Consider the following 122,330-nt stretch of genomic DNA (forward strand, 5'->3'; position numbering starts at 1 on the left):
TCCTTCTCTGATCCACACAGCTTGTTTTGTCTGTGTAACATTTGAAAAACTCTATAAACAAAGGTTTCAGAGTAGCAGCCGTGTTAGTCTGTATTCACAAAAAGAAAAGGGACGCATCCGATGAAGTGAGCTGTAGCTCACGAAAGCTTATGCTCAAATAAATTTGTTAGTCTCTAAGGTGCCACAAGTGCTCCTTTTCTTTTTTCTATAAACAAAATCTTTGAAATATCCAAGACAGCTGTTTGGTTGTCATCATGCCATTTCTGGGGAACCCTTCTCTGACTTATTTTTTTGGGAAAAGATCTTCCATTGAAGCTATGCCAACAACTGACAACAGCTCAGGATCTGGCCTGCTGAATTTGAAACATGTGCTGAGAATTACCATACGGTCCTTTCACGGTCTGGTAGCCTCCACCAACAGACTTTCATTGCAACACTTCTGCTGACGGAAACCATCAACAAAGATCTAAAACAGCTAAAGCACAAGCTTCCGCATTTTCTGTTTCTTTCAGATATTGTATGTTAAATCTTTCCCTTTCCAGAATCGGATACATTTCATACGCACAAAGAAATCCATGGGTGCGTTTTATCCGAAATATTTTGGTCAATTACTTTTTTCAAGCTGCCTTAAAAAGGCACAAAACAGGCTGGGCCTAATTCTTCTTTCTTGGACAAGTGTGAATCGGGAGTAAATCCACCTAAGTCAGTGGAGTTACCCTGGTGTAAAACTGGCAAAACTGGTGTAAACTCAGGATGAAGCTTATCGGCTTTGAATAGATATTACTGACGTTTAAAAGGAAATGTTATTACGCTCTGTGTAATCTAATCTATCATCTTTCTAGATAATGATGCTCCTTCCCGTGGTATCTGTTGCTCAGTACAACAGTCCAAATTCATGAGTTAGGAAATGCTTTTCATCATGAGCAAGCTTCAAAATATACTTTTAAATGTTTTTAAGAGAGATGGGGCTGAACTATCCCTCACCCCAGATCAAAGCACCACTGAACGTTGTGGGCTCGCAATTTAGATCTGAATTTTCCATTTGAATCTATTTCTAGTTTTCAGTTGAAAAATAAGAGGCCTAGTTAACAAACCGGAAATTCAGGCCAGTTTAGCTGAAAGTTTGGCTGATGTTTGCAAACATCCCAGTGAGCCTGAGCTGATTTATGATTTTAGGAGAAAATGGCAAAACTCTGATTTTGTCACCTGAGGCCTAGGAGATAGGTGGCAGTTTTGAATGTTTTGAGGTTTCTAGAAAAATTTGAGCATGAGAGTGGGGGAATCAACACTTAAGTATAGATTCACCCCCATCCTCTCCAAGCCATTGTCAGCCCCGTGTGGCCCTGTGCTTTGGGAACCATGCTCTTCCTGGAATGTAGGGAAAAGAAAAGACTGACAAACTGGCCTGAGGAGCCTTGTGATCTGGGATCCCTGCAGAACCCCCGTCCCAGATGCGAAACTCTTCTGTTGCTCCTTCTTGCAGTATCAAGAGAGCACAGTTGCCAGCTTTCACGCAGTAAATAAGCACCCTGACTTTCATAAGCCAAAAATCAAGCTAATCCCATTTCAAAACAAGGCCAAAACAAGCCAATCCCTAAGAACCCCAATACTGTATGTGTCTAGATCCCCGCAGCGTGCAATCTGGGACTGTGGTGGGCCCACTGTGCACCCCAACTCTCTTCCCCCCTTATCCCTGGCTTGCCGTCCCTTGCCCCTGCTTGCTGGGAGCCGATCAGAAAAAAGAAGCAACAAGCTACAACATGCTACAACAAGCTACAAGCCAAACAAGCAAAAAGCTACAAGCCGAAAACTAGCCAACAAGCAACTCACAAGCCAATTAAGCCAAAAACAAGCCCAATTTCTGCGGTTTTTTCAAGGGTTTGGCATATCTGCAAGAGAGTCAACCCAAGCCCTCCAGATGCCAAAAGCCTCTTCACCCCCATGATAAGCACCACCACCACGCTCCACAGAAAAAAACCCAACTAGCTGCCAGTCGCCTCTCCAAATCCAGATGTGCAAGTTCGGAATGTCCGCTTGAGCCACTGGTACATGAACCCCATGGCTAGTTTTAATTGTGGTTGATGAATTGCCCATGCTGAGAAGCTGTGATTTTATTAATGCTACTATCCTGGTTTTGGGAAGGAGGGATCTTGGGGATGTCATGATCAGAAAATGAATGTTTTAAATTTTAAGGGCAACTTCCCTTAACAGTAAATCCACTCTGAACAGCAGCCCAAGTAAGGCGTGGCAGGGAGGCTGCAAAGGGTTTGATTGGTGAGAGCTCTCTGCTCTTCTTAAAGCTTCTGTTTCTGTTCTGGTGTGAGCAGAAGAAGACGCTTCCTTGCACACGTTGCATCTCACTCATAGAGGTTTAACATGAAGACTGTCCTGCTTGTCACTGCTCTTGTCTTGATGACTTTAACCTCTGCTGAAAAGGTAAGACCAGCCCAAATGGTTCAGGTGGAGACCAAATTCCACCAAAACCACAATTGGGTCAGCTGAGCCCTAATCAGCTAAATGGGGCTGGGTGCTGGGGCAAGTGACCCGGGTCCATTTGTCTCTGTCATCCTATTTTATTTTATCTTTTTAATCTATGTTTTACCTTAATCTAATTCAATCTGGTTTTTACACCATGCTCACCCCCATAGTATATGAGCATCACATGAGTTTTAAAAAGACATTTTATTTACCAGTATTGTTTATATCTTAATTTCTCTCCCTCCAACCCCACCCATAGATGTTATTTATTATTTGTCTTACCATAGCACTTAATGCTTTGCCCATTGTGCTAGGTGCAGTACAAATAATCATCTATCTATGGTATGTCTCTGTCCCTCGTTACCGTAGCATCTGAGTGTCTCATCATCTTTGAAGTGAATCATCCGATGAACCATCCGTAACTCACGAAAGCTTATGCTCAGATAAATTTGTTAGTCTCTAAGGTGCCACAAGTCCTCCTTTTCTTTTTGCGAATACAGACTAACACGGCTGCTGCTCTGAAACCTGTCATCATCTTTAACGTATTTATCCTCACAACACCCCAGTGAGGTGCTTTTATCCCCATATCAATCCCCAATCTCTCCCTTTGCCGGCCCCCTGCATCTGTAAACTAAACAATCACAGTCCTTTCAATCTCTCCTCACATGGAGGGAGGTCTTTCCAGCCATCTAAGTAATTTTTGTCTCCGGTCTCTAGACCCACTCTGTTCACGTATCTTTCTAGAGATAGGGTGGCCCACCCTCCATGTCACCCAGCAATTTTGCCACCTCCTTGCTCAATCCCTTCTCCAGATCATTCGTAACTAAGTTAAACTGTGACCTCCCAGAGCCCGGATCTATTAATTTTTCAGGCATACCGTGAAGCCCATGTCTTCTGGTAGGCTGTTAAGGAGGTTGGGGGTTTATAGGCAGAGGGGCTGAGCAGGGGCTCATGTTACAGCTGAATAAAAGGATCAGTGTTTTTCTTTGGTGGGAGAATCTCTCAATGGTATTTGAATTAGTGGAAATTTCAAATGAAATACTGTATGGCTCCATGTGAGATATTTAACGATGAGTTTAAAATGCTGAGAGGTGCCTAGAGGGGTGACTAGGCAGTGGATAAACTGAATAAATCAACAGGCTGCAATGCAAATCCCTGTATTTGCGGGTGTAGACAGTGACTAATCAAAAATAATAATACAGATTTGGGCTCAGCTGCTCATTTTGTCTCAGGCCCCCCCAATCCTGTAATTTTTTGCACGTTGACAGATCCCTGCAGCCTCCCAGAGCCCTGACTTCATGGAATATCAGAGTTGGAAGGGACCTCAGGAGATCGTCTTGTCTAACCCCCTGCTCAAAGCAGGACCAATCCTCAATTTTTGCCTCAGATCCCTACATGGCCCCTACAAGGATTGAACTCATAACCCTGGGTTTAGCAGGCCAATGCTCAAACCACTGAGCTATCCCTCCAGTACTCAGTGAAGGTGCAGGCCTCCGCCCACCCTTTGTAAATTGCGGGATTGGAGTCTTATTGTCTATGCAAGTAGGTCAGGCGAAGGCAAATTACAGCCCGCAAGCCATTTTAAGCCAACCCACAAGCCACACCATGCGGCTCGGCCCTGCTCCAGCACTCCAGCCGGGGCGTTGGTGTGACGAAGTGGGACTGTTCTTAATGTTTCCTCTGAATAGTGTAGGGGTGCCTCAGTTTCCCCTATGCAGTTCTTAAGTATCTAGGTGGTGGGATAAGGGTGTATGATTGTTGCAGAGTCCTAGAGGGCTGGTGTGTGCAGGGATCTGGACACAGAGAATGGCCGACACCCTGTTTCCTGGCAACTGATGGCCTGGCCCTTCCCCCCCTGCAAGGTGAGAGCTAAAGGGTTGGGGAACAAAGGAATCAGGTGACCTCCTGGCCCGGGAAATGGACAAAGCCCAGAGGAGGTGGGGCTGGAGAGTGAGTCAGTTTGGGGCTGGCTGGCGACATGGAGTGAAGTGCAGACATGGTTGTCTGGCTCACTGCCCCCCCCAAAATGGACCCGGCTGAGGGGTCCTGTTCTCTGCACCTACAAGCTCTGTTTTAGACCATGTTCCTGTCGTCTAATAAACCTCTGTTTTACTGGCTGGCTGAGAGTCACGTCTGACTGCGGAGTTGGGGTGCAGGACCCTCTGGCTTCCCCAGGAGCCCGCCTGGGCGGACTTGCTGTGGGAAGCGCACGGAAGGGCAGAGGATGCTGAATGCTCCAAGGTCAGACCCAGGAAGGTGGAAGCTGTGTGAGCTGTGTGTCCTGAAGACAGGCTACTCACAGAGAGGAGACTTCCCCAGAGTCCTGACTGGCTTCATGGGGAGCAGTTCCAGAGCATCGCCCGGGGACTCCGTGACAGTTGGGGGCTGGACCACGTGGCTCTGCCCCATTCTGGTCGGGGCGCTGGGTCAGGGGCTGCATCATGCAGCTCAGCCCCACTCCAGCTGGGGCACTGGGTCAGGGGCCGCACGTGGCTCCTGGAAGCCACGGAATGGTCCCGCTCCGGCTCCTGTGCGCTCCAATGGGAGCTGGCGAAGGGACATGGCACTGATTCTGGGAGCCCCGTGAGGTAAGCACTGCTCGGAGCCTGCAACCCTTGAGCCTCTCCCCACACCCCAACCCCCTGCCCCAGCTGTGATCCCCCTCCCACTCTCCAAACCCTCAGCCGGAACCTGCACCCCTTCCTGCACCCCTGCCTCAGCCCTGATCTCCCTCCCGTCCTCCGAACCCCTCGGTCCCAGCCTGGAGCACCCTCCTACACCCCAAACTCCTCATCCCCAGCCTCACCCCAGAGCCCACACCCCCTCCCGCATCTCAACCCCAATTTTGTGAGCATTCACGGCCTGCCACACAATTTCTATTCCCCGATGTGGCCCTCGGGCCAAAAAGTTTGCCCACCCCTGTGCTAGACACTCCAGTAGTGGGACCAGATGAGTACCTAAGAGAGATAGAATTCATGCTTCAGGACATAAGTCAACCATTAACTAATGGGGGTTCAGAAGAAACTTTCTCTATGGATGACCTGCCTACGGCAGGGTTTCTCGCACCTTCCTCTGAAGCAGCTGGGACTGGCCACTGTTAGAGCCTTGGCTAAATTGCCCCTAGTCTGATAGAGTCAGGTAGTTTTGATGTTCCTCCTTGGAAAAAGCAGGCCCTTCCTTTCCCATTGTTTTCCCCGTGCTCGGGTTCCCTGCAGCTGAGCTCACCATTCCCAGCCTGCCTCAGTGAGGTGGGAGCAGGGGGAGCTGAACTAGATGGCCTCCTAAGGTCTCTTCCAGCCTTGCTTTTCTATGATCACTGGGTCTCTTCCCATGTCATGGTCTAGTTCCATAGCCATTGCTGTTGCCGGAGTCCCCATTGACCTCTGGGTGGCAGGTACATGAGTTCCTCGTCCACCGCCCCCCCCGACTTTCCAAGAGCGTTTCGCTAGACGAGATACGAGAACAAACACCACGTGACAGATGGTAATCATGTCACTCACTGTACTGCTAGGAGGCGCTCAGGCACGCATGGAATAAGAACCTACAGAGAATAATACATACAAATAATGGGACAAAATGAAGAAAGAACTAAATTCTTTTCCAGTTGCATTGGTGCAAATCTAGAGGGGCTCCAGAGAGGGTGCCCAGTGACTTGCTCCAGGTTTACACCAACGTAACCAAAAGGAGAAACTGGCTCAGAAAAGATAAGTGAGGCTCCCATGTAGTGGGCTGGTCTGACAGGGAAGTGGTAGAAGTTCCTGCAACCGAATCGCTGCAGAGTAGATGGGGCAAAGCTCCTGAGTGACCCAGCAAGTCTCTTCTATTTCTCCTTTCTATAGTTCGCTCTTCTCTGTCTGTTGATGACCTCTCTTGCTTCTCTCTGGATTTCTGCAGTCAGGTGCACTGTGGGTGTGCAAAAGGAGAACTGCTACATAACAGGAAGCTGGTTTCAGGGCTGGAATTGTTTTATTCACACAATGTCATGCATGCACTGGAAACCACAGCCTTGAGGTCTTGGCTGCACAGTGTGGGAGGCTTGCAGGTCCTCAGCAAGATATCTGCTCTGCTGGTTGGGACAGAGGACACTTCTCGAGCCAAACTGGCCCAACTAGAATTCTGCTGGGACACATTCTAGCCGCAGAGAGAGCAGGGTGGGTCTAGGCAGCATGGCTTAGACTGAGCACATGGCTAGAATGAGGGGAGTTCTGAGCCCGTAACAGACACTTGGTAGCATTGAGAACGTCACTTCCCCTGTGTGCCTTAATTCCCTCCTCTGTGAAACAGGGATAATGACACTTATGTACCTATGGTGAGGACTGATTGCTTACAGACTGTAAAGCAGCAGAATGAGGAGAGGAAGATACTGAGGATTCTTTAACACTGTCCTTTAGGGTAGGGTGGGAGCTGAGAACAGTGGTACTCTGTCCGCAGCCTCAGGCTACATCCCTCACCAAGGGAACTGTATGTCTCTGCTACATGACGTCCCAGAGTCACAACCTGAGGCTGGCTTTTAAAATGGTACAGATGCTGTTATGACCATTAATAACACGTGCAAGGTGAGATCAGGATAAACGAGACTCATGCCTCAAGACGTAAGCTGGTTGCCCGGTGGGGTCAGGAAGGAGCTCCCACCATTGCCTATGCAGCATTGCACAATTGCTCAGGTTCGTTAAGGTTCTTTGTCCCTTTCTCTGAAGTATCAGGCACTGCTCAGGGCCAGAGGCGGGATACTGGGTTATGAGGACCAATCAGTTAGAGCCATTACGGCAAATCCCACATTCATTTTGTGACGGGGCAAGGCCAGATGGCTATGGAAAAGTAGTGGGAGATAGATATATTAGCTCCAAGCTAAACAAATCCCTGGTACCAGGATAAGTGAAATGGCAGCTGCTCCAGGTCAATTAAGACACCTGGGGCCAATGAAGAACTTTCCAGAAGGCAGGGAGAAGGCTAGGTTGATTGGGACACCTGAAGCCAATCAGGGGCTGGCTGAAACTAGTTAAAAGCCTCCCAGTCAGGTGGGGGTGCATGTCAGGAGCTGTGGGAGGAAGTTGCACTGTTGGAGAGGCTGAGTAGTACACACCATATCAGGCACAAGGAAGGAGGCCCTGAGGTAAGGGTGAAGTGGAGCTTGAGGAAGTGAGGGCTGCTGTGGGGGAATTGTACATGTCATGTTTCTAAAAGGTCAGCTACCATAGCTGATACTATTAGGGTCCCTGGGCTGGAGCCCGGAGTAGAGGGTGCACCCGGGCTCGCCCCCCCCCCCCTTTGCCCCCTGATTAATCACTGAGACTGGGAGACAACAGAGACTGTGCAAGGAAGGATAACTTCTCCTCACCTCCCTCGCTGGCTTATGATGAAAATGGCTCAGTAGACTGTGACCCTTGTCTCTAGAAAGAGAAGGGTTACGTGGAGGGTCACAGTGAGCCTCTGAGGCTAGCAAAATCCTCCAGGAAACGCGGGACCCATGGAGGCAAGGACAGAGCTTTGTCACAATATCTTGATCTGAATGAGGAAGACCCAGTATCCTCACAACTACTCAGCATGGGGCTGCCTGGGAATGACACAGGGCCACTGCCTTACTCTAATAGCCTTTCTGATTGCTCTTCCAGCAAACAACCAGTGCGACAAGTAAACCGAACCTCGAAAAGTCCGGACAGAGCCTGGGCACACCCTGCTGTGTCCCACCTTCTCTTTTGCTGGTGTCTGCCTTGGCAGCAGTTTACCTCCTCCAAGCAAAATGAGCCCCCTGCACTTCACTCCCCAGAGAGATGTCAACGCTGCCTTCTGCCTGCCACCATCTCAGCCTCTCCCCCTGGGAACCCTGCTGCAGCCTGCCAATCCGCGTAACCCAGCCAGCATTATGGCTCCAGCTGAAGTCTTCCCGCAACACACCCACGGCGCCCTTCTCTTCGCAGCCATCGGCTTCTTTCCTTGTTTCCCATCAGAGCCATTCATTCCACCAACTGCAATGGAATCCCAGCAGCAGAGTCCAGCTTTGCATGGAGCTTCCCATTAGAATCGCATTGGATAGGCAGATGCATGTCTCACCGCAACACCTGAGGAGCCTTGCCATTGATTGACCAGCTCCTGTGCAGAATGGGCCTCCCCAAAGAGACAGAGATTGCAACAAGAGTGTTTTGTTGCATGCTTTTGTATGTATTGCACTAATCTGAAGTTCCCGAGGACTAGCCACTGGAAGACAGAGATCAGCTCCTGGTGCTGAGACATTCCACCCAGCAGTGGGCAGCAATCCCCATTCCATGAAGACATGTTCTGATGCTTTGAGAAATTAATGTGAATATAAATGCTTTGGGGTCTTTCTGATCCCTGCAGAGTGGCAGCCAGCTCAACCTAATAAAATGAAAGACAAGCTTTCTTACTGCCGAGTGTGCGTCATCATCTTCTTTTGAATCAAAGCTGAATCAAATTCCTCTAGACCAGTTGTTTTTAAACTTTTAGGCTGCGTTCCCCTTTCCAAATAATGTCATACCCCACATACCCCCACCTGAGATAGGGTCGTACTATTCCTATGGTTAGATTGCTAAATCTTACGAAATAAAATGCATTGTCCACCATTACAGGATTTTTCTCACATACCCCCTGACGAGAGCTCGTGTACCCCTAGAAGTCTGCATACCCCAGTTTGAAAACCACTGCTCTAGACACACAGGGCCAGAGATGTAGCTGAGGTCACTCTGAGTTCAGTGAAATTACAGCAGGTATGAATTTGGCCTGAGCGTTCTTCAGTTGCCCATTTCACCCTCACATAAATACCCTCTGGACATGGTGACAGTGCAAACCCAGACAGAGAGGCTAAAACCTTATCTACACATAACCTTGCGCCAATCTACTTAAAATCAGTTTCAAAACCAAGCTAGTTAAGCACAGACAACCCCTTATACGGCCACACAGATCAGTTTAAAGCTGGGTAGTGCGGCTTATTTACACTTGTACCTTTACTGATGCAAGCTAGAGCAATACAAGCCAGACTTAAATGAATTATCCACACAGGCCTTGTACTCATGTAACTAAACTGATTTAAAATCACACCTTTAGTTAAACTTGTGTGCCCTTGTGTGAAGACCAGGCCTCGGCACATTGTTGCTCCTCTCCCGGCCCTTTGGAATAGAGAACACTGAAAAAGCAACTTAGACTGAAGATCACATAAGAGGGGAAAGGGACGTTGGACCGGTGGGCTAAGGAAACATTCAAAGCTTGTCTACACACAACCTGTATCACATTAATACTCCCTAGCTCCTCTGTCCAAGGCCCGTGCTTTCATCTGTTAGGCAACTCTGCCTAATGTTTAGTTCATCTGCTTCCCTCCATCCCTGTGTGTACCTCGCTAAACTGGTTTAAGAATGACTTATTGTGGTTTAGCTTAAATTTGATTCCAAATCAATGTACGCTAAGCCAAAACAAGCCACACTTTTCAGTGGAAGAAGTGTGTCCGCCCAGGGGCTGTCCCAGTTCAGCGAATCGGTTTCAACCCATACCTTTAGGGAAACCAGCTCAACTTTCTCACCTAGACGTGGCCAAAAGAGAGCCTTTCAAGGTACAGTAGTTTCGTTAAAGCAGTATAAGTTTTGTAGGTAAAACATCTCTAAATCCCTGCCCGGACTGCAGAAACATGGAATGGGACGCTGCCTGCCTAACAGGCGGGCCCGAAACAAACCCAGCTCCAAACACCCCTGTCTGTGAGAACAGTTCAGCCCTAGCTTTCCATCAGCCGTCTGCAACGTGGGCTCATCTTTAGTTTGCAAGAGGATGGTGCTGACACCCACTGCCCTCCTAAATACAGCGTTTCCTATGTAACGACTGCATACAAGCAGTGTGTGAAAAGTTGCAACACAGCTTGAGCGGCCTCAGGCCACTAAAATAGACTGGGGTTTCCTGGCTGCAAAGTGTAACAATGGCTCTCTCATCCCAGGGCTCAGCACACTGGGGGGCGGGGGTGTGTGTGTGTGGAGCGGGGGGAGGGTAATGTTCTCAAGTCATTCATCAAGGCCAACTTTACCCCACACCAACCATGGACGTTTTAAAAGTATTCCCCCCCCCCCCCCCCGCAGTTTAGTTGCTGCGGGTTTGGGTGCACAAGGAGGCCAAGATCCCTGCCCCTAGGAGCCCGGAGCGCTGCGTTTGGGCTGATGCCGTATCTGCCTAGGTCCTCCTATCATGTGGATCTCTCTGGTATTTGCATATGGCGTGTGGTTAGGAGAGGCCCCCCTCACCATATGCCAGGTGTCTGGGGCGCTGTGTTTGCACTTGCAGAGGATGTGCTGAGGCCCGCACACCAGACAGAAGCTTGATGACCTGTTGAGTCTCCAAACTATTAAAATCAATTCACAGCTCACTCGAAATCTAGCATAAGCTAGGGACTGAACAGTGACCCAGGATCACCTCATTGACCGTTGAGAGTCCGAGCTCCTCGCAAGATGAGGCCACCCATCTACAGAAAAACAGGGGAGCCGGCATTTAAGAACCTGTTAGCTCATCATCTCAGGGATTTAAATGGCTTCTGCTGTTCAGCTTAGTGCTGGGCTGTGCACTCAAGTCCATTCACATGCCTCAGAGTTTAGGGCCTTCGACTGGTGTAAATCAGCACAGCTGTACTGAGCTACGCTGATTTATACCAGCTGAGGGTCTGGCTCGTAGGGACTGCACAGGGGCAATATTGCAGCTAACAAATGAAACTCCCTTCCCAGCCCCATAGCACCCACACTGTGCTGTGCACACCTCTTCCCTGGCCCCCCCCCAGATCCACAGCTCTATTGCACAACATGCTTAGTGAACAAAGAGTGGCCTCTAGAGGTCACGAGGGAGTACAGCAGCCATAAAGAAACTACGCATCGAGGGCTTGTCTCCACGAGAAAGGTGCCTTAACTTTAGCTAAATTTGTTAGTCTCTAAGGTGCCACAAGTCCTCCTTTTCTTTTAACTTTAGCTGTGATTTTACTCCGATACTGTGAAGCTGGTGCAAAAGGCTGTGTAGACACTCTTATTTCAGTTGGCTAGTGGCTTATTTTGATCTCACCCTGATCAATTTAAGCTAAACCAAAGGAGGCCTGGTTAAAACGAAATGAGTGTCCACACAGCCTTTGAACGAAGTCAGTTTAAAAATCACATCTTTAGTTAGACTGGTGCAACTCTGCAAATAGACCTGTCCTAAAACGGGTTAGCTTGGAGAGTGATCAGGTAATGTACGAGTGTAGCTAGAGCAGAATTCAGCCCCAAAATTCAGATCTGGGTCCAGATGTGGAACAGCCCAGAGCTCCAGCTCCAATAGGAGTCAGGAAGGGTGGATTTGGCTCACCTCTAGTGGTAATAATGCTGATGAATGGAGGTGAGAATTCTGCATTAATACAATAAAACAGGGCAGGAGAGGATTATTCTACAACCCAGCCCATCCAGGATTGTAGCCCTACACTTTGTCTTAAAAGCTGCCGCTTTCTTTTTGGTGTTCTTCTGACCCAAGAACGAGCATTTATTTATTAACTCAACAAGCATCCATTGCCCTAAGAATAAACTCTACCCATCTCTGGGGGCAGGGGGGAAACGTACTCATGCGACTGCGTGTAATACTTTCCCTTCCACCGTGTTTGTCTGCTCTGTTTCTGATCGTAAAGTAAAATGGGGATACTGCTACTGACCTCCTTTATAAAGTGCTTTGAGATCTACTGATGAAAAGCACTATAGAAGAGCTAGGTATCAGTATTATTGTTATAGATAAAGTGAAATTTTATACAAGCACAGAAATTAAAGGTGGAAAAGACCCTCCCCCACCCCATGCAGTCCATCTCTCTCCTGGTTACTGCAGGATTGTGCTCTGCGGGCCTTTTCTAGTGCTTTGTGTGGCCCAGAGCATGAATGTATATGAAAGAGAGAGTGTGTGTTTGTATAATACAAGTGGAGTCTTGAGCAGCGAAAGCCCCAGATCCGCACCCTGAAGTTGGGACAGTACATTCAGGAATTGCACAGGTCCAGGGAGACTGAAGTTGGAGTCAGTGAAGGTTGTAGCAGTCAGACTCAATGTCTAAGGCTGGTGATGCAGGTTTCGGTGCAGACCAGCTGAATGAAGATGCTACTCCAATGACGGTGAAGGAGACTGCACTGCAGCCTGTTGTGGGTTGGAGGTCGAAGCTTCATCGGAGATCTGCTGTGAGGTTCTACTACGTGACATGCTAGAGGGCGAGTCAATATCACCTGATGTGGGGATGGCAACTAAACCAGTGCCGGGCAACAGCCAAGTCACTGAAGAGACCAGGGTCATTCAAGGGGCTCGGCCAGAACTACTGAATGGGACAGAGACGCGTCACCCTGGGCAAAATCTGAGACTTCCTCAGAGCTTCATATGACACACAGCGCCTTATTGACAGGTGGGCTCATTCTCTACACTTAATAAACAGTGTTCGGAGGAGAGCACATGCAGGCTAATAAACAGCACCCTGGAAGCACTGGTTAGTGCTCAGCATAGGAGCAGGAGAGCAGATTTTTATTCCTAGCTCTGTCTGTTGTGGGACCTTGGGGAAGACATTTCACCTCTGTACAGCTCAGTTGCCCCAAATGTAAACTGGGAGCTACTAACCCCATAGGGGATGGTGAGGCTTAGTTCATTAATGTTTATAAAGTGCTTTAAGATGCTCAGCTAGGAAATACTCCCCAGTGATGGATGCTAGCTGGAAATGCAACAAATGATGTACCCTGCAATTGCCACTCTGGAGACAAGAGGGCGGCGGCTGCTCCCATATTGTTAAGGTGTGCAGCTGGTTGTGTGTGCAATGATCCCTCCCTTGTGTGAAAGGCCCTGGTGCAGTGGTTCTCAAACTTTTGTATTGGTGACCCCTTTCACACAGCTAGCATATGAGTGCAACCCCCCTTATAAATTAAAAAACACATCTTTTTATATTTAACACTATTATAAATGCTGGAGGCGAAGCGGGGTTTGGGGTGGAGGCTGACAGCTCGCGACCCCCCCAAGTAATAACCCCCAGTTTGAGAACCCCTGCTCTAGTGTCTCAAGTCCATCCATTGAGCGGCATCTCAGAGACCAGCTCAACGAGTGTGTTAGCCCGCGCGACTGGTGTTACAAACCGAGCACCCAGTCGGAGAGCTGGTGTTAGAAAAGGGATCATATCTGATACACACATAAATACAGGGGCTTAGGAAGCCATGACAGGGCAGGAGTCTGTGTTTCAGTCTTTGGTGTACAGCCCAAATCAGCCACACCAGAACCGGCTCGGCACCTGAGGACTCCAAATGGCCCATTGCACGGCACTCACGTGTGCACACGGGTACCACATGGCACTTCACAGGTGATTCACAATAGTTCAGGTGGGTCCTGATGAGCCCCTGAATGCTGAAACAGGACAGTCAGTGCCACCTCCACTCCCAGGCAATCCCTGGAATTGACGAAGGGTTGAACTGGAGTAGTCACAACCCTAGAATGGCCAGCGGGCAGAGGAGAGGCTGCAGAGACATGTGCCTGTCCAGGCTCCATTCCAGGGCAGGGGATACTTTCTGGTAGCAGCACCCCTGAACCAGTTTGCAAGGAACCCTGATAACCCAGAAAGACCGTGGGAAGAGCTGGGGGCACTTGGTGGCACCTCCAACAGGATCCAGGCCTGAATGTAAGCTCTTAGAGCACTTGTATGTCCCAGATCTGCGTGGATCTTTCCTCAGCCACGTCCCAGAGGATGGCGTGATCTCGGTCATACAATCTGCCCCCTGCACGGAGAGAGGGAAGAGTCTGATGGGGAAAAGATAGGAGGTATTTTCTCTCTCCCTCTTCCCCGCCCTCTCCTCCACCCCCTTCTCTCCATAGTCCTGCCAATCTCCCAGCTAGGACCCAGTGCTTTTAGTCACTATTTACAGGAGCTGAGAAATCGCCTCTTTGGTAGCTTAGTGCCCTTATTTTGCCCCTTGGGCTCTGCCACTCGGCCATGTAGCCTCTCCTCTGACCAGTCTCCAATGGGGAAGTAAAAAGCCATGGGTTTTCCCGCTCTGCCCTGCCTTTCGAAGAAACAATTTTCCACCCAAAAACCTTCATAGCACTGAAATGATCCATCCCCAGTGGGCAGGGCTGTCTCTGCCACAGCCAAAGCCCAGAGATTTTGGGAGTGGAATTGAGGACCTGAGAAACTGCCCTCCTTCCCCCCCGAATTCAGACGGTGAGCAGGCCCAAGCCTCACCTTTCACATCCAGGATCATGTCCTCAAACATCTGGCTACAGATCCGCCCAAAAGAATCGATTCTCCAGGTCTGGCGGGGAACTCGGCTCTCAGCCCACAGCACCACCTTGGCGCCTTTCCCGGCCAGACCAATCACCTGCAGGCTCATGGTGGGGGCAACCTGAAACCAGCAACAGCCAAACCAGTCAGCCCCTCTGCTACCTCCCATGCCCGGCTCAGGCCTTCCAAGCTCAGACTTGCCATGGCCGTAATGGACAGGCAAAGTCCAGTGCAAAGTGCCAGGGACGTTCCTCCCTGCGATATCAAGTGAGGAACCGATGAAGGGGGGACATCAGTGCTGGGGGAGCCTTTTTCCAGTGGCACACACTGCTCTCTGCTGGCTGCCCCACACCCCAATGGGCTGGGGAGTAACCCCAGAAACTGAGTACGCAGGTGTGAGTCCTGCCTGGCATGGATCCATTGCAACGCACCTCCCTGGGGAGCCATGATCCAGGGGGACCAGCCCCAAACAATCCCTCCAGCTCTGGGGGTTGGGGTGGGGGAATAGGTGAGAGATTAACAAGGTTGCCACGGTAACCACTCACAGCTGTATGCACATGCAGCAGGGATTGAACCTGGGGATTGAACCTGGGACGTGGGGTGTGGATCTGGGGTTCTGCTTTGGGCCCATCTCAAGCAGCCTATGACCCATGCAATCCAGGGCTGGTGACATCTCCCTGAGTCCCCCCCAAGTCTCCAGTCACCCACACGCAGGGGCCAGTCCTAACCTGGTTTTTGATGAGCCCCTCCTCGTAGTACCAGATGGAGCTGCTCTGGTCACTCAGGTCCGAGACCACCACTCGTCCTGCTTTCATGTCCTCAACGTCGTCTGGGACAGAGAGGAAGAACTGCAGCTCCGCGTTTTTTATCCGGAAGTAGATCCGTCTCTGGAAGGAGACAAACCATGAGCTTCTGCTGCCCCATTTCACAGCATCACTCACAATGGCCACCCTCCTTCTGGTACAGAGCAGCAATTACATGGCTTGGGTCTGTTCATAAGTGAGTATAAAGAGCTGGCTAGTGTAAGGAGAAGCCGGCTAGTGTCCCTGTGCACCACTGCCCTCTACTGGATTGAATCAGAACTGCTCCAAAATGTGTCATAAGCTCTATACTACTAACAGCTAATGGAAATCCTCCTTTAGCTCGAGGGGGAAAGTGCTCGGCTTTAGGAGCAGGAAGAGCTGAGTTTTATTCCTGCAGTTGCTATGAAGTTCTGACCATGGCATCCACCATATAGAATAAGTGTATTGCCCCGTCCCTTCCTCTTGCAGCTCCAGATGTCCTCAGCACCAGCTGATCAAATCCCCAGGCTAGTGCACATCCGTCTACTCCAGCTCGAGTGTAGATGTACCCTTGGCCAAGCCTTCCTATACCAGCTCTATCCACGGAGCGTAACTCGGAATCTCCAGCAAACCCCACTGAATTCCCAGTGTGTCCCAGTAAATCCCAGGACATCTTCATGCACTCCCAGTAATCTAAGCACATGCTCTCAGTCCCCTGGGCTCCTGGCCCAGACAGAGAGGGAACAGCCCTCTGGCAAAGTGTCAGCTGAGTAGGAACAGGGTGGGTTGTGCTGGTGACACATGGCTGTTAGCATCACTTCTGTTACTCCCCCGTTGGGAAGGTGGGCTAGGAAAGAGCAGGGGACTCCCTGTCAGTTTTTCCCTGCCTCCAGCACATACAGCAGTAAGGGAAGTTTGGTGCCCAGCACTCACCTGCCTGATGGGGTAGAGGGAGCCGATGTGCTGAAGCCCGCTGTAGGTCAGCCAGTTGGTGATCTCTGTACAGTCCAGCAGCCACTGGCGGCCTCGGAAGTTGCTGTGTTCACACAGCACCCATCTGGGGGGAGGGGAGAGGGAGCAAAGACATTCTGTTACCTTCCCCATGCGGAAGAATGCTCCAAAGAGTGCACAGGCCCGGAGGGGTGTCGCCCTAGTGCAGGGGTTCTCAAACTTCATTGAACCACAATCCCCTTCTGACAAGAGAAATGACTGCACCACCCCAGGAGCGGGGGCCGAAGCCTGAGCCCTGCTACCCCGAGCCGGGGTGCCAAAGCCGAAGCCCAAGGGCTTCAGCTCTGGGCAAGGAGCCTGTATCCTGAGTCCTGACACCCAGAGTGCCCTCGGGCTCAGGCTTCAGCTTCAGCCCCAGGCCCCAGCAAGTCTAAGCCAGCCCTGGCGACCCCATTAAAACAGAGTTGCGACCCACTTTGGGGTCCCGACCCACAGTTTGAGAACCACTGCCCTAGAGACCCCACCAAACTCTATGCTCGATTGGGAAGCAGCGTGGATAGCAAGGGACTCGGAGTCAGGACTCCCGGTTTTTCTCCCCAGCTCTTAGAGGGAGCACGGTCTAACGGTTACAGGAGGGGATTAGAAATCAGGGCTCCTGGGTCCAATTACAAGATCGGTGTGTGACCTGGGGCAAGAAGCTCAACTTCCCTATTATGAGCTATTTTTCTACAGATAAATGCACGGATTGACAGCAGCAAAATCTGCACTCAGCACCCGGCCTCTGGGAGCTAAGCTCGTTTGAAAAGGGGTCTCCAGGAATATTTCATCCCACCTTTAATTCAAGGCGAGCCTGCTCTGAGTTAACTCCCAGAGGGTGTTACCTGGGGAAATGTCCAGGCTTGTGTGTTTCAAGTTATTCTTTAACCTTCATGTTCTTCCACAACTGGGGCAGGGCTGAGCCACCTGGGAGTGTTTGTCAACCTACTGTTTGGGCCTGGAAGCTGCACAGCCTGGCTTCCTGCCAGCACGGGGGCGGAGCCAAAACACACCTGCGTAGCTGACGGTCTGATTGGCTGGCATCCCAGTGGGGTCAGATGGGGAGAAGCAAACAGAACGGGTCTGTGCGGGTTCTGGCTCTGGGGAGGAGCCACAGAGGGGGTGCTGAGTCCTTTCCCACAGCACATTGTGAAGGGGAGACCTGGGAGAGGCTTCCCCAGCCTGGCTGGCCTGGGGCAGCGGTGACCAGGCTCAGTGTCAGCTGTGGGCTGGGCTCTGGGCGCTGGCACAGGTTGGGTCTGACTGTCCAGGGCTCAGGAGCTGGTCACAGCCGTCAGGAGGGAGGCAGGGCTTTCCCCGCGGCTCTGAGCGTCGCGTGGAGTGGTTCCCTCAGCATCTGGATACTTCCCTCTATGTGACACAGGTCCAAAGAGAATCACTATCGGTCACTGTCCTGGGTACGTGTCAGGCATCACAGAAAGGTGGCTACCGTTCCCTATTGCTGTGGGGTGACGGAAATCCGAGGTGGGTCACGACTGAGCAGTACTCAGGACGTGTTGTGGGGTACAGTACTGCTGGTTGTGATGGATGCGCACCCAGTGGGCGGAAGGTCACTGCTGGGCACTCTTCCTGGTTTATCCAGATGGATCACTATTTCTGGATGTCAGAGGGGGCCCCTGGGAGGTCGCTGGCCCCTATTCTTGGTGTATGCCGGGGGAAGTTCGTTCACTTACATCCCGCCTTTCACGCGCACAGACAGCACGTGGTTATTGAAGCCCTCGGCCTGCAGGCTCCGCACTTCGCTGGTCAGCTCTATCTCCTTCCCTTCGAAACACTCCAGTCCATGCAGGAAGATCGAGGGCTCCGAGAAAAACTGCAGGGAAAAGGGAAAGGGATGGATGCAGCGAAGGGGCAGGATGGGGCAGGCAGGGAGGATGCACATGGCGATATGCAGACGCGCTGGGGGCAAAGCCAAGAAACTGCTAAGGGGGATGAGGAGGCAGCATTGGGATTTGAAATACTTACAATTGGGACCTTCTTCAGCGACCGGGTGACTGTGGACGAGACGCAGCCCATGGCGGTGAGCGTCGGATACTCGCCGTCTGATAGAACGTGCTGTTCCCCCTTGAACTCCCAGCCGTCATAGAGAATCCAGCTGGAAGTGAGATGCACCCACAGGGATGATTCTGTCCCCAGGGGCCTTCGGGGCAGGCAGGGGGCTGGGGTGCAGGCTCCCTGGGCTCTTCCCAAACCCTCCTCCACACTTATGTACCAGTGAGAGGAACTCCCTGCAGCCCCTTCCAAACACAGGGAACCTCACCCCCTCCTCCGCACCTCTTCCCCAGCACACAGCCCTGCCATGCCTCTATCAAACCTGCAAGACACCTGCCTTCCTCCTGAACCTACCAGCCCCCAGGTCCTTCCCTTCTTGGAGCTGGCTGTCCCCTGCAACTCCCGTCCAGATCCTCCCCACCCCAACCCTCAAGAGCCCATGTGCTTCCCAGCCCACTTGCCAAACACACAGGGCCCAGCCCCACAAATCCAGAACTGAAGACCCTGCTCTTCAACTCCCCAAAGGGCCCGCTGGGGCAGAGCCCCTAGGGGTTCCTGGCATGATCTCCCATGTTCCCAATCACCCCGTCAGAGCTCTGGGAGGTTCGTGCAGCCGCCAGCATTTCAACGCCAGCTCGGCAGCTCCTGCTTAGTAAATATGGCGCGTGGCTCAGAGCATGTGCGGCAGCTCTGGCTGGCCTGATGGTTGCGTTACCTGCCTCCGTGGACCCTGCAGGACTGGGGAGCGAAGGCCTCCGGCAGGGACACCTGATCGTCCTCAAAGGAGATGTGATCACCGAGGTAATTGGGATCTGAGAACAGCTGGATCTGGAGAACCCCAGGAGTGAAACTGAATGAACTGGGCCAGCAGGGCACGGGGTCGGGGCTGGGGGGTGTTAATGGAGATGGGACCAGGGAGGGATACATGCGACTCCTCCAGCAGGCAGCTCATGGCACCTCGCGAGGTAGCATCCCCCAGCAGCTCAAGCTCGTGCGTCCAACCCAGCACCGAGCTGGCAGAGGCCACAGTGATCTTAACACCCCCACCAAACCAGCGCCTGCTCCCACTAACATCCCATTACCAGAGGCACCCAGACCCTGGGGGATGGGCCTGGCAGAAAGGAGAGAGACAAATTACAACCCACCCCACAGGATCCCACCTCTTACCCTGGAGACAATATGCAGACTGTGCTCCGCGACCTGGAAGAAAACAAGCCGCACCTGTTACTGTCTCACCCCGCCTGCGCCAGGGGCAAATACCCCACAGCGGTGAGCACTGCACTCAGATGGGGCCTCAGCAACTCCCATTAACATCTCCCACCACCTGCAGCAGGAGCACACGCCCCACACCAGTTCCCTTCACGCCCCGAGGGGGCTTCCCATGGTGTGCTGCAGAGCAAAGGGCCCCGATTTGGAGCAACTTTGTCCCCACACCAAGCACGGGAGGGTCAATACTCCCTGCGCTGGGTGTATTGCCCCGGGGCCATCTCCCCTGGCTGGCACTCCCTGTACAGCAGGAAGGCGGGTGGCAACAGAGAATCAAGCTCAAAGAACACAGATTGAAGGACTTCTTTTTTTAACACCCCTTGGCCACAGGGCAAGGGCAAGGGCAAGGCAGACTGGGACTCTTTTGCCCACAGGGGCAGGCAATTGGGGTGATGTGGGCTCCCTCACAGGGGGCAGGTGTATGGGGAGACACAGGGCTCCCTCACCTGGAGGACAGGTTGCACGGAGGAGATCCGGCCGTCACTGGCTCCCCAGTCTTCGCAATTCCGATACACTCCTTTCTCCAGGATGTACTGCTCGCCTGAGAAGTTCGTGTTCTCATAGGCCACCCACCTGGCCAGAGAAATGGAACAGGGTGACTTAGACACCCATCCGGCTCTCAATGCACCCTGCCAATCATGCAGTGTTGCACATGGGGGAGTATTACTTCCTTACCCCAGTGGTGATCAGCCCTGAAGCATGTGGATTCCTACTCCAGTCCTTAGCACAAATGTTCCTGCTGGTCACTAAGTTACCCAGCACTGGATTTGCCAAGACCCTAAACTCCTTTCCCCTCTTCTATACTGAAGCTGTCTCCCTCGTTCCCTGTTACAGCACTGTCCCCGCCGCCCCCGCACCCCCAGCCCACAGTGCAGCCTCACCCCGCCCTTCCCCAGGGCTCTCACACTCCACTCAGCACGTGGATGGACTGGGTTGTGATTCCATAGCTGGCCAGCTCCACGTCGGGCAGCGCTTCGCTTAGCTCCACACTGGGCCCATCCTGGAAGTCCTTGGCCTCAAAGAGCACCAGTGCCGGGTCTGAGAAGTCCTGTGGGAAGAGGGGAACCCTCTCTCAGTCTGTCTGTCTGCCTGACTCCCTCCCCGGTGTGTCACTGCTTGGCGGTGGGTGCCACTGGGGCACGGCAGGCTCCCTCCACAAACACAACCTGGGTCCCTAGTGGTGCTGGATGCGGCAGGTGATGGAGAATAGGATAACCACTAGGTCACCGGTTCAAATCCAGCCTGAACAGTTGTTACCGGCTGGTGCCGTGTGTGTAATGAGTTTGGTGGGTCTTCTGAGTCCCACTGGGACAGGTGTCCACAGCACAAAAGCTACTGGCACCCTTCTGGACAGTGGTCTCAGAGAGGGCAAGGGCTGGATAGATAAAGGCGCTGAACTCCCCTGGCAGTCTGACTTCGGCTGAGGCATGTGGGCGGGCAGTGTGGGAGAGCCTGCCCTGCCCAGGCTGGCGTGGGTAAAGGAGGTGGCAATCCAGCCGTCTGCTGTCAAACACCCTGCCGGCCCCGCAGCTAGCTCCTCTCACCGTCCGGATCAGCCGTAAGGACACCAGCTCGTTGTTGTAGCCGCCCCACTGCGTCCAGTCATGGTATTCGCCTTCTTCCAGCAGATACTGGTGGCCCCGGAACCCCTCCTTCTCGTAGCCGACCCAGCTGAGGGAATGGAGACAGACAAGCAGTCAGTTCCGTCACGCACCTTCTGGACCCACATTCACCCCCAGGCTATTGAGATGCTTCTCCTATTGCTAGGGGCACCCCTTTCCCCTTTGTGTATGGGGGCGCCTCACCAAGACCAGCTCCTGGGCTTGGAGACCCCGGTCTCCTTCTTCACCTTGGACTTTGGCCACCAGAGCACTTTGCAATGACAACAATCTCACCCTCTGGTCTCTGCAGTTCCTCCATACACTCACCAGCCCCCCAGGATGCGCAGAGACCCCATCGTGGACATCACAGGGCCCTGGCTGTTCTCCTGCTTCTTCAGAGCATAGATGTCTCGGTTCACTTCGCAGCTGTGGCCCTGGAAACATGCCTTCTCATAGATCACTGCCTGGAGAGACACAGGAAACACATGGCGATTGTGGAACCTCAGATCCAGACCTAGTGACTCCTGCTGGGATAGGTCGGGACTGGAGTAGCTGGGAACTCCCCCACAGCCAGTGCTCCTGCCCCATTCCCTACAGCGCCCCCTACTGGAAGAGGCTGGAGTTGCGGGAGCACTGCCACAGCCAGTCTTCTGACACCATGCTCTATAGTCACTCTTTCTAGCAACAGCTGGGAGTGGGTTGTGAGCAGTCCCTCAGCCCATCTCTTGGAGTGATCCCCAACAGCACCTCCTGATGGGAGTGGCTGGTTCTGCAGCAGCTGTGAGCACTCTGGACACCCTTCCCTTTGGGAACTGATCCTTTCACCTGATCAGTTTTAGGGCCCTGGCTCAGCAAGTCCCTTCCTCTCTTACCTTGGGCTCCCCAGGTTTCTCTACAGCAGGGCAGCCCTGAAACAAGAGGAAACCAGAATGAGAGCTCAGAGAATTGCTCGGCAGAGAGCAAGAGAGTGAAGCAGGCCACAGATGCAAGGCTTGAACCAGACAAGGCTAAGGGCTTGGGGCTCAAAAGCTACTGAAGTCAAATCAGGCTGATTTATAGTCTTGTCAGGAAGGATGGGGTTGTGTGTGAGCTTCAGCTTGTCTTCTGGCCTGATGAGACACCTGCCATGTGCAGCCCTGGGGATTCAGCGTGTTCCTGCTTCGTTCCAGTCTCCACAGTGCACTGGCCATTTCACTAGGTCCCAGACACCTTTCCAAAAACGCAGCTCAGGACAAACCATCTCCATCAGGGGAGGTTCAAATTGCAACGGTGGTCGCCATCCCTTATAAGATATACTTGATCCTGATACAAGGCTGTCTATCATTTTGTGAGAAACCAGTCACTACTTTTGCACCATTCTATCTGAGAAGGGACAGAGTGATTAGCTGGTAGCACCCCCCAAAGGGAGGGTGGGAGGCACCAGTGCCAAGCACTCACCAGTTTAATAGGATGCATAGAGCAGACGGAAGGGTCCTTTGCACCCCAGGCTTTTAAATTGGGATACCCGCCAGGTTCCAAAACATAGGGGTCGTCATCAAAGAAGGGTCTGGAGTAAATCAGCCACCTGGAGGACAGCGAGAAAACAATTAGATATGGACAAGCCATGGGCCTGACCCATTGCTCTCTGAACAAAATGTGAGTCTTTCCACTGACTTCAAAGGTCATTGGATCGGGCTCCTTCTCTGGTTTTCATCTCCCCTGCGATTCCCTGTGTCGCACTGGGAAGCCAAAGCAGGAAGAGAGGAACCCCCACCCCCAGATCCCAGCATCACAGTACGCATGTCTTACAGGCCAGAGTGGACAATGATGGAAGAGGCCTTCAAGGGCTTGCCACAGACCCGGGTGTCTTCTGAGGAATCCGTGAACCTCACTTTTGTGCCTTCTCCATTCTCCTCAGTAAACAAACTGATCTCGGGGATCCGATAATCCTGCAACAGGAGACAGCAGCCTGCTAGCCAGCAGGGACTAAAGTACCCTTCATCTCTCCCCGAGCTTGTGCTAAGAACCACCCCAGGGAAACCTACCCCGGCCTCCAATCAAATGCCAGCTGCTTCACTCTCTAATTTAGATCCCAAAGGACAAGTTAAGATCAACTTCCATCAAGGGCTTTTTCTCAGGTTGTGGAGAAGGAGTTCAATGACATTTTAGATTCTCTTCCAAATGGACCCGAAAGCCCTAGAGATTCCAAGAATCTGCCTTGTAAAAAAATCCACGGCTCCATCCCTGACGTTACTCTTATTATTGGCCTCATCGTTGTCTATGTTGACCTCCTACAACAAACGCTTCCATGGACAACGATCTCCTCATTCCACTTCCACTGGCACTGCCCCACTGCATAGCCCTCCCTCGCACTCTGCTCCCGCACCAGCTGCCATGCATGCCCTTCTGCTGGTCCTGTGCCACAGACTTCACAGGCGTTGGGTCTACGGTTTGGGCCCAACTCTACTGAACATCCCATTGCTTTGGAGGAGGGGAAGCGTTTTCCAAGAGGATCACACCCACCCGAAGACCAGCCTCAATGGGGTCCTGCACTTACCCTCACCACCCTCTTGAAGGAGCCGATGCGGAAGGGCGCATTCTCAGGCACCTCCCCGTCTTTCCGATAGGCTGTCCATGGATTATTGATCTCCACATCCCCCTCGGCCAGCACACACTTCCGCCCATGGAACCGCGGCTTCTCGTACATCACCCAGCTGGAGGGAGCAAAGCGCATGGGAGGGGGGTCTTGCACCGAGAGCACTGCAGGGTAACCGTGCTGCCTGCCAGCAGAGCCCCTGACCCTGTGCCCGACTTGGGAGTCCAGCACCGCTTGCCTGCCCACTGGGAGCCCGACCGGGCAAAGGGAACCCTAGTGCTCATGTGGTGTCCCAGCGGTGTCAGTGGGTCTCTGTGTAGGATAAAGGGTCTTACCCATGAGGATGACTTTGCAGCATCAGGGCCTTGGACAGTAACCCGGGGGTCAACACACAGCGGGGAGCAAACCAGGGGAATAACCAAGGAGACCCGATTAAACAGTGAGCTGATAATCAAGAGACTGTTAAATTCCCAGCAGAATGGTAGAGTCTGGATAATAATCAGAGGGATCAGTGCAAGCCCAAGCTGAGCCACTGTTTAAAGCCCCCCCGTCATGAGGTTTCCAGAGAGTGACCAGAGCCCTGGATTCAGTCTTTGGCTGCGAGGGCATTTTATCAGTGACCAGGGCACTAGTTTCTAACCACCAAGATTAGGGCCGAGTCGTGTTCGGTGCTGTGCGCTCCCTGCCCCAAGGAGCTCACAATCTAAATAGACCCAGCCGACAAAGGTAAGAGACAGGAAGGATTATTCTCCCCCCTGGTGAAACAAGGCATAGAGATTTCTTGCCCAAGACCTCACTGGGAACCAGTGGCGGAGCCGGGAATGGAGCCCTCATCTCCTGAGTCCCAGCTCAGTGCCTTAACCTCCCTCTCCAGTGCTGGAGAGTCGCCCGAATGTGGGGATTGGGGTTCTCGTGCAAGCTGAGCTGGGCGGCTTCCTGCGGGTCACAGACTCATAGACGCTAAGGCTGGGGGCACCATCGGGATCATCTAATCTGACCTGCTTATGGCAGGTGACAGAACCTCCCCCACCCATTCCTGTAGTAAGTCCCTAGCCGCTGGTTGAGTTCCTGAAGTCCTCAGAGCTTGATTCAAGTTACTGAGAATCCACCAGTTACTTGAGTTCAAACCAGCAAGCGACCCATGGCCCATGCTGCAGAGGAAGGTGAAAACCCCCAGGGGTCTCAGCCAATCTGATCTGGGAGAAAATTCCTTCTTGATCCCAAAGACGGCAACCAGTTTGATCCTGACCCCCCCACCAGCCAGACACCTGTGTAGTAACTCAGAGCCCTCCCCATCTAGCGTTCCATCTCTGGCCATTCGAGATGTTTGCGACTAGCAGTCGCAGATGGGCCACGTGCCATTGCAGGCAACCTTACTGTAGCAGAGCAGCTGGCGGAGTGCTTACCCCCCTCGGACCACCCGGATGGAGACGGTGTGGGAGAGCTCCCAGGGGGTAGCGTCAGCGACATCGCCCCAGATCTCCCTCTTCTGGCCCGCGAAGCCCGACTCGGAGAACAGAATGATCTGGAGAGAAATGACACCACCACTAGCCTCAACTGCCTGCCCTGCCCCTGCGCCTGGCCGACGCCCCCACCCCAGCCCTGCCTACAGCATCAGTACCTTCCCAGGTCTCCCGTTGAGCTTCGTGGGGGGGTTCTTTGCCTCTTCCTGGAAAAAAAGAAAAGGAAAACTGGATAAGAAGCGGAAGCAAATGGCACGTCCTCTGGAAAGAGCCGTGCACTTCGAGAAGGCTCCCTCGGTCTCATCTCATCTTCTCTCGTCTGCCCCAAGATTCCTTCCTTCCACACACCTGGCATCCCATCATCTCTGTTCATCAATTACCTCACCCACTTCTCTCCAGCTATCCAGCCCCTGTCCTATATGGCGGTCTCTCTAGCTATCCTCAGACACATCCAGCTAGCTAGCTCTCTCTCTCATACAGAGCTTTCCATCTATCCAACCCCATACACCTCTGTCTGTCTATCCCTTATACACAGCCCTCTGTCTATCCAACCCCATAGACCTCTGTCTGTCTATCCCTTATACACAACCCTCTATCTATCCAACCCCATAGACCTCTGTCTGTCTATCCCTTATACACAGCCCTCTGTCTATCCAACCCCATAGACCTCTGTCTGTCTATCCCTTATACACAGCCCTCTGTCTATCCAACCCCATACACCTCTGTCTGTCTATCCCTTATACACAGCCCTCTGTCTATCCAACCTCATACACCTCTGTCTGTCTATCCCTTATACACAGCCCTCTGTCTATCCAACCGCATACACCTCTGTCTGTCTATCCCTTATACACAGCCCTCTGTCTATCCAACCCCATAGATCTCTGTCTGTCTATCCCTTATACACAACCCTCTGTCTATCCAACCCCATAGACCTCTGTCTGTCTATCCCTTATACACAACCCTCTATCTATCCAACCCCATAGATCTCTGTCTGTCTATCCCTTATACACAACCCTCTATCTATCCAACCCCACAGATCTCTGTCTGTCTATCCCTTATACACAACCCTCTGTCTATCCAACCCCATAGACCTCTGTCTGTCTATCCCTTATACACAGCCCTCTGTCTATCCAACCTCATACACCTCTGTCTGTCTATCCCTTATACACAACCCTCTGTCTATCCAACCCCATACACCTCTGTCTGTCTATCCCTTATACACAGCCCTCTGTCTATCCAACCCCATACACCTCTGTCTGTCTATCCCTTATACACAACCCTCTGTCTATCCAACCCCATACACCTCTGTCTGTCTATCCCTTATACACAGCCCTCTGTCTATCCAACCCCATACACCTCTGTCTGTCTATCCCTTATACACAGCCCTCTATCTATCCAACCGCATACACCTCTGTCTGTCTATCCCTTATACACAACCCTCTATCTATCCAACCCCATAGATCTCTGTCTGTCTATCCCTTATACACAACCCTCTGTCTATCCAACCCCATAGACCTCTGTCTGTCTATCCCTTATACACAACCCTCTATCTATCCAACCTCATACACCTCTGTCTGTCTATCCCTTATACACAGCCCTCTGTCTATCCAACCGCATACACCTCTGTCTGTCTATCCCTTATACACAACCCTCTATCTATCCAACCCCATAGACCTCTGTCTGTCTATCCCTTATACACAGCCCTCTGTCTATCCAACCCCATACACCTCTGTCTGTCTATCCCTTATACACAACCCTCTATCTATCCAACCTCATACACCTCTGTCTGTCTATCCCTTATACACAACCCTCTATCTATCCAACCCCATAGACCTCTGTCTGTCTATCCCTTATACACAACCCTCTATCTATCCAACCTCATACACCTCTGTCTGTCTATCCCTTATACACAGCCCTCTGTCTATCCAACCGCATACACCTCTGTCTGTCTATCCCTTATACACAGCCCTCTGTCTATCCAACCCCATAGACCTCTGTCTGTCTATCCCTTATACACAACCCTCTATCTATCCAACCCCATAGACCTCTGTCTGTCTATCCCTTATACACAGCCCTCTGTCTATCCAACCGCATACACCTCTGTCTGTCTATCCCTTATACACAGCCCTCTGTCTATCCAACCCCATACACCTCTGTCTGTCTATCCCTTATACACAACCCTCTATCTATCCAACCCCATAGACCTCTGTCTGTCTATCCCTTATACACAGCCCTCTGTCTATCCAACCCCATAGACCTCTGTCTGTCTATCCCTTATACACAGCCCTCTGTCTATCCAACCCCATACACCTCTGTCTGTCTATCCCTTATACACAGCCCTCTGTCTATCCAACCTCATACACCTCTGTCTGTCTATCCCTTATACACAGCCCTCTGTCTATCCAACCGCATACACCTCTGTCTGTCTATCCCTTATACACAGCCCTCTGTCTATCCAACCCCATAGATCTCTGTCTGTCTATCCCTTATACACAACCCTCTGTCTATCCAACCCCATAGACCTCTGTCTGTCTATCCCTTATACACAACCCTCTATCTATCCAACCCCATAGACCTCTGTCTGTCTATCCCTTATACACAGCCCTCTATCTAAACATCCCCATTCTCATCTATCTAGTCCCTACGTATGGATTCCCTGTGCACAGCCATCTATCTAATCTATCTACCTAATCCCAAACACTCCCATCGATCTCTCATCCAATATAATCCAGCTCTCCAGATCTATCATCCAATCATAACAGATCATCTCTCACTCGCTCCTATACCAGCTGTTGTACCAGTCTCTCTCTGGGACACTCCAGATTCCATTACTTACCTTACTCCACGAGCAGAAGGCAATGGAGCTACTCGTGGAGTAAGGTGCTGCACAGTTTGAGGAAGGGGGTATCAGAATCGGCCCTTCTGTCCGTCCCAGAGTGGCTCATTCCCAGTTGGGTGACCCTGTGTGGGTCATGATGCCAGCGTCAGTCCTGCCTACGCCTCAGAGCCTCATCCTGATGGGCGTCTGCACCCCTGCCTCCCATTCTCCCCGTTGCTCTGCGTTCTCCCCAGGGCTCCAGAGGGGTGCAGGTCCTGGGGTCTGCCAGAGTGGAACCTCCCCCCTCCCTCACCCAGCTCACGTCAGCTAACCCCACCCCCACCAACACCACAAAGCTTCCCCCCTCCCTCCAAAGGCCGACTTCACACCAATCACAAATATTACAAAGGCCAAACCCTGCTGTCCTTACTCACGGGGAGTTTTGCCTGAGTAAGGACCTCCTGAGTTGACCCATAATTGATGATGTTATTGGTACTGTTCATAATGATTATCAACACTCTGCTTTGGGAATGCAGGTCCCTGCCATCAGTTTCTTTGTAGCTTTTCCCCATCAGCGGTGGAACACAAGCTGCAGGGTCAGAGCAGCACAATGGGACCGAGGGAGTTTCTAGGGCCTGGAACCCCCGGTGAGTTTTGATTCCCCTACCACCAGATGAGGCACTCAAGGGCATGGCATTATTGGGACGGGGTGAGGAGCCGGCTTCCTGCTCAGAGCTCTTGAGACTCACCTGACTGCGTAGTGTGGATTTACTCACCCCAGCTGCAGGGTGACCCAGCAACGGGGGAGGAGTATTTTTCTGCTCAGCCTCCATGAAGAGCAAAGGAATCTGGCCAGTGCTTTTGTCTATGCCTGGTGCCTTCTGAGGGTTCAGAGAGACTTGGACTCCAGCGGGGGAAGGCTCAGAGGTCAGCTGTTCGCAGGGTTTCAACTGTGGTCCATTGGGTGGCATCCAGCTCTGCTCTCTGGCATTTAGCAGAGCCAGGTCAATTGGCGTGGGTGAGCTCCTTCCTTCTCGCTCCTTCTCCAGAGCTTTGAGCGGGGGCGTCACGGAGGAGATGTACCGCCTGTAGAGGAGGCTGCTGTCCAAGCGGGAGTAGGGCTTGTCTTCTGTGGGGATGGCCTTCTGCTCCCGGAGATCTGTCAGCAGGGAGGCACCTTTGAGGATGTTAGCGTTGAAAAGGATGCTTTGATTCCTGGAAGCCTTCTCGTCCCCTGGGGGCTGCCTCAACTTCCCCAGGAGAGACAGCGTCTTCTCCTCTATTTCAGTTGACATGTTTTCCCAGGGGTAAACTTTCCTGGGCTCCTCTTTGGCCTGTGGCTTATCAACCTTACTGAGATACGGGTTCTCTATCTCCTCCTCCTCCTCGGGATCCACGTTCTCCTGTTTTGGTCCATTCTCCTCCAGATGCTTCTGTTCTGTCCGACCAAAGAGCTTGCTGAGGGCCTCCGGGAGGGGAACCTGGGACTTGGGAGCAATGTGATGCTCGTCAATGGGTGGCAGGGTAACGTATTTTCCACGCGAGGAAGAGCGCGATGGCCGGGAGATCTTGGGAGGCTTTCGGATTTCGGAGGGCTCCATGCTACGGAGGGTGTCCACCAAAAGTTCCATGTCCACAGACAGGTCGGGGTCCTCTTCTGCCGTCTCCTGGGGACTCCCCGTTGGCTGGGTGTGGCTCAAGGTTTCAGGGGAGGCCTTGGTCTCTTCAGATGAAACGTTGGGCTCTTGTGCAGATCCCTCGGAGCTCCATGCTGGTTCATCCCCCTCTCCCCTGACCTCAGCCTGGGAGGCCAACAGCTGCACTCCAGCTAAAGGCTCTGGATTGCCACCGTCTCCTTGGGCGCTATTTCCAGGCGCACCAGCAGCATTAGATGTGCTCTTTGTCCCGGGTGCAGCTAAAACGGCACCCTCAGTGCTTGGCACGCCGCTTTCCATTTCCGACCCAGTTGAGGCCGCGCCGCCCGGACCTGGCAGGCTGCCGTCGGTTTCAGATCCGCTCACAGCGAAGGGACTGTTCTGCCTCTGGGGTGCATTTATGCTGGTGCTAAAGGCGCCCAGCATGCCCCCGTCTCCTTTGGATTCACTCACACCGGCGCTGCCGGCTTGCGTCATGCGGCTTTCTCCCTGCAAGCCAGCTGCCGAGCTACCACCAGCCTCACCAAGGGCCCTCAGGCTTCCACCAGCACACTGCCTGCAGCTTTCGCTTGGGGATCCAGCGACAGACGTGCTGCTCCCTCGTGCGAATTCGCTTACACTGGTGCTCTCCACGTTAGGCACAATGACTTCTCTTCCGGATCTAAACTCAACCGTGCTTCCAGATTTGAGCATGAGGATTTCCCTTTCGGATCTAAATACAGTAATGCTGCCAGCATTTGGGATGTGCCATTGCTTTTGGGAACTGGTTACAGTAGTGATGCCAACAGCACTGGGCCCGTGGCTTTCTCCTGGGGACCCAATGGGCGTGTTGGTGCCAATTTCACTGGGCCTGTGGCTTTCTCTCGGGGACCCAACAGGTTTAGTGAAACCACCTGCACTGGGCCCGTGGCTTTCTCCTGGGGACCCAATGGGTGTGTTGGTGCCAATTTCACTGGGCCCGTGGCTTTCTCTCGGGGACCCAACAGGTGTAGTGAAACCACCTGCACTGGGCATGTGGCTTTCTTTTGGGGACCCAATGAGTGTAGTGATGCCATTTGCACTGGGCAAGTGGCTTTCTCTTGGGGACCCAGTGGATGCAGTGGTGCTGACGGCGCCGGGCAGGTGGCCATCCCTCTGGGATTCAGTGATTGCAGTGCTATCAGCAGCCTGCTTTCCCCTTTCAGTCGGCCTCGTCTCCTTTTGAACTGGAGAATAGATTTGTGAGAACACGGGCGTGTGTTCAGAGAAATCCTGCCGCAGGCCGGGAGATGGGGAGCAGCTGCCGTCTGTTGGAGAAGGCAAGTCTGAAGATTCCCTGCCTATTGTTCCCTTCTCCCAGGCCTCCAGCAGCATCGACACCCGGGAGGGGCTGGCGGCAGCCTCTAACCTCCGTGACAGCAGGGAGACCTTGCGGAAGCTGGGCTTGGCCTCTTCCTCGGGCTGAGCAGCAGGTGCTTTCTTCCAGCTGAACCAGGTGCTCCGGGTGGACTCTCCTGGCTTGGGGTGATGGGCGTGGGAGCTACCGCCAACCTTCTTCATCTCGTCTAGGCCCGTCCCAGCGTCACGGCCTCCCTCTGATTGGGCCTCCTCGCCTGCCGCCCCCGGGCAATCTCTGCACGGCCCAGAGGAGCTGGGGGAGCTACAAGGGGAGGAGAGAAGAGACACAAGAAGCTGTCAGTGCTTGGGCAAGGCTCAGAGCTCTCTGCTTTGGCTCTGTTCTCACTCACCGGCACTGCACCTGCACTGAGCAGCTACCGTCTTTTAGAAATCACAACCCGAACCGAGTTCCTCCCCCTTTAATTAACTAACCTCAGATCAGCCCAGCCCAGCCCGCCCCCAATGGGCCTGTAGTAAGAGGCTACCGCGGCTTCCTCCCCTCAACCCCCCCGGCTCTGAGGGATGGATCACACCGCAGAACCTGGGTCATAGCCTGTTATGCAGTGAGAGTTTGTACATCAGGCTGGGCCGCAGTGGAAATCAGGTGGGGTCCATCAGACGTCACTGCCTCCCACTGGAGGAGCAGTCGCCCTAGGAGCCAGCCAAACATCAGACCAGTCATGTTGTTCCAGAACCAAGGTGCTGAGTGACACCTGTAAAAACTAGCTGGAAAACGTTCAACTGGCATTTCCTGTGGGAGGGTGGAACAGAGCCAGCCCGGCCTGCCCTACCTGGTGCCCGTAGTTTTCAGGATGAGTCACCTGGGTGTCTGGGCCAAGCCAAGCCAGCAACTCTGCAAACAAAGGAGCCAGAAACCAACCAGCCAGGATACTCCCCTCCCCCTGAGGAAGCAGGAGTGGAGCTGCCTTTCCTCTGTTCTCTTACCTCCCCTGGGAAAGGACTGGCTTCCTGGGAGTTCCAGCTGTAGATTCCTCAAGAGGAAGGGAAACATTTTCATTAATATTGGGCCAAACTCAGCATTTACTCACGGCAAACTCCTGAGGAAGTCGACGGGTGAGTCCCTTTGCTAGTATTTCTTGGCAGCAGAGGGATCTCTTTACATAGGGATCGCCAGACTGGATCAGACCCGAGGTCTAGCTAGCCCATGGTCCTGTCTCTGACAGTGGTGGCAACAGTTGTTTCAGAGAAAGGTGTAAGAAGAACCCCACAGTAACACACACATTCTGTCTAACCCCGTTCTCTAATACTCAGAGATTGGTGTACGCCCATCTCTTCCAAAACATTTGCTGTCATTTGCACGGCTAGCCACATAAATAGCCGATCCCACATTGAATCTTGCTAAGCTCTCGGCCCCGTTAGGTCCATGGCACTTTATGGATGTGCAGGAAGAGTGAACGACAGGATTAGACATTCCTCCCACCTGCCCATTGCAAAGACAACGTCCTCCTAGCTAAGCACTGTCATCTGTTGGGGAGACTCTGTTCTTATGGAGAGTAGCTCCCCCAGAATAGTTGTATTACACGGTTCAGTTTACAAATAAGCAGCTGACAAGGCCTCCCAATCAGGCACCTCCTGCATGACTCAGCTAGAAGCATTAAACATCCTTGGCTTCTCATAGTGTCTCTCCATAATGAGTTTGTTCAAGGTCACTGGGTCAGACTGGGGGTCGGAGCTATTCTGCGACTTCCTTGGTTGTACAGCAATGGGGCCAGTGGATCCGGGGGCAGAGTGAGGAGAAAGGGATGCTGCTCAATGGAAATCTTTGAACCAAGAAGGCCAGCAGGAGGCTGGCCCTTCAGACCTCCTGCCACAAGAGGAGCGCACTACCCTGAAGTCAACGGGCTACGGGGCTGCGGACCTGTCTACACAGGAATGTCAACCACTGCAGACCCCTTGTGCAGACACGATTTGCCCTGGTGCAGTTTTCCCCGGGATAAGACAAGGTCCACATTCAGGCTCCCCCATGCTCGAAGACATTTGGTTCTGAGTGTCTGAGTCCACCCTGTATCGACTGGTCCCCCTGTGCTCCCCCTGATCACAGCCAGCATCCTGGCGCCACTTCCTTGGGGTGGGCTTCCCATGCCATACTGCCTTTGCCTGAGCACCCAGACTGGTCCCTACATCCCTCGGTGCATTCCTCCTCTCCGAGAGCAGCTCTCAGCCCTACCCCCAGAGCAGCAGCCAGGGATTCTTCTATCTCACTGCAAGAATCAAAGCGGCAGAGGGTATAAGCCTACCTAGGGTGCAGTCTGCCATGCTGACCCCACCCCTCCATGCCAAGGATGAACCCCCAAAGCCCTGGAGGCTACTCAACCCCTTTCCTCATTCCGATCGCTCTCCAGAAGTCCCATTCCCTTCATGCGACGGGTGGGATTTTCAGAGCTGCCTAAATGCTTTCAGAGCACAGGTCCCACCCTATGTTAATAACAAGGGAAATGTCGTGGTGAGCATCTTGGGAGAGACCAGGTGCCCTTTTTAGTGTAATCTGCCTCCTGCCTCGCCTCGCATCATCCTGACCTGCCTCATAGCTCATCATAATTAATCTCGATTGCAAAGTCCTACTGTCTGACAATCAGCATGGGCCTGTCCCTGCCCCCCTTCTGACAGCCCCTCCTCATTAGGATCTCAGACTCTGTGGCTCTCTGATCAGCTCTGGCTTACTACCCCTTTGGTTTACCTTCTAGGCAGGTCTCCTTTTCATATTCACCCTTCTCCAGGGCCTTGTCTACGCCCCGCAGTTGCACTGATTTACCTAAGTCGCTTAGAAACTGATGCTGTCAAATCGGTCGAAGAGGCCCTGATATCTGTTAATATAAGTCCGTGCGGCCTTGTCCACACATACAAATTGTACTGCTTTAGCAACACTGGGATCATTAAAGAGCTACAACTGCCCCCTAGACTGGACACACATATAAAGGGGCTTATAATTGTCCTAGTTATACCAGTAAAAAGAAAAGGAGTACTTGTGGCACCTTAGAGACTAACCAATTTATTTGAGCATAAGCTTTTGTGAGCTACAGCTCACTTCATCGGATGCATACTGTGGAAAATACAGAAGATATTCTTATACATACAAACCATGAAAAAATGGGTGTTTACCACTACAAAAGGTTTTCTCTCCCCCCACCCCACTCTCCTGCTGGTAATAGCTTATCTAAAGTGATCACTCTCCTTACAATGTGCATGATAATCAAGTTGGGCCATTTCCAGCACAAATCCAGGTTTTCTCCCCACCCCCCCACAAACCCACTCTCCTGTTGGTAATAGCTTATCTAAAGTGATCACTCTCCTTACAATGTGTATGATAATCAAGGTGGGCCATTTCCAGCACAAATCCAGGGTTTAACAAGAACGTCTGAGGAAGGGGGGGGTGGAGGGGTGTAGGAAAAAACAAGGGGAAATAGGTTACCTTGCGTAATGACTTAGCCACTCCCAGTCTCTATTCAAGCCTAAGTTAATTGTATCCAATTTGCAAATGAATTCCAATTCAACAGTCTCTCGCTGGAGTCTGATTTTGAAGTTTTTCTGTTGTAATATCACAACTTTCACATCTGTAATCGCATGAGCAGAGAGATTGAAGTGTTCTCCGACTGGTTCATGAATGTTATAATTCTTGACATCTGATTTGTGTCCATTTATTCTTTTACGTAGAGACTGTCCAGTTTGGCCAATGTACATGGCAGAGGGGCATTGCTGGCACTTGATGGCATATATCACATTGGTAGATGTGCAGGTGAACAAGCCTCTGACAGTGTGGCTGATGTTATTAGGCCCTGTGATGGTGTCTCCTGAATAGATATGTGGGCACAGTTGGCAACGGGCTTTGTTGCAAGGATAGGTTCCTGGGTTAGTGGTTCTGTTGTGTGGTATGTGGTTGCTGGTGAGTATTCGCTTCAGGTTGGGGGGCTGTCTGTAGGCAAGGACTGGCCTGTCTCCCAAGATTTGTGAGAGTGTTGGGTCATCCTTCAGGATAGGTTGTAGATCCTTAATAATGCATTGGAGGGGTTTTAGTTGGGGGCTGAAGGTGACGGCTAGTGGCGTTCTGTTATTTTCTTTGTTAGGCCTGTCCTGTAGTAGGTGACTTCTGGGAACTCTTCTGGCTCTGTCTATCTCTTTCTTCACTTCCGCAGGTGGGTATTGTAGTTGTAAGAATGCTTGATAGAGATCTTGTAGGTGTTTGTCTCTGTCTGAGGGGTTGGAGCAAATGCGGTTGTATCGCAGAGCTTGGCTGTAGACAATGGATCGTGTGGTGTGGTCAGGGTGAAAGCTGGAGGCATGCAGGTAGGAATAGCGGTCAGTAGGTTTCCGGTATAGGGTGGTGTTTATGTGACCATCGTTTATTAGCACTGTAGTGTCCAGGAAGTGGATCTTTTGTGTGGACTGGACCAGGCTGAGGTTGATGGTGGGATGAAAATTGTTGAAATCACGGTGGAATTCCTCAAGGGCTTCTTTTCCATGGGTCCAGATGATGAAGATGTCATCAATATAGCACAAGTAGAGTAGGGGCGTTAGGGGGCGAGAGCTGAGGAAGCGTTGTTCTAAGTCAGCCATAAAAATGTTGGCATACTGTGGGGCCATGCGGGTACCCATAGCAGTGCCGCTGATTTGAAGGTATACATTGTCCCCAAATGTAAAATAGTTATGGATAAGGACAAAGTCACAAAGTTCAGCCACCAGGTTTAAGAATAAATGGACACAAATCAGATGTCAAGAATTATAACATTCATAAACCAGTCGGAGAACACTTCAATCTCTCTGGTCACGCAATTACAGATGTGAAAGTTGTGATATTACAACAGAAAAACTTCAAAATCAGACTCCAGCGAGAGACTGTTGAATTGGAATTCATTTGCAAATTGGATACAATTAACTTAGGCTTGAATAGAGACTGGGAGTGGCTAAGTCATTATGCAAGGTAACCTATTTCCCCTTGTTTTTTCCTACACCCCTCCACCCCCCCCCCTTCCTCAGACGTTCTTGTTAAACCCTGGATTTGTGCTGGAAATGGCCCACCTTGATTATCATACACATTGTAAGGAGAGTGATCACTTTAGATAAGCTATTACCAACAGGAGAGTGGGTTTGTGGGGGGGTGGGGAGAAAACCTGGATTTGTGCTGGAAATGGCCCACCTTGATTATCATACACATTGTAAGGAAAGTGATCACTTTAGATAAGCTATTACCAGCAGGAGAGTGGGGTGGGGGGAGAGAAAACCTTTTGTAGTGGTAAACACCCATTTTTTCATGGTTTGTATGTATAAAAACATCTTCTGTATTTTCCACAGTATGCATCCGATGAAGTGAGCTGTAGCTCACAAAAGCTTATGCTCAAATAAATTGGTTAGTCTCTAAGGTGCCACAAGTACTCCTTTTCTTTTTGCGAATACAGACTAACACGGCTGTTACTCTGAAACCAGTTATACCAGTGTATCAGTAAAAATTCACCCCCGTAACCGTACAAAACCGGTCTGTAGATCAGGCCTAAGCAATCAATTGAAGCTAAATTGATATGGGAGTCTGACTGAGTTTCACTAGCTAATCAGGTTCCACCAAATGACCATCAGTTCCTAAACTGATTCAATGTTGTGTGTAAAAAGAACTAATAATAAAACCTAGCTTGTATCTTGCACTTTTCATCTGTAGATTTCAAAGCACTTGGCAAAGGAGCTCAGTGTCACTATCCTCATTTTACATGCGGAAACTGAGGCACAAGGCAGCAGAGTGACTTGCTCAAGGTCACCCAAGTCAGTTGGCGGCAGAGTGCCATTCCAGTGCTCTGTCCACTAAGCCATACTAACATGTAGCACCTCCCCCTGGCCTCCTCTTTCAGAGGGGGTAATTTGTATCGGTGCAAGTCCAGCATTCAGACAGACACGTACTGGAGTGTGGGCGTGAGTCATGTCCCGAGAAGCCCGAGCACTTGAATTTGCTGCTGCAATTAGGTTTTTAATAAAGATTCTTAATGAAGCTCCTGCGATTCACATAGGAGATCCCAGGCCATTAGCATCTGAATACTGAAGTTACAGTAACCTGACCAAATGCAGTTTGGGTGACCCCCTAACTACGCAGCACCTGCATGTTGGCAGGTGACTTTAAGGTGTTCCTTCCTTGCTCTAAGCAAACACAGTTTTTGCCTGAGCTCTTTAACTGTTTGGATGGCTTTTCAACCCAGAACAATCCTTGTCTGCTGGGCTGCCTCAGTAGAAAGCTACAGACAAATCTCAGTTCCCTGCGCCAGATTTCCAAAAGATCTCAGAGCCAGATTGCCACCCACAACCCGCAGCTGAGGCTGGCATCATCAGATTCTTTGGACCCTGGGCAATCAGCCTCCAGCCCAGACTAAGGCATGGGAATGGGGTTAATCTCCTCACAGCAATGGACAGAAGCCATGTGGCCTGGCTCATACCAGTAGAGCAGTGACCTTCGACCCCGTCACCCATGAGGTGCTGCTAACTTTGTCTAAGGCCCCTATTCTTCTAGTATCTGAGCACCTCACAATCTTTAATGTATTTATCTTCACTCCCCCCTGTGAAGCAGGGCAGTGCTATTATCCCCATTGTATAGATGGGGAACTGAGGCACACAGAGGCTAAGTGACTTGCCCAGGGTCACACACAGGAAGACTGTGGCAGAGAACTGAACACTGGTTTCCTGAGCCCTACACTAGTGCCTTAACCACTAGACTAGCCTTCCACTTCTGAAAACTCCAGTAGGGGACCTGGCAGGTTTGGACAGTATCACTTTAAACCAGTTCCATTCACTCCTGTCCACAGGGACCCAAAGTGTGGCACCGCCAGATTGTCCCATCTCACAGGGACTCCCAGCTCTGGAGTCCCGTATTCTTTGTTTAGTGACGACGGGAAACTGCTTGGGGCAATCGTGAGGCAGGATGGGCTACAGAGCCATCACCGTGCTGATGGCACGCTGATCTCCAGTTGGCCCCAGACGGAGCTCTCTGTCTGCTCGCCCACAGTCTGGCCGAGATGGGTCCCTGGAGGCAAGCATCAATCAGATAAGATGGAGCTGATGCTGGCTTGCAAAGGAAGCACTGAGCAGCTGGTTAAGCCTGTGGCCACTCCCTCAGATGCAGGCATCTCCCTGTCTATTGCTGAGGTGGCTCCCAATCTCTGGGGTTTGGCAGGTGCCTGCCACTGCCCCTAGATGCCCAGATTGCTTCAGTGGCCAGAGACACTTTCTTTCCCCCACAGTTGGTCAAGGGCTGGCACTTTCCTTCCTTCGGGATGCAGGCCTCATCACGGTCCCCTTCAGAACGGACCACCAGCTCTACCTCAAAGGCCATCTGGAAGCTTTGGCTACTGCAGAAAACGTCTTGCCACCTGCCGAGCAAAACGAGCTGGCGCGAGCGCATCACAGCGGCGCTCCACTTCCTGGTGAAAGGGAAGGTGCTGGTTACAGGGCCCAAAATGACACAAGCCCAAGTTACCTAAGAAACTGACTCTCCCCCCTGACTCATCCCACCATCGGAAAACTTGGGCTGTCTGTCCCAGGAGGGAGTCAGAGGTTGGGAATTCTCAGTAGCAGCCTCTGGCTTCTGGAATTCATTCCCGCCAGAAGTATGGCTCATCCCGGACCTGGTGACATTTAGAAGAGGTTGCAAGGTGCATCTTTGTGTCCAGCCCTCCTGCTGACTGTGATCACGAAGAACCCTGGTGGGTGAGGTAATAGCTTTTACTGGACCGACTGAGAGCCCTGGCATTTAACCAACTGACTTAGTTTCTCCGTGTCTACCCTTTAAAGCTGCAGTACCATGAGATGCATTCACAGACCTCCTTCATAAAGGGCTTTAAGGTCCACTGATGAAAAGTGCTACATACAAGCTAGGTATTGAAGTCTTTAAACCATGATTTGAGGACTTTGGTAAGTCAGTCAGAGGTTAGGGGTCTATTACAGGAGTGGGTGGGTGAGGATCTGTGTCCTGTGATGTCCAGGAAGTCAGACTATGACCATGATGGTCCCTTCTGGCCTTAATTCTGGCCTTATCATTATGATTCCCAATGTGAATAGTTAAATGCTCCTTATCCAAACTGTGTAAAGGGCCCCGAAATACCGTGCACCCTAGAGCCGCACCCAAGGGTGCTAGAACTAGGGCTGCTGGGGTGTAGCAGCGCCCCCTGGCTTGAAGTAGTTTCCATCATATCCAGGGTTTACAGTTTTGGTCAGTGACTCTCAGCACCCCTCACTGTACAAACTGTTCCAAAGCCACTGGACACACACAACAATAAATCGCGATTTCAGCTGTGCCAATCAGCATCAGTTGAAATGGACCTGCAGACTCATGTCACCCAGGCCACTGGACAGGCATCAGAGGTAACAAGTTCCAGCCACCACTTACTGGGGCTGGCTTTGAACCAGTGACCTCAAGGAAGAGCCCCAGCTGTCTTCTGCCTGTTTCTGGTCCGCTGACATTTCATGACTTTGTCGCCTACCTTTGGGGGCTTCCCCTGGCCTGAACCCCAATAGTCCATTGATGGAGCTATGTTTTCAACAACAGCAAACTCCTGTGACTGCCTTGCTCCTACAAAATACATGTCTGCACGCAGAAAGACTGAGCTGCTCAGGTAACAACCCCAGACATCTGGACACACAATGGTGGGCTGGCTGCCCAGTGGAGCCTAATGGAAATCCAATCTGCAGCCAGCACCCTGTGGTCTTTAATGCAAAAAAAAAGGTCATGATCCATGCTGCCTGAAAGGACTTGGGCCAGAGGGTTTGCTGCCAGAGAGACTGCGTTAAGAATTCGGGCAAGGCTCGTTAATCTCAATAACTGGCTCCTATTTTTTTCCCCCTTCTGCTTGGCAGAAGTGCTGGCTGGTTGATTCCATCTCAGGCACAAAGTCACGACAATATTTAAAATAGCCTCAGACTCGGACCGAAACCCTCCTGCAGCGTGACCCAGACTCATCCCGGATGCCAACACTCCCGGCTGTTAAAAGCATTTGGGCTTGCAAACCCCTGGGGAAAGCCCCCCTCCCAAAAGGAGCATGACTGGGACAGGAGGGTGCATCAGCTGAACCGGGGGTTGGATCCCCAGGTTGGAATGTAGCCATATATATATATATATATTTGTAATCCAGGTTGTTTCTTGATGCCTCAGGCAGGTTGAATTCTGCTCTCCAGCCCCAGGAGTCAATCCAGAGTGACTCCACTGCCATCAGTGCGCTCACTCTGCATTGACACCCATGGAACTGGGAGCTGAATCTGGCCCTGCATTTTTAGAGCTGAGGCCCCCAGATCCGACCCCCATCCCACCAGGAGTTATACAAGCCCAGAACTCGGGGAGCCCCTTTCACTGTTTTTATGAATGAGTGGCTTGGTTCTCAGCAGGGCTGAGTCCCCATCCCTCCCATGACGTCAGTGGGCACACCGGCCCTCTGCAAACCCGGCCAGAGGTTCCTCTTCTCGGGTCCCTTCCCAGCTGCTCAGGGAAAATGAGTTAGGCAGAGGTGGAGAGAGCTCAGGTGCCAAGGATGAATACAGCTCCCAGTGTGGGGCGCAGAGACACTCTGGCTCCATTCTGCAGAGACATGCCTCCCTCCCCAGTTCTTGCCGACCTGGGCTGGCCCAGGTTCCTTTCAAAACCTGTTTCCTCACATACCTGCTGGCCGGGGCTCCTGCCGCACGGACGGCTCTCCCCTCCGCTGCCAAGAGGTCCCTGCCGTGGCACAGGCTCTGTTCCTGCCCGTCCCGTCTCTGCCTGGGGCTGGGCTCTGATCCTTGCAGAGGTGTCACCAGGCACCCTGGGACTGGGCGGACCTGCCCGGTCACCCCAACAGTACCCTCCCTTTGCCGCGTGAAGGTTTGGAATTCCTTGTGTGCTGCCAGCTGGAGAGCCGGTCTGGCTGGTTCCCCATGACATTGCTCATCCATTTTCTGCAACTCAGCAATCCCCTGAGAAACTCCTGCCTCCCCAGGTGACTTCGCAACTCCGTGGGAACCCGGTCCATTCCCATGGACCCTAGGCCGATCCTCTGCTCCGCTCTTCGCACCCTCTTCCTGCTCCTTGGTCAGAGTGATCATTACCTCGTAGCGGATCTTCGCAGGCCTCTTGGCAGGGGTGGGTTCAACCCCACTGATAGTCTCCAGAGGCCATTCCGGGCTCTCCCTGCCTATTGCAGGGTCCTCTGTCCTGCTGATCCGATTATAGGCAGGGCTGGTGAATGGACAAGTCTCTGGTTCAGAGATGGATTCTCTGTGGCCATGGCTCACATGGTCTGGCTGTCCCGCCACCTTAGGGCGGAAGGTCCCTGAGTCTAAATACTCTTGGAAAACTCTTTCAGCCCACTCTGGCAGAGGCTCCGAGGCTCTGCTGGGTTCCTCCTGGGCAGCTGGAAGCTTGTAGTCTTCCTCCTGCGTCTCAGGGCTGGTGGGGAAGTCCAGGGAGGTGCTGCTGATGGAAACAGACCCTCCCCAGGAACTCTCATTTTCTTTGCCCAGCAGAGAGTCAAAGGATGTGAAGATTTCCACCTGGCTGGGTATGGCTGGCTTCGAGTTTCCTGTGTCCCTGGGCCAAGCAGATGGCTCTGGAGTCTCCTGCTCTTTGGCCAGGTTCCCAGCAGAGCACAGGTCAAGCCGGCCTGCCATATCCAAATCACTGCCGACCGCTGGTCTCTGTAGCCGCCCGAAAGGCCAGGGCTTGCCCAGTGAGCTCCCCAGATGTCCCGTACCACCAGCGCCGGTGCCTGAGAGCTCCAGATGGCTGCTTTGCCGCCTCCGCCAGGGCAGGGTCCCAAACGTCCGCAGGAGGCCGTTCCTCCAGAGGTCGGACTCTGAGTAGCTGAGAGCATGCAGCTGCGGGGGGAAGGAGAGGGAATCAGGTGCGGGTGCACAGGCAGGAGGCAGTAAGCAGCCACTAAAGCGCTCCATCCCCACACAGCAGCACGGAGGTGCTGGCTAGCAGGAGCACCAGCGAGAGCCCCTGCCCTGCGCCAAGGCTCACAAGGGCAGGATCCTGCACACGACTGGCCTGGAGGCTGGAATTCTGTGTGTGTCCCCGCACCCCTGGCAAATGCTTGGTGTCACCCAGGCTCCCCTGGTTCTAGAACTGATTCACGTCCACGCTGCTGGGTTTGATGGGAGCAATGGGGGACACTCCAGATACGCTCCAGCGTCCTAGTGCTGGCATCCCAGCCCTGCAGAGTGCCTATCTGCCGGACAGGGGCAGCACGGGCATCAGCAGGGCAAGCCACCCTCACCCGGCCCTGCCTGGGCAACTTAGCACTGACCCAGACAGGCCTGCCCCGTCTCCACGGCTCGTTCAACCCTTAGCCTCTGCTGAGTCAGCAACACAAGAGCTAGTTGTGATGTAGCTTTGTCACAGCGCACTGGACTCACACTCCCCCTGCCTTCCCATTTGCTTCACATCTATGGGGATGAGATCTGGTTTCTGGCTGGCTTGGAACTGGCAAGTGAGAGAAGATCCAGAACCCAGAACCCATCTCCTGAGCCACCTTCTCCCAGATAACTGCATTTCCACAGTGCCTGGGGCTTGCCAGCTCCTGCCTGTGGGTCTTCTTCAACTGTGCATCGTGATCCCTGTGCAGAGACGGCTCCCACATGGGGATCTCTGTTAACAGGGGCAGGCGGGCAGACCTGCATCTCAGCCAGATTCTCCAGCTGGTAAAGGAGGGAAGTGGAAAGTGTGAGCCCAGGAGACAGCTGGTCCAGCAGGGGCAGGATCAGAGTGTCCTTCCCTCGCTCCCACGGCATCAAGGCAACTCCAAGAAATGAACGAGAACTCAGGCCCGGCAGGGGAGGGGATCCAGGAGGTTGGCCAGCGCCCCTCACTTTGTCTCTGGCTGTCAGTTTCGGCAGCTCCCGTGCAGATCAGCGGTGCCACACAAGAGGAGGGAGGGTCCTAAGAGAAAGCCCTTCTCCCAATTGCTGGGGGAGTGGAGCAGACCCCACGCTCTAGGAGATCTTCGTGCTCCTGTCACTCAACAAGGCCTGTCCCCTGTCCCACTGGCTCCCCCTGACTCCATGTCCCTGGACTATGGGAGCTCCTAGTCACTGAAAGAGATCCCAGCCCAACTCACGGGGAAAGTCCTAACCTCTGACTCAGCAACTAAGGCGCTGGTCCCTGCGTCACTGGACCAGGTCCAAGTCTCTGTGTCTCTGGATTATAGTAAATCCTGCTCACTAGAGGAGATCCCAGTCCCTGGGCTAATGCGGGAGGCCTGGGCTCCTGATCCAGCAGATAGGAGGTGGCCCCTGTGTCCCTGTCTCTGGGGACGTGCAGGCTGGCAGCAGAAGGGATCTGACACGTAGCAGCAGAGCGAGCGCCAGCCTTACATAATCCCCATTGGCCCCTACACCGTACCAAGCAGCTAGTGGTTCCACGTGCCCCAGCTGAGCCAGGCTAGAACGTAGCTCCAGCCTTCCCCTGGGGCAAGGCGCTGGCTTCCGAGCAAACAGCCAGAGGGGCTCCACCCTCGGGAGTCACTGGTGCAGCAGGAAGGAGCTGAAGCTATTAGACACAGGCCAGTGGAGCACACCTGTTCCCCGGACAGCTGGGGAGATTAGATCCCCCACTTTCACACGTTCCCTCACCCACCCCATGGACAGCTTCCAACGAGAATGGCGCTAACACCAGGAGTGACTCACGCAGCCCAGAGCAGGGACCGGGATTGGGGCAGGTTTCTCTCCTTTAATAGACACTGGGTTGTTTTCTGTCCTATAACGTTCCCAGGCGTTCACTGGGCTGATGGGCTCTAGAGCCAGGCTCTGCGCAAGCTCCCCACCAACGCCCCTCAGCTCTGATGAACGGGCTGGTGTAGCAGTGTCTCTGCTGAAGTTTGGGGATCCCTGCACCGTCCCTGAGCAAATTCTTCTCTGGAGTCGCAGATCCCTGCTCTGACGAAACGCAGGGAGCGGAGGAGAAACGTGCAGGAACCCCAGAGCGGGTGTGTTTCTAGAGGAGGCCTCAGGATGTTTGCCATGGGAACAGACCAGGTTGTAGATACAATCAATGACTGCCATAGAGTGTTGCCCACTCTCACAATTTTATCATGACGCTTGTGACATTTCGTGGTTTTCTTAGAGCCCCAGTTCCTGGAGTCAGGTGATCACAGGAGACTCTCAACTTCCATTAAAACGAAAGTAAGTTCCTAGCCCTCATGATTGCTGAGAAAAGCCCTTAAGCACAGACAGAAGGCCCATAAAAAGAACCCATCATTTATTGGTTTTTAAAAATCTCATGAGAGTTTAAGCCCATCTCATGATTCTGCGGGGCTGACTTACGGTTTTTGGCCACTTGTGATTAGCAGTTCTGGCTCCACTCTCTAACTGTACTCCAAACCAGCCTCAGTTACCAAACTACTTCCAATTCAAATCTTCCCCTGATGGTTTCTGCTCATCTCCTTGCACTAGCATCACAAACACCCACAGAAGGAACATCATGGTGGGGGATTTGGGGGCCCCATTAAATGATGGGAAAAATCCCATCCTCTTACAGCCATGTCCCTGCAAAGCACAGCCTAGATCGCACATGCTCAGTTCCTGCCGCAGAGCCAGGCTAGGTGTCTTGCAGATATTATTTACCATGATGGATGGACGGACAGGTGAGAGACAGAGGGAAACAGACAGAGAGAGCTGGAGAAAATATATAGATGCGCATATGCTTTCCCCAGTTAGGGGAACTCGTCCCTCCCCAAAGCTGTCCCAGCCCAATGGCTTTCAGTGGGGTTTAGTGATGGGCCCATGTGTTTCCCCCCAGATCTCCCTGTTTATGGCTTTCAAATGCTAGCCGGGTCAAAGCACGGACAGAATTACATGGGAAACAGGAAATTCCAGAAAGAACGAGGAGTACTTGTGGCACCTTGGAGACTAACAAATTTATTTGGGCATAAGCTTTCATGGGCTAAAACCCACTTCATCAGATGCATGCAGTGGAAAATACAGTAGGAAGATATATATACACAGAGAACATGAAAAATGGGTGTTGCCATACCAACTCTAATGAGACTAATCAATTAAGGTGGGCTATTATCAGCAGGAGAAAAAAAAACTTTTGTAGTGATAACCAGGATGGCCCATTTCCAACAGTTGACAAGAAGGTGTGAGTAACGGTAGGGGGAAAATTAGCAGGGGGAAATAGTTTTTACTCTGTGTAATGACCCATCCACTCCCAGTCTTTATTCAAGCCTAATTTAATGGTGTCCAGTTTGCAAATTAATTCCAGTTCTGCAGTTTCTCGTTGGACTCTGTTTTTGAAGTTTTTTTGTTGAAGAATTGTGACTTTTAGGTCTGTATATATGTATATATCTTCCTCCTGTATTTTCCACTGCATGCATCTGATGAAGTGGGCTTTAGCCCACGAAAACTTATGCCCAAATAAATGTGTTAGTCTCTAAGGTGCCACAAGGACTCCTCGGTTTTTTTTGCTGATACAGACTAACACGGCTGCCCCTCAGGAAATTCAAAGGCATTGCTCTGATTGTCCTGTAGTACTCCCAAGTTCCCAAGAGAGGGAACCCTCGCCCCACAGGAAATGGCCCTCAACCTGCTGCTTCTGCAGAAGTCAGTGAGATCAGCAGGAAGGGAGAAAGGCACCCACAGCAAAGCTACGGTGAATCCCCAGGGGGTCTGATAACTAGAGTAAGGGATGGTTGGGGAGCCAGGACTGCTGGATTCTGTTTCCTGATTCTCCCCTGCTTTGCGCCTTGTGTCACCAATTTGCTCCTGTGGAGAGTGAGTGTGAAACACCACCCAATAACAATGTTGTAACTGACACCACAAGGCTGGGGAGAATCTGGCCGCCAGGGTCACTGATCCTGGCAATTTCCCATCCCTGTGCCTTAGTTTCCCCATCTGTCATCGGGGAAACGGGACTGCCCCACCTCCATGGGGACGGGTCTGGGGCATCACTCATTAACGTTTGTGATGCGCTTTGCGAGCCTGGAGCATCTGTCTCTCTTGAAGTGCAAAATATCATTAATCAGTGATGCCCCATGCCCACAAGCCTCACTGTACCCAGCACAGACCCTTGCCCGCGGAAAGCAGCCAGACAAGCTTCTGGGATACTCCCCTCCCTGGATGGAGGCGGCCTCTGATGGGAGAGGCACAGAAGGCTGCAGTTCTGAAAGCAGGATCCCTCCTCCTGGGGATTTCAAGTACAATTATCCCCATTTACAGGTGGGGAAACTGAGGCACACAATGATTCAGCGACTTGTCCAAAGTCCCAGAGCAGGTGAATGGCAGAGCCAGGAAGAGAACCCAAGTCCCTGGGTCCCCTCTTCAACCACTAGACCACACTCCAGCCCAGCCGGAGAACCTGTCTCCTTAAACCTCACATGTGCCAGGGCGGCCAGCCCCAACAGCAGGGCCAGCCTCAGGCATGTGCAGTGGAGCAGACTGGCCACGGCCTTGCGCTCTGAGCGGCCCGGTGCCCAGGGTCCCTGCTGCCAGCAGCACAAAGGGCCGAGCAAGCCCGGCGTCACATGTTGGAGAATCGGGCAGGCCTCTGGGTATCCGTTACCAAAGGAAGGAGAGTGCTACAGCGCCTGACCCGCTGGCTCTGCCCAGGGGAAGCTCACAGGCCTCTCTACAATGCCTTCTGCCCCAGGAGCTGAGCCATCCCGCACGCCCCAGGCCAGACACTTGTCCTTTCCACGGCCATTCACGCCAGAGAGGCCTCACCTTCGAGGATGACTTCTGGGGCCGGCTGGGATGGGGGCGCTCCTCGCTGCGTCTTCCCCCAGCTGAGCTCTTGTCCTCCTCGGCCATCCTAGAGTGAAGCGCAAAGTCCATGGGAGACATTGGTGCTAGTGACGGGCCCAGAGCCCAGTCTGCCTGACCTCGGGGAAAGCACTGAATCCAAACTGCCTGGCTCAGACCCCGGTCCAGGTGGAAAGAGGGGAGTACCTGGGCTTTTCGGTTGTCTCCCAACGATCTCAGACCATCATGAGAAGAACCAACATTTCTCTCAGAAGGCAGAACCCTCCAATCTATGAGCACAGGCTCCCTCGACTCTATCTTGAGGGACTTTGCCGCCCACTTCCCCATCCCATCGGGTAGGACAGGAATGCATCTTGTTTGGCCTGGGTGTACTAGGGTGGGGAGTTGGCCTCCTGAATCTACAGCCCATTCTGAGGGGTACAGGCTGGACACCTTGACTTTGAGGTTCCCATGGACCAAGCACCATGGATTCAAGCTATGTACAGACCAGATACTGCAAAAAAGATCATGCTGAATATAAGGTGTATATGGACCAGGCAGCGGGACTGTATCCCTTGTGTATGGACCAGATACCCTGACTGTGAGATGCATGTGGACAGGATGTATTGACTGCTGGGGTGTGTATTGACTGGATGGGTTACGTTACTCCAAGCACTGATTAGATTCTGAAACCACCAGGTTGTATGTGGTCTGGACACTACAAGCTTGGACCCATTAGGAAAGGGCCTAGCAGGCCAGATAGCGACCTGTTCACACAAAGGCGACAAGGGCAAGAATTCAGCCCCCTTCCTCAAGCGTGCCAGCCTAGGGGCTGCTCCCGCTTCCTCATGGGCTGGGAATGAAAGACAGACCCAGATCCTAGTCTCCTATCAAACCTCCCCAGGCTGACTCAGCAGCGGGACTGCTTCCCAAAAGGGCTCCTATAAACACCCCAAGAGCAAAGGAGGCCCAATCTGTACAGCCACAGCTCAGCACGTCCCTGGGTGGGGAGCGTGTGAGGGGGATAAACATTCACAGCTGAACGCGGAACATGCCCCTAGCGCGCACACACGCCTAGCCCCGTGCCCGTCACAATCACAACGTGCACATGGACAAACGTGCCCACCAGATGCACCACGCCTTGTCAGGCACATGTGAAAACACACCTATACACACATGCCTGTCACAGTCACTCACGTGCATGCACAAACCCACCCGTCGCACTGATGGGCAAACACCCCATACACACACACGTGTGCAGTCGTCCCCAGACCCAAGCTAGCAGACCCCTACTCCCGCAGCCAGAAGCTGCAGCTCACCCACTGCCCGCCTCCGGGGGGCTCACCTCTGCAAGGACCCCTGCAACGTGCTCCTCTTCTCTTTCCTCCTGCCCTTCCCTTTCCCATCCTGGTGGGTGGCAGCTCCTGGGGCGCTGGGGCCATCCCAGCTGTCCTCCTTCCTCTGCAGCTCTGTCAGGCTGATCTCACTTCTGGAGAAGAGCTGGGCGAGCCGCCTCCTGATGCCCCCTTTCTTGGCTCTGGGGGGGTCCCGCTGCGGGGAGCCTGCCTGGTCCTCGGCCCTGAGAGACATCAGCAACCGGAGGGCTAGAGGCCAGTGGAGGGGCGAGCCGGGAGCACGGCTCCCCACTCACCCAGCCGGCAGGGACAGACAAGCCTCCTCTTGCTCCCTCCTTTTCTTCGCCAGGAGCTGGCGTCGGCGTGCGACCCACCTGGGAGAATCCGGGTGTGTGTGCTGGGGAGGGAGCGGGGAGTAACACCTGCTGCGGCAGTGCTGACAGATTCAGCCGTGCCCAGCTGGGAGCACGACTAGAGCGGCCCCGGGAGGACTGTGGGGCCCAGGCGGAGGGCCTGGTTACCGGGGCTGTTACCTGGCATTGGGAACTCGAGCCCGGTCACATGAGCGTGACCGCAGCCTGGAGACAGGTGTTCAGCGTAACCGCCCAGGGAAAGTGGGAAAGCGCCCAGCCCAGGCCTCGGACGGTGTGTGGCAGGTGTGGGGCTGGGATTTGAGACTCAGTAGCTCCGGGAAAGGATCCTACCTGCTGTGTGTTTGTTTAGAGAACAAACAAGGCAGATCTCAGCAGCCCGGGTCCGAGGGGAAAGTCTCACCTAGGCACTGACTCAGAAAACAACAAACAGTGAGGCAGGCTTTCCACCTTTTGGAGGCTGATCCAGGCCTCTCCAAAGGCTGAGGGGCTGGATCAGGCCCATCTCTACTAAGCAGGCCAGGGGAGATCGAGTGGGTGCTCTCATGGATCTTTTACATCCCTCACTTGGGTAGAGGAGACCCCTCTAAGGAGCCCCCTTCCCCTGTGTTATCAGGAGGGAAAGGGGGCTAAATTTGATCATTACCCCCATTTCCCAGATTTTGGGGTGACTTCCCAAGTCTAGTGTGAGACGCAGAACCTGAGAGGGGGCAAGGGGACCCTGGCGCTCCTGGCTCCCAGCCCCACTAGCCGTATCCTCCAAAGAGCCTATCTGTTATGAAGTGGCAGAGCCTTATAACAAATCTTCAGTCCACTGTCTCTCCATATTCCCCCTCATGGGGAGGTTGTGCCCTAGATAAAGTCTGGGAAGGGGCCTTTTGGGCATTGTTAATAATAAATAATAACTTACATTGATATATTTACCTAAAGGATCCTAAAGCACTTTATATACTGATCACTTCATCCAACGTTATAATGCAGCCACCTCTGGAGTGGAGCACAGCAGCTGTTTTGCTACATACAACAACACTGCACAACAGTTTAGGACAGGAAGTGAGGAAGAATACTGTATCCTTTCCAAATCCTAGGGGGATTTCGGGCTGCAGATTGCAGTTCCCTGAGTTGGAATTTAGCCACAACAATGGGGTTAACATCTCCACGCAGGCAAAAAGTGCCTGGGATCTTTAATGACCATAGCTATGCAAACCCAAGGCCAGGGCTCTCAGCTGAAAGATGGCCCCCCACAGCAGCACCCCTCCCGCTCATGGGGGACGGGGCGCTGGCTCAGCACGGACTCACTGGAAACAGACTCACCAACTTCAGTGTCTGCTGCCAGGTGGGTCTCCCATCCAGGGGCTGAAACCCAGCCCAGGCCTCCTTAGCACATGGCACCGGAGAAGGTCGCACCCCAAGGTGATGCTGTTGTATGGAGGGCACTACTATGTGGAACTTACCCCATGGGTCCCAACCATTGGATCTCAAAAACAGGGGGGGACTGGCAGCACGGGCGCCCCAGAAAATGAAAGCTAACAGGCCCAGGTGGCCCCTCTAGTGGACCCCACCCCTTTGCCATAGCTCTGCCCCAGTGAGAGTGGGAGCAAGGCCCTGGAAAGTCTGTGGAGCCCAAGCAGAGGGATCCGTTACCAGGGCTGTTACCTTGAGGCCTATCACATGGGTCCCCCTAGGGACACCCCACACAAGGGCCACTGGCCGAGCTGGTGGGGAGTTTACTACCACTCCACTGTGGGTAGGCTGGGCTTTCCCACCCCTGCCCTCTTGCTCCCTGCACTCCGGCAGGCTGGGGTCTGCCCTAAAGGTGGAGGTTTAAGCTCCCACCCACCGGAGCTGAAGACTCTGCATAGCACACCGGGGCCCTGCCATCTTCACCCCTGCAGGGTGACAACAGTGAGGGCCCCCTCCCAGAGCAGTGGGTCTGGTAGCAAACAGCCCATTGAGATGACTGGTGCAGCTCAGCCTTCTCAGAGCTCTTGGTTCAGGCTCTCTGCAGACTCAGGAAGCCGCCACTGCACTGGTTGTATTCATGGCGCAGCTTCAAGTTTTTCTTGGCCCCCATGAGGGCCGGAAACGTAATTCTTTTACAAATGAAAGCTGAGCTTTGGGCAGCAGCAGTGACTTTAGTCCCAGGCAGAGGCCTATGGGACCCATGGCTTAATCTGGCCCTGAATGCTGGTCATGTCTTTCATGCCAAAGCATCCCAACATCCCCTCGCAGAGGCAGCACCAGGGAACGAATGCACCAGGCTGAGAGTCCTGGAAACCTGAATCCTCTGGGTATTAATATAATGATGTCTGATGTGTACTGCAGTCATGCCCAAGAGCCCCGCTCCTGCCCCAGGACTCCATTGGGATAGGTGCTGTACAAACACAGAACCTAGAGACACATGGTCTCTGCACCAAAAAACTGCCTCCTCTCTTGGCCAGCATGCTTCAGCCCTGCATTAGAGGGACCCCATCTAGGACCTAGAGGGGAGCTCAATCTCCGAGACCCACTCAGTGGGTCTGCCCACAAGGGGGCCAGTCAGTGCCAGTTGAGAATGGGGGTGGGGATTTGAGATGTGGACACCTGGTGTGAGACGCCCCAAACATTTCACACAGGCCATTGGCCTGTCACCGCAGCCACCAGGCTGGCCTGGCACTATTGACCCGAGTCACCTTCAGCAACCTTCAGATGGGAAAGACCCTGTAGGTCAGTGCCGGTCCGCTGACCCACCCAGAGCCTTGCTAACCTCTCTGGACTCATCCCTGCTGCAAGTCCTGGGGTGGGGTTTGTGAGCCGCAGCCTCAGTCTGTCACTGGGTCCCTCTTGGGGTCCCTGAATTCTGTCCCAGCAGCCTGAAAAGGGGGTCTGAGAGTCCAGCGGAGAGCTGGAGGGAGCCAGGAAACATCAGGAGGCCAGGCAGGGGCTGGGAGATACACCCCAAAGGCAGGACTCAACAGGGGCTGAATTAGGCTGGGGACGGGCCCCTGAGGGAGGCGCTGGGAGCGCTACTGCTTGGGACTTTCAAAACCAGGCTGCCTCCTGTCCCTCAAAGCCAGATCCCCCCGGGGCTCTGCTGTACCCGTGGGCAGTACAAGGGCATCACAGTGTTTGCAGTCGGGTCACTATAGCCACATGAGACAAGCACAACGGGCAGCGTTTTCTAAAGCACTGAAAATCCCCGGAGCTTCTGCAACGGAAAGCGACCAGGGTGCTTTAGAAAACCCTTCCCCGCGCCAGCACAGATGGGGTGGCCATTGCCAGCCCCAAGCTCTCAGAGCTGGGCCGAGGGTAAAAGTGAAGGACCAGCAGGGGGGGTCGCCTTCCCCCGAGCCTGGGGAAATCAAGCATGAGAAGTCCCTGTGGATGGGGCAGGCCAGCAGGGTGCGGGCACCCAAAGCCACGTGAAATAATGGGAAGTGAATCGGGGCCAGTGCAGGGATTGTAAAATGGGAGCCGGTGTGTGCTGGGGGCAGATGTGACTCCCACCAGACCGAGCGGCTTTCTAAAGGGACAGAGACGCTCCCAGGACTGCAGGCTGGGAACTCGCCGCTGCTCTGGACTCCAACCCAACAGAGCGTGGGAGTGGGAAACCCTGCTAACCAAACGGGAAGTAAGGGAGAGGCGGACATGGCTCCAACCCATAATACCGTGATTAACCCAGTTAACCCCATGATGACCACTTGACTACAGGCACATTGCCATGGGCTATCACCAGTGCTGGCTGGGCTCTGAAGTGAGCTTTGTCCTGTGGTCTCACTTTATTCCAGCGGCTCTACCTGGAGGCTGGCAACCTCTCTCTCCAGACCAGTGGTTCTCAACCAGAGGTCTGGGGCCCCCCCGGGGGGCTGCAAGCAGGTTTCAGGGGGCCGCCAAGCAGGGCAAGCGTTAGACTCGCTGGGGCTCAGGACAGAAAGCTGACGCCCCACCTCATGGGGCTGAAACCTAGGGTTGCCAACTTTCTAATGGCACTAAACTGAACACCCTGCCCTGCCCCTTCTCTGAGGCCCCACCCCCGCTCACTCCATCTCCCCTCCCTCTGTCACTCGCTCTCCCCCACCCTCACTCACTTTCACTGGGCTGGGAAGGGGGGGTTGGGTGCGGGAGGGGGAGTGAGGGCTCTGGCTGGGGGTGTGGGCTCTGGGGTGGGGCCAAGGATGAGGGGTTTGGGGTGCAGGAGGGGACTGGGGGTTGGGGTGCAGGAGGGGTGGGGGCTCCAGCTGGGGGTGCTGGCTCTGGGGTGGGGCCGGGGATAAGGGGTTTAGGGTGCAGGAGGGGGCTCGGGGCTGTGGCAGGAGGTTGGGGTGCAGGAGGGGGTAAAGGGTGCGGGCTCCAGGAGGAAGTTTGGGTACAGGAGGGGACTCTGGGCTGGGGCAGAGGGTTGGGGTGTGGGAGGGAGTGCAGGGTCCCAGCAGCGCTTACCATGGCTCCCAGGAAGTGGCCGCCAGGTCCCTGTGGCCCCTAGGCGCATGGGCAGCCAGGGAGACTCCATGCGCTGCCCTCGCACCCGCAGGTGCCGCTCCCGCTGCTCCCATTGGCCGTGGTTCCCAGCCAATGGGAGCTGCAGAGCTGGCCCTGGGGCCTTAGCCCTGGGCCACTGCTGACCAGACTGACCCGACTAGAGCCACCAGGGTCCCTTTTCGACCGGGCGTTCCGGTCAAAAACCAGACGCCTGGCAACTCCACTGAAACCCCCAGGGCTGCAGCCGAAGCCTGAGCAATGTAGCTTTGAGAGGGCCCCTATGGCGTGGGGCCCCAGGCAATTGCCCTGCTTGCTACCCCCTAATGCCAGCCCTGGTTCTGAATCTGAGCCGCACTGCCCCCAGGTCCCAAGCCTTGCGGATACACCCCAAAGGCTGGACCCAGCGGTTCTCACGTGAACCACAAGGAGGCACCAGGGGAATGTCCTTCAAGCCCAGTCTTGTCGTGAAATGCTAAGCAATGAGCTACGTGCTGACTGTGGGCTCCCCGCTTCAATCCCCATGCTGCCCCCCTGACTAATGCAGGGGGCCTGGGAACTCAAAGCTGAACTCTGCTCCACCAGATCATGTCTGAAGTTCACCCACCAGGGGGCACTCCAGCTGCGGGCTGAAGGAAGGGGAGTTGCAGGATGATGATTAATTTGGATGAAATAAACGGGCTAAAGCCGTCCACCTAACCCAGTCACTATCCAACATTACCCGTTAAACAAGGTCCGGGGCTCGGTAGACAGAGCCCTTTGCCTGCTCAGCCCCCCGGCAGACACGGCATTGTGGAAACAGGAAAGAAAGAGAGGGTTTAAGTGCCGCCATTTTTAATTTGTTAGAAACAGAGCAACTGTTATGCCACGTCTTAGCCTAATATCGCGGGACCTGTAGAAGCAGGGCTCACGTCAGAAGCGAGTGGGAAAACAGCAGCGCAGTCAGTGTGACCTAGCCTTGAGATAATGCTGTTTTAAGAAGTGAAAGTGAGAAAATGCTGGATTAGACAGGACATGATATAAACAAAATGTAGATGTTTTCAATTAATGCAGGCCACAAAAGAGTGTAAACGCTTGTGTGATATTGCTTGTATTTCGGAGAAACTGAGGCAGCGATGCTCTCTGTCAGCTGTATTCTTCCCTTGCAATCGCTCGATGAAGTGGGGTGTAGCTCAGGAAAGCTTATGCTCAAATAAATTGGTTAGTCTCTAAGGTGCCACAAGTCCTCCTTTTCTTTGTGCGGATACAGACTAACACGGCTGCTACTCTGAACCCTGTCAAATAAAGCTGTCTTTGATTTTGTTGCTTCCAACCTGAGAGTGAAGGCTCTTTCCTCCACAGCATGAACAATCCTTCTAACCTTTGACTAAAGATACCGAAAAGGAGGAAAAAACAGTTCAAGCCTTTGAAAGGTAAAGCGTTAAACTGAAGTACGGCTTCCATTTCAGCCCCATCCCTTGTGCTCTTTCCTGAGAGCCGTTTTTAGGAGGCAAACCCCCCTCGTGTTTGAGATGCTAGCTCCCCTGGGCCGACACATCTCAGCTGCTGCTGAAGCTGAGCTGAGGATGCGTGGAGCCTGGCCAGGTGCCTTTCCCTTCTCCCAGCCTCGCTGGTTTCTTCTTCATCTCAGGAGGAAGCTTGTTCCTCGAAAGACTCTGCTCAGCTCTCTGCAGAGTTTTCACATAAGCAGCTGGCGGGCAGCTGGCCGAGCAGGCAAATCTCTCAGCACGCTGCACCCGAAAGTCGTCCCCCCCCCCCCCGCCCCGCCCCAGGCAGGAGGGGGAATCAGGGGCCTTTCCCCACTGAACAGGCAGCTTGGAGGAGCCTCATGAGCCCAGCTCCGTGACTCAGCTAGGGAAGGAGTCCCACCAGCCTGGCCTGCAGTCCCCACTTCCAGCCCCAGCTCTGTGACACAGGGAGGGATATATCAGGTAGGGAAGTCACACTCTTCTTAACCTGAGAGGACAGTAGTGACCTCTCTCAGGTCTCTGACACTGAAGTCGGACCAATCCTTCCAGACCAGCTTCTGGCTAGACCAAAGGGAAATAAATGGCTTGTCTACCTCTCGCTATCCCCATTTTAGAGGTGGGGAAACTGAGGCATGGAGCAGTGACATGACTTGCCCAAGGTGATACAGGAACTGAGCCCAGATGTCCTGTCTCTGAGGCCTCTGGCTTAACCACAAGACCACCCTTCCTCTGGGTCTGATCCTGAAAGGTGCTGAGTAACCTCAGCTCCCAAGGAAATCTGAGGGTACGCCAGCACCTTCCGGAAAAGGCTCTTCACCCCACAGGACTGGGCCACAAGAGAGGACACAGACCCAGATCCCGCTCCCGTCTAAGTCCACGGCAAAACTCCTGTTGGTTTCAAAAGGGCAGGATCGGGCCCATAATATGGCCACTACCCTGAGCGCTTCGTACTGTCACTGGGGAACGATGGGTTAATCAAAGCAGCCTTGAGTGAGTTCTAGGAAGGCCCAGGCCCTGTCCTTACACAGCTGGGTACCTGCCTGCCCGCCCACCCTGTGCGCCATGCGGTGGGGATTAGTCACCAGGCCTGCTGGTAAATGAGGGGATTTCTCAGAGCGCAGCAAAGGCGAGCGCTCGAGGCTGCAGCTTCCTTCAGCTCTTCCTGTTGAAGTGACAGGCAGAGGGGCTGAGAGACCAGCCCAGCCCTGCACGCGGCATCTTCCCCCTCAGCCGGGTCTGGGGTGGGTCGTGGGGGGGAAGTCAGCGAAGCATGAGTCACGCACTCACAAGACTCTTTCGACAACAGCTGCCGGATGGCGAGAGCTGCCTCCAGGAGAGAGATGCCGGTAGGGGGACGTGTCTTTCTACAAAGGGGTGCAGACCGTGCAGGAAGCCACCTCCACTTCACAAGGGGACCCACGGGAAAAAACGTTTCATCCCCCGTTAGGAACCTCCTGCTTTGGTTGGAGCCTGAGGCTGGGACTAGAATAGGTGTGAGCTCCCCCAAAGCCACCTCTTCCACCCCATTCCCTACAGTGTCCCCTGCTGGGACACGTCCCCCACACACAACCAGAGCTTTTTACCCTGCTCCCTACAGAGCCCCCTGGGATAGACAAGTATGTGGGAGCTAGTGTCATGGTGACAGCTTTGTTGCAGGTCCTAGGGGTGAGCATGAGGCTTGGCGCTGGGGTTCACAGCCAGCTCCCTGCCCAGCCCAGGAGCAGCCAGTCACATGGCTGATTCCTTGGCACCATCTCGCGGGTGATGTGCTCGTACCAGCTGGGCAGGAAGAACTCCCTTCCCTGGGCCGCAATGGGGAACCCTGCTGTTTCCCAGGCTTGATGAGGAAACAGGAAGCCAGGTCATGCGCAGAGCACTTCCCCTTGGACTTGAGTGGCAACCTCCCTCGTCACAACCGCACGCAAGACCCCTCGCCTCCCCACTTGGTTTGCTCACTGGTTCTGGAAACACTTCCGAGAGCTGTTCACAAGGCCCCCCATCTCAGGCCCCAGAAGCCCTTCACAAACAGATACCCATTGATTAACCCCATCCTTTTGACGCAGGTGAGCATTGTAACTAATCCATGGGCAACCAGGAAATTCACATCAGCTCTGAGGTCAGAATCCAGATCCTCCTGCTCTAAAAGCACAAGCCCCAGTCATTGGAGCTAAAGAAGAATCCCCAGTAGTTGTCAGCAGTATAGGGTCTATGATACACAGTTGAGCAGGTTTGACCCCAGCCAGCAAAGGGCAGTCGTGCACAGGGACACTAACCAGTCTATTACATTATGCCCATATTACTGGTGGAAAAATCAAGGCACAGAGAGGTAAAGAGACTGGCCCAAGGTCACTCAATGGCATAACCAAGAAAGGAACCCAGGAGATCTGGGTCCCAACCCAGGTCCCTCTTCCAACCCCTCCATCATGGACCGCTTGCTATAGCAGGTCAGAACATTGGTCCACCTTAACCAGTATCCTGTCCCTGGCAGCAGCCACAATCCAGTTCTTTAGAGGAAGGGGGTGGAATATAAACCAGAATGCACCTGGTAACCAGGCAATGCTGTATGCCAGCTAAAAGTAGATTCCTTCCTGACCCCTGCAGAAAACAGCTGGTACTCTGAAGTATGTTTGATTGCTGTTAGCCTGCCATGCCACGTGGCATGCTGTCATCCATGCAGGCCACACGTCTGTATTGAAATTGAAGGGGTGCCCACGGACCATATATAGCCTGATGGGCTGTATTATTGCCCGGTGGCCGTGTCTTGAGCACCCGTGGATGTGAAGAATCTATTGATCAGTGGTTGGGGATGTTGGAGGAGGGGACCGCTGGCCTGAAGAGAGCTCAGGCATCCCCTGTGGAAATACAGCTCCCCAGAGCCTTCTCCTTGGGTAACCGAGGCCTCTAAACAGACACATGGAAACCAAAAGGCCCCAGAAAACACATTTATTCCTCAGAGAAATTTGTCAAAGTACAAAGGCAGAAAGTTTTATTGACTAGACACATTGGAATCACAACACCCAGCCCTGCCCCTTCCATGTTACCAGGCTTTTCCGATCAGCAGACGTTTCCGCTGTGGCACCTGAGGTGAGGGTCGGCAGGGGTCGGTGGGGGTCTGTCTGCCGGCTCCAGAGTGTTACGTGACTTGCCCTGGCTTGCAGGGTATGGAGGGAGCTCAGTGGGTATGAGAAGCCAGGGAGTGGAGGGCTGGGCCTGCAGCTAGGAGGGATATAGAGGACAAAGGGTGCAAGGAGGTGCAGAGGCAGAGGGCAGAACGCAAAGGGGATACAGGAGTGAAGAGTGGGGGGGTCTAACGTGAAGCAGACAGGCAGGCTACTGGCCATCGAGGGTGCTGGGGAAAGGATGTGAAGGAGCTATGGGGTGAGGGGACAGACCGGTGAGTGGGGAGCAGGAAAGCAGTGGGGTGTTCCATGGGGTGTTCTGGGCTGGCGGGGCCATCCTACCACTACGGGTTTCCCTAGGGCTGGGAAGATGTCCCAGGGGCACTGCCCTAGACAGAGATCGAGCAGCTAACGGGGGTAGAAGGTTGGGCATGGCCTAAATGTCCCCCCGCCCCAGGGGCCGTCTTCCTGCCCCCAGGATCAGCCCCCGCTGGCCCCACTTTCTCACTCCCTCCATTTCAGCGCTCTACGCCAGCAAAGTGCCCAAGGAATACACAAAGGCCCTGGCCAGGGCTGCAGCCAGCCGAGAAATAAATAAAAAAGGAAGGGCAAGTCAAATGTGAGGGCGGCGGCCCCATCGGAGATACCTGAGAAGGTCACAGACCAGGGAGGGTGGCACAGCCCGAGATCGCGGGGCCGGGGGGGCAACAGGAGAAGTTAAAGCTCTTTCCATAGGCCAGGCTGGGGCCCCTGGCTTGTACTGAGTGCAGCTCCCTGACCCCACACGAGGGGCACTGGAGAGATTAAAGCTTTGTATAGACAGGGACAAGTCTTGCTTCTATACCAGGCCCCCCCTCCCCCCCCGAGAGGTTAAAGCTCATTCCATAGACCAGAGAAAGGAGTCCCTTGGTTTTGTACCTTCGTGTGGCTTGGATGGTGCCCTCAGGGGCTGTGGGCAGGACCAGACGCGGCACTTCGAGGGTTCATCACAGATTCCCGTGCTGTGACACTGGAGGTCAGGAGAGGAGGCTGCAGGAGCTGGGACGGGCTTGGCGGATCCCAGTTTTTGGTATCTCTCTACAGGGCCTGGGGCCCGGAAGTCGCTGTGGTGCTGAAGGAAATCAGGTCCCAGTGGGATGGCGGAGCTGACCGCAGCTGGTTCTTGGCCAGCCCGAGGTTCCTGCCACCCTGGCCTAGCCTCCTGGTGAGCAGGGTGGCATCACTTTTAAAGGGGAGGTTTGGGCCATTCACAGAGATAACCCAGACCGGGCAGCTCCCGGAGTTCCGGGACAGGTGGGGGTCTTGACCTGCACCTTACCCGCGGCCTGGAGAGAGACCCCAGGGAAGGGCTTTCCCTGGATCCCTGCAGGCCCCTAGGCTGAGGGCGCTGCTACAGGGCTGGAGCTCATGTAAAGCCCAGGTGTCAGCCCCCCACTCAGTGCTGAGACTGGGGAGGCCAGTGCGAGAAACAAAACCCCCTCCTAGCCCTGTCTGCAGAGCGGGAGGCGATACCCACAGCTCCCTGGCACCCGCTTCACCCTGCGGACACATCCATGGCCCCAATCAAAATCCCAGGCTGCTGTACCCCAGCCCAGCCCCTGGCACCCAGGGCTGGTCCATGGGACCCAGGGGGAAGATACAGAGCCCATAGGAGTCTCTAAGGGTTTGGTCTTTTGCCTAGCCCTGGCCGAGAGGAACCACAGAATCAGAATATCAGAGTTGGAAGGGCCCTAAGGAGGTCATCTAGTCCAACCCCTCTGCTCAAAGCAGGACCAATCCCCAATTTTTTTTTTTGGCCCAGATCCCTACATGGCCCCCTCAAGGATTGAACTCACAACCCTGGGTTTAGCAGGCCAGCGCTCAAACCACTGAGCTATCCCTGACCACAGCTAGCCAAGGTCCCGCAGTGGGCATGGGGTCCGGTCCAGTCCCAGCCGAGCGAGCGGCTCAGGCCGGCTGCAACGGGAAGTCTTCCTGCTTGACAGAGACACTGTAGTGGGGCAGGGGCAGGAGCGGCAGCTGTTTGCGGAGGCCCGGCGAACAGGGGCCCTTGTCCCTGGGGGGCTGCCCACGCCTGCCGGTCTCCATCTCCCTGCGGATGAGATCCTCCAGGGGCCCGGGAGCCCCTTCCCCCTGCAGGCGCTCGGCATCCAGGCTGAAGTCGAAGCGGTCGATCAGGGCGTTGAAGCGGCCGAGCTGGGCGGGGGGGCCGGCAGCGCCGGGGGCCAGCGGGCAGCAGCCGCGGCGGTGCAGCGCCAGGCTGAAGGGGTGGATGTAGGCCTTGGGGCAGCTGGGGCAGCGGTGCGGGCGCTCGCGCTCGTGCAGCCGCTCGTGCAGCTTGAGGTGGACGTGCTGGGTGAAGCGGCCCTGGCACTGGCGGCACCGGTAAGGCCGCTCGCCCGAGTGCAGCCGCAGGTGGGTCTTGAGGTTGCTGGTGCTGCTGAAGCGCTTGTGGCAGACCTGCGTAGGGGCGGACGCGTGTCAGACCCACAGCTGGCAGCCGGCCTGCCGGCCTGCCGCCACGGCCCCCAGGCTCAGCCCCCCCTGGCCTGCCCCCGGGCCTGCGGCGAGGATCAGCCTCGCTGGGGGCGACTCCAGGCCCGTCCGTGGAGCTGGGCTCACTCAGCCCAGGGCAGAATTTGGTCCTGTGCCTGCTCAGGGCCCTCCTGTCCCTGTGCCTTGGGCTCAGTGTCCAGCTGATTCCTCGTCCCCCGACAACCGTTATCCACCCTCCCACTGCCCAGCAACCGAGGCCCAGCTGGGTCTCTGCCCCCCATATTGATGTCATTGCCCCTCCTTCAACACCGTTCCAACAGGCTGCCCAATGGACAGTGCCCCACACTCTCAGACCTCCGAGTCAACCGCCCCCACGCCGGCATGGGCTCAGATGGGCCCTGAGGCCCCCTTCCCAGCACCGCAGCCTTTAGCAGGAGGAAGGAGGGAGCGTCACCTACCAGGCATTTGTGAGGTTTCTCGCCCGTATGCACCAGGTGGTGCTTCTGCAGGTGAGCCAGCTGCGTGAAACACTTCTTGCAAATGTGGCACTGGAAGGGTCTCTCGCCGCTGTGCACTCTCAGATGGACCTGCAGGGAGCACAGGGGGCAGGGCAGGGTGGGGAAAGAAAGAAAGAAAGAAAGAAAGAAAGAAAGAAAGAAAGATGGAAAGTGGAGGAGTAAGAGCATGGTCGGAGGTCAGGGGTTTGAGAAAAGCGAGGGATTGAGGGAGAGAAGCGAGAGACATTTCCATTAGGCGATGGAGCCTCTTGCTCCGAGAGGCGATTGTCCCTCCGAGTTGGGCTCTCCTCATCTGGGGGATGGATGAGCAGGGATAATGGGGGAGCCTGAATGTCTCTTGCTGGCCAGGATGGGGGCCCTCTCCTGGCCTGGCTCTTCCCTCCTGCCTGGAACCTTTGGGGCAAGACGGGGAACATCCTGGCTTTCCCCATCTGGGCTGTGCTGTGCTAATGAGAGAGAGAGCCTGGGAAAATCCTCCTGCAATGTGATCCAGGTGCTGGATCCAGGACAGGGGACATGCCCCAAGCTGCTGAGATAACACAGAGGAAGAGCAAAGACGTCTGAGGGGACTCTAGTGTTGTCCTCCCAGATCCCACCCCTGATCAGCTTGCGACCGAAGCCCACCCACGAAGCACAATCCCGGGTAGCCCAGTGTCCAGCTATTAACATAATGGTCAGATCTTCAGCCATAATGATTTGTGACTGGGAGACCTAGGAGGTGGGTGAGACGTGACTCTAAAGGCTGCTGAGAAGGATGGAGACTGACTGATTAAGGAAGAGGCACGGGAGGGTATTTACCAAATGAGGAGGTACTTTTCATCCATAGTGCTCAAAGCAGAGGTGAGTCGGTATCATTATACCCATCTGACAGATGGAGAAAACTGAGGCACAGAGCAGGGACATGACTGGCCCAAGGTCGCACAGTGGGTAGAGTCAGGAATACAACCTGGGTCTCCAGACTCTCAGCCTAGTGCCCTAGCCACTAGACCATGCTGCCTCTGAAGAAGCTAGCAGGACCACACTGATGTGGACTGGGAGGGGCGAGGCTGCTGCTGATGGAGGAAGGTGGGAGACTGGCCCGAGGTGGCTTTTTGGTACCTTGAGGTTGGAGAGCTGCCCGAAGCTCTTGGCGCAGATGTTGCACTCGTATTTGATCTTGCCGTTCTGTTTCTTCAGAGGGTAGGGCACGGGCGTGGTACCCAAGCGGCCGGACGGCGGGCAGAACTTTGGCATGCTGAGATTGATGGCCTCCAGTGGGTGGGCAAGCAGGGAGGTAGGTTTCTGTTGCTGAACTTCAGAGGTATATGAGGTGCCCCCGGCAGGGGACAAATACTGCTTTGGCCCATTGTCCAAGCCTGGAAAGGAGAAAGCCCCGCTTTGGAGGGCGATTAAAACATCCTGTGGCTTCCGGAGCTCGTGGGCTTCCTGTTTTTCATGAGGCAAGACAGTTGCGTAGAGGCCTGGGTATGGAGATGTCCCATCTCCCCGGGCATAGGCGTAGACCTGCGGATCCTGCGCCGGCAACCCCAAGGGAGGGATTTCCCCGGCCCTGCTCAGGGGCAGTGCTGGCAGGAAAGGCATGGCTTGGGGGGGCAGCACAAACCGGGGGGAGTGGGCAGGGATGGTGCCACAGGCGTGAAGATACGGCTGGGGCAGGTGGCCCGTTGGCAGATACAGGGGGCAGGAGGGGTAGAGGCTGCTAAGGCAGCACTGCAGCTCCTTGCACAGCGAGGTAGTTGGGCCGTACGGGCAGAAGCCAAGGACTGCCTGGTTCCTGGGGCTTGCGGCTCTTTGGCTGGGCTTCTCGGGTGCCCCTTCCTTGCCAGGGGCACTGGGGAAAGGGCTACGCCCCAGGGGCCACAGCTTGACTTCCTGGGGGAGCTGCCCGCTCAGCACCGCGTGTCGGCATCCTGCTGGGCTCGGTGGCACGCCCCTGTCCAGCGCTTCCACGTCAACGCTCTCATCTTCATCGCCCTCTTCCGCCTCCTTGCTCTGTGCGTGCTTCGCTGTGGGGTTTGGGTTGGCGGCAGAGCCCCCCTGTGGTGGCTGAGGCCCTGGCGTGGCGGGGGCCTCTGCGGTGGATTTCCAGAGACCATCATGCTCTGGAGAGAAAGAAGCAAGCACACGTGTTACCACCCACATTCCGGGTCCTGGCTTTGCCAGGAAGTGTCATTGGCAGGGTAATCCCACCCCCACCCCACCCCGGGTTTTCCATCCAGGCACTGTGAGTGACTATTGATTCACCTGGCTGTTTATTCATATCCTGTCCTAGGCTCCCATCCCAGGCTCCAAGCACCTAAGACTCGTTAAATGCAAACAAGCCCCCAGGGCCCTGCAGCCAGGCCTGCCATATAGTAGACAGAACACAGGTCCTGTTCTCAGGTGGTTGTGTCCATCTGGTGGAAATCCCATCATGACCAAGGGTGATCTCGCAAGACCCCGGGTTGTGGGTAAGATTTCCACCCTCGTGGGACCAGCTGCACCCCCGCGCCTTTCACCAGCGCTAAATTCATTTTTCGGGACAGCTCCTCATCTGGCCTGGAGCGAGGCCGATGACTAGAGATGGACAGAGATTACTAGATTACTAGATTTCAGAGTAACAGCCGTGTTAGTCTGTATTCGCAAAAAGAAAAGGAGTACTTGTGGCACCTTAGAGACTAACCAATTTATTTGAGCATAAACTTTCATGAGCTACAGCTCACTTGCATCCGATGAAGCTGTAGCTCACGAAAGCTTATGCTCAAATGAATTGGTTAGTCTCTAAGGTGCCACAAGTCCTCCTTTTCTAGATTACTAGAGATGGACAGGTCAGTTTGTGTGAAATAAGGATTGAACTGGCCCAGACTCAGGCTGAACCATGAACCCCGATTGGAAGATCCACGTCAGTTCAGCGAAGGTTGTCCGTTTCCCTGGAAGCAGCTGTGCTCACGCACGGAGAGGAAAGCCGGGCTGGGAGCCTGTGCCCTTCAATCTGGCCTGCTTCCCTGCCTCAGAGTCACTCCATCACCTGGGGGACCAGACCTGCCCCTACTCCCTGCCACTTTGCAGGAAACTCACCTGCACTTGATGTCCCTCCCCTATTTCACGGGGGATCAACTGGCACCTGGAGCTCACCTCCACACCCACCCACACTCAAGGCTCAGGGCTGGGCTGGCACCTAGTCACTGCCCCAGTGACCTGCTGCTTCTGGGCACGGGCCAGGCAGCCTGTGATCAGCTGAGCTCCAGAGCAGAGTATCCGCGATCCATGGGCCTGGCTCAACTGGCAAGCGTTCTGCGCAAACCCAGACACGTGCAGGATGACGGACACACGTGCACAACCCCACATGCCACCCCCTCCTTCGGGGCACAGCCCCCTGGCATGACTCCCCCTCTCTCCCATTGCAGCCAGACTCTCTCTGGGTCCGCTGTACATCTCAGATATGGAGGCACGCCAGCCACCCCCAGACCCCGCCCCGGACGCTCCTCACCGAGCTCCCCCGGCAGCGGGCACTGCAAGCTCTCAGCAAACTCGTGGCTGTACCACACGAGGAGCTCGGCACCCGTCACGATGGGCTTCAGGGTGTAGAAGTAAATCTCCAGGCCGTTCTGGCAGGCCACCAGGTTCTGGGCCAGGGCATCAGGGGTGGGGTTGACATAGCGCATCCAGTTACTGCGGCGTGGGTCATGGGCGTCGATGAAATGGTGAAGCTCGCCCCATGGGGCGTAAATCTGTAGGAGGCAGAAGGGAAGAGACAGTCTGGTTAGCCACAGAGCTGGGGGCGCTTAGCGAAACGAGCATCCCCTGCCGGTGCATCTGGCAGGAGGTTTATGCTGCCTCTGGGGCCTCCAGGGTTGTGCCCACTAGGTTGGTCACTGATGGTGATGGGTACTTGGTCACCCAGTTTTGTTATCCCCCTTTAACAGACACGGGATGCTGAGGTAGAGAGGAGGGAAGTGACTTGCCCCGTGTCGGGTCCGCATGGAAGAGAACCCAGGAGTCCTGGCTCTCAGCTGCAAGTGGAATCCACCGGAGCGAGCTCTCTCCCAGAGTCAGGAATAGAACCCAGGAGTCCTGACTCTCCCCATCCACGAGTTCCATGCACCGGCACACAGCTGTTCCTTTCGCTTTCACAAAGCCAACCGCTCCCTGCCAGGGGTCAGCCCCAGAGGCAATGTTACCCTCCGCCCAAACGGGTCCAGCTCAAAAAGTCTGGAAGAACCAATGTTCTGAGCACCTCAGCCATGGAGAGTCTGCGCCGCGAGCAGCTGCTGAGAGCGACGAGGTCCCAAGTACATGCGACACTTACAGCCTGTCTGTGATCTCTCTCTCTCCCTGTCACACTCACCCTGTGGGGTTCTCATGAGTCACTACCAGAGCACTGGGCACAGGAGGAGCTTTATCCCAGCCCCTGCTGACATCACCCCACGCGGGGAGAGTTTTGGTTTCAAACTTAGCAGCCGCGACCTTCGCCTCTGCGGTGTTTTTTGGCACCCGACTTGGTTCTGCCTCCCGGCAGGAGGAACTGGGCAGGGGCCCAGAAAGGGCTGGTCCGTTCCCCTTGTCGCTCCAGGAGGCAAACAGCTCAGAGCCGCCCGGTGCTTTGAAGAGCAGGAAGAGCTGACAAAGGCCGGAGGGCTAAACACTGGCTGGCGAGCAGCCATGGGATTATTTCCTTTTAAGAAACGAAAAATGAACCAAAGCAAAAAAAAAGAAAAAAAAAGCCCCCAAACCAAAACACTCCCCAGCAAGCACTGGGGCATGCTGTCGGCCACCTGAAATTCCCAGCACAAATGGGGAATGCAGAAAGGGGCTTTCACTTGCAGTCTGACCAGCAGAAGTTCCCCTTCTCTCCCCCTCCCCCGGGCACGGGTTACTCTGTGTAAATAACCCAGGGCAGGGTTGTCTAATGGTGAGAGCACAGGACAGGGAGCGGGGGGCGGGCCTCCTTTCCTGAGTTCTGTTGCTGTGCCTGCCAGAGTTGCCTCACTTTCTTGCTCCATGCCTCAGTTTCCCCATCTGTAAAGGAGGGGTAGCCATACTGAGCCGCCTTGCACAGGGGATTGAGAGACTTAATTCCCTGACGTATGTAAAGTGCTTTGAAGGAAGGTGCAATAAAAGAGCAAATGATCATTCCGAGTACGTCGCTATTGTGGGCCCAGGGCGTGACCGCAGCTCGGGTAGACATTCCCGAGCTAGCTTTAACCTAGCTAGCTCAGGGGCTGGAGCGGTGAAGCTACGGCAGCATGTACGTCAGCACAGGCTGGCCCCGCAAGCAACGACCGGGGGCTTGTACTGCCGCTGAAGCACACCCGGCAGCGGCTCCACGGCTCCGGAACCAGAGGTAGCTACATTAAAGCTAGCTCGGGTGTGGGGGCTGGAGCTGCAGACACATCCTTAACCAGCAGCCCCCGGATGGACTCCAGGCCATGGACAGGTGAGAGGCTCTGGTCAGGACACCCAGATGTGACGCATTCTCCCATTAGGACTCTGTCCCCAGCCACACCATCTGCCCATCAGCATGCTGGGGCATCGATACAGCACCCACTCGCGGAGACACTGCTTCTGGCAATGCCGTAGAGTCCCTGGACTCTTCCCTGGCAGCCATGAGATCCCGTGCGATCCCAGCCACCCAAGCCCTATATGGCTACACGAGTGGAAGGCAGTGCCCCCAAAGGTCCGGCTATGGCGCTGGGGGACCAGACTGGGGGTGGAGGCAGAGTGCTCTGGAGACAGCAAAACCTTCCCACAAGGAGGTTCCCTGATTCAGGTGTCTTCCAAAGACTGCGCCAGAGGCCGGCCCACGCTGCGTCCAGCTCTGGGAAGATGCCAGTGACTGTCTCCAAGGTACTGGCACCCTGATGGCCTCGTGCCCACTGAGCTCGCCTGCTGCCAGACAACCTGGCAGGAGGCATGGAGTCCCGGGTCAATGGGGCAGGTTGGGGCCCGTGGAGCTGAGCAGGGCTCGGGAGGAGCGGAGGGCCTGGCAGAAGCAGGTTGTCTCATAGTGCTGGTGACCCAAGCCTTCTAGGGAAGGTGCTGCTTGTCTCCGCCCCAGGCACCTTTGGTAGCTGGCTGTTAGAGCAGCCTTCCACCCCCGCAGGAAGCCACCCGCTCTGGCTGGCTGCCAGGAGCAGAGATATGTCTGGGAGGAAGGCTGCACAGATAGCCCTGCGCAATGGGTGAAAGCCCTCGGGAGGGGACGGCCCCTGGGGCTGGGGAGAACACACCGACCCCGTCACCCTCCCAGCTGGCCTAGGAGGGAGCCGTTACTCACTCTCCAGAAGTGCTTCCTGTCTGCGTTCTTTGGCACGTTCTCTTTGGTGTAGACCTCCCCGACCAGCGGCCCGAAGCACGTGCCCGCCGGGATGTACTCTCGGCTCAGCACCGCCACCACCTGCAGGGGCACGAGCATGCAGTCAGCACCGGCCAGCCCTCCTCCCACGCCTGGGAACAGGCTCCAGGGAACATCCCAGCAGCCTCCTTGGATCCCGAATCTTGACAGCACTCCTGACACACACATATACCCCAAAACTACGCTCCCCTGCACACACACACACAGCCATTCCCCTTCCCCCATGCAATACGCCCCGTACACCCTCCCACCACTGCAGCCCAAGGCCCCCCGCCACCTCCCCGCTCCCCTGTGGCAGGCCTCACTGTCACCGCCAATGCAACCCAGCTAGGGAGACCAGATTTTGGTGGCGGAGCAAACAGGTGATGGACAGCACTGTCCATGGGATCAGTCTGGCGTTAATTAGCCCAGGCCCCTGACACAGTAATCCCTAAACGGGATTAGGCAGACCCTTCGTTGAGGGGGAGAGCAGCACAGATGAGCCGCGTTAGACTGTGAATGAAAGTTTTTCCGATTCCCATCAGAGTGTTAGGAACTGTCTCCTGCTGCCCCTTCCTGGAGCAGGAGCCTCTCAAAGAACCCCGGAGCCTCCCCAAAACACTCCAGCCTTGCTACACCCAGAGACGCCTTCAGTCCTGCCACGAGGAGAGACGCTGCACGCGGAGCAGCGTGTCTCTTCCAGGGGGCCCAGAGACGGGCCTGGGCTGGAACACGCCGGGTCTGGCCTCCCCCTGGCCCAAAGGCTGGTGACCTGCAGGGCCGGATGCAAACTCTGCCGGTGTGACGGGGCGAGGAGAAATTCCAGCTGCCCGCAGGCCCGCACTGCGAGGGGTTTGGACTGGGATCTGGCCGCTTGCGTCTGTAGCTGGCTCGTCGCACGAACGCACCCTTCTCTGCCTCCTCCCACTGGGCGAGGGCAGGCGCTCGTGGCCTCAGCATCAGCTGCCAGCAAACGCAGCGTCCTTGCACGTGGAGCCTGCAAAGGCAGCTGGCGTGGGGAAAGCCGCCCCTCCACCCTAGCAAAGGGGCAGCGTGGGAGTCGAATCCCCTGCCTCTGCCACACCCTCCCTCTCGCTCATCCCTGCCTGGCACCCCGCTCCTCAGCCCTGTTCCCTTCGCCCTCTCCTGGGCTGCCCTTGGGTGCAGAGAACTGGGGGGATTTCCTCCACACTGGAGGGAAATTGTACAGGAGGGAAGTGCGTCTTCTGCTCCGCTTTCCCATCCCCCATCCCGCCCCTTCCTCCTCCTCCTCCTCCCAATCCTGCAGCACTCTGTCCCTCCCCCACCCCCCGCAACCCTCCCAACACAGGAGAGCTGGGAAGGGGAGCAGGCATATGTGTTAATCAGAGCGCTCCCCTGGCGGGTTCCCAGCCGCAGGCCCACGGAGCGGGCTGAGCCGGCCGCGGGGCTGGAGGCAGGAGAGGAGTGGGGGCAGGCAAGGGGTGGGGGACCAGCAGGGGTCTGGCTAATATCTTACCCCCGCTTGTCACCGTGGCTCATTGCCCCTTCTTTCCCTACCCACCCCTCAGCTCCCTCCCCCTCCCGCCACGTGCTCTCTGCACAATGGGACGGCCAAGCTTGGTCAGGCACCTCCATTTAGCCGGGGAGCCAGCAGCGCCCACAGCCCATGTGGGCTTTGCTCATCTGCACAGGGGGAGCATGGCTGCAAGGAGGGAGGGGCACCTGCCCAGGCAGGAGGGAGGGTCCCAGAAGAGGCTGATGCGGGGCCTGCCCCAGTTCACTCCAGGGTAATTTTGCCCTTGACTGGATTGGGACCAAGTTGCGTGAGGCTCCCCTCGGCTTGGCTTGGCATGCCCAGGGCTATCACCAGGTGGCAGAGAAACTCCGGCCCAGGGGAGTGTCCCACCAGATCCTCTCCCAGCCGGGCACATCAACGCACCTCCTGTTCCAGCTGCGTCAGCAAGTCTGGTGTAATACACCGGGGCCTTTCTCCCGCGGGAGGCACAGGAAAACCCCAGCCTTTCCTTGCTCGGATCCCAGTGCCAGGCAGGGTTAGCTCACCCCTTCCACCCGGGACAGCCTGACACCGCAGGAAAACCCCAGCCTGACCCAGCTGCTGGGAATGTCCCTGCTCCCTCGCTTCCACTTCCTTTGCTTGCTGCCCTTCCCAGCCCCTCTGAACGCCTCGCTCCCCCCTCGACTCACCGTTCCTCCTCTGCATTTCCTTCCTTCCCAGCAGCAGCCCCCGCCCCGCCACTGCCCCCTCACACACACTCACATTTTCTGCTGGTAGATGGGGCTAGAAAGCATCCCCTCTACGGGAGGGTGGAAAGCTTGGCACGGGGCGGGGAGCGGGGAGTGGGAAACCCAGCGAAGGGTTTGCTCTGTGCTCACCCCCACCCCCTGCCCCACCCCGAGAGCAGCCACCCAGCCCACGTTCCCACCCGCACACAAGTCAGGAGAGGCCCCTCCCCACCCCCACCCCCTACTCTGCCTGTCCCTAGCTCTAGGCGTGGCCTACCCACTGGGCTGGTGCTCGGCACCTGGAAATCTGCCACCGCCAGCTCCCTCCGAATGGCAGCAGGGTCTAGTGCTTACACCCTGGGGGCGGGGGATGCAATCAGGGCCCCCCTGGTTTGCTAGCTGCCAGGGCCTCCACTTGCCCCTGGGCCTTTGTGGGGACAGAGAAAGAGAAGGTGGCAAGTTCTCAGGGCACTTCCTGGGCGAAGGCGGAGGGTTAACGCTGAGAGTCAGAGCCAGGGAGCCTGTGAGACATCACCAGGCTGCCCACCGCCATGGCATGCCACCCCACCACCACGTGTGGTACCCTGCCAGCGGCGACAGGCCTAGGGCTCCGAGCACAGGCCGCGGCCGGGCAGGGCTCCCTGTCCGAAGGGAATGTGCCCTCCTGCCTCACTCCACCAGCCGGGCACCTGCCCCGACAAGGCCAGGCTGCAGGGAGGAGAGGGCTGGGAGGCAGGGGAAGGTTAATGCCTTCGTGGCTGCGCGTCTCGCTCTCCTGCTTTGATGGGAGGAAGCCGAGCCCAGAGGCTGTCACTTGGTGAATACCACAGGCAGATACAGCCCTCGCGGGGCCTGCCTGGGAGCTTCCTCCCTTGCAGTCACACCCTGGAGGCTCGGGCTCCTTTGGCTGTCACCGCACCCGCCCAGCCCCGGCTGCTTTCATTTCACCCCGCAGGAAGCAGCAAGACGGGAGCGTGAACGCCGGCCCGTCTGTGTGCAGGCCTGCTGGTGTGCCCCCGCTGATGGTGTGCGATAAGCCTGGGTGGCAGATTGCAAGCGAGGAGCATGTTCGATCCCGCCCGCTGGTGACTGTGGGCTGTCGGTGTTAGGTGTGCACCCAGGTATGTGCGTGCGTGTGAGCATGAGCACAGGGGTGTGCGCATGTGAGCGTGCACACGCTTGTGTCTGCACGTTAGCATGTGCGTGTATTAGTATGTTCACATGCATGTATATGAGCACGAGCAGGTGTGTTTGCACAGTCGCATGTTCACTAGCAGGTCCCCGTGTACGTTCACGGGGGGGTGCGTATGTATGTGAGAATGTGCACAAGTGTCTTGCACGTCCCTCGGCCCACGCCGCTTCCAGCAGCTCCCATTGGCCTGAAGCCGCGAACCACGGCCATTGGGAGCCGCGATCGGCCGAACCTGCCGACGCGGCAGGTAAACAAACTGGCCCGGCCCGCCAGGGGCTTTCCCCGCACAAGTGGGGGAACAAGTTTAGGAACCACTGGCCTAGAGCAATGGTCTGATGCCCCCTCCCTGGGGCTGGTGAGGGGGCACCTCAACGCCCCTCCTTTTGTCCCATTGCCTCTTGCCTTGGCCAGGGCTCCCAGGAAAAGCCGAGCCCTTGGTGCCTGCAACTCACCTTGTGGCTGCTGTTGCGCCGGAAGGCCAAGTTTCGGGGTAAGGAGGCTTGTGCGCGAGGGAAGTCGGGGCGCGTGAGCATTTCGCACGGCTGGTCCTTCACGATGTAGGTGCATCGTTCCTGGAAATCTGCCTCCCGCCAGTGCAGCATGGCTCGGCGCTCCCCCTTCATCGCCGCTCGCTCGCTTCCCTCTCAGTCTGGCCGCAGCATGGGGGAGCCTGGCACAAGGAGGACAAGAGCAAACTGCTCACTCACACCACCTGGCCCAGGGGCTGGGGCCATGCAGTAACTGGCTGGGGGGGTCACTGTGCCTGGGGGCTCGGATCAGACTCATCGGGGAGCTAGGCAGGGAGCTCACACGTCACACCCTACATCCGGCCCCGAATGCAAAAAGCCGGAATCTCCGGGTGTAAATCAGGAGTAACTCCCCTGACAGCAAAGGAGCTACACGGGTGTAAATCTGGTGGAGGTCAGATCAGAATCAAGTTCTCCATCCGAATTACACACGTAACCAGCCTAACCTGCCAGTGACCCAGTCATCTCCAAGGAACCAAGCTCAGGGATCCCCAGGGACCACACAGGGGTCTGCGATGGAGAGACTGCTGGGCAATGCAGGATCCTCACCCACTGCTAATTTAACTGGGGTGGGACTGTTGCTCCTGGGTGGGTCTTTGTGGCTCAGGCCAAGTGTGGTCACTTAAGAGCAGATGCAGCCGAAGGGAACCAGCTCAGTGATCTATGGTAACATAGGATGGATTTTTCTACCACCAACATCCCTGCCCCTAAGGAGCTCTACACCCCTGTGTGTTCGCTTCTTTTTAGATCTTCCCCTTCACTCCCAGGGCCGATGGTCACAAAGGAAACACTAACTGGGATCTCCAGCCAGGGGCTCGTTAGCGCCAGCTAGGGGCGGTCTGCAGTAGTCGCTGGAACTTAAAGCAGATCTGCCGAGGAAGGGCAGTTTGTGCTGTGCAGCATACGGCGACCAGACAGCAAGTGTGAAAAATCGGGACGGGGGTGGGGGGGTAATAGGAGCCTATATAAGAAAAAGACCCCAAAATCAGGACTGTCCCTATAAATTTGGGACATCTGGTCACCCTAGTGCAGCAGGAAGAAAACACAAAAGGCCTGATCCCACGCTGAGCTGGCAGACTTTTTCCAGCCCCTCTGCGCTCTTTTTGCCCCGGGGGTATGACTGCATAGGCAACGGAGAATCAGGCCCAAAGAATCTGCAACTGCAGTGCCAGGACTTGGGCACAGTCCGTCATCCATCCCTCTCTCTACCCCGTGTCCATCCCTGGAGACAAATTCGCTTGGACTGATGCTTTTGTCCCCTGCACTGTCACAAGTCTTGGCCTAAAAAGGTTGCAAAGGACACTTGAAAGTACCCCAGTGCCAGCGGGTCACTGATCCACCAGGGGGTTTCACAGCTGACGGCCTGCATGGCTAATACACAACGTGACAGGCAGACACTGGGCAGGAGCATTAGCCCCCAGGACTAGGGGTCTGAAAACAGAAGCAGTGGCAGGGAGTACCAATGACAGGTTAACCACCGATGGGCGCAGAACCCATCCCGGGGTCAGCATGACACAGCTGCCATGTCTGCTTTTCTAGCTGTCCAGCTTACACCAAGCGCGCGGAACATCGTCAGTTCTGCACTGGGCAAATAAAAAAAAATTTTTTTTCAAAAAAAGGAGCGGGGCCAGAGGAGTGGAGTCTCCGCCAGGGCAGGAGGGAGGGGGAGTATTTTCTCATAAAAATGAACTCCTCAGATCCATCCCTCCAGTCCGGGCAGGACTGGTCCATACAGTGAATTTTCTTCTGCTGTATCCAGTCTGGTTATAATTGTCTGCAGCTCTGGGGCTTCCCCGCTTCCCTTGGGCAGCTATTCCACACGCTATCGGGAAGTCCTGTCTGACAGCCCACCTCAATTCTCCCAGTTATACCTCCTCGTTCTCCGGGCTCAGATCCGAGACGGTGATTGTCTCTCACGTCATGCACATGCAAGGGCCAGATTTAGGCACCAAAAGAAGGCCCATTGAGGCTGGGCTCTTCTGAAAATCCAGCCCAGGCATCAGTGTTGGGAACTTGGAACTAGCTCTGCGCTTTCCAGGCGATCTATCCTCTTGCCAGGCCTTTGAAATAACCCCAGGGGGAAATAAAACTGATTTCGTTATTTTGGAGTGAGTTTGGGAGCGGACGCTCTTATTGCAGGTAAAAGCATCTCACGTCAATTCAGGCAATGCCAAGTGACAAACCGCATTAGACTAGGTCAACCTGGGGCCCTTCTAGGCCAAAATAAGCGTGTCCAGACTTGCTGTACCAAGCTAAGTGGAGTACTCAGAATAAGGGGCAGATGGGGAAAATTCCTAAGGAAAGTTGCTCCGAAACAGCCAGATCAGTGTCGATCCACACCTTTGGGGCAAGCCCATTGTCTCTAACAGATCCTGGGGCTGCCAAAGTCAATTGATTGTAACCGGGAGCAGAACTGAGCCTTTAGCTCGTTTAATCTTTCCAGATAAATTAACCCCTCCTCCCCCTTTGTCATTTTTGTGCCTCTTCTCTGAAGCTGGTTCATTTTACCGGCCTCTTTCCTATCCCGATGTGCCCGGAGCTGGATGTGGAATCCTAGCTGTGCTCTTACAATGATCCCAAATCTTTGTCCCCGGCAGGCTCCCAGGGCATTAGGGAGTAGGGATGGGGCTAGCTGGGTCTCCTTTCATCCTGTGGAAGAAAACTCAGTCTTCACTCTTAGGTTGTTTGCAACAAGTCAGAGACAATTTTACTTTCTGGCAATTGCAAGAAGGAAGGCAACAGTTTTGGACAGGGTGTCTGTCCTTATGCAAATCTTCAAAATACAAAACAATATACAGCAAAATTTTTACCTTTTCAGTAAACAAAGCTGTGCCTTGTTTATACATTTTTCTTTCTGATAGCTTATTTGTTTTCAGCATTTCCTGCTAATGATTACATTCCATTGTCATCTCAAGGCAAGGTTAAAAAACAGCTTTGCTTGCAGTTTCCCATACACTTCACCAGTCCTGTCTCTACAAATCTCGCTTTATTATGGTTCTGTGTTAGCCTGACTGTTGCTCTGTCTCTAACAAACTAAGATGGCTGCCCTCAAAGCCTCTTTTTCCCTCTTCCTACTTCCACAATTTGGTGCCGTGACGCGGATGGCAACGCCTGCTGAGACAGCGGTGGCTGCTGCGGACCGTTCCCCTGCCAACCCCATGGCGCCACGATAGAGGTAAGAGACCTTTTGAAATCTCTATTGGGGTATCGGAGGAGGACTGCTCGTGTTGCTATCTGTCCCTTTGGGCTTACGCCATCCCAACTTGTTGACTGTGCGGCATGATCAGATGCAGAGCGGTACCGGGGACTTAATCCCTGTCAGTGTGCACTCTCTCCTCCTTGCAATTGCTTGAGAATAAAGACTGTCTCTGACTTGCTGCAGCCAACCTAAGAGGGAAGGCTGCGTTTCTTCCACAACGTGGCCGTCTTTGATGCACATACAGCTTTGCTAGCCTGGCTCTGACTTCCCCACCAGTGCCTGTGTCTCCCTGGGAACCCTCCACGCTGGCTGGCACGTGGCGGAGTCCCATTGATGGGAGGAGATACAGTAGCCGGTTGGTATGCCTCAACAACTGAATCTCATAGAGGACAGCGGGCACTAGAGGGCTGCAGCCAAACAGACAGATGGGCAGCAAGAGCCCCCAGGAAATGCTGCCGAAAGTCGGGTTTAATTCATTTCTAGGACATGCCTGTCGCCAGCCTCGAGGCAGAGTCACAACAGGATTCATCTCTCAAACTGAGGTGGACTCACAGCCCAGAGTGCCCCCGTCCCTCCCCCAGCCCCTTCCCAATCAGCCTCGCTGGGAGCACGCCCTAAAGGAGCAAAGCGCCTCTGTCGGACCAAGAGGTCTGCCGAGCCAAGGGCGCGCCTCCAAGCGTGTCCTGGCCCCACACGCCAAGGACTGTCAGATCCAGCATCCCAGCAGATCCCAGCAGGAAGGCAGAGATGGGAACTCAGGACTTCGGTCCTGCTGCTCACTTGGCTGGGATGCCTGACTGCAGAACTGGCTCCAAGTCTCAGACCCAGGCTGGAAAGTGGCACTTACCTGGGATCACCTCCTCCTCCACCCAGCACAGCTGTGGGCAGCCCTCGCCGACCTTGCCATGCCCCCCAGCCTCCCGCCTCAGAGGTCCTTCCCCATCTCTTTGGGCCCTGGCTGGTGCAGTCTGCTCTCAGACCCCCAGCATTGGGGTGAGCAGCTCCTTCAGCAAGATCACAGACAGCAGCCCTCATTCTGACAACCTGTCTGTGGAACACAAGCTATCCCGGGGCGTCACGTGATGGGGATTACAGGGGATTAGCCAATGGCATGCAGGGAGATGGCCCCTCTTTCACCCCTGCCAAAAAAAGAGAGTCCAGATGGAGGATTTGGTAGCCCTCCTGTTAGGATGCAAAAAGTACCAGGAGGAGTCCCAAAAAGGGGGGGGGCGCCGAGGTGGCCTTGACCTCTGCATGGACCAGTTTAGTGGGTGGGGGCAGCAGAGGGAGGGGATCAGGAGAGATCCGTGCTGAGGGGGCACCTGGCCTGCTCTGTGGGACCTCAGATTTGGCCTTTCCTATCAATGAACTGGCTCCAAGCTGTGAAAGATGCAAGTCTTTTCCCAAGGCTGTAGTTACATCCACGAGGGTGAGTTTGTGGGTGTGAGGGAGGTCTTCACGAGTCCCCGTTATCATGGCAAAAGAGATTCCACCTGGCCGGATCTCCCTATAGATACCACACAACAGGGTCTCACACGGCTGCCATGGTGAAATGCTGGGGTTTATTAGGTTTCTTGGTTTGGTTGATTGATTGATTGAATTAGCCATCACTTTTCATGATCTAGGCTGGGTTCTGCAGCGAAATTTTCCAAAGTGCAACCCAGCAATATGACAATGCCCAGCATGCATGCACCTCCATGGCAAGCGGAGTGCAGCGATCCAGGTACCCCAGCATGTGCAAGCCTCCCCAGCAATTCAGCTGCTGAGATCCAGCACTGGGCTACCCCTGTATACAAACATCTCCCTAACAGTCTGAGTGCAGAGATCCAGGTAACCCAGCAGGCAAGCACCTCCATGACAAAGTGACCACTGAGATCTGGAACAGGGGTATTCCAGAAGGCAACCACCTCCACAGAAAGCTGCAAACAGCGACCCAGGACTGGAGCACAGAAGTGTGCATGCACCTCCAGACTCATTCGAGAGCACAACCCAGCAGCTGGCCCGTCCAGGCATGTTTGGAAGAGCCCATCAATACAGTGAAAGAAAGTCCATTGATTTGTTTGGCAGGCAGCTTCCTGTCACAGTTCTTCACCAAACCACAAACAGCCAGCCCAGCCCTGGTGCACACCCACTAAGGACAGCAGGTCACTAACGCTCCTGCAAACAGCCTTTGTAACAACCCATAGAACATCGCTGTTTGTGTGCAAGAGAGAGAGACACACCTCACCCCAGGACTTCAGCAAACCGCCAGCGACCCACTCCTTTGTTGTGGCCAACACCAGAGTCATTCAGAGCCTTTCAGTCGTTTCACGTCGCTAGGGTATTGAATTTGTTTTCATGCATTTCACAAACACTACAAATATGGGCCAGGCTTTGGTGGGTGTAAGTTAATGGAGCAACTTCTGTGCTGCTTTACACACACCAAGGCTCTGGCCCTGTGTGGGGTGCATGAGCAACAGCTGTTTGGAAGCTCAAAGGAAGTGCAATTCTAGCCTCTGCCAGCAGGAGTCACTGCAGGGACTGGGACAGGAGCACTGGCTAGAGGGCAGTTCGCAGCTAGTGCAAACCCAGCCTCTGCCAGCAGGGGTCACTGAAGGGTAGTGTGTTGGGAGCACAAGCTCTGAGGAAGCAGCCGGCTATTTGCAATGCGTAGATGAGCAAAGGACATGGCAGAATTTCATTCAATGGCCTTTTGTACAAGGGCTGGAGCGTGCACAGTGCTGAGGCCTCAGTGGCCCGGTGCCCAGAGAAGTCAGTGGGAGAAGACCGTGCAATGACACTGCACAGGATCTAGCCCTGAGCGGCTCTGGCTGCTTTGGACACCCCCTGCAGGAGGATTTCCAAAGATTTGGTGTGGGGGGGGACGGGGAGGAAATATTTCCCCAGCTGCTTGTCAAGAAGGAGCAAACTCCAGCACGGTGGGGCCGGGGGGGCGGGGGGCACTTCACACCAGCAGGCTCAAGCCGGCAGACCTCACCGTCCTGGGGAAGGCTGGGCTGGGGTCTTTTTCTCTTCTCCTCCAGTGCCTCGAGTGACAAGTAGCAGGGAGCTGGGAAGTTTGCCTTCTACGGGGAGATTAGAGATGCTGAATGGGTGTCGCTCTGCTAGAAGACGGCCGAGGACGCCCACGTGTATCTCACGGGTCTAAATGCCAAGGAAGCAGAGGAGTCTACCAGGGCCATCATCCAAGGAGGTGCATCCGAGGGGTCTCAATCCAAACTGACTCCAGTGAAGTCGGTGGGAGTTGTGGGCGCTCAGCACCTCTTCAGATCAAGCCACTGGCGCCTAGTTGAAGCACCCACCTTCAAAAAGGTTGGCAGAGGGGTCTCCTCCCAGTTCCCCCACCCCACCCAACAGCTGCTGCTACAGAACAGGAAATTCCCTCCGCCATGGGGCAGTCGCTGAAGTTCAGACCATCACTTTGAAAGAACAGTTTCCTCTGAGCTGCCAGCTGTAGCAAGAGGCCTCAGAAGCTGTGACGTAGCTGGTTGGTTTGTCAGCTCTGCTCCTATTTGGGATTGGTTCCTCCTGGGCCAGGAAGGTGGAGAGTCTCACCTGCGATACCAGGGGCAAAGGAAACCAGGCCCAGGTGAAGCCAAGGGGCAGGATCACATGCCCTGATGTTCATGCCACACAGAGCCACAGCTGTGCCAAGGGAGCTCGGACATTAAACAGATACACAAGCTGCCTGGGGAAGATGGAAAATGCACTGGGAAAACTGGGCCGTAGACGGATGTGAGCCCAGAGTTCCCGCCCAGTGGCTGTGACAGTGAATAAAAGCAACACTGGGCTGCTTCCATCTAAGCATCCCAAAGCACTTTACCTAAATGAGTTGGTTAAGCTTCACATCAACACTGCAAGCTTGGAAAGGATCATTAGAGCCATTTCACTGATTGGTCAACTGAGGCACAGAGAGGTGACGTGACATATCCAAGGCCACACAGTCAGTCACTGGGATACCGTGGTGATAAGGGGCAAATAAATGCCCTCTTAGATATACAGATTAGATTAGACTGGATCCAGGAATAGAGCCCAGGAATCCTTGTAATTCCCCAGACCCAGAAATTCCTTCAGCCTTGCAAACAGTGAGGGCTGAGACTCATGGGAACTACAATGTTTTCTGAATTTTTTTATTCATTTGACTAATAATTTGTGGACAAAATGACTTGGAATGGCCTTTGTTGAAGGTGGTGACCGATATTTTCTCGTGTCCCTCGATCTGCCCAATGACACTCAAACCATGGGTAGAGGTTGGCATTGACTCGTGCAAGCAGCACTTTGGGACAGCAGGAACAGGAAAGCATTTACAGAATCGCCACTGTCGGAAAACTAGAGACAATGCTGCGTCCTAGAAGGTGCAGGAGACAAAACCATGGTGACAGAGAATGTTTGTCAGAGACCTCTGCGCTGGACAGGGCTACTTCACAAAAGTGAAAGGAAACTCTAGGACCTGGTAAAATTATCCCTCCTCTTCCAAACGCCGCTGAGCCTAGGGAGGGGGTGAGCATGGGTCCATGGGGGGTATTTGATTAACAGAGAGTAAGCGACTTCCTAAAGGTCACATAGAGAGCGTACGGCAAACCTGGGAGCAGAACTCTGGTCCTGCGGGCAGCAGAGCTGATGTTATCGGCTCACGCGCAGTCTGGAAGCACCAGGGCCGTGCTCAGCATTCTTAATGGCCACCCTTCTCGGCTTGCTGAGACACATTGAAGCCTGGTGAGTTGGGCATTGGCTTCAGAATATGGGGTCTAGGCTTGGGTTGGAGCTGAATTTGCCATAACAGGTGAGCACTTCTTTACAACATGAAGGCCTGGTCTACACCAGTATAGTTATGCTGATACCATTGTATTGGCAAATCCTCCAAGTGGAGACACAGCTTATCCTGGCAAAAGCACTCTTTTGGTGAAATTGTGTCTACACAAGGGCTTTTGCCAGTATAAAAAAATCACCCTCCTAACTGACATCACTGGACCGGTAAGTGTTTTAATGTAGGACCTAGCCTGGGAGCGAAGGCAGGTTGCGCTCAATATGTATCTGTGGTTGAGATAGGTCCCAATCCTGCAACAAGTTCTTCTGCTATGCAGGGAATGTGCGTATTGTATCAAGCGTGCACGGAATGATCCAGGTGGGAGCCATTCTTAACTTAGCCAGGACCACTCCCTCCCTTTAATCTGGTGAACCCTGGGTGCTATTAATTACAAATGTTTCAAATTGTGTCTTCATTCACCTCCACGCTCACCAAAAATGGAAGATGTAGTAAAAAAAAATAGAAAAACTTAAGAAATTCCAAAACCAAAAACTTTGTTTCAAAATCCAGGCCAGGTTGCCAAGTGACAGCAACGTCGTTACCGATCCCATTGGTGCACATTTACAAAATCTAAGCGTTTAAAGGGAAAGGAAATGAATAGTCAGGGGCATAAGAAATCTTCCCCTGCCCATGTAACAAATAAAACAAATATAAACTAATGTATATTGCATCACAACTCATGAGTTTCAACTCTGGTCCAGCATAAATACAGCTCTTTCACAAGTAATCCCAAACTTAGCACGACACAAAATATTTCTGAAAACGAAACATCAAAGTGACATCCCAATATGGATACACTAACAATACATATTGATCAACCCCAGATGCAACCCCACAAATATCCAAAATGGATAATGTTCTATACTTTCCTATTACCCTATGTAATAGGGTACACTTAAAAAGGTCGTTCTGGGTTTAACTATATTCTCAGTTCCAGCAATATTCCCTATGCTGAACATGAGGAACACATTGCATCCGATGAAGTGAGCTGCAGCTCACGAAAGCTTATGCTCAAATAAATTTGTTAGTCTCTAAGGTGCCACAAGTCCTCCTTTTCTTTTTACAGATAGAAATGGTAACATCTCTAGAACTGGAATGAACATTTTTAAGAGCGTCTATTGGATAACTGCAGTCTCAAGAGCCATCAATTATATGGAATTGACCAAAACATTCTCCTGTCACTTGATACACTTATGAGTTGACAATATTTCCCATGTAACAGTATCTTGTAAAAGAAAACACTTATTTACTGAACTCTAGATAACAAGAATAATACATATAAAATCCACAAACAATTCACAGATCAGAGATAAGGTTGTTGTGTTGCAGTGAAATACGCATGTCTTTATACGTGAGAAAATGATCGTGTCTTCAGCTATTATGAGGCAAGAGTTAAGATTTATGATGTCCTTAGCTGTTTGTTTCCTTGCTTTGAAGAGCTTGAGTTTTTAAGTGATATGCTAGGAAATCACACGGGTGTCTCTTAGCAACCTTCTCTAGTTTCTAGGAGAAAGGTATTTTGGCTTCGTATAGAGATGGGTCTGAACAAACAGCCAGAGGGATGGTAACACCCTCAAACTTCAAGGCAGCTCCGACCCAAGGCTGAATTGTGCACCTGGTCCTTCTTCTTCTTCTTCCTTTTTTAACTGGCCAGTTCAAAATCTTGAATCTGCACAGCCCCTAGGCTTTGGGAAAGTTCTGATCCAGATCCGAACTTTGCATCCCAAACAATCAATGCCAAAGGTGAGCATCCCAAGGCTGCTCTGCCTTGGGGCGGTTTGGACAAGAAGCAGGTAACAGCACCAGGAGAGGAGGCTCTCAACAGGGGATTTGGCAAGGGAAACAGAGGCAGAGAGTGAAGGAAGGAAAGCAAGGTCGGCAGAGAAAAGAGCAAGAGAGACCCCAGGAGAAGGGCCATTGCCTACCTGGCCTGGGCAGCTGCTCCTTAGCCCGGATTCCAGAGGATGAGAGAAGGCGAGAGTGCCCCAGCCTCTGGGGATTCTCTTTAATGTTATGATTCAGCGGCTGTGCTTGAAGCGAGTTCATTGACAGGAAGCGTCTCTCGTTCAGGGGCTCTTGCTAAATTTGGAGAGGCGAGTCAAAGCAACCTCTGCATCAGCTGCACCACAAGGGAGGAGGAGGTGTCAGCTGGGTTCTCTGATAAACAAAGCCCAGGGAAAGGATCTCCGCTCTTTCCTACTGCACCCACAATCTAGCCTGCCCTTGGGAGCCTTCCTCACCCAGTGGGGGAAAGGACCACCAGCTAGGAATCACTTCTCCCTAGTCCATTCTGTGCTGGGCTCCTCTCCCTAATGCCACCGGCCCGTCAGCCCCTCGAGCACTCCCCTCCAGGCTCTGCCAGCCCTCTCTTTGCCTTGCAGGTGAGCAAGAGGAGCACCCCAATCCCCGAGTCCCTTAGAAGCGCTCCCCTGTGACATCCAGCCCCCGACACTGGCTACTCACAGAAATCCTGTGCCCCCAAAGGAGCCGGGTACCCCCGTTTTACTTTAAACCCCTGCTCCTGCCTCACACAGGTGAGCATTTATAACAAACCAATAATAGGCTTATTTCAGAATAAAGATTTAACTAGAAACAGGAGAGAGTGATGGAAACAAACGGTTCCGATACAAAACAAAGTCGTGCAACCCAAACTAAGGCCGACGTTGATTAAAAGTTCCCTTTCCTAGCTAATAAAGTGGGAGTCCTCCCCCACCCTCCACCCCCGCCAGCATTCAGTCTGTTGCAAAGCTGGCTGGCTTCACGGGAACCAGGATCCAAACTGTCATGAAAACAGCCCCCGTTCCATGAGACGTCTCCTCAGGGAATGGCTGCAGAGGGCCGCTCCCCACTGTGTGTTCTACTGAAACAGTCTTTACTCATCGACCGGGGGACCCTCTCTGTTGTAATATTTCTTCCTTTTGACCTCCACTTGGTTTCTATTGTTTGCAGTTGTTGGTTTTGCATTGACTTTTCTGCAATGGGGCAACAGTAAACAATTGAACCGTGCATGACATCACTAGCTAACGAGGGAGAGGTGGCCACTCCCTCCTGCATGAAGAGGGCATCACCGAGTTGTAGTTCTCCCTGGTGACTCCTCTTAACTTTAAGAGCATAAGGGCACCAACTTCAGTATAGTCACTTTATGCCTTAATATCACACCACGATTATGAACCTTGATAAGTTACCAGCTTTCAATAGAGACCTCACATGTTACCCTTTATGGCTAAACAGCCTGGGAGCAATGTATGTGATGAAGTGAGTTTGTCAGGTCGGAGACGAACAAAGAACAGGGGACCTTTGCCAAGGGGTCTCGGTGTCAGACCTGGCTGGCCTGAACATCACAGATCTTAAGCAGCTCTAGCTCCCATTGGCTTCAGTGGGAATATCGGGTACTCCTCTTCTCTGGAAATCACTTATTTTGGTAGCTGAAAGTGGATTTATGGGCCTAGCTTTAGGCCCCCAACTTGGACATTTGTAGGCCTCAACAGCTCTGTGCTTCAGCACCCACATCTGACAAATGGGTCCAATAACTCTCGCCAAAGCCAAAGGACTGGGCTAAAGCGGGCAACAGAGCATGAGACACCAATGATCCATCACAGCATAAAGGAGACTGGGATGCATGCGTTAACACCCACGGGATCTGTGTCTAACCCCCTTCTTAACTCCGCTTCCTCCAAGCTGCCTACCACTCTGGAATCCTGCAGCCGGACACCGGGGAGGGCAGGTTAGGTTGGACATAAGGAAAAATGTCCTAATTGTCAGGGTGGTTAAGCACTGGAATAAATTGCCTAGGGAGGTTGCGGAGTCTCCATCATTGGAGATTTTTAAGAGAAGGTTGGACAAACACCTGTCAGGGATGGTCTAATACTCCTGCCTTGCATGCAGGGGACTGGACTAGATGACCTCTCGAGGTCCCTTCCAGTCCTACGATTCTATGACTCCACATTAAGGACCAGATCCTCAACTGGTGTAAATCAGCACTGAAGCCAATGGTGCGTGCCTGATTTACACCAGCTGAGGACTTGGCCCTGAATAACATCACCTGTTTGGCTTGTCCAACACCCAGAGCCATTTAGAAAGGAAGAACTTGCCCCTAGGCTATCATCATCCCATGGGAAGCCTCAGAAGAACCAGCCTTGTACCAATGAGTGAGACACATTCTCTGGGGAAGGCTGTTTCCGGAGGCCAGGGAACCCTGGGCAGATGGGAAAAAGGCACAATTCCAAGGAACTCTGGACAGAAACTAAAGAAGCTGCTGCCTAGAACAGAGAGGGTGCGGCTGATTCTGGGCAACTACCCCAGGGCGGGGACGGAGGGCTCAAGGGAAGGAAGGATGCAGTGTGGTTCAGGAAATGACTCCAGAGACTTCAGGGGAAGAGAGGATGTGGCAGTAGTTCTGGGCACCAGTGACTTATGGGGCTTGTTGTCTGTTCTTGGAAAGTCCCTTCACCTCTTCAGAATGTTCCAGCCCATCCATGGATCGCTGGGGGGCTCTTAGCCCTGATACTCAGAGAGGTGGGATTCAGTGCTCTGCAGACCTGTATTTCAGGGAGTTTGACGGTGTGGCTCCCCAGCGCAGCTCTCTCTCCCAAGTGCACCTGTCCGCTGTCCTGTCTCCAAATGCGCCAGTCCCGGCTGCTCCAGAGGAAGGTAGAAGAAGCTGTACAGTGGGCACTTCTGGAAGAAAGAGCCCCCACCCCCGGGCAGGTTTCCTTCTGATGAAACATCCCTTGTCTGAACTAGAGTTTATTTCAAGGCATGATGTTAGATGGTGTTAAAAACTGCCAAGCCCCTAGGCAAGGCAAGACAAGTTTCACTTTAAGGGGTGCAAAGCTGGTATGGCTAAAGCCTAAGCTTCACGAAGTGTTGGCTCTTCGAGGCATCCTGCCTCGAAACCTTAGCCAAGGCCAGGCCTAACTGTTGGGGGCCAGGAGGAAATACTGCCTGGGAGCAGAACGGTCTCTGGCCCCCGGCTCAGAGTCAGTCTGGCAGTTCCCCTGTTCTATACCCCTCCCCGCCCCGACTCATTTTGATGAGAACCCCCTTTCACTCCTTCCCTCTCTGCCTCCAGCCCCATGGGCCCCTCCTGGCCCCAGACAAACTGGAAGAGAAATAGGGGCAAATTAAGGCTGTACGGGGCCTGTCTTAACCAAAGCCCTCGGTATCTTGGCCAGGGAGGATGGGGGAGCGATCTTCCCCCCTCGACGCTTCAGAGAGCTGGGACAGCGAGTGAATCAGAGAGCTCCGGGCCCAACGGCCTGGGTCCAAATACGATGGAAGGGGGCGGGGTGGGGGGGTCATTCTACGCCTCAGGAGTCTGTGTCGCCGCACAATTAACGATGCGCCACTTCGGCCTTGCCCTGAGCTGCCCAGTGTCACCGGGCCAGGCAGGAAATTCCCAGCTGGAAAGATGAGAAAAGCCGCAGCTCCTCCACACCCGTGTTGCACGCTCATCCCATCACAATCACACTCCCCACCTTACCAGCACAGGGTCACAGGCACACTCACCCCCCCCCCACGCACACATACTCACCCTGCCCCCCTCCCCACGTTACCTGCTCTGCTTGCACAGCAGCGAGCAGAAACGTTCTGATTCATTCCAGAGCCGTGGTACCCCCTGCCCTGCCCTCGGGAGTTGAGGTTTGTATTTTCCCATTGCTAGGCACACTCAGCGTCCAGTGACAGAGCGGTTGTGATGGGAAATGCAAAGCTGGGCAGCAGCTCACATGGACCCGTGGTTAATTTCGGAAGGTGACTAACACCAGCTGCCTCAGTGACACAGTAACTGGCCGGTTCTTCTTTCCAGCCAGGCAAAATGCAGAAGTCACTGGAGATCCACATTTCCTCTGCCAGCAGCACCCCTGGACTGCCCCTCTGCCAGGCCCAGATCCATAGAACGTGTGGCCAAATCTCGCGATGGGATCGTAAGTCTCATGAGATTTGGTGTTTTTCTTAGAGTCCCAGTGCCTGGAGTCACGTGAATTCGTGAGACCCCCCTCGTCTGACCGCCAGCGTAACGCAAGCCAGAGCATCTCAGGATTCATTTTAAAATGTTTCTTCTCCAATGGCTCCTGTCTCCCCGCCCCGACAAGAGTTTGTCTGGGCCCTGCCCCCTATTCCTCCAAGAGATCCATCCCAATAGCTCCAGGGTCCCTCTTCCCCCACAATAGCCCTACCCCACCCCAGCTGGGGCACTGACCTCTGCTGCGCCGCATGGCGAGGAACCACTCGGGGAGCGGAGAGCAGCCCCCGGGCAGTAGCCAACTGAGTGGCAGCCCAAACTCTCCTGCTTGCCCGGAGCGTAGCTGAATGTGCCCCATTCTGGCTGGGCAGTGGGAGTGTGCGAGGCACGGGGCGGGGTGTGTGTGTGTGTGTGTGAGTGTCACACGACATGCCTGACGCTCAGCAGAGCTGGGATCTCGAAGCAGGGGCTCATCCATGTGGTTTCCACCCAAAGCTACTGCCGTCTTTATTCAGTTTACACTACAGATGGCAGTCGGAAGCACCGCGGTACCAGAGGGCACATGGGAATGACTAGGGCAGAAGCCACAGCATCAGAGCAGCTTGTGCGTGCGCCTCCTGCTTCCCCTGGCAGGAGCCACGCAGCCCAGGGCTAGAAAGGGAGAGGCCGGGGCACGTTCACCGGCCTGGCAGCTGAGTCTCTCTCCGATGGCTGAAAGCACATGTCACCCCCAAAGCACGTGGCTAGGGGTGCATGAAAGTGGCTGCCAGGAGCCTCTTGAGAGCTGGGATTAGGGGAAACGGATTTTGTTTTTCTGGGGGAAGAAGTTTGGAATGTCTTCTGCATTCACCCCAGCCTGGCTCCTCAGGGCGGGGCAGCGTGAGGGGCACCTATCCAGGGGGCAGTTTGGCTCCCCAAGGCTCTGCTCTGGTGGGACGGGACGATAGCCAGGCTGGCCTGGGAAAGGTCCTTACGATCACCCTTCTCCTTTCCCCTCCTATCGTCTGTGTCGCTCCCTTCCCCATCCTACCCCCTCTTCCTCCTGGGGACCTGCAGATTAGATTCTTCACCTATAATTTTACCCTCGGTCCACTGACCTTAATCCTCGATAATCCATAACCCAATCCTTCCCCCGTAATCACCTTCCATTTATGCCATCAGGCACTAATCCAGCTGGAGCTCACCCCCTTCCTGCCCCCAGTGAAACAGACGCCCCCGGAGAAGGAGAATACAGTATCTCTGCTAATGCCACATTAAAACCAATTAGCCGCTTTGTATCAGGAACAAAGAAGGAATCAATCCGGGCAGCAGGACAAGAGCGGGGGGCAGCGACTCAGACGTGCTCTTCCCCCCTGCTGGGGCTGCTTCTCTAGCATAATTCCTCAGCAAAACAGAGCAAGTGAGAGCTCGGAGGCTTGATGGCTCCAGAGAGGAGATGCATCCATGGGGCAAGACGCAGAGTGCCCAGGGTGAGTCACTGGGGACGCAGGAAGCATGGGCGCAGGCTGAGCCAGAGTGGGGTTGCCCCATCCCAGGCTGTACCCAGATCACTGCTCCCCACTAGAGCTGCTACCTTTCACTTACCCCAGACGCTGCCTTCTCCCAGAGCACATGGGCCATAAAGAGGGAGGGACTAGCGGAGATGACCGGGCATAAAGACTCCTGGGATCTATTCCCATCTCTGCTGGCTCCCTGTGTGGCTGTGGCGGAGTCATTTTGCCCCTCTCTGCCTCAGTTTCCCCCTAATACTTAATCCCCTCTCCCAGGGATGTTTTGAGGCTTAATGGCACTTGCTTTGCACATATATAATGACTCTCATCCCAGGGTTTGCAGACTTTAATTATTTCCAGTTGTAGGGCATGTGGAGAGAGAGAGAGAGAAGTATCTACAAGGAGGGTGGCAGTGAGAATTTTGGGGGCCTCTGAGCCTTAAAGTCACCCTTTCTCATCATTCCCTCACAATACAGGGGGGTGCATGTGCACCGTGGGGGGGAATTCGAGGAGTATGCCAGGTACATGCCATTTGAGGATGCAGGTAGAGTTAACCCGAGACTTGCTGTGGAAACCACCCCTGGGGACACGTTTGCGCTCCAGAATCTCAGCTTTCACCTCAGTAAAAATGAAGTGTCTGGCCCAGATGCCTGTAAAGATAACCTGAAAAAGTGACCTGGCTGCAATTGCTGCAGCTGCACAAGTCTGTTGACAGCCTGAAACAACAGGTCTGCTATGAACCGCCCCATTCAGCTCAACGGAACGTTAACTCTGAAACCTAAAGATGGCCATTGAAATGGCAATATGGTTAACTATTTCAATGCTGGATGTGAAATTCCAGCTAATATATCTATCCTACAAACCCAAACTGCCTTCCATGCCTTTCCTGATGCAAAGCCCACCCCCCACTATTCCGTACCGAGCTGCCCTCACCGACAGCTGCAATTCAGTTAGACCCTGTCAATGCAAAATATGCAGCAAATGGAAAATGTGGGGGCAGCATAAAGGAAGGCCTTGTTTACAAAAACATTTTCCTACACTGGTACAGTTAAAGCAAAACAACCCCTTAAGCGTGGATGTAGTTAACTGATCTGAAGGTGTCTACATCAGCAACAGAACTAAGCTGTACCACCACAAGGCACTTCATACCAGCATAACTGCCTCCAGACTAGGGCTGCACTGGTAAAACTTGGTCAGCAAAAAAGCTCACCGGTAACTGACGTCGTTACGCTGGTACAAAATCTGTGTGTGGCTCAGGCCTGGATGGAATTTCCCATCAGAATAAAGAACAGGGAGCTGCTGTGCTGCTTGGATTATTCTTTCTGACCCCGAATTCAAGAAAAACCTCCCAATGTTAATGGAAACGCAGCTGGTGCCGGACGAGGGAGCCTTGCTGCAGAGCTGAGCACCTCCTGTCTGGATGCACATTGACGTGCCCCTGGTACATAGCATTGCTTAGATTCCTTGCTGCTGGGCACAGTAGATTAAACAGGCAGCCTCAGAGTCTCCACATACAAAGATGTGGAAGGATTTGGCTTAGTTTCCCCATTCAGGAATTTCCTCGGTCAGCTAAAGGCCTTTGCCAGATGAGCCCAGATTCAAAATCGCCACACGTGCCAACCCCAGAGGGATGGAAATATTAAGCCAGTGCAGCTGGCACCAGGGTCACGGCCTCTGGCTGAGCTGGGAGAGAGGCTGGGCATTTACACACATTCCTCACGGGTTGTAATCCGCATCCGGGATTGCTGGCAGGTGCGGCCATGCAGGGAGAGGCTGTCTGGCAGTGCCCCACCACCGCACTCTTATTAGGGCTGGTTATGCTAATGGGTTTAATTGCACTGTATGAGCGAAGGGGCGGAACGAACAATCGAAAAGGGGTCGTGGGGAGGAGTTCCTGGAGGGAGCATTTTCCAGGTGGATTTGGGCCCATCAGAGTAGAATAATAATAAAGAGAGACCTTCTTCTCATTACAGGTCCCCAAGGCTTTTGAATGCTTGGGGAAATTCCTTGCATCTGCTCCCACTGGCAAAATTCCCATTGATTTTAATGGGAGCTGAAGGTGCTCAGCACCTTGCAGGATCAGTCCCTCTAGATGGAGGCTAGAGATGGTGACTCTTCTATACTCCAGGACCAGTCTCACCCACCAAGGGCACTACCATGTAATCCTCTCTCCAGCAACTCACCCCCCAGAATGAATGGGGCTGTCATTCCCTGGGCAGAGGGAGATGAGGGGAGAGGGCATTAGGTGGTCCCGGGAAGGGGGTCATTTGGCTAGCACTTTAGGGAGGTGTTTAATAAAGCCATATGGGTTTAGGGACAAGGTCTGGGTCAATGTTAAAACCCAGTCAATAGCTGAGAGCTACAGAAGGATCTTCTCTTTTTTCATATTACCATTTATCCTGTATATTATGGTAGCAACACCCATGGGCCCCACTCAGGATCGGGGCCCCATTGCACTAGGCACTATAGAAACACATGGGGGGGGACACCCCCAGTTTCCAAGAGCATTGACAACTGGAAATGGGGTAGGGACGTGCGGTTTAAAGGACAAGTTCTCATTCCCTGGGAGCACACACAGCTGATCCACCAGACCACATGGCCTCCACATGATGGGATTTCCAAAGCACCTAAGGGAGCCAGGAGCCAGGTGCACCAGTCCGACCCAATGGGAGCTGAGTGCCTTGGAAATCCTCTTCCTGCCCTTCCCCGCACCCTCCCTCTGGTTTGTTGCACTAGCCAACTGCAGCTTGTCCTATACTTCGGCTGCAAGCTCCTGGGATCAGGATCTGGGAAGCACCTAGGATGCTGTGAGATCATCATCATCGTACTGTACGCAAGAGTGCAGGGGTGTTCTCCAAGCACAGATGGCAGGATCCGGCCCCAGGCATTTACCTGCTGCTCCCAGGGGAGCATTTAGTAGCTGGCACCTGCATGAGATGGACATGTTGGGATTTGGCCTCTAGCCCTGGATAAATCTCCCACTCGGCCCATTAGCCAAGCAGCTGGCTCATTATACTTCTCTTTCCCTGAGCTTTACCAAACTTGCTGCTACCAAACAGAGCCTGCCCACCCTCTGTTAAGCAGGGATTTCAATCAGGGACTGGGCTTATCCCACATTAAAAATGATTTCTTAAGTATTCTGAACATCTTATAATTCCCTGCACCTTTAATACCATGGAACCACCTCACCCTGCAGCCCCTCTGGGATCAGAATGACTGACACCAGGCAGCGCTGGGGAGAGGGGGAGAACCCTCTCAAGCCTGACATTGCAGATCCTCCACACCCCCGCTGCCCCACAGCCGGAGGTGTGGTGATAGGGGGTGAGGGGGGATCCCACTAGCTGGGGAGGCCTCAAGGTATGAGAACAGGATCCTCCTAGGGTGTCCCAAGGCAGGGGGCTTCTGGCCCCATCAGCTGCAGTGGCATCAAAACAGGATCGACCTCTCCCCACCCCAGAAGTGGCTGCATTTCAGCGACGGGAAGGGAAGTAAGAGTGCGAGACGTTTGCTAGATATTACTGAGTCTTCGCTGGGGTTGTCCAGTCACCTCAGCCCAGTCCCTAAGCCATAGCAGCCATTTTGCTTGTGCACTGAGGCTCAGCGGTGGGGAAAGGAAATATTTATGCACGGCGCTGCTTGCTGCCCCCGCCTCAGGGTAAGCCCAGGCGGTGATGACATGCCCATCCTTGTACATGCAGAACAGCAGCTCTGGCACATCGAGCTGGGGGCCTGGCCACACTTGCATTTTTCCTAGCACCCAGTCGTTTCTCCCCTAAACCAGAGGGCCTGAAGGCCAAGACGAGCCTCTGGAGAGCACAATTGCATTTTCAACCCAGCCCAGCGTGCGAGCTGTGCAAGGCCTCGCTTACTCACTGCCTTCATGTGCCTAACTGACTCTGATTCACCGAAGAGCAGCAAGCCAGGCTCTGGTCTCCACCCGAAGGGCTGAGGTTTGGAAATCATCCTGCAAAAGTTCTCATCACATGTACTGAACGTCAGCGAAAGAGGAACCCAGGTTTATTTTTACATGGCTCAAAGGCTGCTGCCCCCTCGCCCGCCGGATCCATGTTGCAGAGGGATCCATTCTAGCAGATTGGGTTGACAAAGCAGGGCCAGACCCCCAGCTGGTGGCCATCCACACAGCTGCATGGAGCTCTGCCAGGTAAGCAACAGGATCAGGAGACTCCGTATTTCCTCACTTTGCAGCGTTCTGGCTCGGATTTTAAAAGGAATCGAGGGGGGTTGAATGTCAATGGGGGTTGGGTGCCTATGACCCCGATTCTCAAAGGCATTGAGGCACCTAAGTCCCATTGATTTCAATGGAAGGTACAAGTCTAAACACCGCTGAGGCTCTGGGCCTACGTCCATTAAACATTTCTGAAAATCCCAGGCGCTGCGTGGGCCACAGAGCAGGGCAGCCCCACCCTCTTCTACTTCTACTCCCACTTCTGAGCACCTCTACGAGAGAAGGTCGTTTTTCTTCTACAGCCCAGTCAGACCCTGGCCACCCTCCTGAGACAGCCGGGAGGGGGCGGCAACGCGGCATTGCGACGCAAGCACCTGTCCAGTGTGGAGACCATTTCACACAGGCCTCCCGAGAGGATGGTTGGTTTCAGTCACTCACCGGTGCTAGATTTGCACCACCCCCCTTGCTCGGCGGCTGCACGAAGCTTCAAATGGAGAGAAATAACGTCAGGATTTCAACAGCAATTAAAGCTATTTGGCAGCGGGGCTGGGTTCTCACTGACCCCATGTAATGCTGACAACCCAAGCACAACCGCCCCAGGGCAGGGCCACTCGACCCAGAGAGGGAATCTGACTTGGAACTAGACCAGAGTCACTAGTTCCTCCATGGGGGATTTGCACAGCTCCAGTAAAACAAAGCAGCCACAAACCCAACTTAAGCGGGTCTAGTTTCACTCTCCGAGCCAAGTGAAGAGCATGATGCAAATAAACAGAAGAGATGATGAAAAGTACATTGACACTTCGAAACTCTCTCCCTTTCCATGATCCCAGGTATCATTAGAATGGCAGGGAAGGGCATTTAAAATGAATCAATATGACTTTGGGCTTCCTGGTGGCCCTCGAATTCTTCCACTGGAGCAAGTGCCTCCCAGGTGTAAGCCTGACAAATGACACCGGGCCTCATTCTGATCCCCGGCATAACTCCATGAATTCCAAGGCCAGACAGGATGACTAGTCTGACCCCCCCTACTCCCGTGTAACACGGGCCATAGACCTATCCCACAATAATTCCGACAGCGGATCTTTTAGAAAAACATCCAATCTGGATTTTAAAATGGTCGATGATGGAGAATCCCCCACGACCCTGGGTGAGTGGTTCCAATGGTTAATTACCCTCATAGTTAAAATTTTACGTCTCATTTCCAGTCTGGATCTGTCTAGAGTCAACTTCCAGCCATTGGATCCTGTTAGATCTTTCTCTGCTAGACTGAAGAGCCATTATCAAATATTTGTTCCCCGTGCAGGTATTGTGATCAAGTCACCCCTTGATTACAAACTGTGATCAAGTCACCCCTTAACCTTCTCTTGGTTAAGCTAAATAGATTGGGCTCCTTGATAAAATCACCTCTCCAACTTGTTCAAGATTCCTCAGTTTATGGATCCAAGGTCTGCATTAGCCCTTTTGGACACAGCGTCACACTGGGAACTCATGGTCAGCTGCCCCACAAATCTTATTCAGTCACTGCTTCCCAGGATACAGTCCCCCATTCTGTACATAAGGCTGACATCTGTTCCTCGATGTATACATTTACCTGTATTAAAGCTCATATTGTTTTCTTGTATCCGGTTCGCCAAGCAATCCAGATCGCTCTGTATCAGGACCAGTCCTCTTCATTATTTACCCCTTCCTCAATCTTTGTGTCATCCAAGACACAAAACACCAGGTCTGACCACTACCTGCCTTTTGCCCTGCATTGTCATTTATACCAGTGCAAAGGGCGTGCAAAGTGCAGGTCACAAGGGCAGCGTCGTGCACCCCCTTTGCAGAGGTGTGAAGTGCAAGGCAATGGAGGGGTCTGGTTCTTTTACACCATAGCAACCCCAGTACCTCTAGTAGTGTTACTCCTCATTCATACCAGCATATATGAGAGCAGAGTCAGGCCCACTGTTCTTAACAGCTGTGAGGAGTTAAGGGGGGGAACTGGAGGTGGGGGAAACTGTTTCTCTCACTGTAATTAACATTTTGGCCTCAGCATCAGTGCAATTAGGGCTTTTGCCTGCTATTGATTTTCTTCTTAGGTACAGCAGCTGCTAGATCCTGTTAAATAGCACAAACAGACAAGGGGGTATTGTTGAGCTATATTCAGCTGCATGCACAACACCATCCCTAACATCCACGAGAGGCTGATGTTATTTTTCACATGCAAATGAGGTGGGTTCAAAGGCCTATTTTGCAATTGCACATCCAGTCAGACACACAACTGAGCTTGCAAAAAAATCCCCCTTTCTAAGAGGACAAATCACAAAAGGGAAAATTCTGCCCTTATTGCTGAGCCTCACAAGATGGGTGTGTGTGTGGGTGTGAAGAGAGTGCCTGCCTCTGGGGCACAAGATGCCAGCTTCCAGGAAAAAGTCAACAGCTCACTGAACTGATCCAACTCAACCCCGGCTTATGTCACAGGGAAGGGGAGATGTGCAGCTGAATACATCAGTGCTTTGAGATCCTCACAATGGAACACACCATGGAGGTGCCTAGGACAACTCTGACAGAAATGAATCGGAAACTGAAATTGATCAATTTGCGATTGTCCAGGGACATTAGTAAAAGATTTCACTCTGACATAGCCTTGCAGCTGTTATTGTCGAGTCAGCTACTGAGTGGGGAGCGTCAAGACCCTCTCTCCGTAATCAAAAATCAAAGGGCTGTTTATGAGCTCTTTCTGTGAATGCCGGGGAGCCCACATTTACAAGGAATCGGGGCTCTAGAGACATCTCTTTGGACAGTTAGATTTGTGCCATAACACCGTCCCTCACATTTCTCAATTGCCACTTACCCATCCTAGAGCCCCCTGAGCACCTGGCAAGTTCCTTTCCTCCAAAACCAGGAGAACAACTTGGGGCTGCGGCAGGAACTTGTTTCTGATGTCACAAGGAGACCTGCTTTGTACCACTGAGCGACCCTTGAGAGACCAACAGAGCGATGGCAAAGGGCACGTGGGATGTCCCTTTGGAAGGGGTGGTCAGAGCTCACCACCCCAGCTCCCTTCCTCAGCCTGACACTTCCTACTCCAAATGTAAATTCACAGAAGCGTGTGTCCCCCGCTGCTGTCACCCTGTGGTCAACTTTCTAACCTACTCCCTCCTGACTATTTTTAATCAGCTGCTTTTGATGTGAGGCCACTTCCTTTCTCTGAACAGGTTCAAGCTAAATGTGCGGCTTTGACGGACTGGCCTGCCAGGGCTGCAAGAGGAAAACCCAGCAAGTAGCAAGAAATCAGCCCTTTCAGGAAGCCAGGTCTCTGCTGGGTATGGACAAACTGATTTGCATCAAATAGGAACCAACCCAGCACTTCGCCCCAAACCGAGAACAAAATGCAAACTCAGCTTCGTTTAAGGTTTGAATCAGTTCTTTCTGCCTAGCTCTGGTACTCATCTGGCCTCCATCACTGTCGTCTCTCACTGCCTCTTACTCCTTGATGTCTGTATTCTCTCAACCCCCGGGGAGGTAGGGCAATGCTCTTATCCCTCTGGGGGGTGCAAGGTTCAAGGGGAGATGGGAGGGTGGGGGGAATCCAAGGCCAGGAGGTGCAGAGACAGACTCCATTAACTTTTAGCATGGGTGAGTGTATGATACTTTGCCCTAGGCCAGGCTCTCCCAGCAATAAGGTGCTAACGAAGCCAACAGAGATCCTGACCGATCTCGGCTTCCTATGCACTGAGCAATGCCCAGGGGAACGATGGGAAGGGAGGCAGGTTTGTACAATCTGAAGGCTGATGAGGCCATAGTTTGACTCGCCCGCTGTCTTGCTTTCCCCGCTTTTGGGGTGACATCTGACAGGCCTTTCTGATTCTCTGCAGGACACATGTTCTCAGTTCTGTCGGTAGGGGGGGGGGAGTTTTTATCTGGATTTTTTTTAAATACATCATTAAAACATTTGGCACCTGCTGAACTACCCCTCCCCACTGAGCCCTCGCTCCCCAGAATGCGACCGACAGACAGCAGAGCACTCTGACAATGAACAGGAGAGGGTCAACGGGGAGCGAGCGGAGCTTGGAGTCAGCCTGGCTCTGGTCTAAAGGTTACATAAACCCTCTGAATTGAAAACAACAGCTGCCGATTTCATGGCTGAGCAGGTTTCTGGGTTATCCAGGCCATGTGGGGTCCTTGCAGATCTCGTTAGGGCCCCCGTTTCATTATCCAAATCCCCAGCGAAGGTGGCGTGCCCCACGATTCCATTGGAGGCCAGCGCCCTGCTCTTTGCATTCTGATTAGGCCACGTTAATCTGCAGCAGGAACTTGAACTGGGAAGCCGGGATTCATGGAGAGCAATTTTGATAGCCGCCACCGTGTTCCTGCTGGCTGCGAATCCCACCACCACCAAAGCAAAAGAATCTGTGAAGACGGGAGGCATTGTCTGCCGTAATCCCCTTTAGCTCGGAAACGACACCCTTCTCAACTGGGTGACACCTTGTCAGCAAACTTTACATTTGTTAACCTCAGAGTCGCTTTGATTCAGGGTCGGTATTAGGCAAAAGTGAATCGGGAGGTACGTTGGACCAGCTGATTTAAATTGGCACCGCTCTGTTTCTACACTGATTTTCCCCAGCTGATAAATCGCAGCTATGATACCCAAACGGATACATCCATCCCTAGTTTTCACCCCGCAACTTATCCTTAAAGGTAATCTGCACAGGAAAACAAACAAGAATTGTGCCCTTTTCCTCCTTGAAAAGTTCCCCCCGCCTGCCTGCCCACCACTTGTTTTTTACCTTAACCATTCAAGTCTTGTCTGCCATGTTTTTCATGGAAGTCTCTCTAGAGGACTGGTAGTATTCTGAAATCACAAACAGAAAAACCCTGACAACTGAGAGGGAGGGGATTTCAGACAGACCATTTAAAAGCCTCTGTTTTCATCGGTTTGGTTACTACCTATCTAACTCAATACACCTGCCAAAGAGCTGGGAGGAAAATTCTCCTTGTGACAATTTGAGGACACCTGTGTCTACAATTAAGAACAGTGCAAGTTCCCAGCCTACTTCTCTGGTCTGCCAATGGAGAGTGTTTGCAAAAACAGAGAAGGCAAAGACAAACAGGAGAAAAAAAACCCTGTCTGGCTTTCTTTATCCATCATAGCAAAAAACAACCAAACAAAAAAGTTCATAAGCCCAATTTCCTTGGCAGGCCATCAGGAATGGAAGAGAGTGTACTATCTACACTAGAGACCTAGAGGTCTCCTCAGGGCTCATTCATAACTAAAAGTGGGCCCAAGCCACAGCAGTGGCATCTGGACTTCAAACGCCCCCAGATCCTAGGGCGATTGGACTCTGGGTTTGCAGTCTGCTCTTTCCACACCCAGAAGCCAGAGAAAATGTTCAGTTTGGAGCCACACTTCCCTAAAGGGTGAGTCATGCCCCTGAGTTGATAGCACCCCGGTCGCATGAGCAGAGATTCAGAGATCAGACCGCCCGACGGGGCCACAAGGTTCACCGGCTGCGCAACGTGGGCCACAGAATCGCACTGAGGAGGAGCTCCTGCAGCACGGGGCTTGTGCGTTCTTTCTACAGAAGTGACACTACCCGGCCCAGTCACCTGTGGCTGAGCTAGCACTTGCCCTTTGGAAAGACACCCGCTTAGAGGCTCCGAGCGACGATCCATTTCCCGCTTCCCTGGGGAAGCCCTGCCTGGACATTACCCACTTGGGTCTTATTTCCAATGTGATTGCTTGACTTCAGCTGGATGGCGCCATATTGAAGAGCTCTCCGATGGCTGCCCTTGTCACGTCCTCCTTCAAAGCAACGCAGACCTGCATTGTGCTGCCCAGCGGGGTATTCCCTGCAGGGTTGTCAGGGGGCTGAGCCTTTGGTCGAACGATGGCAAACATCTTCTGTTGCCCTGAACCGAGACAGTGCATTCAGCAAGCCGGCCAGGCTCCATTCCTAGTCCTGTTTGCGTTCTGGTAACACCTAGAAGGCCCCGTTGTGTTAGGCACTGTACATGTGGGATGGCTGCTGTTTTGCCCAGCGCTCCAGGGACTGAATCAGGGACCTCCAGAGCGACCACCTGAGCTTATGAAGCAGGCCCAGCAGCTGGGGCTATAACAGACTGGGGACATAGGACATGCACCAAGTGGCCCAGACACAACGAGAGCCCATCCCTGCCGCCAAGCGCTCATAGACAAATAGACAAAGGCAGGATTATAAGCCCCATTTCACAGACGGGACCCAGAGAGAGAGGAAGTGAATTGCCTGAGGTCACACAGGGAGTCAGTGGAAATGCCAGGAGCTGAACCTAGATCTCATGAGCCACAGTTTAGTGCCAGAATCGTAAGACCAGCCTTCCTCATTAAGGCTACGTCTACACTGGACCCCCCTGGCAGCACCACACCACCGTGAAAAGCAAGCTGCTGCGTCCCCACTCCGGTGTGTTAGCTACACTCATCAGTGAAAGGTTCTGGCAGGGGCGAGGCAGCAGGCCACGACATTGATAAAAATGGCAGCGTAGACAGGCACGTAGAGAGCTGTGTAGGGTACATAGCCAAGGGTTCACGTGTGTCTTTACCCTACTCACCGAAGCAGGTGTGTCTTTACCCTACTCACCCAAGCAATGCCTCCCCATCTACACTGCTGGGGGGTGAGGTGCAGTGAATGTACCCGACACGCCGCCCAAAGGGGTGTACATTGGAGACATGCTATAAATGAGGCTGTGCCAGAAGGCACTGAATTTAGACCACTGGACACCGTACCCAAGGGCCTGATCCAAAGCAGAAGGACTCCCATATGGGCTTTGCATCAGGCCCCAAGTGATCAGGGACACAGGGCCGCCTTCAATCACGGGGAACGTACAGATGGTCACTGGCCCAGGCCATGGCCATCTGAGCTGTGAGTTAATCCATCCCTGCTTTGGTCCCATGTGCTGCAGTGCACCCAAGGGGATGGTAAGGGTGCAGCGGCCTGTGACACCCTGGAAGGCTGTCACGAGGCAGAGAGAGAGAGAGAGAAATAAAGGAATGGAGGGAGAGAAAGGGGCAGGTGGAGCCGGGGAGCAATCTGCCAGGGCCCAGGGATGAGACAGGTGCTGTTCCCTCTTTCGTGTTCCTTTTCCGTTCTCCTGCACGCAGAAACGGGGCCGCACCTTGAGCCCAGCCCATCACTTCGCTACAGGCCCAGCGCATGAGGCCAGTCCTGCAGAGCACGCTAGGGCAGGGCTTCTCAACTGCTCCCATACTGCCACCCCCGTTCCACAGCAAGATCCAGCCAGCCAGGACACCCATCCCACCCCCCAGCCCAGCTAGCGGGGACCCAGCCAGGACCCCCTCCTAGTAAGCAGTACAGGAAAGGCGGGGTGGCTAGTTCAGAGCCCCTGCTCTCGTCTAGGTTTAATAAGGGTACCTCCTAATTCCCCCTTGTGTCACCACCGGCAATCAAGGTCCCACCGTACGAATGTCACTGGGAGCTGCCGACGCACAAGGCAGAATAGACTCCTGGAGCGGTGCCGGTTCTGCAGGGTTAGCAGGAGCATAGGTGCTGGAACTAGGGGCGTGGGGGGTGCTGTAGCACTCCCTGACTTGAAGTGGTTTCCATTATATACAGGATTTACAGTTTGATTCAATGGCTCATAACACCCCTGCTGTAATCATGGTTCCAGCCCCCCTGAACAGGAGCGAGAACTTGTTTGTGTCAGGGAAGCTGAGGGCCTGTGACTCAAACACACCCAGAGAACAGACCTGTGGAGGACCGAGGTGCCACTTTCTTACCCACTCACTTTTCTGACCATCGCTGCCTTTTCAGGAGTGTTAAAACCAGACCCTCAACGAACAGATCGTGTGCAGCCCAAAATAAACAGAAAAGGGCTTTCGACACACATCAGCTCAGTGGCCAAGCCCTTCGCTTTTTCCCTCCCCGGCAGCCTCACGACATTGAATCTACTCAAGGGGGAGGCTGAGGACGTGGCGGGAGCCCAGCTCTGCACGGCTGTTTGTGTGCGTACGTGAAACTGGTAGGGTAAACTCAGTGCTTCTGCTTCAAGGAACCGAGAGCTTCCCTGCCGCGCCCCTCGCTCTCGATTGTCACTATTGTTTGTGATTTAGTCAGCACTGGGCAGAGCAAATAAGAGACGCTGGGGGCCAGATCCTCAGCTGGTGTAGTCACTTGGAGTCAATGCAGCTTCCTCCGGCTGAGGATCCAGCCCAGAGCCATGGACTTTGTGCCATCATGCGCACAGTGAGCATTAAATGTTACCTGATCAGGTAACATTAACACAGATGCGAATCACGACACAAGGTGCCGAGCAAGGGAGAATCAGCTACTCTCACTTGCTGGGGTCGCTTCTCAGGGCCACAGGCAGCTGGGCACAAGTTAGGGCAGCCCCAAGACCCCTCTACACTGATCCAGGGGCCAAAGCAGCCCCTCCCCTCCATGAGTCCCAGAACAGGGGATCCCCTCTCCGGTCCTGTGCGGAGCTCATCTCAGGTACAGCGATGACTCCCGCCCACCGTTTCCTTCAGAACAGTGTCCTAGCTGCTGGCAATGGACTTGCGGGTTCCCTGATGGAGCCCTTATATTCTGGGCATGTGTATCTGTGCTCCATTCCTGCAGGGTAGACTGGCTCTGCAGCTGCCTTCCCTGAGCACAACAGAGGACTCCGGGCCCCAGGGTCGCTCCAGCACCCTCTGCCAGCACTCCACGGCATTCAACCCTTGAAATAGTTCCCAAGCGTCTCCCTCTTCTAGGAGCTGCTGGGAGAGCCTGGGCCATGGGATTAAGTGAGGGACAACTGCTGCTCAGGAACGGGCCGGGGGGGAATGAGTAGAGGAAGATGGAAGATAAACTAGCTACGAGTCTCTCTTAGAGCTTGTGTCAGTAAATGACTGATTTAAGCCAGGCTAAATGCGTCTCCAACTGGGGGTTGCACCCGTTTCAAATCTATCTAAACCAGACACAACTTTTCTCCTACAGACAAGGCCGGCGGCACCAAGTTTGGGTCTGAATTCTGCCCAAACCCACGGCTCTTTGGAGTGGACCTCAACACACTGCGGACGCGAGAGCCAGATGCAGCGAGAGCCAAAGCCTGGGGGCCGTTCAGAGCCGGGATTTTCGTTCCTAAAGATAGTGGCTGAGGGATTTGGGGATGTTGGTCAGTGCTGAAGTTCGAATCCAGATCCCAAATCCCCGGATCAAACTGGGCTCTGTCTCTGCCATCAACGGAACGATAAAAAAGGAAGGAAGGAGAAAATTTCAAGAGAGAGGAAACGACTACAAGAGAGAAAACGAGCTAGCAGAGGCAACTGGGGGCAGGGAGGGGTGAGAGGGAGGTTGGACAGTGAAGGGCTCCAGGCATCTCATGGAAACCGCCTGGCACTTCTGCAGCCTTTGTCTTCTCATGTGCCTTTCCCTTGATTATCTGCACGAAACAGGAACAGGGTCCGCCATGTCTCATGGGACCTGCCGGTGCCTCGTGGGAAACTGTTCACGTAGACACTGTTGAGTCAACAACAGGGTTTGTTCTTCCCCTTTTTTCTTGGAGATGGCTCAGGCTGTTGCCACGCAAGGGACTGGGTAACGCTGGAGTGTCTTTTTGACCTCGAAGTCACTGGTTCAAATCCAGCGCGGGTTGGTAGGGCCTGAAAACTGTCACTATCTGAAAGCATTCAGTGTCAGAACACCCCCTTCCCCTTTGTTGCACGGCCTTCTGGGTGCCAATTCCACGGCTCCCCGAAGCAGTGGCGAGTGGGAGACCTTCTGGAAGCCCAGGTGAATTGTGGGAGAAGTGATGGCTGCACTGGGGGAGGAGTAACTGAAGGCTGGGGCCTTTATGCCTGCGCTTTCTGCCAGTGTTGGCGCTGTGCTGGGGAGTGATATGCTCTGAGCAAATGGAGGAGTGCAGGCGTGCCATGGAGGGGTGGGAACAGTTCTGTGTGCGGAGGCAAGGAGCTGCCGAGGCTGGTTGTTGCACCAGTACAGACAAGGCCTACATGAGAAGAGCACGGGGCTCTCCACCAAAGGGAACAGGACCTCGAGAGGGCAAGGAGAAAGCTGGGGAGCTAATGGGGAAAGCAAGAGCTGGAGGCAGAGAGAGGGATGGATGTGGCGGGGGAGCAGGGCCGAGGAGATCAGTGAGAAAGGCAAGCGCACTGAACCGCAGTGGGAACTCACCACTTCCTCCACTTCAAAAGGAGAGCGGCGGGTGTGCTTCCCCCGCCCGCGCTCCCCACGCGGCCAGAGAACAGACTCAGCGCTTTGCTCGAGCACCGGAAGGACGGCTCGCATCTGACTGTGGGCAACCGTCCCATCAGAAGCCTTTCAGCAGCTGCAAGGAGCCTGCTGGAGCCTTTGGCAGGGCTAGGCGTTCCTACTGCCCCCGCTGCCCCTGCGGGGTGCTCTGGCGCCCGTCCTGCGTTGGCAACGCGCCGGGGATTGGGATCCTGCATGCTCCTCTCCGCACACCCTGGGCCTGGCTCCCCCAGGACTGTCCCTCTCACACCTAAGGACCAACCACAGAGCTCCAACGCACTGACCCTGGCCACTACCAACTTGCAGAGGCCTCGTCTAGTTCTTGCACGCATTCGCACCCGAGGCACACGGTGCGTGTCTCTGAAATAAAGCCCTGCTGGGCCCTGGGCAGCTGGCTGTGTCCTCCAGCTGTTCCCTGTTCCCTTTCACAGTGCAGGAGGATCCCCAAGTCTCACTGTGCAGGCATCCAGTGGTGAAGGGGTTACATTGCTCCCCAGTGAGTTAGAGAGAGCTACAGCAGCTGCAGAAAGAGCTCCTAGCCCAACCTGCACGGAGCCCTACAGCACTACCTGGTCTGTGGTTCACACCTTCAGTGCAACCTGCATTCACTCTCTTATCTCTCCTCCTGCCCCCTGTCAGGCTGCAAGAGGTGGTAGAGAAGAGAAACCAAAGTCAGGAGGTAAAGAAGATGCTTTCTCCAGAGAGACAAACCAAATGGCAGAGAGCGTCAGCGTCTCCTCTCCAAAATTTCACGCCTACCCTACCAGAACGAGATAGCTCGAGATAGGAGGATGCCCTCCACGGCAGCAGCTCGAGAGCTTCATAAGGTGCAAGCCGCAAAAGAACAACAGAGTGAGAAGCACGGTGTCCCTCACCAAAGAGAAATGGTGTCAAATAACATAGCTGGATCTAAAAAGCTACAGAGAAATTTAGGACCAAGCTACAACACCTTACCCAAGGATATGGTGGATTCCCCATTATCTGACATCTTTAAATCGAGCTGGGTTCTCTTCCGATCTGCTCTAATTCAACCACAAGTTATTGGGCTCAATGCAGGAAGCACTGAATGAAATTCTTTGGCCTGCGCGATGCAGGAGGTCAGACTATGATCACCAGGGTCCCTTAAAATCGATAGGACCATTTGTAGTTGCACATGCTAAGGCCAAGCCACTCTCATGTTTCAGGGTGTATCTCGAGCATCTGCAACGGTCAGGAAGGAATTCGCCCCCATATGTTTATCATTGTACAATTGGTTAATGGCCTGATTTTCAGAGGGGCTGAGCAAGCACAGTTCAGAGGCAGGATAACAGGCTGGGTGGGCGAGGGTTCTGATCTAGCAGGTGTTCCGAAACAGAGCAGTGTCCCACTTTGACAGCAGAGTCCATCCAATAAAACCAAGGAGATGCCGGAAAGCACAGGCAGACGGGCCCAGCTGAGTGGGGATCAGCTTGTGTTTGTTAATCATCAGAGTGGCATTACTTGCCACCTCCAGTCCATTGGGGAGCAAGCTGACTGGAACATACCTTCCCCCAGAGGAGAAGTGTGCTGCCTTTCGGCCTAACTGCATCATTAGTTACCCTCTAATTGGGAGCAAGTCATAAGAACATCAGAACGGCCATACTGGGTCAGACCAAAGGTCCATCTAGCCCAGTATCCTGTCTTCTGACAGTGGCCCATGCCAGGTGCCCCAGAGGGAATGAACAGAACAGGTAATCATCAAGTGATCCATCCCCTGTCGCCCATTCTCAGCTCCTGGCAAACAGAGGAAAGGGACACCATCCCTGCCCATTCTGGCTAATAGCCACTGATGGACCTATTCCCCCGGAATTTATCTAGTTCTTTTTTGAACCCTCTTATAGTCTTGGCCTTCACAACATCCTCTGGCAAAGAGTTCCACAGGTCGACTGTGTGAAGAAATACTTCCTTTTGTTTGTTTTAAACCTGCTGCCTATTCATTTCATTTGGTGACCCCTAGTTCTTGTGTTATGACAAGGAGTAAATAACCCTTCCTTATTTATCAGCGAGGTAGCTGTGTTAGTCCGTATCCACAAAAACAACGAGGAGTCCGGTGGCACCTTAAAGACTAACAGATTTATTTGGGCATAAGCTTTTGTGGGTAAAAAATACCACTTCTTCAGATGCACTTCCTTATTTACTTTCTCCACACCAGTCATGATTTTATAGACCTCCATCATATCCCCCCTTAGTCATCTCTTTTCCAAGCTGAAAAGTCCCAGTCTTATTAATCTCTCCTCATACGGCAGCCATTCCATACCCCTAATCATTTTTGTTGCCCTTTTCTGAACCTTTTCCAGTTCCAATATATCTTTTTTGAGATGGGGCGACCACATCTGCAGGCAGTATTCAAGATGTGGGCGTACATTGGATTCAGATAGAGGCAATATGGTATTTTCTGTCTTCTTATCTCTCCCTTTCTTAATGATTCCCAACATTCTGTTCGCTTTTTTGACAGCCGCTGCACGTGGGTCAATACAAACTCTCAGTCGTTTCCAGAGGGTGCTCACGCATGAGATGGACAGCCCCAGCCACATCCTGGAAGGTCCCCACTTAGGAGGAAGGAGCTCAGATCCCAAGCAGCTCATTCCCAGGCCAGCAGGGCCTAGCAACATGCCCTGTGCAGGGGGAGGCATGACCTTACTCTATAGCGATGCTGTCTGGCCAACGCATGGGGTGGGGCAGGTACATAGTCTTGCAGCCCATCTCCTGCCCTGGTCAGTTCTTTCAAGGGTCTGGAGATGTATCAATTCTGACTCAGGGGCCACCGCCAGTCCCACCCCACCTTCCAAGCCAGCTTGGGTTATTCATACCGGGCTTCCAGCTGGAGCTTCGCCCCTTTCCCAGCCCTGCTCTTTGGGCCAGCAGAGAGCAGATACGGTCAGGGCGCCGGACAGAGATTCCTGACAGGCCGTCTCTCCCTACCTCTCATAACTTGGCCTCCAAGTCTCGTTCCAACCCATTAGAGACACAGGATCCACTCGCACTGTTGGAATGTGGCTCCAGGTCGGCCATGGAACCACCTGCTGCATGGAGGAGTATGCAGGGCTGGGGCCTGGGCTGTTACCCATTCGTAGCCAGGGCTTCTGGCTCCCCAAGAGGGAAAGCCATGCAGCGGAGCCCTCCGCAATCAGCTGGGACGTGGAGGTGGCACAGCTTCCTCAGAAGCACCAGCGCTGGCTGCTGCGGTGGGCAGGCCGCCGAACCAGCTGGAGCACTTAAGCAGGGGCTTAAATTAAGCAGGTGCTGAAGTCAGGTCAAGGGGGAACCCGTGCAGCATGCTTTGATGAACTGGGGACTCGGGCTTCCCGCCCTGGGCCATGTAACTAGTTCACCAAAACGCTTAATCAGAAAAGCCAGAGCCCTTGGTGCTTTCATGAGCCCCCAAGACATTTGCTGTCACACAGGCTCTCTGTTCTGGTTGCGCTTCCTACCACGCGAAGAGCTGTGTGTGGAGAAGGCTGCACGCCTGGCTTTGCACACAGCCTCAACTTTCACTTCAGGCCCAGCGCACCCTGAGGTCATGTGGTTTCTCTCACTGGGGTTTCTCTTGCTGACACAAGCGCATCATCCCACCCCAGTGACTGCAGGGCAGGTCGAGGGGGGGAAGGAGAGGAAAAGAACATGTTACCTTTGAAAGTGAGACTGCCTCTGCAGCCAGCGAGGCGAGCGGTGATGTGCGAGGGTGCCTTTCAGAAACGCCCCCAGCCCTTCCCTAAGCTTTCTCAATTCTCTCTTTCTCGGGGTTTCCAGGAAGGGCCCCAGCAGTTTAAAAATAAAACCATGGGGTTTCTAAGAAAAGGCTCCAGGGCCCAACCACTCATCAGCCACGTGGACAAGAGAGAAACGCTAGTGACCCTGGAATTTCTCACTGTGGTGCTGTTGGGAGATCAGCCCACAATACAGGCCTGCTCTGGGGACACAGAGACCCCCCCAGGTCCCCAGACGCTGTCTCCATGGGGGTGGCATGATTATCATTATTAACGTAGCTGAAGTGGAAACCAAACTCAGGACTGATCTCAGCAACAGCTCCCACCCAGCCCCCTGGTGCCGTCAGCTATACGGATGGAAATCTGGAATGTCCATTTGGGGTTACACCAGCGTATCTGAGAGCAGAGTTTGCCTAGGGAGGCTACATTTACTTAGCTCATAAGCTCTTTGGCAGTGGGACCGTCTTTCCATTCTGTGTTTGTACAGTGCCTAGCACAATGGGGTCATGGTCTGTGACTGGTTGCTACTGCAATACACACAATCAGCAGTAATGTTCCACCAATAGATCTAAAGCACTTTACAAAACATGTCAGTATCACTATCCCCATTTTACAGATGGGGAGACTGAGGCACAGAGAGGGGAAGTGACTTTCCTAAGGCCACTCAGCAGGCCAGTTGCAGAGTTGGGAATAGACACGTGGGCTCCCGACTCGAGTCCCATTCCAGTGCACTATCCACTAGGCCTTACTGCCTCCCTTACTGCCAATAGCTCTGTCAATATAAAAGGCCCTTTCCCTCTGGCGTTTCAAGGCCTTGATATTTCTTGGGGGAGGCCTGGCTGATGCAGAAGAAAAGAAAGATGGACACGGTGTAGCTGGTCAAAGGAGACATACTAACCCTGGAGCAGAACGAATGTGGGACAAAGGGACGCTCTGTGCTAGATATGGGACTGAACCAGAGCTTCAAATTCAGCCACCCTGGGATTTCCAGGGATGCAGATTCAGGCCCCTGAAGAAGCCAAGCCATCTCCTACAGTCCTGGCTCTGAACTGGACCCTAACCCAGAAAAGGCCTATCTCCCCTCAGCCAGGCCCAGCTGCCACTCAGGATCGTGGGAATCTCACAAGAATGACTGCGCTGATAAGATTTCTGGCATTGTGAGGCCAACATCTCAAGAGAGTTTGTCTCCATCTAATCTGGACCCAGATCTGAACAGTATCCCCTCGGTCTGCCTCCACTCTCATAGCTGGGCCCACCCCAAGCAGCACCTGGCTGCCCACTCTTGTGGGGAGTCAGGAATAGCTGCCGGGCTCAATCCTCCTGCCCATAGGACGGTCAGTACACGGCAGGGAACCATCCCGCGCCGGTGGAGAGATGGTTTAGAGATGACTGAAATGGGTCTTCCCCACCTAGCGGAAGGGATTTGGCCACTGTGGGAGCAGCCACGGACAAAAACCGAAAAGGCTGAAACACTTACACTGCCTTGAGAAAGGGCCTTTGGTTGGAGGTGGTGGGTGCACTGTGAAATTACAGGGAAGCGGTGCCCCCTGCTGGTAAAAAAACAAGCGCGCAGTCAAACCCAACGGAGTGCCCAGACTCCCAGCCGTGTTGCACTAGCTGCAGATTCCAGTGTTAAAACAGCCTCCCGGGACAAGCCCATCAAACTGTTTCAAAGCCCCTCAGAGCCGCGAGAAATATAAATACAAATAAAACCGAACAGTAGGCCATGCTGGAGTGCTGCCTGGTGCCCCGGGGCAAGCTAGCCACAGGTGCATTGAGGCCTATGGCAAGTCTATGGCTCAGTCCAAATTAGAGTTAATATCCTGCTGGCTTGCTCTGGTATAGTTTTCCAGTCCTGACTCGCAGACAGATCATGAGGGGCCCTTAAACCTTTCCTTAATCTGAGGCTCCCGAGGCAGCTCATCCCAAACCCCTCGCTCTCCATTTCCTCAGCTCGGGAGAGCAGCTGCACAGACTGGGAGCTGTAACAAGCAGGCTGGGCCAGCCGTTAAGACACAGGTGTGGGACGCAGGAGGCCAAGGGTTTCTTCCTGGCTCTGCTACTGACCTGCTGCGTGACCTTGGGTAAGACACTTCCCCTTTCCCGTGTCTCTGGTTCCTCTGCTGTATAATGGGGGTTAGTGGTGCCAACCCACCTGCCAGGGGCGCTGCAGGAACGTTCTAATGCTTCTGACTGGCTTTGGGAGATGACACAGATGAGCCACATTGCAGTTATTGTTACTAAAAAGAGGGTGGCAGTGGGCTGGCTCCCTCCCTGCAGCTACACAGGGTGTGAGGAAAGCAGAATCCCAAGGAGGTGACAGACCTTGTCCCAGACACTTGCCCTTGTCAGCAGCTGGAATGCCATGGGGAGGGTGGGGTTTGATCCCAGCTAGTTAATAGGAGGAAGGGGATATTTAGCATCTCCTTGGCAGGCATCAGCGGGTCAAGAGGAAATATTTCAATCCCCTACAAGGGCCAGAGCGACTGCTGGACAAACAGAATCCACTCGCACATAAACAAAACTCCACCCTGGCCCTTTCACTCTCTCTTTAAAGTGCCACTTGGAAGTCACGGTGGGGGCGGGAATATCTTTTACTGGACCAGCTACTTTTGGTGAGAGAGACGAGCTGTCGGGCTTACACAGCGGTCTCCCGCTCGTCTTTCTCACCCACAGAAGTCGGCCCAATAGAAGATGTTCCCTCCCCGACCTGGTCTCTCTAATATCCTGGGACCGACACAGCTACAGCAATGCTGCCTGCGTGGAAGGGCGTCACCAAGCCGCAAAGTGCTAATTCTCCTCCTCCAAACGGCCTACACACCCACTTTCCTGCTGGCTCTGCAGCCATCAGCCAGGGCAGCTTTAAGGCCTCGGGTTCCTCGAATTTAAGGAATGTCAACTTTGCTCCACCGAGCCAAGGGAGAACGGAGATGGCAGCTCACTAGAGAGGGACATTGCATGGAGAGAGATCTGTTCACCAGCTGGCTGTATAGGGAGGGGGCTCTACAGTACTAGGCCCGGGAAGTATACTGCATAGCGGAACACGCAGAGGGGGTTATATCTGGCTCAAGAAGGGGGTGCATACGTGGAAGCTGAATAGATGAGCTCACATGTCACAGTTCAGGGCAACTGCACCTGTCTTCCCCCACCAAGGGCACTTACTTAAAGATTTCCAGCTCCCAGCCATCACCTCTCTTGGGAGGAGACCCGCATCTCTCTCCCACCAGACCAAGGTTTTTCTAAGCTACACAGTTGCCTGCCTACACTGTAATATCCCCAACAAGCCAGACTGCATTGCCCCAGGTATAGGATAGCACACAGCTCTTTCTAAGCAAGCACCTTTATTCTTAAGGTGAAAGCATTACAGAGAGAACAGCTTTAAAGCAACAAAAGAACACACACACATGCTAAAAAGCTCCCGTTCAGTGCAGAGGGATTGGCCTAGTGTGCAGCCTGACTCACACCCTCCCCTAGCCTCAGCTCAGACAACAGCCCTGTGCTCCCTGTACAAACACAAAGACTTGCAGATCCAGACTGGAAGGACAGAAGAGGGAATTCAGTTCAAAACACGGTCTGCATCCCCAGTTCATTCTGTTCCCTCTTCCCCCCCTCTTTACTTCACCCTCCCTCCACTAGCCTTCCTCCCGATTTCTTCTCCTTGCAGACCTTTTCCTTTCCCCACTCCTCTTTCTCCTGTCAAAAAGGTAGTGCCTGTTCTTGGGTGATTTATTAAGAATGTGCCTTTGATCTCAGGCTGGACAGAGTAGACTCATGTGAGCAGGTGGCCTTCTCCCTCTGCTCCAAGCATGATCACCAGATAGTAGCAGGTCAGAACTTATCCCTTCTTAGGGTTTGGACTTACTCATAAAAGGAGCTCAAAATAAAGCAATGCACAGCTACACTCCAGGCTGGGTTGATCCTCCCTCAGGACTGCTCAGCCCACATCCTAGATCCTCTCTTCCCAGAGAAACCTTCTTATATCCAGTGGGGCAATGAGCCATCTGCAATGGTGAGTCAGAAGAATACATGTAACAATTTTCAGCAGGATCATCCTGTGCGGACAAGGTAGGGTCTTCAGGCAGCCTGTTACAGACGGAGTAGCCCTATGATTGTTTGGTGACAGCAAGTCCAGATTGTAACGTCTTCGGGGTAAGGACTGTCTCTGATATGTGTTTGTACAGCGCCTAGCATAATGGGGCTCTGATTCCTGATTGGGGCCTCTTGCTGCTGCTGTAGTACAAATAAAATCATCGTAATAAAAAGTCACATGAATGGGAACCTGCAAGGACTGGTTGGGGTCATGAATGGTCCTAACAGACCTTCTCCACCAACTTCCTCACTAAGCATCATCCAGATTTGTCAGCCAGCTAATCCCCCTCCTCACAGGGTTGTGCCGAGCGGTGCAGTAAACGGAGGGCAGTCACCTTGCATGAGACGACACTTGTGTTCAAGACGCTGGGGGTGAAGAGTGCAGCCAGAGGGGTGGGCTCCAGCCCATGGCAAGTTTAGCTCACCTTCCCGGGCCGCAGGATGAGTGATAACAGGTCATGTCTCAAGACAGGTGGGTCATGTGCCTAAATTGGGCCTTCTGGGACAGAGATAAGGACAGAGGCCTGTGGAGGAGCCAAGGGAGGCCAGACTCCAGGCAAGGAGCCTGGGAGTTGCTGCTGGATAGAGAGCAGGAAGACATAACTTCAGGGAGGAGACGCTGGGCCAGGCCAGGCCGGGCTGGGCGGAGACTGAGCCGAGGACTCTTTGTTTGATATTTTGTTTTGGACTTAGCTGCCCCCACGCAGGGACGGACCTTTTGTTAATCTGATGAGTTAGCCAGAGGACCAAGTCCCAGCAGCAGCCCAGTGCAGCTGGGGACATTCTTGTGAAGCCCTTAGCACGGGGAAAGTGAGGCAGGGACATCCCATGCCAGAAGGGCTAGTCCGGGGGCTGATCCTGCGACACTCAGCACCTGCAATAAAGGCGGTGCTTGCTGCGTGACATGATTCAAGCACGGATGTGCGTGCACCCAGCAGGGCTGGTCTCAATCTGCACCAGCTAAGGAGCTGGATTCTGTATTGATAATACAAGGAGGAATAGGGATTATGATTATGCTCCATCCCTGCTGGGCTTTCCCACCTAGATATAGGGTGGCCATATGACCTTTTTTGGCCGGGACAGTCCCTTTTTTAAGCCCTGTCCCAGCCGTCCCAACGTTTTTGGCAAAAGTGGGCATGGGCAAGAGGAAACGGGACAAATGCCCCGTTTTGTCAAAAGAGTGGGGTGCGGAGGAACGTGCAGGGGGGTGAGCAGCGATGCCAGCCCTGCGCAGGGTGGGAGGCAGGGTTTGGGCCAGCCCCAGCCCCGCACAGGGGGGCAGCCAGGGTTCGGGGAGGCTGGGCTGGGGCCAGCCCCATGCGGGGAAGATGGGAGCTTGGGCTAGCCCCACATGGTGTCCCGTTTTCCTTTGGGAAATATGGTCACCCTACCTTGGTACCCCCTCCCCTCCTCTCCCTCCAGGAGAAAGGATACCCACCCCCACGTGCTAGGATCGCCATTTTGCTGGCCATTGAGCTGACGCAGGCGGCCATGTTGAGTGTTCCTCAAGCTTCCGCACCAGAAATCCTACGGCTCCAACATGGCTTCCCCCACCAAGCCTCCTGCAAGCAGTTTTCTCTTCTGCGGTGCCTGGGTTTCACGGTCACTGTGAGGGGGCTGGAGTATGGGGGTGGGGGCGGTGAAGGAAAGATCGCGAGCCGCGCCTGTGAGCTGCCTGAGTAAATGGCAGGGAACTTGCAGCCAGGCCCTGGGACTGCTGCGGCCAATGCAGAGGTTGGGCTGCCAGGAATCCCTCCTCCAGCTATTGATCGCCTTTATCAGTTAGCAGAGCTACGCTTGGGACAGAAATCCTGATTGATCCCTGCTCGTCTCCCAATCAATCCTCCTTCGCTGGCCAAGAGGCGTGGGATTCCACGGGCGCACACCGCAGTCAGGAGCGGCCCTGCATCCGGGCTGTGTGGTTTGTTCCTCCCCAGCCTGTCCCACCCATGAAGAAGTGGTATGAAGAAAGAGAAAAGAGGTAACATTTCTACGCCACGTTGCCAGCTTCCCGGCCCCACTTGGGCCACTGCCCCACCCCCATCCCTACCCCTCTCCACCAACACGGCCTTCGATCGCAACGAGTCTGTCTCCCAGGAAGGGTCACTGGTGATCACGGCAGGATAGGACGTGCCTGGCTGGTCGGCCGGGGCCAGGGATGGAGCTGTAGAATCTCCAGAACCAAATGAATGAGGGAAAATTCATAACAGCCGCAGGAAACCGCTGTCTCGGTCAGAGTAGCAGCCGTGTTAGTCTGTGTTCGCAGAAAGAAAAGGAGGACTTGTGGCACCTTAGAGACTAACCAATTTATCTGAGCATAAGTTTATGCTCAAATAAATTTGTTAGTCTCTAAGGTGCCACAAGTCCTCCTTTTCTTGTCTCGGTCAGGGGTTCTCAAACTTCATTGCACTGCGACCCCCTTCTGACAACAAAAATTACCACACGACCCCAGAAGGGGGGAACCAAAGCCTGAGCCCTGCCATCCCAGGGAGGGGGCAAAACCAAAGCCCATGGGCTTCAGCCCCAGGCAGGGGGTCTGTAACCTAGCCCTGCTGCCCAGGGTTGAAGCCCTTGGGCTTCATCCCCAGGTGATGGGGCTTGGGCTTCGGCTTTGGCTCCAGGCCCCAGCAACTCTAAGCCAGCCCTGGCGACCCTATTAAAATGGCGTCATGACCCACAGTTCGAGAACCGCTGGCCTAGGTGAATCAGCGGAGTGGGAACAGGTCCTTGGGCCAACCAGAAAAGAAAGGAAGTGTTTGCAAGGTGGCGGAAGGGGAATTTGAGTTGGGAGCCGGTGGGTGTGGGGAGTAAAGCAACGGGCTCCTGACTGAGTGTCACATCCAGAGGACCGTATGGGGACACACCTGTGTCTCTGGCGGATCGATACATCAACTCCAAACCATTTCCCCTGATGGTGGTAGGAGGTGTCCACCTGACAGTTCCTCAATCACTGCCGAGGCTCATTAGAGACACTGACCAGCGCACTGGTCACTCAGGGCCTCCCATGGGATAGGGGAAGTGAGACCATGGCCTCGGATATTGATCTCCTGGCAGCCAAAGGTCATCAGTGGGCATGGGGCTCAGGGGAGGTAATGAGGGGAACAACGTCAGGAACTACCTGGCGGGGGGGAGGGAGCAATCCAGCGTCTGTGCATGAATGCACAGCTTTTGAGGGCAGGGCTGGTTAGAATATAGACGAATTAACCAGAGCGGCTCGTCAGAGAAACCAGGACAAGCCACTGCCTGTCAGCCTCCTCCCCAGCTTTTTTCAACTTAGACCCCTGCCTACACCAGGCAGCTGTGTCTTCGGGAGGCAGCATGGTCCAGTGCACTGGCCTTGGAGTCAGGAGCTCTGCCGCTCACATGCTGGGTGACCTCTGGCAAGCCACGTCCTTACCTTGTGCCTCAGTTTCCCCATCTGTAAAATGCAGCTAATGATGCAGACCTGCACTTTGAGATCTGTGTGGATAAAAAGTGTGATCTAAGCCCCACATATTATTCTGACTAGTGTGTGAGTCTGAAAGGGGGCATGCCGTTGTTTATTAGTACGCTGCTTGATCTTATATATGGATTGAGAGACATCTGTGGTTTTGTGGATGTACCATTGTGTTTGTGAGTGCATTTTTGTGGCTGTTTTCCACTGGCCGGCCCAGAGCAAGATGGTAAAGACACAAAATCGCATTTTTTACCAATGAACCTTTCAGTGAAAGCACCGGTAGTCACAATTTTGGCAAAACCTGGGATTTTTCACCAGCCACACACACTATTGTTACACACTGCTCGACAACAGCCTGGCCACTGATCCTGCTGGGATCCAGCCCCTGCTACTTGCTACTTTTCGGGACCTGCCCCGCTGTTAGCTACAGTTAGACATCTGTCCCAGTCGGCCATGACCCACTGCCAGCCACTGTTCAGTGAAAGCTGGTGAAAGAAACCAGCTTGCTCATCATGGGCACTGGCGATGCAAACCTCCCTCTCTAGCCATCGAATTTATCTAACTACTTTCTTATATGGCACTCATCAGGGCCACCTGAGGAGGGGAGCCCACGGAACAGTTTTTCCTGGGCCCCCCATTTGAGAAAGCCCCCAAACCTGAGTGGCACTGCGACACCACCCACTGAAATTTGTCCCGCAGCCCCTCCATCGTGAGCCGGACGGAGGGGCAGCAAGGCCAAACCCAAGTGACACTGAAACCCTGCCTGCCAGGCTGCAACGCCCACAGCAGGGAGCCAGGCCTAGCTGTGCGGGACAGGAGCCACTGCTGCAGGGTAGTGTGGGGCTGGTTTGGCCTCCAACCTTGCCCTCCCCTGCCCCACGGGCCTTCCCTCAGAGGTCATTTTTTTGGAAGAGTGGAGGGCTTGGTTTCAGATTTACCATGGGCCCCCCAAAACCTTTGGGAAGCCCTGCCTATCACTGGGATATTTGAGTGCTGGCCAAGATACCACGACCCAGGTGCTGCCTCTCAGAGGGAGGAGGTATCATCTCAGGCCTTAGGCCAGGGGTGGCCAACCTGTCTCTCCGGAGCCCCATGCGGCTCTTCAGAAGTTAATATGCGGCTCCTTGTAGAGGCACCGACTCTGGGGCTGGAGCTACAGGCGCCAACTTTCCAATGCGCCAGGGGGTGCTCGCTGCTCCGCCCCTGGCTCTGCCCCCACTCCACCCCTTCCCCTGAGCCTGTTATGCCCTCGCTCCTCCCCCTCCCGCTCCGAGCCTCCTGCACGCCATGAAACAGCGGATTGGGAGGTGTAGGACGGGATGGGGAGGCGCTGGGAGCCAGGGGGGAGCTTATGGGGGGGCTGCTGAGGGATTACTGTGGCTCTTTGGCAGGGCACATTGGTAAATTCTGGCTCCTTCTCTGGCTAAGGTTGGCCGCCCCTGCCTTAGGCTGTCTGAGAAAGCCAACAGAAGCGCCAGTGAAAAGCCAGTGAGTTCTGTGATACGGACACCCTCCTGCCGGGAACTGAGCTCGTGGGTGATGGGGCGCTGCACAGCCCAATCAAATGGCAACAACCTCTGGTCAAGGGCGAGATTTAACCAGAAAACCTAACGGTGAAAGGCTCCAAATAGCACCTGCAATTCCCTAGAATTCCCTCCAGCCTGTTAGCTGCCATTAAGCACCGGAGGGGGTAGCTGTAGCTTTGGCAATAGCTCAGTGCCACTCCAGCCGCCAGACACCACCCTCCCCGGCGGCTGCAGACTGGCACCAGGAATGTTCTTAGACGCAGCTAGCCACCGAACCCTGCAGTGGTTACACAGGAGCGAGGAGTCCGAGGCAGAAGATTTAGAGGCTGTCAGGGTGAGGGCTAAAGGTCAGCTGGGGTCAGAAAGTCCATTTCAAAGAGGTCACTGTCCACTTCTTTCAATCTAATGAAGCCATTATTTGTGCAAGTGACCGCTTGGCTTCCCGGCCCCTTGAAGCCGGGCAGCGCGCAGTGACCAGCCCTGAAAGAACAGGAAGGAGCCCCCTTCCCTTTACATTTGCCATTCTCCAGCCCAAGAAAACAACTACCCCACACACGAAAGTCTTACTTGGGGCCAGGCTTAATTTTATTAACCAAGGCCTGTGTCCAAAGCTCCTAGGGTTTCATAGCTGGATATTAAAGGGAAAGCTGCAGTGGGCTAGAAAGAGACCCTTGTCACTGTGTCAAATTAAGAAGAGCAAGACACTAAGGCCTGGTCTATAGGACAGAGTTAGGTCAACGCAAGGCAGCTTACATCCACCTAGCTATGGAGGTGTCTACCCGAAAATTTTGCTCCTGCTGACGTAACCACCCCACTATGCCAACTCAATAACCCCACCTCCACGAGCGACGTAGAGTCGACGTCGACGTAGTTAGGTCAATGCAGTGTCAGTGCAGACCCTGCGTGGCTTACATCGACTGTTACTGGCTTTCAGGAGCCATCCCACAATGCCCCACACCGACAATACAATCGGTACAAGCATGCCTGGTGCGGACGTGCCCGGCCGACACAAGAAGCAAAGTGTAGACATGCACAAGCGATGTGATTATTGCGGCAGCTATATGCCTACGTATCATAGAATATCAGGGTTGGAAGGGACCTCAGGAGGTCATCTAGTCCAACCTCCTGCTCAAAGCAGGACTAATCCCCAACTAAATCATCCCAGTCAGGGATTTGTCAAGCCTGACCTTAAAAACCTCCAAGGAAGGAGATTCCACCACCTCCCTAGGTAACCCATTCCAGTGCTTCACCACCCTCCTAGTGAAAAAGTTTTTCCTAATATCCAACCTAAACCTCCCCCACTGCAACTTGAGACCATTACTCGTAAATTAGGTTGACTTAATTTCAAAGTGTAGTCATGCCCTGCAGTCATGCCAGGATGGTGGGGACAATCCTGTCCCCACTGAAGTCAATGAGAATTTTGCCATTGACTTCAGCCAGGCAGGATTTCAGGCCTTACACATAGTTACAAGAAGAAATACCCAGGTTGGCAGCCCGCTAACAAAGTCTGAGACTCCGGAAATGTGTCTGAATGCAGAAAAGCATGAACAGACTTCCCCATCAGTGCAACGGATGATGATATTTTGTGGGGAGAGTGAAGTGATATATTTGATGCCCCCCCTCCCAAATTTTCAGAATGTACGTTACCGAATCTTTGGAAATCTCCTGCTGTCCCTGCACAGTCAAGGGATGCCCTGTATATCTCAAGTCTCAGAATCCATCAGCAGGCTGGATTCCTTGCTGGGATGTAGCGTTAATACATCAGTTCTCACACCGAGAGACGCCAGCCCCACTTACAGCGATGGAACTGAGAAAACAGTGACAGGCACTTCTAAGGACTGGTGCGAGAATTCTGATTTCATAGAATCTGAGGGACTAATTCTGCAAGCAGCCGCACTCTGGGGTGACCAGATGTCCCGATTTTATAGGGACAGTCCCGATATTTGGGGCTTTTTCTTATATAGGCTCCTATTACCCCCCACCCTCTGCCCCGATTTTTCACACTTGCTATCTAGTCACCCCACCGCCCTCGGAGATGTATTAACCAGTGCAGTTCGTCGGAGAGCCCCAGTGAGTTCAACTACGTACGTAAGTATGTGTCTCTAGGATCAGGGTTTGGAACCAGTCTGGAACTTTTCCTTTCCAATATTGGTAGTTAAATGGAAGGAGAGAAGCTAAATACACAGGTTCGCCCACCCCAGCTGCACACAGTTCTTGTAATTGTTTTAATGACTGTCACTCCCTGACAAGAAAAGGAGAGTGAAAAAGAGGGAGCCGGGAAAGGAGAGTAGGAAGGAAAGATGCACTGAGGTTTGAGGCAGAGAAAGAGAGAAGGAGACAGAGAAAGAGAACTTCCTCCCCTGAAGTTTTTCTTTCATTTGGAATATGATGCAACTCACAAAATAGCAGCAGAAAATAAATCCACGCTTCAGAGATGTCTCCTGATGACCAGAAGAGGTCGCTGTGTCCATCATAGCTCTCACACAGTCAGATCCCTATGGGGAATGCAGGTTGTCAGAGTCCACTAGGTATTTACAGGGCCAGGCAAGCATGTTGGGGGGAGGGGGAGGCAAAGGAAATCAATATGTTCGCACTCTTTCATGGCTGAGAGTGATGGTACTCCTCAAACGGTGAGTGTGCGAGACAGCCTGTGTGTTAGTGCGAGCGGGTGTGAACGTGTCAGGGTCAGTGTGAGTGTGCGAAGATGTGAATGTGCATGGGTGTGAGAGAGAAATGAGCGTGTATATGAAATGTGTGTGCGTGAGAGGGTGTGAAAGTGCATGTGTGTGGTTCCCTGGTCTATCGATTTCTTTCTCACCAGCGGACGTTTTCAGCCTCATGCGGCTTTCACGTGGGATCTCCTCATCTTGCGCTCTCAGTCTGAGACATGTGGGATTTTCCTGCGCCAGTAACGATCTCTGCTTGGGGCCTGAGCCTGTCCTCACTGAAGTCAATGCCAATGCTGATTTCAATGAGAGCAGCACGACCTTGTGGCTGTTGGGAGAGTGAGGTTCGATTCCTACTGTGCACCATCTCTGAATTTTAGCACAAATTCCTAAAGGAAAAGCCTAATTCCTTAAAGGCGCAAATCCCTGCCTTATGTCCTGGGGGATGTCACCAGAGCAATAGACTCTTGTGCACATCTCTGGACAGAGCCACGCACCAGAAGCAGGCTCTAGTGTCTACTTACCAATCCTTGTTCTGCATCATGGACTTGACTTTCTAATAATTTTAGCCTAGGCTAGGGTCCCCCCCATCCCCACCCTGAATTCAGACAATGGACATTTAACTGCTAACTTATTTTGTTCCCCTGGGAAATCCCTCACTGAGCTTTTATTAGCATGATTCCGGCCGTTGTTATCATTGTATGTCCACGGTATAGCAGGCCTGCTACTGCAGCATCTGAGCACCTAATGTGTGTATCTGCACAATGCCTTGGTGAGGTAGGGCAGTGCTATTACCCCTGTTTTACAGATGGGGAACCACAGCCCAGAGAGACTGTGTGACTTGCCCAAGGTCACACAGGAAGTCTATGGCCAAGCACAAAATCGAACTCCCGTGTCCTGAGTCCCAGGTTAGTAGCCTACCACTGGGCCAGCCTTCCTCCCGTTGCATACCAGAGCACCCCTGGCAAATCTGCAGACAGCCATTGCTGTGGGGGGAACCCTGTAGCTTTTGCAAAGAATCTGCTCAGCTGGGGCTGCATATCACTGAGCTGAGGTTACCTGTGGCCTAAGGTTTAGGAGCCACACATATATTGCACACATATATAGGGGCTGAGCACCCAACCACTGAAGTCGATGGAGATGCCGGCATTCCTTACCTCACAATCAGGCCGTCAATGGGTTGACGAGATGGGTCCAGGCCACAGCATTCAGATCCCTCTCTGGATTCTGATCAACCTCCAGTTTGGGGTGCTCCGATCGGGAGCTGTGGTTCTGCCCGTCTAGATGGAGAGGGGCCATTTGCTAAATCTGGATTTGGATCTGAGTTCTGAGTTTCATTCCCCGCCTGGTGCCAGGTTTCAGTTTGGGTCCCTCTCTGCTTTAACAGAAGGGGAAGTTCTCAACAGAGCTCCCCAAACCCCATCCCACTGCATGTCTACAGTCTACTGAATGTGGCTCTGCTCTGAGGTTAGTTACTTCCTGAAGAGAAACTGAACATGGCGCATGATGCAGAAGGGGAGGAGAACCATGGTCCTCACGATAATGCTTTGACTGTATGAAGCACCCTTTAGATATCAGTGAATGAAGCCTCGCAACATCTCAGCAAAGGAGGCCTTCTCAGCCCTGTTTAACAGACCTGGAAATTGAGGCACAGATTGGTTAAAAGCCTGATTTCCAGAGGTGATGTGTCCAAGGTCACACAGTGAATAGTGTCAGAGACAATAGCAGAACCCAGGAATCCTAACTCCCAAATGACTACTCTAACCACTAAGCCACAGTCTCCTTTTAAGCCTCTTGGGTGGGGCTGGGGGTGGGAGATGATCTGAAAACTGACTTCCTAGCAGACACTGTAAAGCAGCCGTAGAGAAGATACAGTGTCACCTGTGGAGGTGTCTGCTGGGCTCCGGGACCAGGGAAGAAGCAGGAGCAGGTGGAATCAGGTTACTCCAGTACATGGTTTGCAACACACAGTCCCAGAAGGCTGTGACAGGCACTTGCCCAGTTCAAAGATGGCTCTTACAGTTCAGCTGCGCACTTCATGCATCTCCTGGTTGGTGCAGAAAAACAGGCGCCGCTGAAGTCTATTGTCTTCCTCCTCACTCAGTGTCAAGGCAGCTTCCTGGAACATTCCAGCCCCTCCTCTCAGCCTGGGGCTGTTTTAAGGAGGCCACAAGACTGGCCTGCAGGGCAGTGTGGTTTGACCACAGCAGCTGCTAAACAGGGCCTCAGCTGCCAGGCCAGATACCACATCCCTAGCCCTGGCAGCTTGGGCCAACTGAGTTGTCAAGACCAGAAAAGTTGCCAGGTGACGTTCGCCTGAGTCACACCGTGTGGCCTGTGCACATGGATTTAATTCCCGTCTCCAACTGGTGAGATGCTGCAGGGCAACTCACCGCAGAGCTAGACGTGACAAAGGGAAGCAGTGGGTTCTCGAGCAGGATGCTCAAGCCAGCCTCCCCAGAGCAGATGCCAGCCTAATACAAGCCATTGTCCAAGGGGACCGGGCACGTCCTGCCTTCGGTAAGACACCTGCTGCTCAGAATGACATGGCAGTGAGATCGCAATGGGATTCAGGGGTGTGGCCAAGTTCTCCTCTTACAATTGTTTCAATTCCATGTTAATCTCTTTGGCTCATGGGGTATAAATAGGCCCGGGGCAGCAATGGAGGGAAAGGGAAAGGGCTGGAGGGTGAGGCTTGCCGAGCAGCATCCTTTGTTTACTCTCAGTGTTCTGGCCTGTCTGGTCACCTAGGTAACTGGAAAAGGGAAAAAGCTGATGTGCTGAAAAATTATATTACATTGGAGAGTCGGCATCGCAATCCACCTTCATCTCAGCACCTCCATCCAGGCATTTCTGCGGCTGGGAGTTCCAGAGGCCTTGACGAACATAGCGAACAAGGGGGCAGCAGGGAGAGATGTGCCACGGGGGCTCTTGTTAGGCGAATAGAGAGTCAGGGAGAGACTGAGGTCTTAGCAGGAAACTTTCCCCTCTGAGAAATCAAAGTAACCAGGGATAATAACCAAATCAGCCAAAACGCTTCCATTTGGCTTCACCATGACAAAGAACTTCCTGCGATAAGCCGTAGCCTCCAGGCACTCTCCTGCCAAGGGAGTCAACCAGACAAGAGTGAGACACTCAGATCTATAGAGCTCCCTTTCTACCAGAGAAGGTCTAAGGAATGCAACTTTCCAAGTATTTCCTGATCTGAAATGAGTCAGAGCTGAACGAGAGATCCAGACATAAGGGACCTTCCTGCCAAGGGGATCAGAAACATGCAAGAAAGGTGGCCCCAGACCAAGTAAGTCTCCTAACAATCACAAGCTCTCTGTGGTTCTCTACACACATAAGGTATTGTTTGGTATTCAGAGTCTAGGGTTTGCCATGTATCCCATAGAGGATTGGAGATGCAGGTAAGCACCTACTGGAGACACCTCTCAATATGATGGAAGGAGAAATGGATTGTTCAATTCGAAGACAATAGGAAATGGCTCTCTTCCTTTGAACTCCTGATGGCATGACCAAACACAGAGCTTGCAATGTTGCAGTTGGATTTGCTGAATTGAAGTGTCCCTCTCCTGCAGAGGTAAGTGGCTGGCGGAGCACAATGACCTTGGGTCACCCAGATGCTTGGAGAGACTCTGATGAGAAGTGAAACAGAACCGAACAAAGTGAGCTCCCAGCTGAGTGTCCTCACTTCACCTTTAATCAGGATGCCCAGCTTAGCGACCCCAAAAACCATGTAACAGCAAGAGTGTGAGGACCACACAAACCATATATCACACAGCAAATTAAATGCACGTGGCCGTAGTATTTGCTTGTGGTTGTTTCACCTTGATGGATGAATAGAAACTCTCTGTCTGCAGAGATTGCCAGTGGTGAGAATTTACAGGTGATCAGCTTTGTCCTCACCCCGCAGTTACCTGGAGAGAGCTGCAGTTTAGGGAGCAGTTTGTTCACATGGCTCTGCAAGGAATTCTCTCTCCAAATTCTGTTCTCAGGTATAAATCATGGGTGACTCCACGGAAGTCGATGGACTTATTCCGAATTTACCCCAGTGTAACTAAGAGCAGAATTTAGCTCCCAAATGAGATCTGGTCTAATAGATTGTGCACCGGTCTAAGAGCTAGGAACTCTTGTGTTCTCTTCCCAGTTCTTCCACTGATTCGCTTTGTGAATTTAAGCAAATAGTTTAACGTGTCTGTGCCTTGGTTTTCCCAAGCTATAAAATGGGGGAAATAATATTAACCTGCATTACAGGGATCATTATGGTTACTGGTGAGATAATGTCCATACAGTGCTTTGAAGGAATGAAGTGCTATATAGGGTCCTATTACTCTCCCACTGAAGTAAATTATAAAATGCCGATTGAGTTCAACAGCTTCAAGATCTGGCCCTAGGTGCTAAGTATACTTATTACCTTAGGTTATATATTGAGAAGGTCAGCAGTTGTTGAACGCACATATCATTTCAGCAGCTGAGGAGCTAAATTGAAGCTGTAAGGGATGGCTTGATAATTAAACTGAAATTTAATTAGAGGAAATTAACTGATTATATTGTTGTTGAGCTCTTTTGTGGTTTTTATATTTTTCAAGGCAAATTGTTAGTATAGTTCATTCTACTGTATCCTAGGTGGAAGTGAAGAATTCATCAGGAATGTTTACATCAGGACAGCCTGGCTCAGGAGATTGCTAATTAGAGATGGAGCTTTTCACCTCTAGGTTGCAGGTTCATACTGAGCCTAGGTCAGTAGTAACCAAAAGTCATTACCATCTGATAGCTGTTCACTGGACTATGTGAAATGAATTGTGGGGCTCATTTGAGTTCCCAGGGGACAAGCATGCACATCGCACACACACACACAACAATACTCATCCCAATTGGCACTAATTGTTATCCTTGTTGGTAGTGAGAGCAGAGAGGCTGAGGATTGAATTGGTGTGGCGATAAATCTTCTCGCTCCTAGAGATGGTACCTCACGGCCCTGATTCAACAAAAGCACTTAAGCTTGTGCTTACCCTCCAGCGTGTGCTTTGCTCATTTGTGTTCCGTGTTGGGGATGGGACAGGGAGTGGGGGATGCAAAGGAAAATTGCCATGACTGCTTGTGGGGCCTATTTTATAGATACAAAGAGGACCTCATTTTCCAAGGCTTTTCATCTGCCACTTTCCACAAGCAGTAAAGTTTGGGTGTGGCTTAGGTGTCATTGGGAAGCTAGTGTTCAGAACTCTTACAGAAATCTGCTGAGCCATTTTCTGATCTCATTAACCCCAGTACAAATCAGGTGTCACTTAGCGAATGACAATGGAGTTACTTCAAATGTCTATCATGTAAATGAAACCAGAATAAGAAAATTACAGAATATTTACTGTCAAGAGAGACATTACAAAGTCTTTACTAACAGTTACAAGGCAGACAAACATATAGCCAGGTACAAGGATAATGGTATACAAGGCACCAAGGAAGGGGAAATGAAGTTCTAAGGTTAGAATGTAGAGGCTGGATCCTGCCAGGGACTGAGCACTCTAGCCCTTTACCGGCCCTTCACTTAAGCATGTGAGTGGTTCCTTTGAAGTCAAAGTTAAGTTTAAAGTTAAGCACATGCTTAAAGCGCTTTGCTGGAGCTGTGTCAGAGCACTGGGCATTATACAAGATTAAGCCATAGGAGGGAATAACGTGTCTGATGATTTAGAAAGGTTAATGAATATATATGCATATTCAACGTTGCTTTCTAGTAGAGACAAAAGGGGGATATGAAAAGGAAGGGGTGACACAAATAGTATACCAGTGAGCCGTTCCTTCAGGAGCTTCTGAGAGAGCCGGTTCTATCTTATCTATGTAAGTTCCTATATTGATGGCCATCCCCATGATGTAAGCACTAAGCTCCGGTTCAGGCTAAGTTGCTCTCCATTTAATTATTGATGATGTTTATTACAGTAGTGCCCAGAGGCCACCCAAGATCCCATCCCCATTGGGCTTGGCACTGTACAGATATAGGGTTAGTGACAATCTAAGCTGAGAGACTGACAGACAAAAGGAT

At 53.6% G+C, this 122,330-nt stretch overlaps 2 protein-coding genes and 1 long non-coding RNA gene across 7 annotated transcripts; 1 reads left to right on the plus strand and 2 right to left on the minus strand.

Moving 5' to 3' along the window:
* Positions 1-1,992: 1,992 nt before the first annotated feature.
* Positions 1,993-8,860, plus strand: LOC114020614. Its single transcript, XR_003565421.3, has 2 exons — positions 1,993-2,436; positions 8,091-8,860. It is a non-coding gene; the product is annotated as an uncharacterized LOC114020614 (long non-coding RNA).
* A 3,002-nt stretch (positions 8,861-11,862) lies between these two features.
* On the minus strand, positions 11,863-48,785 carry CRYBG2 (crystallin beta-gamma domain containing 2). 2 transcript variants are annotated; one of them, XM_043532027.1, is made up of 23 exons: positions 48,283-48,750; positions 46,920-47,007; positions 40,882-42,074; positions 30,869-31,506; positions 28,962-30,760; positions 25,553-25,600; positions 25,338-25,456; positions 23,893-24,049; positions 23,145-23,284; positions 22,794-22,920; positions 22,229-22,264; positions 21,684-21,820; positions 21,300-21,426; positions 20,661-20,803; positions 20,202-20,328; positions 19,657-19,689; positions 19,205-19,317; positions 18,463-18,592; positions 18,171-18,310; positions 16,423-16,546; positions 15,436-15,594; positions 14,669-14,828; positions 11,863-14,204 (listed from the first exon to the last, which is right to left on the minus strand). In XM_043532027.1, exons 1-23 carry the CDS (start codon positions 48,525-48,527, stop codon positions 14,116-14,118), a joined length of 6,072 nt encoding a protein of 2,023 aa, XP_043387962.1. In that variant the 5' UTR covers positions 48,528-48,750; the 3' UTR covers positions 11,863-14,115. The 2 variants fall into 2 exon arrangements, with proteins under 2 accessions (XP_043387962.1, XP_037737476.2); XM_037881548.2 differs by having other exon boundaries at positions 28,962-31,506; positions 48,283-48,785.
* An 8,761-nt stretch (positions 48,786-57,546) lies between these two features.
* ZNF683 (zinc finger protein 683) lies at positions 57,547-81,627 on the minus strand. 4 transcript variants are annotated; one of them, XM_037881970.2, is made up of 7 exons: positions 80,910-81,627; positions 70,904-71,121; positions 66,977-67,096; positions 64,190-64,430; positions 61,819-62,822; positions 60,661-60,789; positions 57,547-60,166 (listed from the first exon to the last, which is right to left on the minus strand). In XM_037881970.2, the coding sequence occupies exons 2-7, from the start codon at positions 71,072-71,074 to the stop codon at positions 59,654-59,656; spliced, it is 2,178 nt and encodes a 725-aa protein (XP_037737898.1). In that variant the 5' UTR covers positions 71,075-71,121; positions 80,910-81,627; the 3' UTR covers positions 57,547-59,653. The 4 variants fall into 4 exon arrangements, with proteins under 4 accessions (XP_037737898.1, XP_037737901.1, XP_037737899.1 ...); XM_037881973.2 differs by lacking the exons at positions 66,977-67,096; positions 70,904-71,121; positions 80,910-81,627 and adding an exon at positions 65,048-65,894; XM_037881971.2 differs by lacking the exons at positions 66,977-67,096; positions 70,904-71,121; positions 80,910-81,627 and adding an exon at positions 64,937-65,073.
* Between the last annotated feature and the right edge of the window lie 40,703 nt (positions 81,628-122,330).

This window comes from Chelonia mydas, chromosome 19 (genome assembly GCF_015237465.2).
Source record: "Chelonia mydas isolate rCheMyd1 chromosome 19, rCheMyd1.pri.v2, whole genome shotgun sequence".
Taxonomy (NCBI): domain Eukaryota; kingdom Metazoa; phylum Chordata; order Testudines; family Cheloniidae; genus Chelonia; species Chelonia mydas.

Bases quoted from the DNA above. Each gene is read 5' to 3' on its own strand.
- CRYBG2 (XM_037881548.2), bottom strand. From the start codon at position 48,527: ATGTCTCTCAGGGCCGAGGACCAGGCAGGCTCCCCGCAGCGGGACCCC. The intron at 31,507-40,881 runs GTATGTGAGGAA...CTCCCCTTGTAG, and splicing joins GCAGGAGCCCCGGCCAGCAG to CTCCCCCAGCTCCTCTGGGC. The intron at 20,804-21,299 runs GTGAGAGGAGCT...CTCTTCCCACAG, and splicing joins CCTTACGGCTGATCCGGACG to GACTTCTCAGACCCGGCACT.
- ZNF683 (XM_037881970.2), bottom strand. From the start codon at position 71,074: ATGAAGGGGGAGCGCCGAGCCATGCTGCACTGGCGGGAGGCAGATTTC. The intron at 67,097-70,903 runs GTGAGTTGCAGG...GTGCCCCTGCAG, and splicing joins GGCGCAACAGCAGCCACAAG to GTGGTGGCGGTGCTGAGCCG. The intron at 62,823-64,189 runs GTGAGGAGCGTC...CTTTCTCTCCAG, and splicing joins CCCGCTGCCGGGGGAGCTCG to AGCATGATGGTCTCTGGAAA.